This window comes from Corylus avellana, chromosome 2 (assembly GCF_965113065.1).
Source record: "Corylus avellana chromosome 2, dhCorAvel1.hap1.2, whole genome shotgun sequence".
Classification (NCBI taxonomy): domain Eukaryota; kingdom Viridiplantae; phylum Streptophyta; class Magnoliopsida; order Fagales; family Betulaceae; genus Corylus; species Corylus avellana.
In genome coordinates, this window is record NC_142491.1 from 3,180,108 (window position 1) to 3,324,018 (window position 143,911).

Sequence of the window (143,911 nt, forward strand, 5' to 3'; positions counted from 1 at the left end):
TCGTTGATGAACAAATTGACTTCTTAAACACATCAACACTTTAAGAGAAAAGAGCTTCAGATCATTCTCTCTTACCACAATATAAAATTTTGCCTCTTAGTTGCTTGGAAAAATCGTGCTCTATAGAGTCTTATATATAGGCAACTAAGAATTAGGTTTCCTTATTGAAGTAGAAAACCTTATTATGAAAAATCTGAAGTAGCATTCAGACGGTATACGATCTCATTCGAATGGAATTAGGGTTTTATAGAAATCCAAGCTGAAATTGAAAAACCCTAATGTTGCAATAGACAACTTTCGTTCGAACAGACTTGATACCCGTTTGGACGTGGCTAGGTTAAATTTCTTCTCTACCATTTCTCGTCTGAACCCACAGCGAACGACCTTGTAAATAAAGCTCTCTAAATTTACTAAGTGCTACTCACATTCAGACGGCCCTGCGAACGCCCAACGAACAAAGCTCTTGGGTTTTACTATGGAACACATCACATTCGAATGGTCTAGCGAACATGCAGTGAACAAAGCTTCAATCGAGAAGAAATTACACTTTGGACACCAAATTAGCTAACCTAAAAACTCACACTTAAATCCAATAAAAAAATGTATATTTCAAACTGAACAAATTAAAAAAATCTCATCCCAAATTTACCCCACTTATATATGAAAATTCAAACCTACTCAAACTCATTTGTATTTTTTTTTTTTTTTTTTTATAATCAGTTGAGTTCAACATACCATTACTAAATGTTGAATTTTAAAAGAATAACCCAATAAAATTGTAAGACCACTTTATTCAAATATTAACATAATTAATTGAACAATTTCAATCCTTCCTCTTTACCATAGTCTAGTATTTCCAATGCCTCCTTCCTTTCCGCTAAACGTACCCTACTACCTTGCTTGCATTCTAGAAATGGTACTTTCCACACCCTTCAATTCATGTAAAAATTTATTGACTATTGGGTATTCCCAAATATCATCGCAATTAGTGATATTAAGATCATTGACTAATATTAAGTGTTTGTTTGAGTGTGCAATTTGAAATTAGCAATTTGAAAATGTGGTAATTTTTAAAAATTTAGGTAAGTATTTGGTAAAATCGCAGTTTAGCCTTTATAATTATGTGTTTTCAAAAAAGCACTTCATTGTCTGTTTTTTAAAACGCATATTTTCTTCATTTTCAAATCGCAATTTTTTAAAAATGCAATTTCAAACAATTCATTTTATATGATTTGATTTAAAATCGCACTTTTTGTCTACGCAATCACAATCCCAAACATATCCTAAAACTCTGAAATAATATTCAAATCATTTTTCATCATAAGAATTTTTCTTCAATATATACCCGAGTGTAAAATGAGAAATTAAATAATAATAATAATAAGTAAATAAAGATAGATTGCATAAGGGTTATTAAAAGATAATAACTTTTATAGGAACTTTGCACAAACCAAATTCTTTATGCCTTCCAGTAAGAGAATGACACATCAGTGTAGAACACTAAAGATACTAAACGAAGAGAAATGTTACACATTCCAAGTTTTCTTCTAAAAAATTGGTTCTCAAATGATATGTCATCGTTCAATGAGTTAGTGACACACTTCAAAAAATAATAAATCTCATGAGATAATGATATATCATTTAAGAAGTAACTTTTGAGAAAAAAAAAAATTTGAAATGTGTAACACTCCTTCTAAACGAAAGCCACTAAGGACTTCAAATTGCTCACAATCCTCGCTAGATCCCGTTTCCTTAATTAGTAGGTTATTAATGGGGCAGATCCTGAAATCTTAATTACTCGTATAATTTATTCCTATTTTGAGGCAAAAGCAAAAGGAGGGGTTCTAGTCTGCTTTCGTGTTCATGGACCTTTGGTTGGGCCCAGTTGGCCTTATAGTATTCTAGATGCTCTACAATAAAACTACTAAAACAATAGTAATTCTATGTGGCCTATTTGTGTTTTACTTGTATCTTATTAAGAATAATGTAGTTATTAAAATCACCATTTGATCAAAATTTAATAATGATTAATCACAAGTCCAATGGTGATTTTAATTGCCACATCATTCTTAGTATGATACAAATAAGACACAAGTAGGTCACTTAGAATTATTCCTAAAACAACTTTAGAACTTCCATCTTAAGAACACAATTCTAACCTGTAATCTCCAACAAAATCAAGTCTAAAAATAACACAAATTGTCAGTTTCACATACAAACTTAACAATAAAAAAAATTAAAAAAAAAAAAAGAAAAAAAAGAAAGAAGAAGAGATAATTGATGCCAATGTTTTTATTTTTTAGTTTTTTTTTTTTTTTTCTTCATATCTTTTCAATCTCATCTTACAAATTAACCATTAGATTTGTAGACTCATGTAGACCCCAATAAATCAATGATCAATCCCACAAATTTAATAGTTGACTTATTGAATTTGTGCAAGAATATGAAAGACGAGAATAATTTCTATAAGGTCTTGTCACAAACGAAGCTTTTTGTGCTCTCTATTTCTCTATTGAGAGATTGACAAGTCAGCTTGGAAAAAAAAAATGTTACCAAAACACAGGATTATACCAAATCTACTATAAAAAAAAACCCTTCATTAATCTTTTATTATATCTCACCTCTCTTCAAACAATTTCATAAAAAAAACCACTACTACCTGAGAAATCACCACTGCCATTGCCACCCCCACCCCACCTCCACCTTGTAGATGAACGAAAACGCAACTTTACGGTGTCATACCTTGTAAAATTACGTGTTGTCTCTGGAAAGGGCTATTTTTGTATAAAAAAACCCACATTTTGAAACCCGAGAGAGCAGACTTGGTTGTTGATCTTCTCAAGAATTATGGATTCACCAATGCCCAGATCTCTAAACTTGTCATGAGAGGGCCACTGTTGCTTCGTATTATGGAGCAGAGTTTTTATTTGAGGATTATAGAGCAAAGTGAATGATAGCACTTCCTTTCCATACCAAAAGACCTCACGAGAACTCATAGCAGAATCTTTTGCTGGGTGTTGAGTCTTTTTGAAGGAGCAGCGGCGGAGTTGTGGGGTTGAGAAATAGCGATGATTTTCTATTTTTCTTTTGGTTTATTGAATGATGATCCACTGCTTTTGTTTTAAATTTTCTTGCTGTTTTAAGCTGATGTGGCCTATTATTATTGGGGCATAAAAAACTTAATTTGTAACAAGACCTTATAGGAGTTATTATCCATGAAAGACATTGAACAAAAAGTTTTACTTCAATTAGGACCCACTGGTGTAAACAAAGCCCTTTACACCCACTAGTAACAGCCCACCACGTAAGGATGGAACACCAAAACACATGGGAAAGAAAGCACCTGATCACACGTATTAACCAAATTTGAAACCCATCTGCCGCCATCTAACTTGGATGGACCAATCCAGTGTTTTTGCGTTTATTTTATTTGGGGAAAATTTATTTTACGTTATGAAGAAGTTTTAGAAGTTTTTTAATTCAAACCCCAATATTTAAAAATTGGCAATGTATTTCTTAATGTTTCAAAAAATTTCAATTCAGACCCCGTTACTAATTTCCGTCTAATTAGACGGAAATTTTTTTTTTAAAAAAGCATTAAGGGTAATTACGTAATTTCATAAATTTCTGTCCAATTTGACAAAAATTAGTAACGGAAGGTTTGAATTAAAAATTTTTAAAAAGTTAGAGAGTACATTGCCAATTTTTAAACATTGGGATTTGAATTGAAAAACTATTAAAATTTTAGGAGGTAAAGTGAATTTAACCCATTTTATTTTGTGTTTCAAGTTTTTGCGTAAGTAAGTGAGTTTACACCACATTTTAATAACGTCTCTCATGAACAAATTATTAACACCAATTATTTTTCCGTAAAAAATAACCATAAGAATCTATCCACGTACCAGTCAGCAACCAATTTAGCAAATATGATGACCAATTTTCCCAAAAATAGGCATTGAAGAATATAGACCACCAATCTGTTGGCGGTCTCTGGCACCATTAATACTCTATATATATATAACATAGAAAAGGTTGAGAGATTCCCATTATTACAGCTTAGCTTATTACTTGGCCTGGAGGTTGAAGATGAAGCCATGGTTCCTGTGCTTGTTTCTTATAAGCATGGGAATGCTGGCGATGGCTGCGTTGGCCGGGGCTAAGCGTATCGAGCCATGGGTGCTTGACCCATGCAAGAGACCTGGAGCCAACTTCCCAGGTTGTCCAACAAACAAGCCTTCTAATAAACATGCTAATCCATATAGCCGTGGTTGCTCAAAGATCGTTCGCTGCCGCGGCATTTATATTCCGCCAAAGCCAAGTAGCAACAAATAGAGGAGCTGTGTGTACGTGTGAGTGAATGTGGGTGAAGTTGGGCTTTATGGGGTACAATAATTTTGTTTAGATTTTATCTTGGGCAAATTCAGAATGAGGTGAATTAATAAATTAATACATTATGTGTTGTTCAGATTTTTATATGGAATGATTGTTTTGAGATTCAAAGGGAATATGCATGGCATATGAAGGTGCAATAAATCTTATGTTTCTCTCTTTTTTTCTTTTTTTTTTTTTTTCTCTCACTTTCTGGTTGTATGAATAGCAATCTTAATCCGACCGACCGACAAGAAGTTCATGCTCAATTCACTATTAAAATATCAATCTTAATTAAAAAAGTAAAGAAGTTCATACTGGTAAATTAAACATGCCACGTCAACTAGGAATGTTAGGAGAATGCTCCTAAATAGCATATCTCTTTATTTATGAACAAGAAGCTAATTTAAGGATTTGCCTCTCTTCAAAACAGGTACCCCTCCGTCAATTGTTGACATTAAACCCTAATGAAAACGATTAAAAAACCCAAACTGCCCTTCAATTTTATAAAAATTATTTTAGGTCACAACCAAACTATATACGCCTGGTGGTGACCCGCGACTGAGTCGTAGAGATCTGATTGAGAGGGTGGCCAATCACTTCTCTCAGGCACTGTACAACAGATTATTCGTCCTGGCTGAGAACATCTCCACTATGATTGAGGGAACAACGACTTCCGCCGACTTCACGCTCACTTACAAAGCTCTGAACGACATAGGTTCAGCTCCGCCAAAATCGACCCTCAACCGGCGGACGGACGGGAGAGAGATGGCCCGGATCTCAAGAACGATCGATGAACAATGGACAGGGAATAAAATGACGAACCATAGACAGAGAAGGGTTTTTCTTTGATGTAGTCCCCTTTTTTGTAAGAATATGAGAGATTAATGCAAAAATAGCAACTGAGTATATTTTTCACGATTGTAGCCCTTTGTTAATATCCAACTATTGACTCTCCAGTCGCATCCTTTATTTTTTGGGTGTTACTGTTAAGTTGCTGGAAAACTGTATCTACATGGTTCAATGGGCCGCGCTGGGGGAATCTTCGACGGCGTCTGTGTTAGCCACTGTCAACCGGCTCCGTGAGTTTGCCAATATTCTTAGATAAAATTTCGAGTTCGAGCCGGTCCTGACCCTAATTTAGGAACTCAATGAGGCGTGCTTCTGAGTCGACATGTATGAGACCTTGGTCGTGAACTTCAGGCTTCAACTGTACAATCTACTAGACGAAACTCTAGTCACTGTTGAAATGGCTCTCCGGTTGGCTAAGTCGTTGAACCCAGAAATTGTGGGTCAAGGTCACAGCCACACCCGCATGGATTTGGCTGAGACCCGCCGTGGTCACAACTCAACCGTGACCCACTTGGGTCACAAGTTGACCCAGCATGGATCACATTTATTTTTTGGTTAAAGGTTATTTTAACGTCCATTTAACGCCAAAAATTGAAGGAGGGGAAAATTCAGGTCTTTTCAAATCACGTGGTAATTCATAAATTCTTTGTAAAGTTTTCCCTAAAAAAATCTACGATAATAAGTGAAAAAAATTCCAAAGCTAAAAAGTAAGGCTAGAAAGTATATTGTTATCTCATAACTATTTCACAATACTGTTTGCGCGTTAGCTTAAACTAGTCCGTCGATTTTTTTTTAATAATGCTACATACATCTTCATCTCACCCTCATCTTACTAAGCTGATGCAGTAGTGTCCATCAGCCCTCGGATCAACCATTGTTTAAAAAAAGAAAAGAAAAAAAAATCTAGAAGTTGATAAGCACTGCCACATCAGATGAGTAAGATGAGACTTTTTTTTTATTTCTTTTTTTAACAATGACTGATTAAGGGTTCGTTGAAACTATCACTTTAGCATTGTAAGATAAAAATTTTATTTTTATTGTTAGTCTTTACTATATATATATATATATATATATATATATATATGTTGGTGTCAGGGGCGGAGGGGGGGCCCTCAACCCCCATTTTTTTGTTGCTCCGGAATTTTGTTTAACCTCCGGTTGAAGTTTCCCTCCTCCCCACCCTGGTTGCCCTCCCACAGTCACTTATCTGGAGACAACTGCCATGCGATCGCTGGAGAGGACTTTCAGGGAGAGAGATTGTGGCGGTTGAGGATGATGAACACGTGGCAATGTGGAGTTGGCAGGTGAGGCTTCCTGGATCCTCAGAAGCAACTTGGTAGGAGTTTGGTAGGAGTAATCGGTGCTTTTTTAAAAAAACGCATGTGTTTTTTACCCGCCCCTCTTCCCCTAATATTTGCTTATATTTAAAAGGGTCAAATTCACTTTACTCATAAAATTTTAGGAGTTTTTCAATTCAAACCCTAATGTTTAAAAATTGGCAATGTACCCCCAAATATTTCAAAAATTTTCAATTCAGACCGTTTGTTACTAATTACCCTCAATGCCTTTTTTTTTTTTTTTTTTTTTTTTTTTAAATTTCCGTCCAATTAGACGGAAATTAGTAATGGGTGGTCTAAATTATGACATTATGATGTGATCATTCACGAACCTAGAATATTTCACTTTTATGGTTTTCTAAACTGTCTGATTTTTGTTCTCCCATCCTGATTGCATGCAAATTGATGATGAAAGTTCCCTTTGTTATCCATAACAATTATATTTAATTGCTGTAATATAGAACTCTAATTATATTAATTTCTGTAATATAGTCTTTATGGAATGTGATTTTCTCTTATCAATATATAAATTACAAAAACAAAAACAAATAAACATCCTATGACACATAAATCAAAATAAAGAAACAACTAATTCCGGGATTCTAAAACAATTGAACCCTAGCTGTCTCTTTTCTCTCTAGCCACCAGAGATAAGCGAAACCCTTCAGCCACTTAGGGGAGGAGGGTTGGCCGTTTGGCTGCCTCCCTCCTCCCCTCGTTCTCCTCGCTCCGGTGCTAGTTATTTACCTGATGCCTTAGCCCCCGTGCCTCCTCTCTTCCCCTTGCTTGCCGCTCATTTACCCCTCTGTTTTTCTCCTTTTTTGCCCCTTCCCTGCTGCTTTTCTTCCCCCGCCTTCATTTTCTGCAACGGGCTCCTTGGCCTTGTTTTGGTTCTTTTTTGGATCGCCGCTGACCTGTGTCGCCGTTTCACTGCCCGCTATTAAGGTTTTCTTTCATGCGTCCCCACTGCGTCAAGCTCCCACGCCCCTTATGCGGCGGTTTCCGGCCTGCACGGGTCCGGCTCCCTTCCGGCTACCGTCTTCCCACTTTGTGTTCATTTTCCTTGTTTTTTTCCTTTTGGTGGTTCCTTGTTGTTTTTCCCCGTTTTTCTTGTTTGTAGTTGTTTTCAGGTCCTGCTTTGCCGGTCTTCTCTGCGCCTGTTCGCCGCCCACCATCCACTGTTGGGCCTTTCAACGAGTCCCCGCCGCGATGAGCTTCCAACGCCCCTTCGGTTTTCGATTCCCGGCGTGTGCGTGATCGGAATGTGTTGTTTCTTTTCTTGTTTTATTTCCTTGTTTTGTTACTTCTTTAAGATGTATTTGTGTTTTGGTGTGTGTGTTTTTCCTGTATTGTTTAATTTCCCTGTTTTGTTAGGCTTGTAATAAGGTTTTTTCCTCTCTCACTCGATCTATGTCGCCTTCGGGTTAATTAGTTTTGGTCCAGACCTTTGGGTTGTGGATGTGATCATTATCCTGGCCTTCGGGTCGAGGAGGAAGAATTTCGGCGTGAGAGTCTTTCCGCTCTCAGGGTCGAGGAATAATTGCTATCCATGAATTTGGTTGAGTCTGTCTGTCACAGATCTAGTACTAAATCTGATTTTAGTCATGAGTTAGCGGATTAGTCTCGAATCTTGTACTAAACCTGGTAACCTTGTAGCTTTATGCTATGGTTGCTTCAGAGCTTTGTTCTGTGATGTAAGAGTGTTATGCTCGTGATATTATTGGATGAAATGTTATGTTTTTCTCAAAAAAAAAAAAAAAAAACAACTAATTCCACATGATAGAGCTATTGAGGCGAGTTATATGAAAAAATGTTACTCTTATCAAATTTTCTCTCTAAAAATTGATTTACAAGTGACGTGTTATCATCTCATGAATCATAGTGGATTTAAGGAGGGCTGTGGATCCATGGCCCCCCACAAACCCCCACCTCTATTTTTTTATTTTTTATTTTTTTCTTATTTTAGCTCCTAGAATTTTATTTTTTACTTTTTAACAATTCAGACCCTTTAAAATTGAACTTCTAGTTCCATCCCTGAATGAGGATGGTCAAACGAGCCAAGATTCTTCTAACCTTTTGTAGTCCCTCATTGGTAGGTACGTCAGATAAGGCAAGTAATGTGAGCTATCGGCCTTTTTCCTTAGTGGGTGATCGAGTCTTAGAAGAAAAATCTCTTAAAACTCGTATGCCGTTGGCTTTCCTTAGGTGAAGGGGAGCCAATGGTTATTTTAAGAATGAGAAATGTTAGGGGTACTAACTTTTTTACTAACAAATGAGTAATAACATGATGGGGAATCTTATTAATTGGAGATGATCAAAACAATAAATAAAGAAAAATGCTACGAATACCAATGAATAAGCTTCATCAAGTCTAAAAATAACATAAACCGTCAATTTCCCATACCACTTAACAATAATAATAATAATAATAATTTTTTTTTTTTTTAAAAAAAAAGGCCAAGTACAAATTGCATCTCCACCACTTAGCCATTTTAGCAAATACAAAGACCAATTTTTTCTCCCAAAAATAGGCATTGAAGTGTATATATATAGGAGGGGATTCTCCCATGCATATCATATCAACTTGGGAGGAAGAAGATGAAGCCTTGGGTCTTGTGCTGGGTTCTTCTTATAAGCATGGCAGTGTTGGCAGATGTGCTGGGGGCTACCAATATTGACCCTGGGGTGCTTGACCCATGCAAGAGACCTGGAGCAAAAGACCCAGGCTGTCCAACCAACGACCGGCCTTCTGGTGGAGTAGCTAACCAATATAAGCGTGGTTGCCCAAAGATCAGTCGTTGCCGCAATAGCCCTCCCCATCGTTAAATCAAGAAAATAAAGGCTATCATGAATTAATTTAGAAACAAAATAATATCAAGGTGTATTGATAGTTAACAATATATTATGTATTGTTATGCTTTTATATGGAATGGAATGATTGTTTTGAGTTTGAAATGAATCTTTATGTTTCTCTCTTCTTATTCTTTCTTTCTTTCTTTTTTTTTTTCCTTTTTTTTTTTCACTTTTATCTCGTAACTCGTAATACCCCGACAAAAAACACCTGTTTTAAAAGATTAACGATTTACTACAAAAATGGCTTATGTTTTCATAAAACAAGGTTTCTAAACCAAAAGACCTAAACACTTTTAGTAGCCCAACTCCTTAAGCCTTTTAAAAACAAAACCCAAAACCACCCCTCATTGACCAAACGTATGCTAAGGGACCACCCAAAGGTACGTACCTGACCTATAGTGCAAACGTACGCTAGAGGGACCATCACGAGCGTTCGTTGACCAGTCTTTGAGCCTTTGAGCAATACCCCAAACGTACGCTTAACCCCTTTTATTCGTTATGTAATAGCACCCCGAACATTCGCTAACAACTCTGAAAAGCAATTTTAATCAATTCTCCACATTTTTAGAGCAAGGCATGCCTCAAGCCCCTATATAAACTATACCCTTCGACCCTCGGCCTCTCCCAACCTCAGAAAACATTGATCCTAGTGTAAGGAGTGACTTGGAGAGAAGGAGGAGATTTTGGTGCTTTTGCTATTTTCTAAGGTAACTTCTTGTTCAAACATCTAGCATTTTTGAGTTATACTTCTTATTCTGTGTCATACAAGTTTTAAAGATGCTTTGACAAGTTCTTATACCTATTTTCTTACTAGAACTTGGGCCTCACTAGGGCTGGGCAGATTAACCGGTTACCGCTCGCAAATTGCAACACTGCCAACACGCGAACACTCTCGGCTCTCTCGGATTCTCGCCTTCTCGGTGCTACGGTGACTCACAGGTAAACAAGCTTTGACCCTCACTCCCTTTTATTTTTTTTCTTGAATTTTCTTGAATTCTTTTTTTTTTTTTCTTTTGTTAAATTTGTTGTTTACTTGTTTTCTTATCTGGCCTGGCCGATTAGTTGACTGTTTAGTGGTGATTTTAAATCTAGGAACCTAATATATGGGTACCATTTAGTTGATGCATATCGTATATAGCCAAAAAAAAAAAAAAAGGGGGAAGAAGATTCGGGATTCCTACTTAAGGACTGAAACAGATTTGGGCGTTTACTTTAACTGGAATATCTACATAAGGATGGGTCAATTTTTTACTTGTATATGGATTTGTGGCACCTCTGAGCTACTATATATTAATATATGTATATATGAAGTTTGTTTTATTTGATTGTGTCGAGTTAAAAAAGAAACAAGCTTGAGTCGGGTAATATTTGTTAATTTCAAATTTATTCATTATTCTAATTATTTGATTAAATTATTTTTACTAATCCTTTAAAAATTTCATTGTGATAGAAATTTTGTCTAATTCCCTCACATTTGATGCGAATTAAGGCTTAATGGATGAACTTTGCGGGGTAATGTTTTGTTTAAAGTATTTGGTAAGTTTTTTGCATCTTATTTTTTTTCTTATTTCTTACTCTTTAATATTAATTACTAATAGCGATTCACTTTATTTATGTTTTGATTTGTTGGATTATTGAAGGAAGCAGATTTAAGGAATTGAAGATAATCTATGTTTGAGGTGGCTCAAGGAAATTATTGTGTAACCGTGTTAATGTTGATGTTTATCCATATTGATCACTATCTTTATGTTTTCTCGCTTTTATATTTGTGTAATGGTGTTGCCCATGACTTATTTTTCTTTTGCTAAGTGACTTTAATTAGTTAATACTTTGTTTATTATTCATTAATGAATTTTATTTTAATTTGGGTTTGGGTAGGTTTGATTTTTTTTTTTTAAAGTGATGGGATTTCTTTGCCTTTGGTGAAAACATTTTTCATTAACTAGTTTTGCTAGTCTAATTAGCATTCATTATGTTAATTAGTCCATTTGCTTTGGAAAAATATATTTGATAATATATAAAAAAAAAAAAGTTGAAGTGGATCAATATAAAAAAGCTTCAATTTTTAGCCCAAAAAAACAAATATTTGGGTCCCAACAAAGAGTATTTGGGCCGTAAAATAACTTAATTTTAATAAGTTATTTTAGTCCAACAAAAAGTATTTGGGCTCTCAAAAGTAAAAAAAAACTCATTTTTGGATCAACAAAATAAATCAATATAAAGTTATCGGTTAAATCGGTTAACCGGTTTAACCGAACTGTTTAACCGTATACCGTTTTAACCGAAATTATCGGTTAAAATTCTTATTGGTTTGGTATCGGTTAATAAACCGTTTAACCGATAAGGTCCAAAACCGGACCGTTTTGACCGATACCCAGGCCTAGGCCTCACATGAGTTTTTTTTATGTGAAAAATCTAAAATGCCCATATTTTTCTGAAGAAAAACAAAAGTTGGCCATTTGGGGTGGCCGGCAGCCCTATGGCCTAATGGGGGTGGATGACCACCATGGGGGGCTAGTTGAGCCACCCCTTGGCCCAAAAGGGGGTGGTTTCAGCCACGAAACCACCCCCAAAGTGTTTGAGGCACCCCAAAATGTCAGCCACCCCAATTATTATTATTATTATTATTATTATTATTTTCATTTGGGGACATTTTGGGGAAATCAGGGGTGAAGTTGGGGTAAAGTTCGGCATATTTGGTGCTTAAAGCTAAAGGCCATGTGTATTTGCCTATTTGGTGCTTAAAGGCCACGTGTGGCCCACATGCTCGTCTACCGTCAAAAATATGAAACTTTTAAACAAATAGGCCACATTGCCACAAAAAATAAAAAATAAAAAATAAAAAATCGTGCCAGTACATTGTCAATTTTTAAACATTATAAATAGAATAAAAGAAGGTATACAACTTCCAGGGGTAAAGTGTAATTTTTTCTTAAATTAATTTTATTGCATCTAATAATATATATGATGTAAACTCATTTAAAAAATTTAAATAATATGATAACATATTTACTACGTTGTCCAGATCATATATACGGTTAAATTTCTAAAATAAAATTTTCATCATAAAATGGCTAAATAAAATCGATAAGCATCTCATTCCATTCCTGAAAATAAATAAATAAATAGGGAAAAATATAAAAGAGCCTTCCAAACTAACAGTCGTTTGCGATAGAGCCCCATAATGTTTAAAATCTACTAAAGTAGCCAATCAAACTACTAAAGTGCGTAAAAAATGTCCCATTTTTTTATATTCCTATAATACCCATAATCTTTTAAAAAACTAAAAAAATAATAATAAAATAAAAAATAAACTAAACTATTTTTTAAACAAAAAAAAACAAAAGGGTGAATAAGTACAACTTTTTTTTTTTTTTTGAATGAATAAAAAATTAATCACTATTGTTGGCTTTACAAATAGCTCGTGTGGTATAAAAAATATGGATAAATACAAAATCAAACATTGGAGGTTGGCTCAATTGGCAACCACCCCTTTTCTTCATTTTTTATTTTGACATATTAATTTTTTAGTTATTTATTTTAGTTTTTAGTTTTTAAAAGATCAGGAGTATTATAGGAATATATATATATATATATATATATATATATAAAAGGGACATTTTTGACACTTTAGTAGTTTGATGGACTAGTTTAGTATTTTTGAACATTATGTAGCTCTATCGCAAACCGCTATTAGTTTGAGAGTTTTTTTTATATTTTTTCCAAATAAATAAATAAAGGCTAGCAAAAAGTTATAAAAAGCAATGAACATTTTAATATGGGCCCTTTTAGTCCTCAGAAGGTACGACTGTTTACCACCAATGACACCACTAGGGGGCAAAAAATAGCCGTTAGTTGTCCGCCAAAAATATAGCCGTTGGAGGCTTGTGGGTTATTAAATGAAAATCCCAAAACATAGTACATAACAAGTTGAAGAAAAAAAAAAAAAAAAAGCATCAAAATCTGGTGAGTGATTTGGACGCCCATTATAATCCTGAAAATGTGGTTGACTTCTAAATTAACTGCAACTGGAAAAATAAATAAATAAATAATTAAAAGGGAAACCCTAATCAAGCTTGCTAATAATTATCCACTATCTCCTTCAAAGTGTCACACTTGGAAACTTGCAGGATCCATAACCTGAGACAATGAGAGAAACTATCATTATTAATGGAGCAAAGGAAAATTAAAATTAAATAATTAGAATTCAGAATGGCAGTTATTCAAATTAGGGTTCTCTAGATTTTATAGAATTATTATTATTTTTTTAAAAAAAAATTATTAAGATCTTAAAAACTCTGATAGAATTATTTTATGACCAACATGTGTACTCATAAACCCTAATCAACAAATTCGGATCTGTATTTTTTTTAATAATAATTTAACACAAATATCTTTGGCCAGCATGATGTCACCACATGTCTAGTGTTGCGTACAATCTTTTTATCTTCCTAAAATCCTCCTAAAGCTGATGTAACTTTCAAAACCACCATTGGATCAAAATTCAAGTATGATTCATCTAAAATTTAATGGTGATTTTAAAAGCCACATCAGCTTTAGGAAGATTTTATGAGGATAAGAAGATGTTACTTAACATTACTCGCATAAGACAATTTGAAGTTTCTATTTCCATATATGGACAAAAAATCTACAGCTAGTTTCTATCTATGTTCTAGCATCTTCTCCTATAAATTCAATAAATCAATTATTAGATTTGTAGGGTCCACTATTAACTTATGTGGCATCCATCAATTTAATGGTTAATTTGTAAGACAAGATAAGCCAAATATGAACCCCCTAACATTTCTCTTTCAAAAGTCAGGATTTCGACCCGATTTTGTCTTTACGAATTTTTTTGCATCGTTTTTCTTAACAAAAAACCAATGCTGTAAATATATAACGCATTCTCTCACTCTAAAATCACTCACACACTCAGGAGTCACCAAGGATGCCCCTAGCCCCCTCTCTGTCACTCTCTCGCGCACCGTTACTAACTTGACGGTGACAATTAATTACAATATTACCCTTCATTGGGGAAAAGTCGATTCCGACTATGAGAACGGCGGGAAGCGGAAGAGCCTCTACCAACCCCTACCGCCCATGTCACATAGAGTTGCGGATCTTCATGGCCTATTGTTTACAGAGGACCACACAATCCGTTTCCATGGGATTTAATAATTCTATTGACATTTAGCAGTCGCAATATTAAAAGCAATCATTGCTAATAATTGTTAGTATGACCAAATGTCCATCATTAAATTCTAAATTAATAATTCAAATGTGAAGAATTCTAGATAGTTAGAATCAATTTAAATTTATGATTTCAAAAATATGATTTTAAAATTTACGGCATTTAAGAGTTTCACAAAATCATAATTTAATTTTTAAAGTTGCAGCTTAATATTTAAAATTATATATTTTTTAAAAACATATTTTTACCTGCAATTTGTCTTTATCGACTTTACCTGTAAATATATAACACATTTTTACATACGTTTGTTGAATTTGAGATTATTATTATTGACTTTTAATTTATCGGTAATTTTAAAAGTCACATTGAGAGAACATCAGAAAAATACTTAATATTTTCCTTGAAAAATGTAGATTTTAAACCGAAATTTTATATGCAATCAAAATAATCCATTTAAAAACACTTTTTATCTATAAAATCCCAATACGAATCGCACTCTTAATAGAATACCCTAAAATTTTTGGGAAAAATAAAATAAAAATCTTATCCTTTAGGAATTGGGATCTTCTTTGTTTCATTTGAACGAAAAAATATTCGGTTAGTTATATTTGAAGAATATTTTTGCCCGACAAAAATACCCTTCAAATTTAGTCTACAATATCTTATGCAAATTAATAACACAAAAAAATGAATTGCTTGGACATAAATGCCATAAATGTAAGACTACTTACTTGGATCCTTTATTGTCTGCGCAGCGAGCCCATTGAAGGAGCAGGTCCCACCGACCTTCTTGAACTGCGACCAATAGGAACTAAACGCGTAGCTCGCGTGCCAAACCAACGAATCGGGTTTATGGCACTTTCCACCGGGTTGGATCGGGTCACAAGTTTTGTTCCCCTGCGAGCATGCGTACGACAACGCCGACCCAACAGCACTCCTATTCGCTCCCTTTGCCACCATACACCATATCTTCCCCTTGTACGGCTCGTTGTTCGTCGGCTCCGGCAACGGCTTGAACTCCGACTCTGGCGTTTCTCCGGTCAAGTCTATCCCGTACACACCCGACCCGTTCGGGTACAACAACCCGAAATGACGCTCCGTGCCCGGGCCCGGTTTCTGATTCTCGTTGTACAGCGAGAAAATGAACGACGGCAGGACCCTACCCGGCCGGGCCGGCGTACCCACCGGTGGCTTGGACGTGAACTTCTTGACCACGTTGCGATTGTAAGTGGCAGCGTTGTAAATGTTGCAGCCAATCTGGTCATAATCGCCGCCGTTGGGCCAACCCGTTTCGGCAATAAAGACCCGGATATCCGGGTACCCGAGTCGGTTCATAGCGAAAATCACAGCGTCGACCATTTGGTCAAACAGGTTGGTGTAGGTAAGACCCGAACCCGGGTCCGTATAGGTGGTGTTCGTGGGCTGCAACAGAGCGTAGTCTAGTTTGATATTGACCGGGTCGGAGGACCAAGGGAAATACGGGTACACATCCAGGAAGAAAAAGGACTTGGTCCGGTTCAGGAACTGCAACATGGGTTTCATGACCCGACCCGAAACGTCCGACCGGAAAGTGCCGTTGGAGGGTGGAAATGATGATTGTAGGACGTCCATTGCAGAAGGGGTCCCGACTTTGACCTTGCGGATGCCATGGGCTTTCAGGGAACTACTGATTTTGCGCATTGCAGGGACGAGGTTGTCCCAGGTTTGGGTGTCGGAGGAGCTGATGATTTCATTGCCGACGAGGAGGTACCGGATCATGGTATCCGGGTAAAATGGCACCACGTTGGATCGGACCCAGTCGTCGGCGAGGGTTTGGTTGCCGGAGATGTTGACGATGAGCTGGTTGGGGACCATAATGCAGACTTGAATGTCCGTGTGCTTGAGGGCTTTGAGGATATCCGGGTTGGCATCGTAGATCTTCACCCGCTTAGCATTCAGGGATTTGATAAGCTCCACCGACCGTGACGGCGACGGCAGATTGTTCCCTAGCTGGCCGTAGTTTACCCCGACCTTCCCCGACATCTCCGCGCCTGAAAGAAAAAATATATATATATATTAAAAACCCACAAAAATCAACCAAAGTTGGAGATTCAACAGTCGAAATGAAAACGTACCGGAAAAGGAGACAAAGAGGGAGAGAAAGAGCAGAAAAACAAAACCCATCTCCGTCGTCGTTTTACTCTGATAAAGCTCTGCCGGGAAAAAAAAAATGATAGGGGAGTTGAAGAAGACAAGTGAGTGGTGAGTGGTGAGTGGTGACCAGTGACGCTTAATGCGTCAAAAGGTGTTCGAGGGGTTTCGAGGCAATTGGCTTTGAGAAGAGAGAAAGAAAAGGGTTGGAGAGAAAGAATCGGATGGGATGGGGTGGAGGTAGTGATTTGATGGGGCTGCACATATAGCGAAGGAAAAGTTAAAAGATATGTAGAGAGAAAGCGAGTGTAGTGGGGGCCTTATGGGAATTTTATCAACCTTTTTGCCGGTGCTAAGCAAATACGTAAATACATAATAGAAAAAAAAATAAAAATAAAAAGAATAAAATAGAGGGTGTTTCCGGGAAGGGAAGGAAAAGTAGATGTTATTGCAGCTGCCAAAAAGTACAATTAGCCGTTGTGACTTAAGAGCGCCGAGGTCGGTGGATCTCGTCCTCTTAGATTAAATACGACTTTGTTCGTTTTGTGGATTTACAATTAATCTATTTAGCTTTGTCCATAATTTGATGAGAGCCCCTATTATTAGGTTTACCCTGATAACGGTTTTTTTGTTGCTCTAATTATTATATGATACATTATCAATTTAAGAAAAATATAAAAAAATAAAAGTAAGAACAATTACACCAAATTAGAAAAAAAAAAAAAAAAAAAAAAAAAAACCTGTATCCAATAAGATCCAGGCACGTCTGGCCGGCAGTGAACGCCTCAAACCCCACCGGCTGTGACCCCCCTGAAAACTTGTTTATAATACCTCAAAACCCATTTTAAATGTCCCAAAACCCCGTTTCTAATCCTTCAAAACTCACTTTAAGATTCAAAACTAAAACTTAGAGTGAAATGTTAACTCTTTAGAGATTTTATCACCCTAAAATATAGTGTATTTTATTTCAATTTATTTTTGTGCACTTTTTATGTTTTTTGTTTATGTGTCAGTTAGTTGATTGGGGGCTGTAAAAGAAGTGTTATTAGAATAATCTTGATAAAAGGTTTTCTCTCATTTTTATATTATGTAAATTTTAAAAACATATGTCAATACTAATTTTATATCTTCAGTTACATACACTAAAATGTTTTCCGATAAAAAATTGTTTTCAGCAGAAAATATTTTTTAAATAAATAATTTCTTGAAAAATATTTTTCAGTATCTGACGGGTATAAAAAATCACAAAATATATATTTTTTAAATTACGAAAATATCTTAGACAAAGCACCACCGTCGAATTAGAAAAAAATAAAAATGTGATGACCACTAAACAGGAAACAAGTGCACTTGACACGTGTTGTACAAGCCTCCCCATTGATGGTGCTTTGTCAAATAAGATATGGCAGTAAGCATAGTTTATGTTATTTTTCTAATTGTGATTTGATAATTACAGTCTAGGGTGGTTTTGGTTAATGAGAAACAACTAAAACAAAACAAAAAAAAATTATAAAAGAAACCCATGATAGACAAGAAATATTAAAAAAATTTAGAAAAAATAGTACACAAGCAATTGGTTATTATGAGAGCTTGTTTGAGATTGAGTTTGAGAAATAGAGCTTTAAGTCAAAAAGAGTTTTTGGGCAAAAACTTCATTTTAAAGCTTTTGTTAAATGTGTGTTTTGGCTATTTTTAGGCTTTTTAGACCCTTAAAAGCACTTTTAATTTTTTTACCAAACGAAAAACTTTCTTTTAAAACGAATTTTTTAAGTGTTAAAAACACTTTTAGGTCCATCAAACGCAATCAGGTGCAGATCTAGGGGGTCCAGGGGGGTATCCGCCCACCCTCAACTCCCAAAAATCCCCCGAGTATGGTAAAAAAATTTTTATGTCCTTATTATGCCCCTCTTAGACATGATTATGCCCCCTTCCTCAAGCTCCGACAATATTATGCTCCGTTGAAATTTGAAATTTTTTTTAGAAGTTGAATGTTGTAGTCTTGTAGAAAAATGAAATGTTGAAAGCTTGAAGATGATGAACAGTTCAGTTTTCAAACGCACTGTTTTTCATTTCGATAATTTCGTATAGGTGCAGCCTGCTTTGGACTTTGGAGTGGAAAAAATAATATTATAAATTAATAAAATTATAATATATTGTTATTGACACAACACACAAGACAAAAAGGAAAATTATAATATGCCTCTAGGGATGGGATGCGTGCAAGACAAGTCCAAGGTCATTAAATTTAAAAATTAATATGCCTCAATTTCAAATTATAATATGCCTCTGAATCCGGATTTCCTTTAATTGGGGAAAAATTAGAAAATTTTTAATTGGGGAAAATTGAAAATTCTCCAATTATTAATTGTGACCCTTCATTTTAAATCTTTTTTTTTTTTTTTTTGAAAAAAAAACATTTCAATTTCATTGATAATAATCACGAGTATAAAGCTCTTACATCGGAGGAGCACAAAGTCCTGAAAATGCAAATTATAGCCGAAGCTACAAAGATACAATCATCACCTAAAACCTCCGCTAACCTATGACTAGTTTTCAGTTGAGATAACAGGTCTGCATAAGACAGACGCAATCCAATGCATAAGTAGCTCAAATTCCTCCTCGACCCAAAAGCCAGAATAAAGTTCACGTCCACAACTCAAAGGCCTGGACCAAAAATAACATCCACGACCCAAAGGTCTGGACCAAAGTTCAGTTCACATCCAAGCAGGCAGATCGAGGGGCCAAAGCCTTATTACAAACAGAAGCAAGAAAATAGAAATAAAACGTGGGCAAACCAAAGAGGCAAAGCCTTATTACAAGCAAATAACATGAATGAAATGCATACAGGGAAAAACAGGAACAAAAACAATACAAGGAAAGTAAAACAAAACGGGAACAAACACATGCAGCGTGGATGCCGATAGTGCACTCGCCGGAGACCAACACCGAAAGGGAACGCTGGAAGCTCCACACGGCGTGGACGCGGAAAAAGGCCCAAAACAGTGGACGGAGGGTGGCGAAGCCGATCGCCAGCTGGCCGAAAAATCATTGTAGTAGAGGGCGCTGAGGCTCTTCGTTGGAGGGGTGCAAGGAAAAACCCAACAGCGGACGGTGGACGGCAGAGCGGGCGAAGGAGATCAGCAGTAAACACAAAATAAAACAAGGGGGAGTTTAAAAGAAACCCCAAAATCAACACCCACACTGAGTGGCACACAGGCAAAGCTACAAGAACAACATACCAAAAACATAGCAAAGAAACAAAAGGGAAAGGAACAGAAAACAACCAGAGAGCCCCGCCAGAGACAAAAGCGGAACAAAGAGGAAGGGGTGGCGGAGAAGGGGTAGGGAGGAGGCAACCCGGACCAAGGACATCAAGTAAACTACTGGCACTCAGTACAAGGGCAGGCGAGGGGGAGGAGGGAGGCAGCAAACGGCCATCCCTCCTCCCCTCACCATGGGGGAGGGGGCTTACCTGAGGCTGCGGCACTAGAGAGAAAGCGAGAAAACCCTAGCATAAGAAATCTAATGGTTTATAAAATCATTTAAACCTCGGTAAAACAAAAGCCATCATTTAATGTCTAGGTTATACAAAAGCAGCCGACATTTTGTAGACCATTCAATTTAAAAGCAGAACCACGATTAACAATTAGAGAATCTTCAATTTCTGCTCAATTGGAAGGATCTCAATTCCCAGTCTGCCAAACAAGAAAAAAAAAATTGAAGGCTACACTACAATGTGCTTGTGCTTTGAAACTTTCTAATCCGTGTGAGTGGTACACAGTACAATTTTCTAATCCAATTTCAAATTATCCAAATTTCTCTTCGTCCTTTTTCCTGCGAGCCCAGCCCTAGGTACCCTTTAAATGTTCATTATGTTCTTATATAAATTCATGGCTTCTTGTAGAGATATTTAGATTTAAATTATTCTTTTAAATTAATTGTTTTAATATTTATATTGCTATTCAGGATTTACCGAATCATCGATTCAACCTATTCTTGATAATAACTTCAACGAAAAATTGAGGTAGGTAAATATGTAATTAAATTTTTAGATTTAGATTTAAATTATTCTTTTCAATTGATTGTTTTAATATTTATATTGCTATTAATTCAGCCTATTCTTGATAATAACTTCAACAAAAATTGATGGATGTAATTATGTAAATATGTAATTAAATTTTTAGATTTAGATTTAAATTGTTCTCAATTGATTGCTTTAATATTTATATTGCTATTAATTCGGCATATTCTTGATAACAACTTCAACGAAAAATTGATGGATGTAATTAAATTTTTAGATTTAGATTTAAATTGTTCTTTTCAATTGATTGTTTTAATATTTATATTGCTATTAATTCAGCCTATTCTTGACAATTGTTTTTAAATTTAATTATTTATGAATATTTATTTTGTAGTTATCTGAGATTATAGAGAAGAACAACGATTCTATTGAGCTCCAATCAAATTTTAAACGACCTCGTGTTGAAGTAGATTTAGTAAATCTGCCCTCAGATCCTTGCTTTAGAAAATATTAAAACAATTAATGAACATTTGACCATGATGTGAGCCCCCACAAGCTCCATTTGACCATGATTTTCCAAGAAAAAAGTTTGGACAAACAATGCGTCGTTTTAATCCAACATGGTTTAAAAAATATAAATGGTTGGAGTACAGTAAGGAGAAAGATGTTGCATATTGCTTATATTGATACCTTTTCAAACCGAACATTGGAAATCAAGTAGGGGGAGAAACTTTTGTTACTGAAGGGTTTAGTAATTGGAAAAAGAAAGAAAAGTTCGAAAGTCATGTGGGGGCTCACAATAGTGCACATAATCAAGCTCGGTAAAAATGTGGAGTTTTGTTAAACCATAAACAAAGTATCATAACATTTTTTGACAAACAATCGGATCAGCAGAAAATGATATATAGGACTCGTTTGAATGCATCAGTTGATTGTATTCGCTTTTTACAATAGCAAGGATTAGCATTTCGTGGCCATGATATAACTTACAATTTGTTTTGTCACGACTAACACTAAGGCAATTGTCCTCGACGAGTCTTCATACCTTGGAATCGCTTCATGATTTCTTCGTTACTGATAGTTTTAAATATATCTTTCTCAATGTACGTAACCAAACAATCATTCATCCATTGATCTCCAATTCGGTTGCGTAGACGATTTTTAACAATATTCATTGCTGAAAATGCTCTCTCAACAGATGCTGTCGCAACTGGCAGAATCAATGACAATGTCACCAATGAATAAACCAAGTGATATACGACATCTTTTTTCATCTCTACCAATTTCTCAGCGAGTTGTCCAATCCCTTTGAGTGTTGCAAATTCATCACTAGAATGCATGTCAACGATATATGTTTTAAGTTGGTTGTCTAAAGTGATAAGTTGAACTGCTGAAAAATCATTCGGATAGAATTGAGCAAGATGAAGTAATTTCTCCTTGTTAAAAGACGCAAACATGTCATCTGGACTCAAGCACGCAACACAGAGTAATAATTCAGAATTTGCTTCATTAAAGCAACTGTTAAGTTCTTGGAGTTGCATATCTATAACAGTATAATAAAGCTTCACACGGTAATGATGTGAATTTTTCATCCCTTGAGCTTTTCATCGTGATCGAGGTTGATAAAGTTCATCCAAATTGGGGACAAGAATATTGTTTTTGGTACAAAACTTAGAAACTTCTTCAAATAAGGAATCCCACCCATCTTCTCTCATAGCCTGTAAGCGCAGCTTTGAAATTTCAACTAGGTTCATTGCATTCAGAATATCTTGATCTTTTCGTTGGAGTGCTTGAGATAACTCATTTGTAATTCCCAAAACATTTTTCATCAAATGTAAATTGAAAGCAAAATCAAAAGTTTGGAGTGATTGAATTAGTATATTTGCTTCTGCTCTCTGTTCAGAATTTAAACCATCTTCAATTATGTCTTCAACCGTATCGATAACAAAAGAAAACATAGTAAAAAGACTAATAATTGCACCATAATAAGAACTCCAACGCGTATCACTAGGTCTCTTTATGTTCATTTCTTGATTCAAGCCACGACCAGTTGGCATTTCATTATTTTGTAGTGCTTCTACTACTTCAGTAGTTCGTTTTTCACGAAGTACGTCACGACGTTTGCAAGATGCTCCAACAACATTAAAGATACTATTGACCAGACTAAAAAAAGTTGTAATTTGAATGTGATTTTTAGCAACAACAACTAAAGTGAGTTGAAGCTGATGTGCAAAGCAATGAACATAATAGGCAGACGAATTGTCATTCAAAATAAGTGTTTTAAGTCCATTCAACTCACCTCGCATATTGCTAGCTCCATCGTATCCTTATCCTCGCAATCTGCTAATACTTAAATTATGTTTACTAAGTACTGAAACAATTGTCTTCTTCAATTCTGCAGCTGTGGTAGTGCTAACATGTGTAATGCCTAAAAAACGTTCCATCACATGGCCTCACTTATCTACATAACGCAAAACAATTGCCAATTGTTCTTTAATAGATATATCACAGGATTCATCAACTAGGATAGCAAATGACGACTCTCCAAGATCTTTAAGAATAGCATCTATAGTTTCACTTGCTGCAGCATTTGTTTTATCTTTTTGAATGTATGGTGCAATCATTTGATGATTTTCATGAGCATTTTCTAAGACTACCTTGTCAATTTCTTCATTATGTGTCGCAAGAAACCGCAACAATTCACGAAAATTTCCTTGATTACTTGAACCTTTAGATTCATCATGGCCACGAAATGCTAATCCTTGTTGTTGTAAAAAGCGAATACAATCAACTGATGCATTCAAACGAGTCTTATATATCTTTTTCTGTTGATCCGATTGCTTGTCAAAAAATGTTATGATACTTTGTTTATGGTTTAACAAAGCTTCACATTTTTGCCGAGCTTGATTATGTGCACTATTGTGAGCCCCCACATGACTTTCGAACTTTTCTTTCTTTTTCCAATTACTAAACCCTTCAGTAACAAAAGTTTCTCCCCCTGCTTGATTTCTAATGTCCGGTTTGAAGAGATAACAATATAAGCAATATGCAACATCTTTCTCCTTACTGTACTCCAACCATTTATATTTTTTAAACCATGTTGGATTAAAACGACGCATTGTTTGTCCAAACTTTTTTCTTGGAAAATCATGGACAAATGGTTGACAAGCTTTTTTTTGTAGATATGCTCTTCGAATTTGGTCTCTAGCACTAGAATGATAATCACACATTTTTTTTCTAAAGCAAGGATCTGAGGGCAGATTTACTAAATCTACTTCAACACGAGGTCGTTTAGAATTTGATTGGAGCTCAATAGAATCGTTGTTTTTCTCCATAATCTCAGATAACTACAAATATATATTCATAAATAATTAAATTTAAAAACAATTGTCAAGAATAGGCTGAATTAATAGCAATATAAATATTAAAACAATCAATTGAAAAGAACAATTTAAATATAAATCTAAAAATTTAATTACATCCATCAATTTTTCGTTGAAGTTGTTATCAAGAATAAGCTGAATTAATAGCAATATAAATATTAAAGCAATCAATTGAGAACAATTTAAATCTAAATCTAAAAATTTAATTACATATTTACATAATTACATCCATCAATTTTTGTTGAAGTTATTATCAAGAATAGGCTGAATTAATAGCAATATAAATATTAAAACAATCAATTGAAAAGAATAATTTAAATCTAAATCTAAAAATTTAATTACATATTTACCTACCTCAATTTTTCGTTGAAGTTATTATCAAGAATAGGCTGAATTGATGATTCGGTAAATCCTGAATAGCAATATAAATATTAAAACAATTAATTTAAAAGAATAATTTAAATCTAAATATCTCTACAAGAAGCGATTAATTTATATAAGAACATAATGAACATTTAAAGGGTGCCTGGGGCTGGGCTCGCAGGAAGAAGGACGAAGAGAAATTTGGATAATTTGAAATTGGATTAGAAAATTGTACTGTGCACCATTCACACGGATTAGAAAGTTTCAAAGCACAAGCATGTTGTAGTGTAGCCTTCAATTTTTTTTTTCTTGTCTGGCAGACTGGGAATTGAGATCCTTCCAATTGAGCAGAAATTGAAGATTCTCCAATTGTTAATTGTGGTCCTTGCTTTTAAATTTAATGGTCTACAAAATGTCGGCTGCTTTTGTATAACCTAGACATTAAATGGTGACTTTTGTTTTACCGAGGTTTAAATGATTTTATAGACCATTAGATTTAAAATGAAGGGTCACGATAAATAATTGGAGAATTTTCAATTTTTTTCCAATTAAAAATTTTCTAATTTTTCCCCAATTAAAGGAAATCTGGATTCGGAGGCATATTATAATTTTGAATGGCTTTGGACGCATATTATAATTTGAAATTGAGGCATATTAATTTTTAAATTTAATGGCCTAGGACTTGTCTTGCACGCATCCCATCCCTGGAGGCATATTATAATTTTTCTTTTTGTCTTTTGTGTTGTGTCAATGACAATATATTATAATTTTATTAATTTATAATATTATTTTTTCCACTCCAAAGTCCAAAGCAGGCCGTACCTATACGAAATTATCGAAATGAAAAACAATGCGTTTGAAAATTGAATTGTTCATCATCTTCAAGCTTTCAACATTTCATTTTTCTGCAAGACTGCAACATTCAACTTTTAAAAAATTTTCAAATTTCCACGGAGTATAATATAGCCGGAGCTTGAGGAAGGGGGCATAATCATGGCTAAGAGGGGCATAATCAAGACATAAATTTTTTTTTACCATACTCAGGGGGGATTTTTGGGAGTTGAGGGTGGGCGGATGCCCCACCTCGACCCCCCTAGATCCGCCCCTGGTTATATTTACATGTTTTAGAACATAATTAAAATTTTTGTTGAATTATTCACTTATTCAGCTTGTTATATTTTTGTTAATCTTTATTTTTTGTATTCATTTAACAAAAAAAAAACCATGCCCCTCATGGACAAATTTCTTGGGTCCGCCTGTGAACGCAATCTCAAACAAGCCCTAAGTCTAAACAACTAATTGGATAATTTCACATATGAAATTTATTTATATTCTCGTGTTCTTCATGTGAGTCTATTCATTGCTAATATGCCCATATATATATATGACTCTAATGTAAACAATGTAAATTTATTTATAGATAATGGAAAAGCCAAATGCATTACTTCACTTTTTGTTTTTTTTTTTTTAAAAAAAGGAACAAAATTTAGATGAATGTATGAAATCTACCCCTATTTTAATTCTTTTTTTATTTTTTTATTTTTTATTTTTTTATTCCTAGCCCCTTCCCATTAAAATGTTTGGCTCTGTCCTGCCAACAATGGTATATTCTGTTGGGGATTATGCCTTAAATCCTAAAGATAATATATTTGTATTTGACATTCAAGTTTGTAATAATTATTTTTTTATTTTTTATTTTTTTTTAATCAAGTTTGTAATAAATATAAGTTTAAAAAAGAGTTCCTAGAAGTTTCTGAACGTTCGAACTTCAAACGTTCCGGATCCCACTCTACCTCTTAACACTTGTAATAATCGACATACTCAATTATACCAATTAGAGCATACTTAATCTAGATTAAATGTCGGGGTATTACACGCTTTGCTTTTCTCTTTTTCCTTTGAATCGGACAAGAGAAGAGAAAGGTGATTTGCTTGATTTTCCAAATGGGCAAGAACGAAATGGGTTCATGTCTCTTTTTCAGTGAGTTTTTCTGCATAATTGTTGCTGCTTTCCACATAGTTGTTCACTCTTTGGCTTTATGTTAATTTTGTGAATTGTTTTGTTGTTGTTGTTGTTGTTTTTTTAGGTTGTTTTGTTGTTGTTAGTTGTTATACAATTACTACCTTTGTAGCTTTACTTCAAGTAGCTTTTGCCTGTTGTAGCCTGATGGCTTTTGGTATTTCTAGCAAGTTTGCTGAAATGGGTTCATGCAAATGATTTTCATATGAATAAAATTTTTTTTAAAAAAATATATTTTAATAAAGGAAAAATGCAAAATCGGTCTTTGTAGTTTACTTGATTTGCAATTAACTCATTGTGGTATCAAAATGAACTCAAAAGTCCCTGAAGTATACCAAAAAATAATGTAGTCCCCACAGTCAAATTTTGTTAACTTACTTAACATATTATGATAGTATGAAATGTCAGAACCAATAAAATTGTAATACTTGTCGTATTTAAGTCAGTGTCACAATAACGAAACCTATTAAATTAGTAGATGGAATACCTCCTTAGGGATTCCTAATTTCATTTTAATACTACATAAAGTTAATTGTAAATTAGGTAAACCATAAGGACTAATTTTACATTTTTTTTGTTTCTTCTAATAAAATAAGAAAGTGAGAGAGATAAATAGTTCGATGCATGTTTTGAAAAGTGATTAACTAAACTTGCAAAAGTAAGTTTTGGTTAAGGTGCGTTTGAGATTGCGATTTCACAAGAATAATCTACGTTTTTAAAAGATATTGTAAAATGTAAGGCGTTTGGCATTGTGATTTTAAAAAAACTTAATATAAAATAGAATATATATATAGGCTAGGGGTGCTTATTTGAAAATGTGAAAATTTAAACAAAAATCACGATTTCGTATAGTAAATATTTGATAAATTTTTTTTTTTTAACATATTTTACCAAACGTCTTTACGATTTTAAAAAGTACCGATTTCATAAACGCAATTTTTAAAAATTATACTTATTGAAACTGCAATCCTAAACGAACCCTTAATCATCTTGCATTGAAAAATTGCTGACCCATTGTGAATGTTTTGAGGTGTTGCTTAATGCTTACGCAAGTTGAAGGAATGAATAACTTTCTTATAGCATGTCATATATCTTTTCATTGTCAAAACCCACTAGGTGAGCTAACTGAGTTGTGAGGTTTTCCTTTTTTTTTTCTTTTTTTTTTTTAACATGTCTACACAAGAGAAGGAGAATAAGGAATTCGAACTAATGACTCATGTTTCTTAAGGTGTAGTTACAACCGATTGAACTACCCCTTAAGAACAACTAAGTTGTGAGTTGAACAGTATGAGGTGGTATTTTTTTTTAATTTTAATTTATTTAAAATGATTTGAATACATGGTCTAGATTACTTAGGTTTGTAATGGTTAAAGTTGAGTTCATGAGTTTTATTAATCTAATACGATATATATTTTTCACCTTTTTGGAGTTTTAATATTGAAAATTATGATCCTCTAGAATTCTTAAGGATTTTTTTTTTTTTTTTTTTTGTAAAAAAAGGAATAATCTCTTAATCGTTATTTTTCAAATATATAGTTTATACGTTGCTATCTCAACATTTATGACATGTCATATATTAAAGTTCATGAGTACTCGTTTTCAATGAGACGCTCCTTTTCTCTGAATGGGTGTTTCTCCAGTAAGCTTAGGATTCAATTGTGTTTGTAATTTCAAAAAAGTGCGATCGAAAAATAATGATTTTAAAATGTGCAATTTGAAATCGTTATTTTTAAAAACACAGTTAAGTATTTGGCAAAATCACTGTTTAACCTGTAAAATTACAGTTTAGTCTTTAAAATTGTGCGTTTTCAAAAAAGTACCTCCTTACATACGATTTGAAAAGGCAAATTTTCTGCGTTTTTCAAGTCGTAATTTTTAAAAAACGCAATCCTAAACAATTAATTTTCTGTGATTTAGTTTAAAATTGCACTTTTGTCTATAAAATCGCAATCTCAAACGCACTCTTAGTCTCGTACTGCTCTCCTCCTCCTCTTCCCCTCCCTCGTGAAGCTTCCACATTTGGGTTCTTTTGGTCTAGAATTTTTTCTAGCCCCTTTCGCCAGCTCCGCCCACCAACACACCTCACCATTGTCTTCACGGACCTCCCTCCTCCCTGTCGCCACCTCTCATGCCTCCGCCTGGCAATCACGCACCTGCTCATGGATCTCACATGCTTATGCACCACAGCCATATCCTCCGCTAATGCTACTAATTTCTAGGTTTGGTGTTATATTTATGTTATTTTCTTTATATTTCTATTTTGTGGTGTTGTTTCCTACGGGCTTTAGCTTCTCTGCTAGTGTTTCTTCCTCTCCCGTGTGCTGCCTTTGCATATGTGGTATTCCTCATCATCGGATGCTCTTTTTCACCCTCTTTGAAGCGTCTCTTTGCTTGTTACAGGTGTTGTTTAGGTTGCCTTTGTTAAGCGTCGTACGTGACGGTATCAGTTCTCTCAATGGGCCGAGTCATTTATTTGACTCATTCTCAACAATTTTAGGTATTTTTACACTATTTGCTGGTTGTTTTGGGTCTTCTATTTGAGTTGCCCACTCTTTACTTTTATTGTTCATGTAATTTCCCATTTTCCTTTCCCTGATTTGAATAGAAAAAAATATATATATTAAAGTTCATATTCTAGAATATCCTTAATTTATTCATATCACATGTGATAAATATTGAGGTAAGAAAATCATTTATTTTGAATATAAATTTAAGAAATTCTACAAGGAAGAATTACATAAGAACTCTAGAGGATGTGATCCATCATATCAAAATTAACCTTTCAACATTGAGCAATATAGCAGTATAATTGATAAATGGATTTACATTTAATTGACTAATTGCTCTAAAATTAAGGACGTAAACAGGATGGTAGACCATAAAAACATGCCACCATCCTGTTTGTTCCAGTTATAGAACCAAAATTTGAAACCAATATACAAATTAGGAGCCGCTAATGACGAGTTTTCCCTGTTGTTCGAGCTCATAAAGCATGGCAAGCGCCGCAGAGTCAAGTGAGCTCTTCTTATCAGCTCTAGCATCTCCTGTGCATTCCAGGCTGCCATATTTCGGAATGTGCAAGATAATCCTTGATACATAACTGTTAAACCCCGTTCTTATTTCGGACCCTTTGCCAAATTCGATCGGTGTACTGTGAGAGAAGATAATAGTTAGGCCATGTTAAAGTAATGATTTAGTGATTAAATTTATCTCTTCCTATAAACTTAAGCTTTTGGGACAACTAATGATTTAACATGGTATCAGAGTCAAAGGTCCTGAGATTGAACCTTGACTCCATCAAATCAACCCCTACTTGAATTAAATATTTCACGTGTTGGATTTTACTTATTAAAAAGGAGTTTGAGCCCACACGTGAGGGGGGGGGAGGGGGTGTTAAAGTAATGATTAAGTGATTGAATTTCTCTTTTCATATAAGCTTAAGCTTTTGCGACAACTGATGATTTAACAAGCCAAAAACTTAAAAGAATATTATGAAGAAAATAAATTTTCTTGCAGCCAGGCTTGGATTATATGCAAATGTAAAACGGAAATTATATAAACGTCAAGTTCGAACACAGGAAATGAACTAGAGAATATACAAACTGGTTGGCTAGGCTAACCTTGATTTCTTTTCTGTTGATTTGAATGTAGGCATTGGCCACTGCACTTTCTTACATAATACATAAAGACAGGTCCGAGGTCCTCCTTTCTTCATGTTGATTGGAGGAATAACTGCAAACAAGAACCCATAACAAAATTAATAAATATTATTTTTTATATTATTTTCGCATTGTATGCTGGAATAAGGCAGGAAACAGCCAGCTCTTATTTTCAAGGATTTAAAAGATCATAACAAAGGATGGAAATTTCTAGTGTTAAAAGTTTATTATGTTGAAATCACATCTCACGTCAAGCTCGATCACGAAATACGTAGCTCTCCTTGGGCTGGGGGGTATAAGAACAAGTGTCACAGTTTAAATAAAAGGGCAGCAAAGACTAGGTGTGGGAAAGGGGAATTAGAAGAGAATAATTCAAAATACGATTATGATTCCTAAACCATGTGTCATATGCCAAATTTGTCTTTAAACTATTGATCATTTAAATTTAGTCATTGAACTTTTGAATGCTTGTTTGTTACCCTTATCCTGACTCGTCGTCATGATTTGACTGATGGATGTTGATGCGGTAACATTTTTGGTACAAAAACTCTTATCATGCTAAAATAGCGCGGTTTGTCATATACTAGTCTCACAAAATCAAAACATATGGAGATATGTAACATGTACATTCGGCAACAAAATGATTTATATTTATTTTTTTAATTTTATGAATATTAAATTCAAGTGTATATATATATAATGATTTTGTTGCCAAGCAAATATTGTAAAAATATAGGTATACAAAATATTTGTCATATCCACAATTGTTTGCAGAAATTTAAGCGGTTCCAAAATTTCAAAAACTAAATTGAAAGAATTGATAATCTAGGGACTAAAATCATGTATTAACCAAGAAAACATTGCAATGCAAAAGCTTAAGTGCCACACATATGCGCGCTAATTAATCCGACATAATACGCTGGCAGGTTTGGATCAATCACTCTTACTATCAAAATGAGAAAAATATCACATGGAGGGTGCAAACCTGGGGTGCCATTGTCAGGACTGCCGGCTTTCTTGGAGCATTCACTGGCTGGGGAAGAAACTCCACTTGGCTCTGCAGGCAATTGAACTTCATTTGTCTCTTGCTTTCTATTGATAATTGGCTCCAAAAAAATTTCATTAGTCGTTTGATTGCAGACACCAATTTCTAAGTCTAAAGCAGGTGAATCACGCGCATGGTCAGACTCCAGCTTTCTCTTCTTTCGGGAGCATGAAATTCCTCTATTCTGTTGCGTATACAAGTATTACATTAGAAATGTTGGGTCAATGAAAATGTTCGAGAGATTGAGAGATTCTGAGATACGCAGCGTATCAAACCAGTTGACACACTTATCTATTTTATTAATACTGAAGCACTAGGCTAACTTCACAATAAAAAATAAAGGTGGAAAAGTGGCCCGGTGGACTGGGGGGAGGGAGGGGGGATGGGGATTAAACACCCAAGACAAACATCTAAAAACCAAAAATCAGAGCTAAATTTGGAGAAAAGAAGAATCTGAAAGTTAAAAATCGTTCCATAGGTTTCACACGTCTTTGATTTTTTTTTTTTTTCTCAATCTTATTAGTATTATTTTTGGTATTCATTTATATAGCTTTGAGATTGTTGTTGCAACACACAAAGAAAAAAAGGTCACTTTTAAATTATTATAGGAAAAAATTGAACCGCCCAATAATCTTTGATTAAGATGGTCTACCTCAGCATAAAAGAAAAGCAAAAAAAATAAAACTATGATGCATCAGTTCTTGGAAAAACTAGTAAAACCAATATTATGGTAGCTAATGAGACAACATGCAGCCATTTTGAGAAGCACCAACAAACCTCAAGTTCCTTCAACAAATGACATGCTGCTTCTCCTTTTGCAGCTTTCCTGCTCCGCTCATACCCCTCTCCAACCAAAAGGTCGTCTTTCAGCTGTAACTTAAGCTCAACATGCACCATATCTCCCTTCTGTATGCATTTTTCTTTTATAAAATACCCAAGAGAATCACATAATTCATTCAGTTTACGCGGTCCAGGTAGTTCGAGTTTATCAGGGGTCACAATTGGAGACAATAGTGGCTCATATATTCTCCACACTTCATCAAGATTAAGCTTCGTGTCAATTAGTATTGCCCCTGCAATACTTTCCACAATATCTCCAAGAGCCTGTAACAAAAAAAATAAGAAAGGATGATCATAGAGAAAACTAAACCACAAAAAAAGTAAACCAGTGGACAATTTAACAACCAAGTGACTTCTACAACTGCATATTCTTTAGAAACAATAACAGAAACTTCATGGCTGAGCAGAAAGCTGCCTAGTTATTATATATGAAATGATCAACTTTGTTAGATTCAGTCAACTTTGCTAGGAGCAAGCTGTGTGATCTAAAAGAGGTACAGAAAAATAATCAGAATAAGCGGCTGCAAAGATCATGGAGGTTTCCAGACTCTATTTGACTTTTGATACTTTTGTTGTAACACATGGTTTCTTGTTTTTTGGTTTTAGTTATTCTACCTACAGAGGCTGCTTATTTTTTTTTTTCCTTTTTTTTTTTTTTTTTTTTTTTCATTTTTTGGCTTCTTGCATATGCTATTTCTGAGATGTGCCTACATTTTCTTTTGGGAAAATTACACATACCTCACTTAAACTAACACCCAATTTGCAATGTCCTCCATAAAAAATAAAAAAAGAGAGGATGGAAGAGGGGGTGGCTAAACTACAATTTCTTTTTTAGTTTTAAATTTTAATTTCTTTTTAGAAAGATAATTTTTTGTTTCTTTTTCGAAAATTTAGGGGTATTTTTAGGGACAAAAGGGGTACATTACAAATTTTTTGTAGTTTGGAGGGGACATTGATGCAATCTTTAGTTTAGGGGACATTACGAATTGGGTGTTAGTTTGAGAGGGTGTGTACTTTCCCCCCTTTGTTTTATAATATAAATCACTGACTTACAAGAAAAAGAAAAAAGACAGAACAGACACAAAAGGCGCATGTCCAAATTCACCTTTAAAAGAAAGGAATGAGAAGAACTAACCTTAGGACCCTTTGGGCCTTGGAGTGATCTGCCGGTATGAGGCTCAGAAATACACTTCACATATTCTGTTATCTGACTTAGCAGTAAACCTGAGCAGTGCTGAAGATGCTGGTGAAGGTTGTGTCTTACAGCCACTTGAGCAAAATTTTCATTGCTAACTGAAGCTGAGCGCAAGTCAGTCAACTCGCCTTGATCAATATCTGTGTGGCTCTGAAAGAGGTGCCGTGTAATAAGCAGATCCAACACCGAGTCACCAAGAAATTCCAGCCTCTGTCAAAAACTCAAGAAATTAAAAAGAGAGACACATAAAGCTCTTGCTCACTGCATGTTCAATATCTTGTCATTGTATATATATGTACGCGCACACCTCTATATATATACACGGGCACGCACACACACACACACTCCATTTTCTGGAGTAAAATTAAATGCAATCAGCAAAAGCTTTCTGATATTTTAGCATGCCACGATAAAGAATTTGTGAGTTGCTAAATTTTGAAATTTACAAAGATTGTCTTCTACAGTCATTTGAAGAGGTGATTTCAAGAGAGCGGGGATTGGAACAGAGAGATTAAATAAAATCAAGTCTGCTGAAAACTTCCGTTGTTACCTGATAACAGTAGCCAACTCCTACTTCTTGCTCAGATGCATGTGTTATGGCCTCTTGTAAAAGACCCTTGGCAGAAAATTCATACCGAAGCTTTGACTCTAGGGTTGCAATCTCATTAGCTTTTGGGACATAGGATCGTAGAGATACAACAGCAATTGCTTCATTAACTAATGAGGGATCAAGTTCAGCATCAATTTCAAGCCATTTCATCATATGAAGTGCAGCAACTAATCCACCGTCAATGTAGTATGCTCCAATAAGGGCTTCAACACAATCAGCTATAGTTTTTGAAACCATCCATCTATGACCCCTATCACAGCACTTTCCAACCACAACTTTTGGGTCTTCAGTTTGGAATTTTCCATCCAAAGGCACTTCTAGAGTATCAACCCTGCATTTACAAGGAACAGGCCGTAGAGAATGCTGTCCTGGAGCAACCCAACGACGAGGATCAAATGCACTGTCACGTATATATCCCTGTTACAGAAAGTGCAAAGCATCATATCATACACGTAAAATCGTTGTGGTACTTAAGCCAGTTAAAAGTCAACAGAACCCTTGCACCCAAATCACAGTCCAAAATTGCATGCATCCAGGAATTGGAAAGCATGGTATAGACAAACTACACTCAGACAGATATAACAGAAGTGCAGATAAATTGACAGGTTCACGCCACTAATATCATTTGCCCAAAGTATAAAATGTATGTAATAATATGCCAGTGATCTTTGGACCAAATTGCATCTCCTCCCCCCATAAACAAGGGGTGGAGGGTACGGTCAAACATTTAATACTGTTTAAGTTTCTTAGTTGTATTTATCCATCAAAAAAAAAAAAAAACACATACACGATGCTGCCAATTATTTGACATGCTCATACCCACATATTTGATACTGAAACTATTTCATCCAAACTGCCGTTTCCTTGTACCCATATTATTGTAGCTGAATCCTATATCCAAATTTGCGCTTCATGGCAGATAAATCCTAACTATTGATGCTGTTAAGCTGCATATTCCTCAAGTAGACGGCTGGGTCTACAGTCTACTTGTACATTTCTGTTCCCCTGTTAAGATGAATTTCATATTCCACTAGTGTAAACTAACTAAGAAAAAAATGACAGATCAATACTTTTTCAATAATTACATTGAAAATAACAAATAATTTGAAATAAAAGAAACCACGCATATAAACAATAAACATCCACAATGCATGAACCATTATGAGACAAATATGACAACTAGAAGTATGTGCAGATGGACCGACATCTGAGCATTGGTTGCATCAGAAAAGCTTAAGTTCCATATCTAGTGATATACCCCACATCTTGAAATTTTTACATTAATTATTTACTGTAATACCTTAAGGTCCTTTTAGGTATGGATTTGGGTCATGGCATTTAGCACCAAGGCCTAACATAAAAACAGCTTAAAGATCAAACCAACCCAAGCCTAATTGAAAATATTTTTCTCAATTGAATAATTTGAATAGTTTGTGGTAGAAGCAAAATCAGTCCAAGTGCCATTTAAGTAGTCTTTTCTGCGCATGCCCGGGGCTGAAAGATCAGGACTATATTGAGATCTGTTTTGATTTAAAACAGTTTGACTTTCTTCTTAGTCATTGCAGGCAATTGGCATTAATGACGATAGGTGATCAAAGAGGTGCAGATTAAAATCCATACTGGGAACACAAATTAAGATAACTTTGCAGGTAAACATGCCCCTCAGTTAACAAGACAGTGGAGAATTAGGACAAATGTGCTTCTGTGGTCATTGTGATTAATTCCAAAATTGAACAAAACAAAGCATGGGATTCACCAAACCATCCAAATATAAAGAAGAACAAGAAGGGAAAAGTCTGAGGAGACCATTTATATGACTATGTGAAGCCTCTAATTTGAGGTGTACAATAACTTCTAAAGACCCCAGCATTGGTAATGTTAAATCCAGCAACACTATATATTGATCCTCCCCGTCCAGAGGCAACAAACCTACTAACACAACCTTTTTTAATATGAAAAATCATGTGCTGTAGATTTTCTCTGTAAGGTGATATTTAAAGCTCTCACTGTCACACATGGAAAAGAAAAGGTATAGTTCAACATTCTTCGGATGCAAGTGTATGATAACTGATACTGCACATATTCTCATTGAAAAGAGGTCAGGAAGTTTAGTTAATTTGTACAATGATATGCCAAACAGAAACCAGTTAAAGAGATCTAACCCATATATAGCAGATATATGGTCAGATACCTGTAACTTGTGATCTATTCCCAACTTATGGAGTGTTGCATTACAAACAGCCCATGAGCGTCGAGCAGTTAGTTGTCCTTCATGTTTCTCAGGATATTTAAGAAAGAGGTGACAGCTCACAGCATACTTTAGAATTGAATCCCCAAGCAATTCCAAACGCTCCATTGAAAAATTCTCGCAACATCTTAGCGATGTAAGAGCTTCTAGAATCTAATCACAAAACAACTGGGTTAGATTAAACATAACTGTATGATTCAACGGAAAATAGATCAATAAAGAAAATAACCAGATAATAGGACAGACCAATGTGCTTGAAATATGAAAGTTGCTAGAGCAACAATCAATCTCTTTTCTAAGCTGGCTGGCCAACATCAGGGATTCCAGACGGTGCATCACAGATGGTAGTAAGTAAAATGATCTCAAAACTTGTCTGGAAACATCAATTCTGATTAAAAGCTCAGGTGGCATATGAACATGCATTTGTGGCTTTTTGATAAGCACACCAGCTTCCAATGTCTTACCTTTAGCTCCTGCTCAATCGTAAGAAAATATTAGAAACAATACCCACACAGTGCCACACATTGCTAAATCTGATTCAACAATTTTATTGAACTTGAATCAGAAATCCATTTAGTTATTCTACCACACCAACTTGTCTGACATACCCAACTAGGAAAAAAACTAATACCTCATCTAGAATAATAACTTGAAATGTAGGAAATTTTGTGTTTTCCCCCTTTCTTACCAGGCATGCTCTTCTAAGCCAGTTTTCTATCACACTTAGATAGAGGAAATGTAAGTTGACTGCTACCTGCTACCTCCCCCTTAAATTTACCTTGAGAGAAGTGTGTACGAGTGCCTAACTCCACTCTCTTTTCTCTTCCTTAATTTTTTTTATAAGTAATTTCATATCATTAATAAAGCGCAGAGGGTTAATTAAAGGGATGTGCCACTCCCCCCCCCCCCCCGGTGCGACTAAGTTGATTCACCAAGCACAGAACCTTGATAGGGCAGAAGGGTGTTGATAATGCATAATTCGGGGTTCGATATATATAGAAATTTCATTAAAAGCGCAAAAGGCACAATACAAAGGAGATCAAGAACGAAGAAAGAGAGCACAAAAATTTACTAAGAGATATTCAAAAGGGCGTTAACAAAGATCCACTCAAAGAGTGATTTAAGAAAATAAAGTTGTAGCTCCGAACTTGTCTTCTCGCAATCTTCAAAACTCCGAGCATTTCTTTCTCTCCAAATGCACCACATCAAATGAGAAGGGATTACATTCCAAACAATATTAAAAACATTGCTTTCCAGCACGCCAAGAGCTCCGCGACCCGTCTGGGCATAACCCACTCTACTCCAAACATCTGAAAAACCAGATTCCACAATTCTCTTGCAGTGTAACAGTGAAGGAGGTGCTCAGGTGTTTCCCCACTCTTTTTACACTTGCAACACCAAGCAAACACTATGATGTGACACTTGTAGAGATTATCCATAGAGAGAATTTTTCCTAGAGATGTTGTTCAAGTAAAGAAAGCCACCATCAAAGGAGCCTTAGACCTCTAGATGCTCTTCCATGGGAAAGAGGAGTCAACGTTGGGAGGACTTTGTAAAAAACAATTACCTCAAAAGATTGTATTTTCAAAGGAATCCAACACTTCATCTCCCCAACCTAGCCTAATGGAACACACAGCATTGAAAAGAGAGGATACAAAATCCAGCTTCCAATTATTGTCATTGGTCAACCAATTTCCTTCCTTTTGTGGTCGAAAGTGCAGTCGGCCTTCATCTTCATCTATATCTTTCTTTCACTTTGTGCGGTTAACAAAACCTCATAGATTTTACTAGTGTCTTGTAATTTTTTGTGGGTCTTTTCACACTGTCACGCCATTTTTATGAGTTTTTTTTTTTTTTTTTCAACATCACAATCACCAGCTCACCACAATTTATTGTGTTGTCACTTGTGTATTTTAATCTACAGGCTGACACAAGTCACACAATAATCACATTCTGCGTTTCTAGCCTCCTAGGTAAGACGAGAAAGTCTCCCTTTGTTTTCACACTATCATTTAATAGAAAAGTCAAACTCAACTAGAAGAAGAAACGAAAAACAATGGCCATATTTGACAGTGTTGCAGCCTGCATGGCCAAACCTTTATTTGCTAGGGGCCAAAACTTCATTTGTTAGGGCCATACAACCAACAGTACTGAAAACACCTTTATTAAAAAAAAAAAGAAGAAAAAAATCCCATCGAATGGGGTGGGGGGGGGCTGGCCCATGCCACTCCCTCCTTGCATCCATCTCTTTGGCTCGGTAACAACATTAGAGCACCAACCACCCACTAGACTACCATATTTGTTATCCACTATCTGTCCAATAAGCCTCTCTCTCCACAGCATACCTCCATAACCACTTCCCAAAAGAGGCTGATTAAAAGTGAGCAAATTCCTAATTCCCAAATCTCCATGATGAAGGAGACTATATACTTTGTTCCATTTAACAAGATGGATCTTAGACTCGTTATCCAAACCATCGCACAAGAAATCCCTATGCAATTTTTCTATCCGATTAACAACACTTACTGGGATAGGGAAAAGAAAAAGGAATTTGTAGGGAGGTTGGACAGCGTGCACTTGATCAATGTTAAGCGACCACCCTTTTAGGTACGTATAGCCTTTTCCACCCTGCTAATCTTTTCTCCATTTTAGGGTTTGTATATGGTCTTTTTTTGTGGGTTTTTGAGGGTTTTCCTATGTATACCATTTGTGTACTTAGAGGTGCATTGCACTTTTTTTGATATATATAACATTACTTATCAAAAAAGAAAAGACCTAACAACTAACATGGAAAGAAATAATTAAATACTACAATCATTTCAAATAACATAAAATCATAATAAAAACATAATCAAATCAAATCATGAGATAAATCAGGGAGAGAATATTTCCATCTTCAACACTCCCCCTCAAGCTGAGTCATAGATGTCTTGCATGCTCAGCTTGCATAAGGCTGAATGAAAAACACTTCTAGACACTCCATTTGTCTGCAAGTTGTTCTCTATCCGCAAGTAATTCTTCTTCTGTCTTCACATATGGTGTCTAGTTGATATCTTCTGAATGACAAGTCCCCCGACATCTTGAGCCTAGTGCATGGAGAGTTGACTATGGGAGGTCACCTACTCTCTATCCCCATTTTCAGACATCCAACTAGACAGCTCCTTTTTGTGTGGAGGGTTGGATTCTCACATGTGCCTCACCTTCTCAACGAAACCATCTGTTTTCAGCCACATGCTTCCAACTTTTAAATAACTTTTGCCCCTCTAAAATCGTCACAATCAAGAAAAATAGGAAAGTGACCTGTGGGAACTCTCGGTAATCTAATCTGAACCACGTTTGAGAAGTGATCCTCCCAATCGAAAGAGAAACTTGTCGATTCTAGACCATGAAGGAGAACCCCGATTATTAGACCAAGTGAAATCCCAGCCTTGGAGCGGGATATCCATAAGACCCTACTCAAAGATAAAGTCCAAGAACTCTTTCCATAGTGAGCGAGAAGCTGATCGCACCCGATTTCTCACTAGGGAAGCCAATCACGTTAAAATCGCCCCAATCCAAGGTAAATCCCACCAACTAATCAACCCCACCATCTCTTCCCATAGCAACCAGCGATCAACATCTGAATTAGTGCCGTATAAACTGGCGAAGGCCCACTCAAACTGGTCGCTAACATTTCTGAATTTAGATGCCACCAAATAGTTCCCCACACAGCCTTCAACTTTTTGCATAACTCCTATCCTAGATCAATAAAATACCACCAGATGCCCCCGTAGAATCCAACTGACACCAATCTAGATGTCACCCACCCCACAAACTCCGCACTATACTTCTGGACATCTATTCCAACTTTGTCTCCAATAAGGTTACTATGTCAGCCTTCCATGTCCTAAAGAAATTCCTAATACGCAAACATTTATTCACTTCATGCAACCCTCTCACATTCCAAGAATAATTTTCAACTTCATAAAGGAATGGAAAACACCCACCCTCTTCTACTAGCAAATTTGGATGTAGAACCTTTAGAGGCATAATTAATGAAACAATCTAGTCTTTTCATTTCTCTAGTACCCTTAGGAATCAATTGAGCAGATCTAGTAGGAGAACCCTTTCTCTTCAATAAAAGCGAATAGGGCCATAATCTCCTTTTCAAATTTATCACAAGGCAAACCCCAAAATTTACTAAAACCTTTGATAATCTTCCTTAACGACTCCGAAGTTTCTTGTCCACTATTTTTAAGATATTGCACTGTATGATTCAAACCCAATTTAATGCCTCTATCAAAATTGACCATTCCAATAATGGGGATATCTGTCCAGTAGCCTCAATACTTTTTCCGTGAACATGGTGTTATCCATCAAACCAGTTCTGCTGATAATCCCTAGCATAATGGAGTTGCTGAGCGGAAAAATCAACATCTTTTTGAGGTAATTTGGTCATTAATGATTGATATATATGTCCCTAAATTTTTTTTGGGGTTATGCCTTACTTCACTGCAGCATATCTCATCAATAGGACGTCCTCACGTCTTAGATTTCAAAACACCTCTTGAAATATTGTCTCCACCTTTATCTACTTCCAAAGGTGTTTGGTTGTATTTGTTTCGTTAACATTCATGGTCCAAGTCGAGGTAAATTAGATCCACGTGCTCTCAAATGTATTTTTGTGGGTTATTCCCCTACTCATAAGGGATAAAAATGTTATCGTTCCCTTCTCAGAACCATTTTGTCTCGATGGATGTTACCTTTTTTGAGTCTCAATCATATCTTTCATCCACCCAAACTTCTCTTCAGGGAGAGAGTCCAAGCGAAGAGAAATTTTCTATGAGTAGCTCTTTACGTATCCCTGCCCCTATGCCATTGCATGACAAACCACCAATGACAAAGCTGAGAGTCTACACTGCCACACACTATTGTCATCCTTGATATTGCCATGCACACCCTCTGCAATACGGACAAGACTAGCAGAAAATCAGGCAACCACAACATTCCTTTCCCTGTACATTTCCCAACCGTTGGTAACGTCAAGACAGGCAGAGCTGCCTCGACTGTGCCTTGGCCTGGCCAAGGCCTCCACATATGATCACTTGCCAACCACTCAGCCGGTTTGCATGATTTAAGTGACGAAGGGTGCTTTGCCAAGCTAGACATTGTCATCCCATCTAAAGATACCCCTCATCGCCATTCCCTTTTACTCCCACCATGGGGCGACTAGAAAGCATCAAGGAACCTACGCAGCTTGAGAGTGAATCACAACCAACGGCTACCTCTTCTACCTTTAGGGATGATAACAAAACCTCTCATACTGCTAGCTCCATATTCCACTATTTCCAAGAAAGGACAGAAACGACTTAAACCACATTGGGCAATGAAGGCTTTTAATCCCAACCCTCCAGGACTTCACAAATTCCTTTGAATGCTCTACTTGAAGCAAGCCCTCATGGTGTCCATCAACCGCGATACATTGACCTTACCTAGTGAAACTGAACGAACAAAACCTCTACTTCTTTCGTACACCCGTAAAACCGAAACCCCCTCCTAACGGACAAATTCAAAGGACTTCAATTCGACAAAGAACCATCTTGAAGTAACCATCCTTATCAGGGGAATAACTTATCTTCAAAGTAAAGATTCCATTAGTATTTAGTCGAAAGATGTATGAAGCTCCTCTCAAAAGAATTTTAAATGTGAACTCAAGACCTAAGCTCCTTTCATTTTTAGGCCGAATTTGTTTGAATCAGATTATCAAAGTTGGAGGACGAAATATATATATATTCAAAAACGAGAAATATTACCAAAGCAATACTACCAAATAAACTTCCCAAATGATAAACAAAAGGACCTTAAGAGCAATATACAGATCATGCGCACAAATGTACAGGAACAGTATATGTAACAAACTCAAGTATGCAAATTAACAGACCTTCATCATCAAAGTTCACAAGAAGGTTGTGTGGATTATGACTTTGCTTTAACCGCAACAAAGGCTGTCCCGGATAGATAAGTGCAATTCCATACCTGATCAGGACAAGTGTTATCTACAGAGACTATATACAGCAATTCCGTGGGGAAAGCACAAAACATCATTCATGGTAGGAAACCACCTACTTTTTGTTGAAGTACTCAGCAAAAGTTGCATATTCCGATGGAGCAGTGCCAGTGATTCCATCGAAAGGACTCTCTGCAGATGTATTATTCACAGCCATAACAACAGAATAGATTTTTCCAGTGTGAATTGCCAAAACTACCATATCTTTGAGGTTGTTTATGTCGACCAAACAATTAGCAAAGTGGACAACATTATCGCTGTTGCATTCTGTTTCAAATGAACTGTTTCTACAAGGTGATAACTTTACTGTCTCACCAGGCACAGCACTCAACACCGACCTTTTTTTCAGAATTTCAACCGCAGAAATACAAGAGTTGATTCCTGTCCAGTTTATTTTGCAAGGTTCAGGAGTTGAAGTGTTGAATTCTTCAAGAGGTAGAAGTAAATACATTTTGGATGGGCTCCATAGTGATTTTGTTTCTTTCTGAAGTAAAAATTCTCTCTGTGCTCCAGATTTGGATCCAACCAAGAGTCTCCCAAACAAACCATTAAAAAAAAATTCTTGAAAGCACTTTGCTTTGATCATCTGGTAAAGAAAAACGGATGTGGCAGCATTAGTAGAAGTATTTCTCTAAAGAAGAGGAAGAAGACAACTAATAAATTAACAAGCTAGCGACCGCACACCTGTTCCGAATCCAAATGCACTTGCCCGCTAAAAGATACAGAAGACTTAACCATCTTCGAGACCAAGTAAAGTTCAAACTCAATATTTCCCACGTCATCATCAAGCTCTGTCTCAATCAAAAGAACAAATCCAGAATACAGCTCACCAGGAATATTACAGCGAAAGTCAAATTTATAGGCCTGAAAACTGGCTCCATCAATTTGTTCACCCCATGTGCCAGATAGTGCACGAATGCAAGTTGTCCCATGTAACTCCTTCCTCTTTGTTGTTCCTTTGAACACCAAAAGAAGAAAAAAAAAAAAAAAAAAAAAAAAAAAAAAAAGGCCTAAGCACATATCAGGTGTGATAGAAAAACAAAGTTCAGCAACATAAAAGGACAGACACCCACTCTACTTTTCAGCAGTTGAATTCAAAAGCAACTCAAATATACAACATTAAGTCATCAAGAACATTAACTTGAATTCAAAACATCAACCAAATGTATATTTGCAACCAATTAGATGCTACAAAACCAAAAGTATACTTTCATGCAAACTACATGGACATTGCTGAATCATTTATATTTTACATACAAGGGCAAATTGAGCAAACAATTTTATGAACGGTCTTCTTATTACAATTATTTGAGAAGCGAACAATAGTCTTGTACACAAGAGTATTTTACCAAGGATTTGCTTTAGTTTTTCCTATGCATTCTAGATTGAGTCAGATTCAAATACAAATGCATGTCTTTCAATAATATAACATACCCCAGTGAACCCTTAAAAATAAAGAAATAACAGAACCTTTCTGTGAACGCCATACCTAACAATCAAAAATAAATTTGTTAGTAGTTTATTCATATACATACCAGCACCTGAACCTGATTCTTTGCTTTTTACAATGAGATCTTTCTCAGAAGGCTCTTCAATGGATGGGAGAAGATGAGCATCCAAAGCACCCATTTGATGCAACTTCTTACATGCTTCCAAGCACACAAGCTGCTTTGCTAAATGAGAATTCCTACTCAAGGGACCATCTATGGTTTGAAAAGCCGCGTTAGGAGGTAATGTCATTTTACACTTATAAGACCCTTCAATACATGAAAAGTGAAAATTTGGCTTTGGCGCAAAGTACCTAAGTAATACAGAAACCAATTACGACTCAATACAAAATAAATTGATTTAATGACTCAGTGCTTAAGGAAAATAAAAAGAATCATAAATACATCATTACCAAATATAAAAGGAAATTATATTTTGTACATCAACAATTTACAAGGAAAACATATCCATACTTGTCACCAGGGAGTTTTGCACAATATCGATGAACAAGATTGACACTAGAATCTGCAGTAACAGACGCCCCGGTCCCATCCACGTAATATGTATTTGTGTCCTCAATACTACATGCTTTCTGAATGGATACATCAGGGTCTCTATTCATGGCTGTGTCTGTCATTGAACGCTCACTCCTGAGTATGTCAAACAGTTGATTCCTTTGTTTCGCATTTCCCCTTTAGATATACGTATAGTTAGAACACCAATATATTTTACAAAACATACAATAACAACAACAAAAATCTGAGTTTCGAGAAACTATGTAAAGGAGAGGCAACTTCACCTCTCCAGCATCACGACAAATTGAGAATTATTCTGTCGAGCTCGTCCCCGAGATTGGACGTAACTACGGACTGTCTTGGGCAGGTCAAAACGTATCACACAGGAGCAGTTTGGCACATGAATTCCCTCCTCAACTACATCAGTGGCAAATAGTAAATTGACCTACATGGAAGGGCTTGCTCACTTAGAATCAGGTTTTTGAATAACAAATCTTCTAACAAGTCATATTCTATGGTGTAAAATATTAGACACCTTCCCAGAGCGAAATGACTCCAAGGCCTCCTTTTGCATTTTTGGTGCCAGCGAGTCGGTTGATGTATTACTCCCAGTCAAATATGAAACTGTAAAATGAGATAAATAGCTAACTTTCTTCACGAATCTCTCAATAACCTTAGCTGTAACAATTCTTTCAACAAATATGAGGCACAGTACTTGCTCTGCTCCTCTGCAATTACAAAACGTGATGGTAAATCCACTATTTAATCATATAAACAACAATTGACCGGTATAGTAGCTATGTTACCCAAACGATTGGAAGATTTGAAGAAGTTCAAGTAATTTAGGAGATACACAACCCAAAACTACTGCCTTTGAATAATCAGACCCTGAATCCAGAAGATTTCTATCACCTGAAAAGACAAAAGAAATCATATCAGTAATAAATACAATATTTAAAACAGAAAATATGTTTATATGAAAATATAGGCATATAACCATAAAAAGTACATTAGGCAAAGAAATAAATCCCAAAATATTGATATAATGCAACATATGAAAGATTTTCGCAGATACCAAACTAAATCCATTCAAAAATTAATGGAAAGAAGATTATCTTTTTTAAAAAAGCAAGGATATAACCTGTAGTGTTCACAAATGCCAATTATGGTGTACAGTGCCTCGCTATATCACTAACAACTAAATTACACCAAAAAGAAGTATTTTCCAAGGGTAGAAGGTGTTCAACAATTTATAATTTTCCAGCTTTTACCCCAACAAAATAGAAAAGACAATCCTAAGTCAGAAAATTGTTGATTCACACCAGATAGTAGTAACAATAATTGTTACATCTTGTGGGTTATGGAACACGGAGGAAATGATGTGGACACGATAGGTAATGGTAGCAAATGATGTGAACATGATATATCAGAATCATGAGTACGCAACAAATAAAATAAAAATAAAAAAGCAGCTTGCGGTAGATTGTAACAAACGAAAGCAGTTTGCAGCACAACGATGCAACAAAAATGGAAAACTTACGGTACTTTTTTAATATGGATAAAGCATAAAGAAAGAAAGCTCCCAAATGTCATACCGTCTGAGAAAGATTCTCCAATTATACACAAGACTTCCTCAAGAAAATATTTACACCGCAAGGAACTTGCTCTGTAAACTTCACACTCTTCTTTGGTGTTCCGGACATTCTCTAGACAGACTTTCACAGCCTACAAAACAAATAACATAATATAGAAAAGGTAAAGTTAAGAGGTAAAAGGTGTGATCATGAAAAATAACCATCTAGATGTAGGTAGAACCAAAAGGTATGACCACGGACAATAGTAACGTTGTATAGCGATCATTATGGCTATGATGTCTGCAACTAGGGTTGCTTCAATTTTATAAAATTGGAGGAAATTAAGGACAATTGTGAAACAGAAGATCATGTATATTATTTCTTTTCCCTTTAAACCACAATTCTTTTTTCTCATTATTCTAAGTTTTGAGTCCTATCATACCTCATAAGCACACAAGAGTCCAAGCTCATCAAGACAATACAAAATCTTTGCATGGTCATTGGACAACCGCTTTCGCAGCATCTTAAATTTGTCGTCTGTGTCTTTGTAAGAACTTTGCAACAACCCTTGCGACTCTGACAAGGAAGCATCAAACTGTCAATGCAGATTGTACTTCATTAGTATCCTGACAAGTTTACTGCATAAAAGCAAAAAGATAAGAATGGATAGGATGTGTTTCTATGGGTGAACATGCATACATATAGATGCACAAATACCTTGGACCACAAGGCTTCTATTTTTTCTTTTAAACCCAAACCAGGGAACAGTGCTTGGTCATAAAATCTACACGTTTCTTTTGCCGAGGGCACATATACTTCCATCTCCATCCTGTCTTCAACAGTGTACACCTAGAGCAGAAAGCATCTATACTCAAGTTCAACCCATGACGAGTGAAGAATAATTACTATTAAAAATGTTAAGTACCTGGGAATCCAAGATACTTTCAAGTTCTGATATTTGACCCTCACAGTCCATGGTGGATGAGACACCTGATACGCAAATTTCTATTAATTATGCATATCCAATAACTTTTTATTTGACAATAGATCTCATTACCAGATACCAGATATTGAATATTTGGCAATGAGCCCCCAAAAGTTCTGCATAGTATTTCTTAAACACAAAGCATAAAATAAGAGAAAGCAAAATTACTAAACTGCAACAGATGGGCTAGAGCTTAAGATACTCTAATCATTCAACAGCTGTCAAATGAGCTATACAAAGAAAACTTAAAAGCTGTGCAGAGAAACTTAGAAATGATTAAGCTAATTAGCTTTCCAGCTTCTAAGGAGACTTCACCTTAATCTCTAGTGTGAAAAATTAAGTGAAACTATACATATAAAGTACCAACTGCAATATACAAATATAGCACATCTATGACATGTACACTATTAAGCAAATCAAATACTGTAAAAAAGTACTGCACCTACCCCCCATCTTCACCAATGAAAAAGAAGTACACAACATCACTACGATATCTTACCTTTTCTAACTACAGGGGATGCTGTCATTCCAAAAATCTTTGGCTTGTCATTAGATTTGTGATAGAACTCCTTCACCAGAACAAAACAATCATTGAGATATTTCTTAATCACACATAATAAGAATGAAAATTCAGGTTAAGATGGGTGCAACAACAAAATTGGAAAATAAAAGATATTCACCTTCATTATTTTTGTATAAGGATGATTACCAGTAGCACGATGACATTCATCAATAATCATCAAGCATACTGTTTCTAGGCTCAAGAATGCCTTTCTTAGTGCATCCAAAAAAATCTGGGGTGTCATAACTAGTACCTGTAAGATAAAACAGAGGATATGCATTATTACATGACACTATCAACAATAAATTGAAAATAGAAATTTAAATCTTACACTTTAAGACAAATAACTAACATTTGTAGCAGCTTAAGAAAGAATAATCTTTTATTTCACAACTTATACAAGCAAAATTAATTGTGGCAAACAAAAGCCAAAGTTTTCAAAAAAATTCAATTAATTGATTTCCCATTAAGAATTTCGTAAGCCTAACTCATCTCATAAAACCGGTTTTATAGGAGAGGGTTGTCTATTCCTTATAAACATGCCCAAGGTCTTCTCCACAAGCAATGTGGGATTATTCCTCAATACCCTCCCTTACGTGCAGGCCAGTATTTTTCCTGGTCCTTGTCACAGGGTAAGTAGTGTGGGCTCATTCGTCCTACAGGAGGCTCTGATACCATGAAGAATTTCGTAAACCTAACTCATCTTATAAAACTAGTTGTATAAGAGAGGGTAGTCAATTCCTTATAAACATGCTCAGGTCTTGTCCACAAGCAATGTGGGATTATTCCTCAACATCTCATTAGTAAATACTAACCAAACAATATGGGAAACATTGACTAACTGTTTATGTTAAACGCCAGTGCATATAAAGCATAAAGAAAGAAAATTAAGAAAATAATTAAAATGGTGGAAGCTCAAATTGAGATTTCAACGATAACCTGCCATTAAGAAGTAACCATTAGAACTTCCCGAATAAAAAACATAAAAGTAATATTTCAGTATACAGATAATCACTATTATAAACTGAGCTCTTCAGAAGCAAACTTACATCATGCTCATTAATTTCCTTCTCCCAGCACTTTAAACTCCATTCATCAACCCCCTTGGCTCCATAATACTCTCCCACTTGCAAACTTGTACTTATTTTGATATACTCAAATTGCTGCAGACACAAAACCCACTTTTTTCAATATGTGAATGAATCGATCAGCCAGATTGCACGTGGGTTCCCAAGGAGACATTAGCAATAAAATTCTTTCTTTTCTTTTAACCCAAACGAAAAATATGAAAAGTACTGGAAAGAAAACAATAAAAAGAAAGTAAATTAAAAAAACATGCCTGATTAACAAGATGAACCGTGGGAGCCAAGAAAATAACCAACTTCTTACGGTCACCTGACTTAATAGCTTCAGCTATGTCTTTGATAAGCAAAACGGCAATCATCGTTTTGCCAGCACCTGTATCCAACACTGCGATTGTGTTCCTCCTCTTTGCAACTTCAAACACCTTCAATTGGTACCTACAAACCCACATAAATTCATAAATTCACATCATTAAAATCTAGAAAAACACAACAATCTTTCTTCTTTTTCAGGCAAGTACACAAATCCTTAAAAAATAAATAAATAAATAAATAAAAGGTAGAAACCTTCTGGGTATGTAGTTCTTGGCATTGGGGGAAGAGGGTGACTTTTGAAGAGAAGGATCATCAGGAGGGTTGAGACCCATGTCAGGGCTGGAGTCGTTCATGTAACTGCAACTCCGCTTAAGAGGATTATGGGTCTGAGTCTGCTTCTCCGCGGAATGCATGATGATTATAGTGTACAAACTACAACAACCCAAGAGACTCCCTCAGTCCGTGAGCAGAAATACAAGCAATGAGCGAGTCAAATCACAAAAATACTCTGATCAGAAAGAAGCACAAACACGCAGAGAGTGTGAACCAATTTTCTTGTTTCACTTTATGTAGTACTAAGGATGTTTTTATTGGTGTTCGGTTCGGTCTGGTTTCCTGGTCAAACCTGGTCAATTTCTTTTTCTCGTAGTTACCAAATTTTTTACAAGAAGGGTATTAAAATGACGTGGAGTTTATATTTTATATTCCTAAAATTTTTCTTGATTAATTATTTTAATTATTTCTAATTAATAAGCTTCACGTTATTTTAATATTTATTTTTTTACTAAAAGATTTAGTATCCTTAATATTTCTCAATTATTAATGCTACTTACCGGTTATCACACTCAATCTCACCCTCCTCTCATTTCCGATCTTTGAATTAGTTTTAATTAAAATAAATAACTAAAAAATAAGCATACAAATATGTTTTGTTGGTGTTTGGGCCTGCTCCTATGTCTATTATGTTTTAAATATGAAAAATGTTAGTATGTTTAATAATGCTTTTTAAATAATTATTTACAATTTCTATTAAGAATAATCCTACTTAACCAGTCTATCAGATCCCGGGCTACGAGGCCAACGATAGGCTCATGGCCCGGATAGCAAAATTCTTGAGATTCGCATATCCCTGTAGGACATGAAGAATAGTAGAATACCTGAGGGATCATTCTCGGGAAAGATATTCCCAGAGAGACGTATAGCATATTCAGGTTGAGTCTCAGGATTGAGCTTATCCCGAGACCAAGAGTCATCCATTACACACAAACCTTGGGACAAACACTTCTCGGGATAGTCAAGCATCCCCAGAACAAACACCTCCCGGAATGTTCATGCATTTATTTACGAAAGATTCTAGAGATATTTATCCTATAATCTAAGGAAATCACCATTGGAGTAGGAGTCACAATCTAGGTTCAATTAGAACTCTTTAAAGAATCTAACACAATAGTTATATTTCAAGACTAATTGAAGTAGAATCCAGGTTTAACTCAAACTCTTAGCACTCTTACATCAAGTTGAAGAAGGAGACTTAATCCAAGTCTAACTCCACATTTTAGCCTATAAGAATGCTCCTACAACAAGTATAAACCTCACACTCAAAAAGACTAAATTATTAAGCTTTGTGCATCGTATTTTGATTGGCGTTCGGTCTGGTTTCCTGGTCAATTTATTTTTCTTCTAGTTACCAAATTTTTTGTCAAAAAGGGTATTACTTGGATGTGGAGTTTTTTTATTTATTTATTATTAATTATTTTGATTGTCTCTAGTAAATAAGCTTCACACTCAATGATTGGGTCTCAATCTCAATTATTAATGCTATTTACCCGTGACCACATCCAATCTCACCCACCTCTCATTTGACGGATGTGGCTATACTTATGGGTTTGTTAATTAGTTTATGTCGATGTTCATTTACCTTTGAATTAGTTTTTGTTAAAAAAATGGCAAAATAAAATAAAAGTGTAATATATAACATTTCTTTACTAAAAATGCAAATATTTTTCATCTGTGTTTGGGCTTGTTCATATGTCTATTATGTTTTAACTATGAAAAATGTTAGATATATGGGCTCTTAATAATGTTTTTTAGATAATTCTTTGGGAAAACTTCACTTAAAGACTCCTGAACTACCACGCATTTTGAAAAGACTTTCAAAATTTTAAAAACTCTTAATTTCACCCTCTGAACTTTTAATTTAATGCAATGTACTCCCCTTTACTAAATTTAAAATGTTAAAAAAATGATAAAATAACCTTTATACCCATAACTTTTTTATAAAATTTCAAATTTACCCTTAATTTTCAAATGAAAAAAAAAAAAAAGAAGGAAAAATCGAAGAGTACTTTGGCCTTTTTAGTCATTTTTGTTAGAGGTTAACAGTTGAATTTGATGGAAGGAGTCAATTAAATCAAATTGAAAGTTCAGTGGTTAAATTGTGAGTTTTTGAAATTTATGGACGTCTTATCAAAATGCATAGTAATTCAAGAGTTTAAAGTTAAGTTTTCCCTAAAAACTTGTGTTTGTTGTGTTAGTTGTCAATGTTTGTGCATTTTTGCTAAACAGCAAAAGTTATACTAAAGTGAATTGCCAAACGAGTCCAGCCTTACTTTAAAAAATAAAAAAATAAACTGAGAACAAAGGACCACCCTTCGTTTTTATTGTAAGAGCATATTTGAAATTATTTTTGAGAAATAGAATTTTTAAGTTAAAAAATGATTTTTGGCGAAAGCTTTAATTTCAAGCGTGTACCAAAGGTGCTTTTGTTGGCAAATAATTTTAAGCTTTTGTCAAAAGTGCATTTTTGTCATTTTTGATCTTTTGGACCCAAAAAGCGTTTTCAATTTTTTTACCAAACGGGTATTTTTTTTTCTTCAAACAGAGTTTTTGAGCGTTAAACGTACTTTTAGACCCATCACACGCACACTCGAATAAGCCCTAAGTGTAGTTCAGCCACTCCCTCCCTTTTTTATAAAAAAAAAAAAGAAAAAAAAAAAAAAAAAAGAAGGTACTTTTGTCACGAATTAGTAGTTTGGCTCATCCTAGTGTCACACTTTGACGGTTTATAAAATCAACTTAAAAACGGATTGTATTAGAAGGGGAAATATATTTCTCCCAAAATTTTAATAAACGGAGCTTATAATTAGGGGTGGGTAGATTAACCATTTACTGCCTACTAACTGAGTAACTGCCACCGAACCAACATTAACCGCCTACCACCAGAAGTCAGTCGGTAATCGTAATCGGTTAAGGATTTTTATACCGACGTCGGTTCGGTTAATATGTATAAATATTTTTTTGTCAGTTAACCGAATTAACCGATAATAAATATTTTTTTGGGTAAAGTCCACATACCCCCTCAAACTACCACCAAATTGACAATATTTCCCCAAAAAAAAACTTTCAATTGTGACAATGTGTCCCCCAAACTACCCAGATTAATGGGTTCATTTAAAAAAATTGTTTGGTTCAATAAATTATTTTAGCAAAAAAAAAAAACAAAACAATTTGAGCCCCAAAACAATCAATTTTTGGCCCAATTAAAAAGTCTCGCAGTTAACTGATTAACCAAACGATTTTAACCCGAAATATCCGTTTAACTGAATATTTCGAAATAAATCCTTATCAAAATATAATCAGTGAGTTAATTGTTTTAACCAACAATTTCGATTAACCGAACTGACAATGTGTTACGGGCCTTTCCATATTAGACTTTTTATGTATTAAATTTATATTGTGTTAGCATAAGTCGGCTAACCCTAATCTAGCCGTATTAGGGTTATGATATTATTTCAATAAGAGTCTCATTATGACTCGGCCCTAGTTTATATTTCAATAAGAGTTGCTCACTCAGCCTAACTCTCTTATGTAATATGTAATAAATCATCTATTTAAAGAGGTTATGCTATGAATAAATGCATGAAATGAATCAATCACAAACCTTGTGTTTGAAAGGTCTAGGTTCTTTTAAAATCTAAAGTCTAGGTTCCCTTAAAACCTAATTTATCCCGTTGCGAACTTAAGTTCGTAACAACTTGGTATCATAGCCAATTATGGCTTCACCACCATTTTCCAATATCGATCAAAGGCTTGATCGTTTAGAGGAAAGTTTGGGTTCTGCAATGTCTGAGATGCGGGAGTTCTTCGCCACCATGAACTCAAAATTTGATCGGTTGTTTGGTCCTTCAACATTTTTAACTCCAACAGTGTCACGTTTTGATTAGAAGATTATTATTATTTTTTTTGAACGGAAATTTGAGGATTTCATTGATTAAAAATTACGAGCATAGAGCTCTTACAGAGCAGAGCAAAGACCTCTTACAACATAAAGGATAAAGTTCTGCAAAATCATAGCCACATGCTATAAGGTTACAAAGTCATAGATACAAACAAAAATTCATACAATCAAGTGCTATTTATGACTTCAATTTTCCGCTAACCCATGTATAAATACTGTTAAAGAGCAGATCTGCTCCGTGCATACTAGATCTAAGACATGAGTAGCCAAATTTCCTAACAAAATTTATTTAAACCTGCCGTGAGAGATAACCTCTCACACCAAACTATCCAGGACGTGAGAAATAACCCCTCAAACCTAATTATTCCTCGTTGCTCATGAGGTCAGATCTAGAGAGAAGAAACATCTTATTCAAAACAAAAAACACAAACAAATAACCAGCAAGCAGCAGTCGGGAAGGAGATGAACGGCACAACACGGTGGAAGGTGGACAGATGCATAGCGGGGAGACCGAAGTTACTAATCTAGTCAGAGAACACCTACAAACATAAAAAATAAAAATAAATAAATAAAATCTAGAAGGGGGGATGGGTAGGAGTGGGGAGTAGAAAGCGGAAGGGGAGAGTGAGTAGATCTCTCAAAATTGTTTTCTGAGGAGAAAGGCCGAGAGACGGCTTATAGGGTTTTTCGATCGGGAGCAATGTTGTAGTGTTATTATGGAAAGCAATGAAAGTAGAAGGCTGCCAAAGTTTCTTGAGGATACTTGTGATTTTTTGAAAGAATCACGTGACTTGCCACAGAAGAAAAATGCTCTCAAGGAAGAAAATAAATCTCTTAAACTTAATATTGAGAACCTCAATATTCGATATCAAGAGGGACTCAAATGCATGTTCCCATGGGTTAGTATGGATCACACCATTCTCATGGCCCCACCATTCTCATGGCCCCACCATCCTATCAATTTTCAATCCCAATGCCAATGCCTCCAAAACTAGTTTCAGTGCATCCATCTATGAAGTCATACTCAATTGAATTGCTGAAGGGCCTCGCATCTCAAATTGACAAAACTAAGAGATGAGCATGCCACACTAATGAAAGTAATTAATGAGGAATCTATGGAAGAAAAGATGCTAATCGACAATGACGTCTGATTTTATTTCTTGCGTTTTAGATTTCGTCCTTGAGGACAATGACGTTTTCAAGTGGGAAGGAACGTTACGGGCATTTCCATATTAGACTTTTTTGTATTAAATTTATATTATGCTAGCATAAGTCGACTAACCATAGCTGTATTAGGATTATGATATTATTTCAATAAGAGTTTCATAATGACTCAGCCCTAGTTTATATTTCAATAAAAATTGCTAACTCAGCCCTAGCTCTTTTATGTAATATGTAATGAATCCTCTATTTAAAGAGATTATGCTATGAATAAATGCATGAAAGGAATTAACTCCAAACCTTGTGTTTGAAAGGTTTAAGTTTCCTTAAAATCTAATTTATCCTCTTGCGAACTTAGGTTCGTAACAAAATGGCTCTATCAAACCGATACCACTCCTACTTATAAGTAGATTTGATATTTTTCACTTTTATCAATCTTGATTGTTTTTTTTTTTTTTTTTTGGATAAATATATTATAAGTCTCTGAGTCAACCCGCCAAAATTAAAAAAATCCCTAAGTTTTTTTTTTTTTTTTTTTTTTTTTAAACTCTCTGGGTCAATTGAAATGCCACAAAATCCCTACCGTTAGATTGTTTTCAAAATAGTTAGCAGCCGTTAGTCTCATTGAAACTGTGCGTTTCACCTCACTTTAAAATATTAATTTTTTTTATTATTAATTTAAATTAAAAAAAAGCCTGTTGTGCAAAGTTGCTTCCCATCGTAGATTTTGGAGGTATGGGAAGAAGCATCTTTTTCTTCTGTAAGCAGCTTGAAGAATTACTTGGCAAGGCCTGCTATGTTTAGCAGGGGTAAGTAATAGCTATGTTTGGCAAGGGACCGGGCCGGCACTGTAGCTGGAATGGCACTGTTCCAGCTACAGTGCCATCTGACGTGAACAGTGCCAAAAATTGACTTTGAATTTTTTTTTTTTTTTAAAGGAAAATATTAAAAAAAAAAAAAAGAAAAAAGAAAAAAGGAGGAGAACGATGGGGTGGTTCTGGGCACCCCTTGGCCAAAATGGGGTGGCCAGACCACCCCATTTTTGGCCAAGGGGGTGGCTGGAGCCACCCCAGGCCGATCTGGGGGTGGTTCGGCCACACCCTTGGCCAAAAAAAAAAAAAAAAATAGGGACCGGGTGCATTTGGGGGTGGCCGGACCACCCCCAAGGGGCTGGGGTGGTTTCGGCCACCCCACACCGGCTGTATGGGGTGGCCGAAACTACCCCAGCCCCTTGGGGGTGGTCCGGCCACCCCCAAATGCACCCGTTCCCTTTTTTTTTTTTTTTTTTTTGGCCAAGAGGGTGGCCGGACCACCCCCTTGGCCATGGAGGTGGTCGAACCACCCCCAGATCGGCCTGGGGTGGTTGAACCACCCCCAGCGTTCTCCTGCTTTTTTCTTCTTTTTTTTTTAATATTTTCCTTTAAAAAAAAAAAAATTTCAAAGTCAATTTTTGGCACTGTTCACGTCAGATGGCACTGTAGCTGGAACAGTGCCGGCCCGGTCCCTTGCCAAACATAGCTAATGAGTCCCACAGCTGAAATCGAGGACAAGAAAGCCGTGGTGACAACTATGTCACAGGTTTTTCAATCAGGTCATGGGATGACACGACGACAATGAGTTTTTGGTTTTTGTATATTGTTTCTTGCAGCTTGTGGTTGAGTCTATTGAGCCTATGAGGCTTTGACAGTAAACGAGTCGAGTTGAACCGAGTTGAGTTTTGGCTATTTGAATACTCAGCTTTGTAATGACCATATATAATTTTTTTTTACTATAGTAATGCTTAATTTTCTTCTTTGATTTTGATCGTGATCGACCAATTAATTTTTCGATAATTTTATGTGAGTTCCTCTTATTGGATTGACTTTTAAATTAGATAAATTTTTTAAAAGACTGTTAATAAATAAACTATTATCCTGATTATCATTGCCTTTCCTATTCATTATAGCCAGTAATTCCATAGAATTTAAAACAGATTTAACCTCTACTAAGGAGATGGTATTTCTAACGTACAACATTGGATTAACAAATTTTGCATTATCTATTCTTAAAAAAAAAAAAGACACTAACTCAGATACTAATTTGTTGCGAAAAATTAATATTTTGGATCATAAATAACCAGAATAAAATAAGCCAATTACACATATCATCAAGATGTAAATAGTTTGATTTAACTAGCCTATATTTATAGGAGGAGACTTTATGAGGAGAAATTCCAACATTAAAAGATGAATTACAACAAAACTATTTAAAACCCAAAGCTTGACAAAAGAGAAAACAAAATAGGAAACCTTCTCTCTCTGGTGGCAACAAAGCCTTCAACAAATTTATTCATTAAAACAAAAAACAAAAAAAAAAACAAAATAAGCTTCAACAAATTCTCCTTCTCTTATCTTCTTCCAGTACCCCACAGCAAAAGGTGTTTTTCTCTCATTTTGATTTTCCTTTTCTTTTACATGAGAAACTCGCCAAATGCTGTTACCATAAATATTCTTAATTTGTATTCTAGCGTACATTTTGCATACATTTTTGTTGAGTTAGCATATTTTATCCACTATTAATTAAAAAAAAAAAAAACCAATAATTAATAATGCATGCCAACTTAGTAAAAATGCACGTTAGAATATAAAGAAATATTTTTCTATATTTTAGAAACATTAAACCTGACTAAGGCGAATAATGATAAAAAGTTATTTTTGTGTCACTTTAAAAATAATATGACTTTTAAAATTACTATTAAACTTATAATTAATTATTATTAAATTTTAATCAAATAAAAAGTCACATTTAACATGTTTAACATGTTTACTAAGGGTTTGTTTGAAATTGTGTTTGAGGGGCCTAAAAGTGTTTTCATCCAAAAAGCTTAAAAATTGCCAAAACATACTTTTGGTAAACTTAAAAATGAAGTTTTTGCTCAAAAGCACTTTTGACTTAAAAACTCTATTTAAGTTAATAGAGTTTTCTTAAAAAAATATTATTACTTTTATATCAAATCACTCACTTTTTATATCTAATCATTTACTTTTCATTACTATTCAAATAAAAAAATCACTACAAAACAAAATTTTTTACTTCCCAATACCACTTTTTCATTTTTCCATACCAATTATTATTATTATTATTATTTTTTTATTCATGAACAGTATCCTAGAAAAATGAACAGTACTAAGGTGTTTAACAAACGCCCCTTAAAAATGAAGTTTTTGCTCAAAAACACTTTTTACTTAAAGATTCTATTTAAGTTAATAGAGCTTAAACTTACCATCAAAATCACGTCATCCCTCACGTCAAAGAATAATAGAATTGAAACGTGATTTTTTTATATAAATCACCTCTCACACACTGCATTTTCACGCCAACATCTGACAGTCAAGGTTCACCATATCCGCCACACAAATGGCTGTAGCGAGTAAAATCCCAGAGGTGGTGCTGAGCTCCTCCTCCGGCAGCAAGGGCATGCCGGTGATTGGCTTTGGCACGGCCGCAGATTCCAACGACGGCGCCACCCTCAAATCGGCGGTCCTGGAGGCAATCAAGCTGGGTTACAGGCACTTCGACACTGCCTCTGCATATGGGTCTGAGCAGGCTTTGGGAGAAGCTATTGCCCAAGCACTCACACTCGGCCTTGTCAGCTCCCGGGAGGAGCTTTTCATTACTTCCAAGCTGTGGCCTAGTGAGGCTCATCCTGATCTTGTTCTTCCAGCTCTACAGAAATCAGTTCGGTGAGTGATCTTGATTGTAAAATTATACTTGCCATGCTCATAGATTAAATTCTTTTTAGGTAATTTATGGTTGATTATCTTTAAGATAAATTGTAAACAAACTCATTATACAATGCCTGCACCAAAGAATGGCTGCTGCTTGAGCGCTCTTCAGGGGACGCTTGAGCGGTGCGTGTAGGCCGTCCTACATCATTAAATGAAGCCAACTTCATTTGGGGTTCTTCTTACATTCATCCAATGGATCACTTAATAGTTTCCGTTAATAAGTCTTGCTAATGAGTAGAGAGTGGTTTGCCAAACAGAGCCCTAATTGCTGACATTTTAGGGCATGCTAATAAAGAGGATGGATTTGAATTGTGGGTGATTTAGAGGCCATCACAAGCTTGACAATGAATCTCCCTTTTAATGCTTTTGTATTTGTCATGGCAATTTGAGTGCTATTCTTCAATCTTCCACTCCTTGCCACCATCAGCTTCAGATGAGTATTCTTCAATCGTCCACTCCTTTCACTTGGGTCTTCCATCCTATAGCATGGCCCCTAGATTCAGTTGGCAATGAATGAGAATTAAAGTTTTGTTGATCAGGACTTGTAAACGTAAACTTTTGAAACAAGCAGTACTTTAGTGGTTTACCAGCTATTATGATTTATGGAAAATCAACTAATTCAAGCAAATAATGTTGGAGTTGACCAATTTGTGCAGGACTCTTCAGTTGGAATACATAGACCTGTATTTGATCCACTGGCCCATCACTGTGAAGCCTGGAAAGGGGGGATGGCCTTTTGCTGAAGAGGACATGATGCCCATGGATTTCAAGTCTGTGTGGGCAGCCATGGAGGAGTGCCAGAGACTTGGCCTTGCCAAGTTCATTGGAGTCAGCAACTTCTCTTGCAAGAAGCTTCAAAATCTGCTCTCCTCCTCCACTATTCCTCCTGCAGTGAATCAAGTGAGTCCAGTGCAGCAGCTTCAACTTTTCATTTTGACAAACGATATATTATTATTAAAAAATATGATTATTATTTGTGTAGGTGGAGATGAGCCCTGTTTGGCAACAGAAGAAACTAATAGATTTTTGCAAGGCAAATGGAATTGTTGTCACTGCTTTCTCTCCATTGGGAGCAAAAGGGACTAGTTGGGGCACCAACCATGTTATGGAGAATGAAGTTCTCATGGAGATTGCAAAAGCAAGGGGGAAGACTGTTGCTCAGGTTTGTCTTAGATGGATATATGAGCAAGGGGTGACTCCTGTGATGAAGAGCTACAACAAGGAGAGGTTGAAGGAGAATCTGCAGATCTTTGACTGGGAACTATCAGAGGATGACAGTAAGAAGATCAGTGAAATCAAGCAGCACCGGATGATGCTCAAGGAGGAACTTATTTCAGCTCGTGGACCCTACAAGTCCATTGAAGAGCTTTGGGATGGAGAGCTCTGAACTTTAACCTTTAAGAGAGTTTACTGCTTGCATGTAAAATAGGTTGATTTTTATTTTTACAAGTTTTTATTGATCTAAAGGTTGATTTTCACTGTCACATTATTGTAATTGTATGACAGTCGTATGAGAGTGTACTAAATAGCATTATTCTTATAAAATATTTGTGAGATAAAAATACAGGATGTAGAATTTCTCTTTCGGAATATGTTACTATTGCACCACTGACGAAAGGCACCGAGACATCCAGTTGTTAGGTTTGTGTTTCATTATTCTTGCAATTGGAAAATTTTTGGTCTTCATCATTTACAACAGCCGTTTGCATCCATTTTCAGAAATTTGAAACGAAATCTATTCGAGCCCTAGCCCCATTGGTTTATAGCTTCGATTTTCTGTGATTCTTTATTCTGTTTCTATATGTGGATTTTGGCAGGAAATGCTAGTTTAGAGAGACCCATTTGGGATTGGGTTTGATGTTGAAAGGGGTATTCATCAAAGTGGACCTGTAGTGTTTTTTTCACTGTTTGTGGGACTGTTTCAAAGCTTAATCCCCTGTGGGATTTTGTTGATGTTTGAAGGTTTTGTGCAGTAGTGATCAGGAAAGGAAGTTGAATGGGTTCAGAACTGAAAAGCAATTGGACCAACTCCCTGTAATATACTTTGGCAAGATCTATGAAACGAGCCTGGTTGTGTATGTTAAGAAGAGAATTTGTAGCTTAAGTATCACCAAAACATGAGTGCTTCAAACTCAAAATTTTTACCCAGGCAGGCTTTTGGGTACTGAAAGGTGAAATTATTAAATTTATGTTGCCAAAGGCTGAAAATGGTCTGCAATATTTCACACAAAAATTATGCAAACTAGCTGGAAACTTTTGTGAAGACTTCCTCCTATTTTTATGGATGACTGAAGAACTAAGTGCTTCGGAACTAAACAGCATGATCTGCTTTGGGCATACACATAAAGTTATGATCTATCTAAAAATCCACTTATCCTACCTATTTAATCTGACATTTCTTTCTGCTTTACTAACAATTCAAATCAAAATTATGAACAAATGGCTGGATTATCTTCCCACGTATTTGTACTGTCCTGATTCTCATTCATTATAACTCTTCTTTATAATGTAAAGTTTCAAAGCTGTTCATATTGCAGCTGATATATGGTATGACATTTCCTGTCTTACTTTGCATAATTAATGTCTAGTGCCACTGATAAGTAACCTGTTTGTATCTTTCTATAAAGAATACTTGCTTGTACTAGAAGATAGGTCTTCTCTAAGGGATAGATGTTGTTTGCTCTTCTTTATCCTTCTTGTTCTGCTGAAGTTTCTTTATTCACTTGTGTTCTCCTGTTTTTATGTTTTAGGATTTCCTGTAGCAGAAATATTTTACATTGGCTCCTTCAGGCTTGAGTGCCATCTGTGCTAATTCTGGTGATTTGAGTCTCTCTTTCATGTTTGTTGTTTATGCACCAAATAGCCCCTTGCTTCTTCAAGTTTAAGGGCAAGGAAGCAATGGGTATCATTGAAGAGTGCTAAATTGAGACTTTGCCACTAATAACCTTTGCACTGTGCCATGAACAAAAAAGTTCCTTGCACAACTCTGTTATTGGACTTAATATGATCTGTTGTTTGGTTTTTGTTGGGAAAACATTTTGTTTAGGAATTAAACTTGCCTTTCTAGGTAATGCTCAGGAAGCATGGACTTGGTATTTGGTGCCTTAAGCTATCTATGCAATTTCTTTATTATGAAGCAAAGCAAAATGATGAGTTGCTTATATCTGAATATGATGTAGAACACCATAACATTTTGGTCTTCAAAGTTCTCTGATTGCTTTGCTCACCCAGCTTAAGTTACTGCTTTCTTTTCATTGAGGCAGTGACATTCTTATTTTTTTGCTTGGAACAAAACTTTGGATGGAAATGAAGTGGAAAAAATATTCTGTGATAAGATCCTTTCTTTTTTTTGAACCTAGCTGCTGAAGACCGCTTGAACAGAAGCAATACAGTCTAGGCTGCTCTGCTTGAGTGGAGCACACTGGGTTGCTTCAGCTCGAATGGGGCATTCTGCCTGCTCCATGTGATGCCACCACTCGAGTGTCCATTGAGCGGTGCACGCTGTCTGCACCAAAGAATGGCTGCTGCTTGAGCGCTCTTCAGGGGACGCTTGAGCTGTAGGTGTAGGCCGTCCAACATCATTAAATGAAGCCAATTTCATTTGGGGTTCTTCTTACAATCATCTAATGGATCAGTTAATAGTTTCCGTTAACTAGTCTTGCTAATGAGTGGAGAGTGGTTTGCCAAACTGAGCCCAAATTGCTGACATTTTAGGGCATGCTAATAAAGAGGATGGATTTGGATTTTAGGATCAGAAAGCAAGAAACTTTTATTTAGGGTGATTGAGAGGCCATCACAAGCTTGACAATGAATCTCCCCTTTAATGCTTTTGTATTTTCATGGCAATTTGAGAGCTATTCTTGAACATATTTCATGCCAAGGTTAGGAATTAGGAACATTTGTTTTATGGTCAAAATTGTGATATGGAATTCTTATGTTGATGTCTTTCTTAATTCTCTCAATGTCTGCATATTTTTAATTTCGAATGAATATAGGGAGCATGCACAACTCAGTAAGTTTATTTGGTATTTATTCTTAGCATGATTAGGAGTTTGCCCACAATTAGACCATGTGATTTATTCATAATCTGTTATTCTATTAATATTTCACACTATACGAGCATGGTGCAGCACAAAATTCCTTCTTTGCTTTTTCATTTTTGCTTCCCATATCTTTGGCAAATGGCAGGTGGAGTGAAACAGGGGAGAGGACATGTTGGCTGAGCCCTTTCCCAATTTTATGAGATATAAACCAAAATTATGGTGAATCTGTTAAAAGAATTCTATATGTGATTCTCAATATATTATGCCTAGATATATATGTTTACAACTTTGAAGATTGAATATGTTCAAAATCTCTAGCATTCTATCTGTGATTCTGGAAGTTCACTAATTTGGTAGATCCCATTTTTATGTTAAAGTAAAAAGTTATGTTTGCACCTGTAAGTTTAATGTGTGGAACATGTGGTTTTTAGTCTCCTCTCATTGTTAGTTTTTTTTACCTAAAAAATGTCTCTTCCCCTGCATTGCTCAGCTTGAACAGCAATTGGACCAACTCCCTATTACAGACTTTGGCAAGATCCATGAATCCAGACATGGATGACTATGAAGGACTCAGGTTTGGATTGTGCATCGTAGCCTGCCAAGCTCATAGAGGACAGTAATATGCTTTTCTACTTTTCAATATGTTGTGTTGGGAAGCAGAGAGTAGGCATTTAATCCGCCCACCAAAGTGATAGATTTTTGACACATCAAATACAATGATGAAATTATATCTTTAATTTAAATCAATCCCATAAACTTTTTTCATTTTTTTCTAACTCAATCCCAACCTCCTACAATCGAATCCCCACTCACCTCTGAGCCTTCAACATTGGAGTCTCTAAAACCAACCGAGATGATGGCTCCAGTGGTTTTATTAATAGTTATTTTGCCTATAAGGTGTTTTGTTAAGAGAAGAAAAATTATTTAGTGTGAAGTGTTATATTATATTTTGACGTTTCAAACTGAGGTGTTTACTTTTTATTGAAGGATGCAAAACACCTAATTTAACACCACAACGTTATTAACTTATTCTATAGATTTTTTTCCCTCCACCCACCCTACCAGTGCCACCATTGACCCCTTCTCCATCTGCTACACCCTCCCCCCATTGCGCGTGAATCCCACGCATTTGTTGTTGGCCTCATGCGCCGCCCAAATGATTGATGGACTTCTGGCTTTCATGGACTTTTGGATTCTAGGACCAATTTACTAGTAGAACATATATGGTGATTCCCAATGAGTATCTCAATCGGCTGTGAACCACACCTCATAAAACGGAAGTCACTAGTTCGAATCTTCCCTCTCCCTTCCCTTATGTGGACATGTCAAAAAGAACATATATGGTGAACTCTTATTATGTTAATTAATGGCTCATTTTAATTTTTTTTTATTATTATTATTTTTTACCATGTTCAAGGTGAGTTGGGTTATTTTGTACACGTGGCAAAAGTCTGTGATTATTGTACCAAATCATTTACGGTCGTAGGAGCATTCTCCCATTTTATTTTTTATTTTGCCTCCCAAATCTACCGCCCTCCACCATGCATCCTACCAATGCCACCATTGAGTGGGTCAATGGTGGCATTGGTAGGATGCGTGGATTGATCAGAGTTGGGGTGGCCAAACCACCCGGTTTAGACTGGGGTGGTTCAGCCACCCCCAAGGGCCAAACCTTGGGGGTGGCCGAACCACCCCCAGGCCAAACGTGGTGGCCGGCCACCTCCTATGGGGTGGGTCGGCCACCCCAACTCTGATATATATATATATATATATATATATATATAGTTTTTTTTGTTTTTTTATTTTTAATCTGGTGTGGCACCCAAAAACACAAGTACCACGTCACGTGTTGCCTTGAAACCATAGGCACCAGTCTACGTGTAAGGGTGATGTGGTGCTCTGTCAAGAAACTAACTAAATCTTAAGGAACGTACCAGGTTTATTTGCTTACCATAGGTACCATTTTGTGACATTTTTGAAAACCAACGTGACTATTTGATTATGACGCAAAGCACATGTACTAAAAATGCATTTAACCCTTATTATTATGTTATAATGCATTGACACACTTTATGTTAATCGGTTCAACTAACTCCACCAAGGATGTCATGGTTTCCACATCTGTTTAATTTCTCCAATAAAAAGCATATGTGACTATTTGATTCTGATGCAAAGCACATGTACTAAAAATGCATTTAACCCTTATTATTATGTTATAATGCATTGACAGACTTTATGTTAATCGGTTCAACTAACTCCACCAAGGATGTCATGGTTTCCACATCTGTTTAATTTCTCCAATAAAAAGCATATCAGTGAAACCAAACAAAGAAATGTTATAATTCTCAAAAAAAAAAAATCATGTTTTATAATCCTATCTAATTTATTATTTTGAAAACTAATTTGGTCACAAGGGTAAATTTAGAATTTTATAAACAATTCAGGGGTATAACGGTCATTTAATTATGTTTAACGTCCATTTAGAGATGAAAATTGATGGAGGGAAGTACATTGCATCAAATTGAAAGTTCAAAAATAAAATTGAAAATTTTTAAAATTTAAGGGGTCCTCTGAAAACACATAATAATTCAAGGATCCTAAGAAAAATTTCGTCTAATTTAAATGAGTAAGCAACTAATTTTGACAAAGAGAGCCTCTTTCTGTCATATGAACATTCCAACGAGTTACACATGTACTTCATGAGTACATTTATTTAACTATAAAACCAATTTTAATGAAACAAAATTATGCATTAAATATTGGGAAATGTATATATATATTTTTAAAAATGAGGGTTTTTTTTTTCTTTTTCAAATTAAATATATTATCGTGAACCATTCGCGAGTTAAATACATGCCAATCAAGTTCCCATCTCTTAATACATCTACATCGTTCCTGCAATCCACCAAGAAATAATATTCATAGCGAGATAGTGAACACACGATATTAAGTGTTTAAGTGACAAAAATATATATATATATATATATAAAGCAAACAAACAGAGAGCCAAACGCTCTCTTCTCTCTCCTCTAGAATCCCCAAACCCTAATTCCGCAGCCATGGAGGAGGGAGACGCTGTCTTCCTCCTCCCCCCTTTTTCTCTCTTTTTCCACTCTCCTTACTCCCCCTCCCCTTCTTGCCTCTTCAGAGGCCAAAACTGTCTCTTTAGAGACCCTATCTGTCTCCTCGGAGGCCTTATCTCTGTCCAAAAATTGTAACGGCCCATCCTCCACCACAAAACCTCCAACCACCCCCATCACTAGAAGCTCCAAGTCTGGATTTCGCAAAATTTTTGAAAGCTTTGGATATGTTTTTTTTCAAAATTTATTCTCTTGTTTTCAGGAAATCTTGGGTTCACACGAGCCATCCCACGGGGTTCCAGACCATCTCCACCATCGTCTTCCACCAGCGATCCACCCATCCGACCACCATGCGTCGATGCGTGTTCAACACGCGCCTGCGAGTAGATCTTACTCGCGGGCGCGTGTCCCTCACGCGCCGCTCCACCTCCATCAACCTCAATCGCCGATCTTCTGGTCTCCTTTCCGGCTCGGTGGCCTGTGCGTCTCCGACTACTCCACTGTTGCTGGTTTTTGGACATTTTTATTTGCTTTTTAGCTTGCCTTTGTTTTCTGTAATGTTGTTGTTATTTTCTGTAACATGTTTGTGTTACTTTCTGACAAACTCGATCTGGTTAGATTTAAGACTCTTTGTAAGTGAAGTGGTTTTTTTTATTTTCTTTTTGGTTTCCACTTTTTTCCACAGTTACTGTGCATCTAAATCTCCATGGCTTTTTTGAAAGTCTGTTTAGATGCTTCATAGGAGTATTCGTATTCCTGATGGTTGTATCCATCAGATTGCGCCGCGGCAAGGGTTCTCTAGGGCTGCATTCGCAGATGCCTTCTATCTTCATCTACTATAAGGAGTTTGTAGTCTGTTTAGATTGGGTTTATATGTGTCTGTCCTGTAACTTTTTTATGCTTTAATGAATTTCGGTTTGTTACCCAAAAAAAAAAAAAAAAAAAAAAAGTGTTTTAAGTGACATTTCAAACTACAAGCCAAATTGGCCAATAATAAATGAATAAAGCACACAAAAAATAAAATCTCATCCATCCACCCACAAAACAATTTTATTTTTTTAAAGAAAAAAATAAAATCTCATAGTTTTATATAAGGGTAATTACTTTTTTCTCTCATGAACTACTACACTTTGTTAATATGCCCCACGAACTACCACGCTCACCACCCGACTACATCAAACTACCATCTACTTACCAAAAACCCCATTCCGTCAGTCAATTTAGTCCCAATATTCAAATTCCGTCAAAATACATGATGGATTTCATTGGGGTATCACGTCATCACCAATAGAATGATGATACATGCCATTCTTAGTTAAAAATAAATAAATATATTAAAACTATAAATATATGAACTAAAAAAAGCTTATAAATTATTTTAAAAAAAAATAGAAAAAAAAAGAGGGGTGGCTGCCTTTTTAGTTATTCATCCCTAGCTCCTTCTTCTTCTTTCTTTCTTTTTTATTTTTTTATTTTATTTTTATTTTAAGTTTTCAATTTTTTATATATTTATGTATGGCTATTCTGAGCATGACAGAAACTAAAAAAATGCAGAAAATACTTGAAAGATCAATTTTAGCTTCGTCAGAATCTTGCCCTCATTAATATATATATAGTGGGAAATAATTTGGAAATGATATTTCTCTTCACTTTTATCATTTCAATTTCTACAAAACATATTTGAGATTTATCCTCCACGTGGCTACGCCAGAGTTGATCGTAAATGCCTTAATTTGGCTCAAGTACTTCGTCTTGGTCAACGTCAACATTGTGCATTGAAGGAAAGTGGATAGGAAAAGATTGGCCTAGAACTACTGAGGGAAAGTGGATGGTAATTGCATCATATTGCATATTGCAGGCTTCCTTTTGCTTTTACTCGAAAAACTGATCAAATATTCAGGACACAGCCGACTCCTTTTAACTCACAAGAGGCTTCTTTTTCAGTCAAGTTTACAGCAAGCACCTCCATATCCATGGCTGCTCAAATATGTTGGAATCACGACGTCTTCTTAAGTTTTAGAGGTAAAGACACTCGCAAAACTTTTACCGATCACCTCTACACCGCCTTGGTGAATGTTGGAATTCACACTTTCCGAGATGATGATGAGCTTCCTAGAGGGGAGCATATCTCTACCGAATTGCTCAAAGCTATTCAAGGATCAAAGGTTTCTATTGTGGTTTTTTCAAAAGGATATGCTTTTTCTAGTTCGTGTCTTGATGAGCTTGTAGAAATCATACGTTGTAAGAATTCTATAGGCCAAACTCTTCTTCCCATATTTTATGACGTGAACCCATCCGATGTGCAAAAACAAACCGGAACTTTTGCCGAAGCATTTGTTGAGCATGAAGACCGGTTTCAAGCAGAGATGGAGAGGGTGCACAAGTGGAGAGCAGCTCTTACAAAAGCTGCAAATTATTCCGGTTGGGATATCCAAAACGTTGCAAACGGGTATTATATATGTTGCTGAATGTCTCTTGTGCTTTTTGATGCATCATTATTATTACTATTTTACTTTTTGTCAACAAACAACACAAAATACCCCCTCAAAATGCAAAATACTTTTTAAAAATCTATCTCCTTCTCTTGTTGTAGGAATATTTTGACAAATTAACAGTGGTACCATTTAAGTTATTATTTTTTAAAAAAAAAATTAGGGTGGCCACACAGTTAAATAAAAATAAATTGTATATATAATATAATCATATATAGAAAGGTAATTCTTAGTTGCATTACTTCATTGATGGTTTTTCGTTCCATGCCCATTATACCGGCAGAGTACATAATGATTTTATAGTAATGCTTTCCATGAGTTATGTTTGGTACACGAAATGACGAAATAACTATTTCTCTCAAATTTCAGTTCTTAGTAAATACTATTTATTTATTTATTTAATGAAATAGTTATTTCGCCTGTCAAACATAGTCTAAATGACTTTGTCATCCAAATGGAAAAAAAAATGACAAAAATTGTTTCCTTGCATGTCATTTGGTAGGATATATAAGAAATTGCATATAAATATATTTAATGGCATTCTTAATAAATTTGATATATATTACTTTATTGTTTACCACGAAAATTAGTCTCAAATGACTGAAATAATAATATCCTTTTGACACATATGACTCATATAATTTTCTTCATTTTCTTTACTTGTGCTCATGTTGTTCTTTTGTTTTCTTTTAAATTATATTTATCAGGTACGAATCAAGGTTCATCGAGAAAATTGTTGATGAAGTTTTGAGTAAAGTGAACAATGCTTGCTTGGATATTGCCAAGCATCCAATAAGTATAGATTATCGTATTGAAAAGATGAAAGCTTTACTAAATCTTGGAAAAAGTGATGTTTACATTGTAGGCATCTATGGCATGGGTGGAATCGGTAAAACAACCTTAGCTAAAGCTGTTTATAACCAAATATATAATGGATTTGAAGGAAGCAGTTGTCTTTTAAACATTAATGAAATTTCAAAACAACCCAATGGTTTAGTTCATTTACAAGAACAACTTCTTTAAGAAGTCTTAAAATCCAAGAACTTGAAGATTGCCAATGTTGATAGAGGAATCAATTTGATTAAGGAAAGGTTTCGTTGTAAAAGAGTTCTTGTTATTCTTGATGATGTGGATAACTTGAAACAACTCAATTCATTAGCTGGAAGCTCTGAATGGTTTGGTCCAGGAAGTAGAGTCATTTTAACAACTCGAGATGAACATTTGCTGACTGAGCTTGGAGTATATGAAAAATATAAGGTCAAGGAATTGAATCATGAGGAATCTCTTCAACTTTTTAGTTGGCATGCCTTTAGGATGACTCATCCAAAAGAAGATTACCAAGAGCTTTCAATTGGTGTAGTTAATTATGTGAGAGGGCTTCCATTAGCTCTTGAAATTTTGGGTTCCTATCTATCTGGAAGAAGCACTATAGAATGGAAAAATGCATTAGAAAAACTACAAAAATATCCTCACCACCGTATTTAGAAAATACTTAGAATGAGCTTTGATTCACTAGATGATAATATTGTGAAGGACACATTCCTTGATATTGCGTGTTTCTTTGTTGGTATGGACAAAGATTATGCCATCAAAATATTTGATGGTTGTGGTTTCTTTCCTGAAATTGGTATTAATATTCTCATTCAGAGGTCTCTTGTCACAATCATTAGCAATGGGTTGTGGATGCATGATCTAATTCGAGATATGGGAAGGGAGATTGTTCGTGAAAGATCATCCAACGATCTAGGAAAACGTAGTAGATTGTGGTGTCATGAGGATGTCTTACACGTGCTTAACAAACAAATGGTAAGAAGCATAATTAATCATTCATATATAAACACTTGAATACACAGACACATAATATCCTTGTTATATAGTTATTCATGAGTTTTGTCATGTTTTTTTTACTAATTAAGCATGCATCATTCCTTGAATAGTTTATCCACATAACACATAATAACGGTATGATCTTAAATAAATATATAAAAAATTCTAAATCATGTCAACAACGGATATAGTAAAAAGGCATGCAAATCACATTATTAGCACTTATAATCATGTCTGCATCACATTAATGTGTGGAACTAATCCTATTGTCTATTTCTCCAGGGATCAGAAGCAGTTGAGGGTCTCATTCTAAATCCATCTAAACTTGAAGATGTACATATTAAAATTGAAGCATTTGCAAAGATGAAAAATTTGAGATTGCTCCAAATCAATGGTGCAAATCTCACAAGATGCTATGGACATCTTTTTGAAGGGTTAAGATGGCTTTGTTGGCATAGGTGTCCTTTAAAATTTCTCCCATCAAATTTTCATTTAGAGAACCTTGTTATCTTTGACATGCAAGATAGTAATATCAAACAAGTCTGGAAGGAGATCAAAGTATAATATTAAATCTTACATTTCCTTTTATTTCTTCATTTTTGTTAAATTTATAAGTCAAGACTTTCTTTCTTCTCTTTTAATGATTTTGTTTTGACAGATACTCAACAGGTTGAAAGTCCTTAATCTAAAAAATTCCAAATTTCTCACCAAGACTCCAAACTTCTTACAATTCCCAATTCTGGAGATACTGATACTTGAAGGTTGCACAAGTTTAGTTGAGCTTCATGAGTCCATTGGAAATCTAAAAAGGCTTGTTTTGCTGAATTTAGAAGGATGCCATAACTTAAGGAATCTTTCGAGAAGTACTTCTAACTTAAAATCTCTTCAAATTCTTAACTTGTCTGGCTGCTTAAAACTTGATAAGCTACCAGAGCAATTGAAGAATATGATAGCTCTAACGAAATTGGAACTGCTATTATGCAACTCCCTGCATCCATCGGTCTTTTGAAGAATCTCGAAACTGTGTCATTATCAGGATGTGAAGGACAATCTTCAAAATCTTGGTTATCGCGTTTCTCATCGTGGATATCACCAAAAAGCTTCATTCCCACACATTTCCTCCCAGCTTCCATTTCTGGACTATGCTCTTTAAGAAGGCTAGATCTCTACGACTGCAATCTGTCTGAAGATGGGTTTCCAATTGATCTTGGGTGTTTGTCTTCACTCGAGGAATTGGATATAGGAAGAAACAATTTCCTTAATCTACCTCATTGCATCGGCCGCCTTCCTAAGTTAACTACATTGATGTTAAGTGAGTGCGCGAGTCTTCAATCAATTTTAGAACTCCCCGCAAGTTTATGGATTTTAGATGCAAGTGGCTGCACATCAATAGAAACACTCCCAAATCTGTCCAACCTGAAAAGTTCGCCTCATCTTTACTTAACATACTGTCAGAAATCGGTTGAGATTCAGAAATTGGTTGAGATTCAGAAATTGGAGAGTTTGGAAATTACAGCAATAATTCACCTGACACATTACCACAATCAAATTACAGAAATTGGAGAGTTTGGATATAATTTGAGGAGTCGTTTTCCTTCGCAGGTTTCTCTCTCTCTCTCTCTCTCTCTCTCTCTCTCTCTCTCTCTCACTGTATTTGTGTGCGCACGTGTGCAGTTTTTATGTTCTGAACAATTTTTTATTTATTTATTTATTTTTTTGAAATAGTTCCTGTCCAAGCGTGACAAGGATCAAGGCATTTTCCTCCTCCCTGGTTTTGAGCTTCCAAATCTTCGCTTGTGCCCTGAAAGGCACAAGCGAAAGGCACCGAGACACCGACAGAACTATCTCGACGGAAGGCACCGAGACATCAAGTTGTTCGTGTTAGTGATGTTCCTGCTCTTGGTCACTTCAGTGGTGCTCAAGTCAGTGCAGCAACAATTCTTGACATTGCTAATGAGATAAAGTCCAAGACAAGAGGTCCTACCGCATGTGCTGTGAGATAAAGTCCAATCTAGAAGTAGCGAAGCAAAATGATGAGGTGATTATATCCGAATATGATGATGAACCCCATATCATTCTGGTCTTCAAAGTTCTCTGATTGCTTTGCTTTCCCACCTCAAGTTTTTGCTTTGTTTTCACTGTTGAGGTGTGAAAAAGAATAATGTGTTTGAAAAAATGTGTGAGAAAAACTGAAATTTTAAATTCTATTCTAATGATGCTGAAATTGGAACAAACCTTTGGGTGGAAATGGAGTGGAAAAGATCTTGTCTGTATTGAGATCCTTTCTTTTTATGAAACTGGCTGCTGAAGACCGCTTGAGCAGAATATAGACTCTACATTGTATTTTTTTTTTTCCGACTCAACTTCTACGAAAAGGTTCCTACCAAGACACTGAGCCCTTTCCTGACTTTTTGGGATATAAATTAAAATTTTGGTGTGTCTGTTAAAAGAATTCTATCTATGATTCTCGATGATTTTCAATGTATGATGCCTAGATATATATGTTTAGAAGGTATAATCTGTTCAAAATCTCCTGTATTCTTTCAGTGATTCTGAAGGTTCGTTAGGCCTTAGATAGGAATGTGTAATTTGGTCAATCCCATTTTTTTGTTAAATTAAAAAGTTAAGATCAGGATTAGGTTTGCACCTGTAAATTGCTGGAAAATGTGTGGCATATGTAGTTTTGAGTCTCCCTTCAATTTACTTGCCCAAAAATTGTATCTGCATTGCTCATCTTGAAAAGCAATTGGATCAACTCCCTATAATAGACTTTGGCAAGATCTATGAAGTGAGTGCTTCTCCTGGTTGTCTGTGTTAAGAAGAGAATTTGTACCTTAAGTATCACCAAAACATGAGCGCTTCAATTGTGTTCTCCTGTTTTTATGCTTTAGGATTTCCTGTAGCAGAAATATTTTACATTGGCTCCTTCAGGCTTAAGTGCCATCTGTGCTAATTCTGGTGATTTGAGTCCCTCTTTCATGTTTGTTGTTTATGCACCAAATAGCCCCTTGCTTCTTCAAGTTTAGGGGCAAGGAAGCTTTGAGAAATGGGTATCATTGAAGAGTGCTAAATTGAGATTTTGCCACTAATAACCTTTGCACTGTGCCATGAACAAAAAAGTTCCTTGCACAACTCTGTTATTGGACTTAATATGATCTGTTGTTTGCTTTTTGTTGGGAAGACATTTTGTTTAGGAATTGAACTTGCCTTTCTAGGTAATGCTCAGGAAGCATGGACTTGGTATTTGGTGCCTTAAGCAATCTATGCAATTTCTCTTATATTATGAAGCAAAGCAAAATGATGAGGTGCTTATATATGAATATGATGTAGAACACCATAACATTTTGGTCTTCAAAGTTCTCAGATTGCTTTGCTCACCCAGCTCAAGTTATTGCTTTCTTTTCATTGAGGCAGTGACATTCTTATTTTTTTGCTTGGAACAAAACTTTGGATGGAAATGAAGTGGAAAAAATACTGTGATAAGATCCTTTTTTTTTTTTTTTTTTGAAACTAGCTGCTGAAGACCGCTTGAGCAGAAGCAATACAGCCTAGGCTGCTCTGCTTGAGTGGAGCACACTGGGTTGCTTCAGCTCGAATGCTTCAGCTCGAATGGGGCATTCTGCCTGCTCCATGTGATGCCACCACTCGAGTGTCCATTGAGCGGTGCACATTGCCTGCACCAAAGAATGGCTGCTGCTTGAGCGCTCTTAAGGGGACGCTTGAGCAGTGGGTGTAGGCCGTCCTACATCATTAAATGAAGCCAATTTCATTTGGGGTTCTTCTTACAATCATCCAATGAATCATTTAATAGTTTCCGTTAACAATTCTTGCTAATGAGTGGAGAGTGGTTTGCCAAACAGAGCCCAAATTGCTGACATTTTAGGGCTTGCTAATAAAGAGGATGGATTTGGATTTTAGGATCAGAAAGCAAGAAACTTTTATTTAGGGTGATTGAGAGGCCATCACAAGCTTGACAATGAATCTCCCCTTTAATGGTTTTGTATTTTTCATGGCAATTTGAGAGCTATTCTTGAACATATTTCATGCCAAGGTTAGGAATTAGCATCATTTGTTTTATAGTCAAAATTGTGATATGGAATTCTTATGTTGATGTCTTTCCTAATTCTGTCAATGTCTGCATATTTTTAATTTCGAATAAATATAGGGAGCATGCACAACTGAGTAAGTTTATTTAGTATTTATTCTTAGCATGATTAGGAGTTTGCCCACAATTAGACCATGTGATTTATTCATAGTCTGTTATTGTATTAATATTTCACACTATACGAGCATGGTGCAGCACAAAATTCCTTCTTTTTTTTTTTCTTCTAAATTAATGAGGGAAAAAGGGATTACAGGGGATCAAAATTCCTTCTTTGCTTGTTCATCTTTGCTTCCCATATCTTTGGCAAATGGCAGGTGGAGTGAAACAGGGGAGAGGACATGTTGGCTGAGCCCTTTCCCAATTTTATGAGATATAAACCAAAATTATGGTAAATCTGTTAAAAGAATTCTATATGTGATTCTCAATGTATTATGCCTAGATATATATATGTTTACAACTTAGAAGATTGAATATGTTCAAAATCTCTACTATTCTATCTATGATTCTGGAAGTTCACTAGGCCTTAGATAGGATTGTGTAATTTGGTAGATCCCATTTTTATGTTAAAGTAAAAAGTTAGGTAGGATTAGGTTTGCACCTGTAAGTTTAATGTGGTTTTTAGTCTCCCCTCGTTATACTTCCATAGAAAATGTCTCTTCCCCGGCATTGCTCAGCTTGAACAGCAATTGGACCAACTCCCTATTACAGACTTTGGCAAGATCTATGAATTGAGCCTGTGAATCCAAACATGGATGACTATGAAGGACTAAGGTTTGGATTGTGCATCGTAGCCTGCCAAGCTCATAGAAATTCAAAAAGTGCAGGACAGTAATATGCCTTTCTACTTTTCAATATGTTGTGTTGGGAAACAGAGAGCAGTGGATTAATCAGAACCAGCATTTAATCCGCCCACCTTTGCTTCTCTCCTACTCCATTCTTTTTTTTTTTTTTTTTTTTTTTTTTTTTTTTTCTCTATTTGTTTTGAGAAGCTAAATCTATTAAAATTTAAGTGGTTCGACTTAACAAGTCTATATTTATTGGCGGAGACGATATAAATTCACTATCAAAAGATAGAGTACAAAAGAGTAGAAAAAAAACCACTCAAATCTCAAAGCCCCAATAACTCAAATATCACTTTCACACATAAGAGAAAAATATAAAAAAAAATATCTTCTCTAATTCTCTGAACCTTCAACAGCATCAAAAACATTAGAAAACGACAAGGGATTTGCTTAAGGCTATTTTTGTCCAAAGAGCTATGCGTATTCTATTTTTCCCAAATTCACGAACTAGCCAAGTAGGTTCTTTATAGGAGCTCAACGTCGGTTTATCATAGGAACAAAAAAACCAATACCAAAAGGAAAAGAATAAAGGCTGGCCCCACTTAACTTGACTTGGGAAATCAAGTCATATTGCAACACAATGTAGTTATATAAATTCTATAATTTTGCTAAAATTTTTGTTGTGTTTTCTGTTCTTAAAACAATAATTTGAACAAAACATTCAAAACACAAAAACACAAAACTTTTAAAAACACAAATAATTTTTACCTTAATGTCATATTAGAACAATTTTTCAAACTTACAAAAAAAAAAAAAAAAACCCTCAAAATACAAAACATATGTACCCATATTTTCGAATTAGTTTTCACACTTATAATGCTGACGTGATAACTCCAACGAAGTATTGAATCAACCATTGTTAAAAAAATAAAAAATAAAAACCAAAGGTTTGTTAAAACTACCACGCTAGCATTATAAAATGAGAAATGATATTTAGTAAATTCTTATACGACTACCATACAACGATAGCATTATAGAATTAGGTGCTTGATATGGTGTTTGCACTGCAAAGTAGGAATTTTTGTTTATAATTAAAATTGAAGTATTTGCATATCCCTACAATGAATTTTCAAGGGAAATTTCTACCAAATGTTCTTCAATGCTCTGTCTCTTGGGTTAAGAATATAATGTTTTCAGTTCAAATGAATTGGAAAAAAGCCAATTCTTTATAGTTGAGTGCCATTTTTGTCATTTTACATTTTGACAAAAATATCTCTCAATTATAAAGAACTTTTTTTTGGTTAATCCGTAATTGTGACAATAGTACTATAGTGGTTCATAAACACATCTACAGTATCTCCAGGAATACAAAACATATAAATATTTTAGCTATACAATATTATACATATGTACTTAAAACTGGGGAGGGAGGCCATGCTCCATAGCCTCTGTAGTTGGGTACCTATAAGGACATTGACAAAGAAATATTTTATATGGGTGGTTGCAACAAACATTGACAAAGAAATATTTTATATGGGTGGTTGCAACAAACTTTAGTGCTATGAAAGGGACATTGACAAAGAAATATTTTATATGGGTGATAGGGCCTCGGCAATTATTATGTTATAATGCTTGGACACATTTCATGTTAATCGGTTCAAGTAACTCCACCAAGGATGCAGAATGAATAAAGAATATTAGTATTTAGACTTTAAAGTTAGTATTATTTTGTAATCATTTTTAATATTTAATTTATATTTTAAGAGTCCGTATTTAATAATGGGCTTGGCCCAAAAGTCAGTCACAGTAGGGTTAGGATTTAGTGTTTTAGTCTATTTAAGCATAAGTTTCAATTGTATTTGAGAGACGATGATTGAGAAATAAACAGTTATTTTGTTCTTTGAGACTTGTGATTGCTCTTTTATGTGGTGAGATTCTACGTTCCTGGTGAGACGCCATATTTATCCAATTAATAAGACATCAATCTTTTATATTTATTTTGTTCTTCATTCGTGCTAGTTCACATGATTTCCACATCTGTTAAATTTCTCAAATAAAAAGCATCTAAGTGAAACCAAACAAAAAAAATGTTATACTTACGGAAAACAATTGGGTCACAAGGGTAAATTTATAATTTTATAAAAATTTCAGGAGTATAAAGATTATGGGTTAAATACTTCAGACCCCTTTAGGGTTTGATAACTTTATTTTTTCCTTCCTGGAGTTTCATTTTTATTACAGGAGGTCCTTGTGGTTTTGATAATAGACCAAGTTAGTCCTCAATCAGTTGACCGTTAGTTGACTTAACGGAATTCCACGTGGACCAATCAAATATTGACACACGGCACCTATTAAATTTTTTTAAAAAAAAAAATTAAAAAAAATGTATTTTCGAAAAAAAAAAAACAAAACAAAAAGAAAAGGAAAAAAAATTGGGGGTGGCCGAAACCACCCCCAGTGGGTCCTGGGGGTGGCTCGACCACCCCCATGGAGCCTAGGGGGTGGCCGAAACCACCCCCAATGGTGGTTGGGGTGGTTTCGGCCACCCCCAGTGGGTCCTGGGGGTGGCTTGACCACTCCCATGGCCAAAGAGGGTGGCTGGTGGCTTGGCCACCTCCAATTTTTTTTTTTTTCTTTTTTGTTTGTTTGTTTGTTTTTTTTTTTTTTTGAAAATACATTTTTTTTAAATACGTGGCACCTATTTAATTTTTTTTTTAATTTAAATAATAATAATAATAAATAGGTGCCATGTGTCAACATTTGATTGGTCCATGTGAAATTCTGTTAAGTCAACTAACGGTTAACTAACTTGGTATATTATCAAAATCACAGGGACCTCCTATGATAAAAATGAAACTTCAGGAGGGAAAAAATAAAGTTGTCAAACTCCATGGGGGTCTGAGGTATTTAACCCAAAGATTATTTGATCATATTTAACGCTGAAAATTGATGAAGACATTGCATAAAATTGAAAGTTCAAAAAATGAAATTAAAAGTTTTTGAAATTTAAGCGGTGTTCTCAAAACGCATAGTAGTTCAGAGATCCTAGGTGAAGTTTTTCCTAATTTAAATGAGTAAGCAACTAATTTTTACAAAATGAACCTTTTCTGTCATATGAACATTCCAACGAGATACACATCTACTTCATGACATTTATTTAACTATAAAACCAATTTAATGAAACAAAATTTTGCATTAAATATTGGAAAAGCATTTTTTAAAAAAAAAAAGAAAAAGAAAAAACTGAATTTTTTTTTTTTTTTTTTTTCGAATTAAATATATTTGTATTAAATTTCAACTTTGTCCCTACTATTAAAAAAACATGTGCATCTCACATGTTCAAAGGATACATGTCATTTTTATAGAGTGACAAATCATTTGAAAAAGACTGAAATTTCCTTTAAACTAGTCTAAAGAAAATATCTTCAAACCCGGCCATTTTTTTTTTTTTTTAAAGGAATTCCATATCAGTCTCATTCATAGAAATTATGAGCATAAAGCTCTTATAAGCAACCATAGAAATCATCTTCAAACCCATTTAAAATAGTGTCAAGTGTCTATAAATATTTAAAAGACACATTAAATTTAGTCTAAGTTAGTAAACTGATATTAATGACGATAAGAATTTAATATACCTTTTAAATATTTATAGACACATTACACTATTTTAAATAAATTGAAGAATATTTCATTTAAATTGATTTAGAGGAAATATCTGCCCATGTAGATGATATTTCTTTTTCACTTTTATCATGTCAATTTCTACAAAACATCTTTGAGATTTATCCTCCAAGTGGCTACGCCAGAGTTAATTTGGTTTAACTGTTTAAGTCTTCGTGTTGGTCAACTTCAACATTAATAATGTCAAGTTGCCCTACAATTATTGAAGGAAAGTGGATGGTAATTGCAAACAACTGGAAAAGATTGGCCTACAACTATTGAAGGAAAGTGGATGCATATTGCAAGCTTCCTTTTGCTTTTACTCCGAAAACTGATCATATATTCAGGACACAGCCGACTCCTTTTAACTCACAAGAGCCATCCTCCTTTTTCAGTCAAGTTAATTTACAGCAAGCATTTCCATATCCATGGCTGCTCAAATCCGTTGGAATTACAACGTCTTCTTAAGTTTTAGAGGTGAAGATACTCGCAAAACTTTCACCGATCACCTTTACACCGCCTTGATGAATGCCGGAATTCACACATTCCGAGACAATGATGAGCTTTCTAGAGGGGAGCACATCTCTACCGAACTGCTCAAAGCTATTCAAGAATCAAAGGTTTCTATTGTAGTTTTTTCAAAAGGATATGCTTCTTCTAGTTGGTGTCTTGATGAGCTTGTGGAGATCATACGCTGTAAGAATTCTATAGGCCAAACTCTTCTTCCCGTATTTTATGACGTGAACCCATCTGATGTGCGAAAACAAACCGGAACTTTTGCCGAAGTATTTGCTGGGCATGCAAACCAGTTTCAAGCAGAGATGGAGAGGGTGCACAAGTGGAGAACAGCTCTTACCGAAGCTGCAAACTATTCTGGCTGGGATCTCCAAGAAGTTGCAAATGGGTATTATACATGTTACTGTCTCTTGTGCTTTTTATGCAACGTTATTATTAATATTTTATTTTATTTTTTTGTCTTTTGTTTTTCTTTTAAATGTCAATCGAAAATTGATAAAAATTAAATTGAAGTTGAGCTAAAAATAGATTGACTATTTAACTTTATATGACTACTGATACACATTTAACTTGGTTATAGAAAAAGTAATACGAGTTTTATAGTGATGGGCAATTTTGGATCTCAGATCAAATCTTTAAGATATTTTGAAATTAAACTCAATTATTTTCATGGAAAAAGATCTTGAAACTTAGACATTTAGGGTGTATTTGGCAAAGGACTTGAAAAATGAAGTGAATTGGAACTGTAGCAGATTTGATTGATGTGAGGAAAAAAAAAAAAAAGTAAGAACGTTTTGTATGAAAAAAGTGAAAAAAAAAAAAAAAATGCTTTGTAGTGATTTTTTTTAAATAATAATAAAAAGTAATTAATGTGATGTAAAAAGTAAGAATGTTGAATTTATTTTGAAATTAATTTTTTTGGTCTTTGGGTCCGGTTCAGTTTAGTCCTTTCTTAGTTTGTGAAAAAATTAAATGGGTAGTAGGCAATGGAAATTCGATTTCCCTTTGCATGGCATCCTGATTGATCCCCAGTCCATATGTTTGCCAACCTTTTTGTTTTCTGTCTGAAAAATAAGTACATCAACAAGCAAAATACAAAATACTTTTTAAATATCTATCTTCTTCTTTTTTTGTAGGAAGATTTAGACAAATTAACAGGTGCTTAAACTTCACGCCGGTACCATTTAACTTATTATTTTTTTTTAAAAAAAAATTAGTAAGTTCAATAAAAATAAATTGTATATATAATATAATCATATATAGAAGGGTAATTCTTAGTTGCATTAATTCATTGATGTTTTTCTGTTCCATGCCCATCATACCGACATAGTACATAATGATTTTATGGTAATGCTTTCCGTGAAATAATTAAGTTATATTTGGTACACGAAATTTGATATATATTACTTTATTGTTTACCACGAAAATTAGTCTCAAATGACCGAAATAATAATATCCTTTTGACACCTATGACTCATATAATTTTCTTCATTTTCTTTTATTGCGCTCATGTTGTTCTTTTGTTTTCTTTTAAATTATAATTATTAGGTACGAATCAAGGTTCATCGAGAAAATTGTTGAAGAAGTTTCGTGTAAAGTGAACAATGGTTGCTTGGATATTGGCAAACATCCAATAAGTATAGATTATCGTACTGAAAAGATGAAAACTTTATTAAATCTTGGAAAAGGTGATGTTCACATTGTAGGCATCTATGGCATGGGTGGAATCGGAAAAACAACCTTAGCTAAAGCTGTTTATAACCAAATATATAATGGGTTTGAAGGAAGCAGTTGTCTTTTAAATATTAAAGAAATTTCAGAACAACCTAATGGTTTAGTTCAGTTACAAGAACAACTTCTTTCTGAAGTCTTAAAATCCAAGAACTTGAAGATTGCCAATGTTGATAAAGGAATCAATTTGATTAAGGAAAGATTTCGTTGTAAAAGAGTTCTTGTTATTCTTGATGATGTGGATAACTTGAAACAACTCAATTCATTAGCTGGAAGCTCTGAATGGTTTGGTCCAGGAAGTAGAGTCATTTTAACAACTCGAGATGAACATTTGCTAACTGAACTTGGAGTACATGAAAAATATAAGGTCAAGGAATTGAATCGTGAGGAATCTCTTCAACTTTTTAGTTGGCATGCCTTTAGGATGGCTCATCCAAAAGAAGATTACCAAAAGCTTTCAATTAGTGTAGTTAATTATGTGAGAGGGCTTCCATTAGCTCTTGAAATTTTGGGCTCCTATCTATCTGGAAGAAGCACTATAGAATGGAAAAATGCATTGGAAAAACTAAAAAAATATCCTCATGACCAGATTCAGAAAATACTTAGAATGAGCTTTGATTCACTAGATGATGATACTGTGAAGGACACATTCCTTGATATTGCGTGTTTCTTTGTTGGTATGGACAAAGATTATGCCATCAAAATATTTGATGGTTGTGGTTTCTTTCCTGAAATTGGTATTAATATTCTCATTCAGAGGTCTCTTGTCACAATCATTGGCAATGGGTTGTGGATGCATGATCTAATTCGAGATATGGGAAGAGAGATTGTTCGTGAAAGATCATCCAACGATCTAGGAAAACGTAGTAGATTGTGGTGTCATGAAGATGTCTTACACGTGCTTAACAAACCAATGGTAAGAAGCATAATTAATCATTCATATATAAACACTTGAATACACAGACACATAATATGCTTGTTATATAGGTATTCATGAGTTTTGTCATGTTTTTTTACTATTTAAGCATGCATCATTCCTTGAATAGTTTATCCACATAACACATAATAACGGTATGATCTTAAATAAATATATAAAAAATTCTAAATCATGTCAACAACGGATATAGTAAAAAGGCATGCAAATCACATTATTAGCACTTATAATCATGTCTCCATTACATTAATGTGTGGTACTAATCCTATTATCTATTTCTCCAGGGATCAGAAGCAGTTGAGGGTCTCATTCTAAATCCATCTAAACTTGAAGATGTACATATTAAAATTGAAGCATTTGCAAAGATGAAAAATTTGAGATTGCTGCAAATCAATGGTGCAAATCTCACAAGATGCTATGGACATCTTTTTGAAGGGTTAAGATGGCTTTGTTGGCATAGGTGTCGTTTAAAATTTCTCCCATCAAATTTTCATTTAGAGAACCTTGTTATCCTTGACATGCAAGATAGTAATGTCAAACAAGTCTGGAAGGAGATCAAAGTATAATATTAAATCTTACATTTCCTTTTATTTTTCCATTATTGTTAAATTTGTAAGTCAAGACTTTCTTTCTTCTCTTTTAACGATTTTGTTTTGACAGATACTCAATAGGTTGAAAGTCCTTAATCTAAAAAATTCCAAATTTCTCACCAAGACTCCAAACTTCTTACAATTCCCAATTCTGGAGATACTGATACTTGAAGGTTGCACAAGTTTAGTTGAGCTTCATGAGTCCATTGGAAATCTAGAAAGACTTGTTTTGCTAAATTTAGCAGGATGCCATAACTTAAGGAATCTTCCGGGAAGTACTTCTAACTTAAAATCTCTTCAAATTCTTAACTTGTCTGGCTGCTTAAAACTTGATAAGCTACCAGAGCAATTGGAGAATATGATAGCTCTAACGAAATTGCATGCGGACAGAACTGCTATTATGCAACTCCCTGCCTCCATTGGTCTTTTGAAGAATCTCGAAACTGTGTCATTATCAGGATGTGAAGGACAATCTTCAAAATCTTGGTTATCGCGTTTCTCATCGTGGATATCACCAAAAAGCTCCATTCCCACACATTTCCTCCCAGCTTCCATTTCTGGACTATGCTCTTTGAGAAGGCTAGATCTCTACGATTGCAATCTGTCTGAAGATGGGTTTCCAATTGATCTTGGATGTTTGTCTTCACTCGAGGAATTGGATATAGGAAGAAACAATTTCCTTAATCTACCTCATTGCATCGGTCGCCTTCCTAAGTTAACTACATTGATGTTAAGTGAGTGCGCGAGTCTTCAATCAATTTTAGAACTCCCCGCAAGTTTATGGATTTTAGATGCAAGTGGCTGCACATCAATAGAAACACTCCCAAATCTGTCGAACCTGAAATGTTCGCCTCATCTTTACTTAGCATACTGTCAGAAATCCGTTGAGATTCAGAAATCGGTTGAGATTCAGAAATTGGAGAGTTCGGAAATTACAGCAACAATTGAGCTTGCACATTACCACAATCAAGCATATAATGTTAGGAGTCGTTTTCTTTCGCAGGTTTCTCTCTCTCTCTCTCACTGTATTTGTGTGCGCACGTGTGCAGTTTTTATGTTCTGAACAATTTTTTTTTTTAATTTTTTTTTTTGAAATAATTCCTGTCCAAGCGTGACAAGGATCAAGGCATTTTCCTCCCTGGTTGTGGGCTTCCAAATCTTCGCTTGTGCGCTGAAAGGCACAAGCGAAAGGCACTGAGACACCGACAGAACAATCTCGACGGAAGGCACCGAGACATCAAGTTGTTCGTGTTAGTGATGTTCCTGCTCTTGGTCACTTCAGTGGTGCTCAAGTCAGTGCAGCAACAATTCTTGACATTGCTAATGAGATAAAGTCCAAGACACGAGGTCCTACCACATGTGCTGTGAGATAAAGTCCAATCTAGAAGTAGCAAAGCAAAATGATGAGGTGATTATATCCGAATATGATGTTGAACCCTATATCATTCTGGTCTTCAAAGTTCTCTGATTGCTTTGCTTTCCCACCTCAAGTTCTTGCTTTGTTTTCACTGTTGAGGTGTGAAAAAAAAAATGTGTTTGAAAAAAAGTGTGAGAAAAACTGAAATTTTAAATTCTATTCTAATGATGCTGAAATTGGAACAAACCTTTGGGTGGAAATGGAGTGGAAAAGATCTTGTCTGTATTGAGATCCTTTCTTTTTATGAAACTGGCTGCTGAAGACCGCTTGAGCAGAATATAGACTCTACATTGTATTTTTTTTTTCCGACTCAACTTCTATGAAAAGGTTCCTACCAAGACACTGAGCCCTTTCCTGACTTTTTGGGATATAAATTAAAATTTTGGTGTGTCTGTTAAAAGAATTCTATCTATGATTCTCGATGATTTTCAATGTATGATGCCTAGATATATATGTTTAGAAGGTATAATCTGTTCAAAATCTCCTGTATTCTTTCAGTGATTCTGAAGGTTCGTTAGGCCTTAGATAGGAATGTGTAATTTGGTCAATCCCATTTTTATGTTAAATTAAAAGGTTAAGATCAGGATTAGGTTTGCACCTGTAAATTGCTGGAAAATGTGTGGCATATGTAGTTTTGAGTCTCCCTTCAATTTACTTGCCCAAAAATTGTATCTGCATTGCTCATCTTGAAAAGCAATTGGACCAACTCCCTATAATAGACTTTGGCAAGATCTATGAAGTGAGTGCTTCTCCTGCTTGTCTATGTTAAGAAGAGAATTTGTACCTTAAGTATCACCAAAACATGAGTGCTTCAATTGTGTTCTCCTGTTTTTATGCTTTAGGATTTCCTGTAGCAGAAATATTTTACATTGGCTCCTTCAGGCTTAAGTGCCAATTTGTGCTAATTCTGGTGATTTGAGTCTCTCTTTTTATGTTTGTTGTTTATGCACCAAATAGCCCCTTGATTCTTCAAGTTTAGGGGCAAGGAAACTTCGAGAAATGGGTATCATTGAAGAGTGCTAAAGTGTTTATGCACCAAATAACCTTTGCACTCTGCCATGAACAAAAAAGTTCCTTGCACAACTCTGTTATTGGAGTTAATAGGATCTGTTGTTAGCATTTTATTGGGCAAACCTTTTTTTAAGGAATTGAACTTGCTTTTCTTCGCAATGCTCAGGAAGCATTGAAGCTGTCGTCGCCCAGACCAAAGCTCTGGGATGGGGAAGATTATGCTTCCCTACTGGAATCCATTCCTTTGGGTAATCCAAACCTCTCAACTCATGGTCTAGTGGGACAACTCATCTGCCATAAACCCCTTGCCTCCATTGTGGTTCTGTCTACAACCACAACAGCTTGATTCTTTGCTGTCTCTTTTACCATTAAAGAAATCACACCTTGCAGGTATCTTTTTGCCTTTACTAAACAATAACAATATGAGTGCTAATTCTTATACCCACCACCATGTGACTTATTGGGCCACAGCCAGATTTAGTGAAGTGCCCCATCTGTAGTGGGAAATATCCATCCCTTCTGTCTGATTGTACTTCAAAAATTAAAAATAATAAAAAAAAGAGTAAACTGCACTTGTTTCCGAAACTGATACAATGATTTTCATTGCATAATAGGAATCAAATGTAAAAAGTAGCTCAGGAAAAAAAAAAAAAAAGATGAAGAAAGCAAAAGCATTCAGTGTCGAACTTCTCTTTTGTCTGCCATTAGAAGGAAGTTGAACAGTAGAAATAAGGTAGCAATGCTGAGGAAGAAAATCATGATCGCTTATTTTTCTGAGAGTATTTTGTGTGATGAATGCAATGTTACATACTACTTCAAAGGGAATCCCCTCAATTGCTAGCTTCCAAGCTGATGTTCACAGCTGAATTGTATTTTATTTGGAGGAGAATTTTCGATGATTTTTTGGAATAAGGCTTCAAGTGAAGCTAGAGTTATGTCTTGTAATCATGTTTAGCATAAAACTCTCTTTGTATGGATGGTTGGTGAGGTCTTGGGGTCCATTTCACCTAATGTGTCAAGCAGTACGTAGGTTGCTATGTTTGCCTGTTAATTTTGGTTTTTTATATTGCTTCTTGCTGCTTGTGTTGAGCCTATGGGACTATGGCTGTAAACGAGTTGAGTTGAATCGAGTCGAGTATTGGTTTTTTTGAACACTCGGCTTTGTAATGATGCTTTTTCTTTGACTTTGATCGCAATCGACCTCTTGATTTTTTATTTTAATTTTATTTTAAATTTACTTGAGTCCTTCTCACTAAATTGACTTTTAAATTAGAGAAATTTTTCGAAATTGCCGTTAATAAATAAATCCTCATCCCAATCATCATTGCCTTTTCTATTCAATATTGTAGGCTAGTTCACAGAATTTAAAACTGACTTAACGTTTGTTAAGGAGATAGTATTTCTTATGTACAACATTGAATTTACAAATTTTGCAGTAGTTATCCTTAGCTCTTATACCAATTTGTTGCAACAAATTAATTTTTCGAATCACAAATAAGCAAATTACACTTAACATCAAGATTTACATAATTCCGCTGCATAAGCCTATATTTATAGGTGGAGACTACTAAGAAGAAATTCTATAATAAAACTATTCAAAACCCAAAGCTTGACAAAAGAGAATTAAATCACTAAAGAAAAAAACAAAATAAGAAACTTTTTCTCTTGGCAACAAAGCCTTCAACAAATAGTTCTCTTTCACTTATCTTCTGCAGACTGCATAGCAAAAAATGATGCTCCCCCAGTACCCCACAGCAAATTTTGTTTCTGTTTTAGTTTTTGTTTTTTTTTCTTTCTTTCTTTTACATGAGACGCTCGCTAAAATATGCAAACTTAACAGAAATATACACAAAATAAATATACACAAAATAAATGACAGGATGCAAATAAGCATTCTTTATGCTTTAGAAGGGTTTTAAATCTAGCTAAGGCCGGCTATGTTTGGCAATGGCCTCATACTATTCATCTAAAATTTAACTTCTAACATTCTTGCTTTTTACAACACATCGATCTATTTTTATTACTATTTAAATAAAAAAAATCAATACAAAACTCTCTTTGTATGAATGGTTGGTGAGGTCATGGAGTATTTTCACCTAATGTTTGCCTGTTTTGGTTTTGTATATTGTTTCTTGTAGCTTGTGGTTGAGTCTATTGACCCCGTGGGGCTTTGACCGTAAACGAGTCGAGCTGAACCAAGTTGAGTTTTGGCTATTTGAATACTCTAGGTCTGTTTGAGATTGTGTTTGAGGAGCTTAAAAATGCTTTCAACACTCAAAAAGTATGTTTGAAAAAAAAAATATTCATTTGGTAAAAAAATTAAAAGCGTTTCTAAGGGTCCAAAAAGGTTAAAAATGATTAAAACGCACTTTTGGTAAAAGTTTAAAAATAAAACTTTTGCTGAAAAATATTTTTTTTGACTTAAAAACTTTATTATTTGGACGCAATTCCACACAGCACTTAAAAGACTAAATGAAAAGGCACATTTAGCATGTTTAGCAGCAGTGGGCTTAAAAGTTACCATCAAAATCACTTCATCCCTCACGTCAAAGAATAATAGAATTGAAACGTGATTTTTTTATATAAATCACCTCACACACTCCATTTTCACGCCAACATCTGACATTCATTCAAGGTTCACCGTATCCGCCACACAAATGGCTATAGCGAGTAAAATCCCAGAGGTGGTGTTGAGCTCCTCCTCCGGCAGCAACGGCATGCCGGTGATTGGCTTTGGCACCGCCGCAGATTCCAACGACGGCGCCACCCTCAAATCGGCGGTCCTGGAGGCAATCAAGCTGGGTTACAGGCACTTCGACACTGCCTCTGCATATGGGTCTGAGCAGGCTTTGGGAGAAGCTATTGCCCAAGCACCACACTCGGCCTTGTCAGCTCCCGGGTGGAGCTTTTCATTACTTCCAAGCTGTGGCCTAGTGAGGCTCATCCTGATCTTGTTCTTCCAGCTCTACAGAAATCAGTTCGGTCAGTGATCTTGATTGTAATTTATGGTTGATTATTGTTAAGATAAATACTAAACACACCCCAACTCCTAAACTCTAAAGTAGTGTCGACAATTTTTAACACAATCCGCGAACCCAACATAAACCTAACATGAAATTAAAGGATAATTTTTGACATGACTCAAATCCGACACGCGACATAATAAATGGTAATTTTTGATATGACCCACTAACCCGACATAAACCCGATACAAAATTAGAGGGTTAGGTTTGAGGAGTTTGACCTATTTAATTAAATAGGTCGGGTTATGGTTAACCTATATAGTCGTATACACATTCTTTGACATAACTCAAACTTGATATGCGAACATGAATTGCCACCTCTACTCTCAAGTGCACACTCTCTAACGTGGTACTAAAAATCAACGGTAAATCTTGAATGGATTGCTATTGGAGTTTGAATTCAATTACGATTTTTAGTGCCATGTTAGAGAGTATGCACTTGAAAGTGTGAAAGTGAAAGTGTGTGTAGCATTTATTTATTGTTAAATTACCACTTATCACAAAAGTTTAAGTTCATAGGAAAGAATAAATTTAATCATTTAATGAATAGTTTAACATTTTTTCTAACATGTGGGCTCAAACTCTCCTTTAATAAGTGAGGCACAATACGTAAAATATTTAATTAAAATAATAGGTAAGACATAGAGTCAATTTTGAACTCAAGATCTCTAGTTCTGATGTACTTCTGGAATAAGTGATGATTGACCATAGTATCGGAGCAAAGGTCTTAAGTTTGAACTGTTTCTCCTTCATTCAACTCTCATTTCAATTATATTCCACGTGGGCCTCACCTATTATAAGAGAGTGTTAGAATATAAACTAAACAATTAAATATATTCATTCTTATAAACGTAAACTTTTGAAATAAGCAGTACTTTAGTGATTTAGCAGCTATTATGATTTATGGAAAATCAACTAATTCAAGCAAATAATGTTGGAGTTGACCAATTTGTGCAGGACTCTTCAGTTGGAATACATAGACCTGCATTTGATCCACTGGCCCATCACTGTGAAGCCTGGAAAGGGGGGATGGCCTTTTGCAGAACAGGACATGATGCCCATGGATTTTAAGTCTGTGTGGGCAGCCATGGAGGAGTGCCAGAGACTTGGCCTTGCCAAGTTCATTGGAGTCAGCAACTTCTCTTGCAAGAAGCTTCAAACCCTGCTCTCCTCCTCCACTATTCCTCCTGCAGTGAATCAAGTGAGTCCAGTGCAGCAGCTTCAACTTTTCATTTTGACAAACGATATATTATTATTAAAAAAGATGATTATTATTTGTGTAGGTGGAGATGAGCCCTGTCTGGCAACAGAAGAAACTAATAGATTTTTGCAAGGCAAATGGAATTGTTGTCACTGCTTTCTCTCCATTGGGAGCAAAAGGGACTAGTTGGGGCACCAACCATGTTATGGAGAATGAAGTTCTCATGGAGATTGCAAAAGCAAGGGGGAAGACTGTTGCTCAGGTTTGTCTTAGATTCCATATGAGCAAGGGGTGACTCTTGTGATGAAGAGCTATAACAAGGAGAGGTTGAAGGAGAATCTGCAGATCTTTGACTGGGAACTATCAGAGGATGACAGTAAGAAGATCAGTGAAATCAAGCAGCACCGGATGATGCTCAAGGAGGAACTTATTTCAGCTCGTGGACCCTACAAGTCCATTGAAGAGCTTTGGGATGGAGAGCTCTGAACTTTAACCTTTAAGAGAGTTTGCTGCTTGCATGTAAAATAGGTTGATTTTTATTTTTACAAGTTGTTATTGATCCAAAGGTTGACTTTTACTTCCACATCTTTATAGTTGTATGACAGTCGTATGAGAGTGTACTAAATAGCATTATTCTTATAAAATATTTGTGGGATAAAAATACAGGACGTAGAATTTCTCTTTTGGAATATGTTACTAACTTACTATTTCACTTCTGACGAAAGGCACCGAGACATCAAGTTGTTCGGTTTGTGTTTCATTATTCTTGCAATTGGAAAATTTTTAGTCTTCATCCTTTAGAACAGCCGTTTGCATCTATTTTCAGAAATTTGAAACGAAATCTTTTCGAACCCTAGCCCCATTGGTTTATAGCTTCGATTTTCTGTGATTCTTTATTCCGTTTGTATATGTGGATTTTGGAAGGAAATGCTAGTTTAGAGAGACCCATTTGGGATTGGGTTTGATGTTGAAAGGGGTATTCGTCAAAATGGACCTGTAAGTGTTTTTTTCACTGTTTGTAGGACTGTTTCAAAACTTAATCCCCTTTGGGATTTTGTTGTTAATGTATGTGTGTAGATACTAGATATATTGATGTTTGAAGGTTTTGTGCAGTGATCAGGAAAGGAAGTTGAATGGGTTCAGAACCAAAAAGCAATTGGACCAACTCCCTGTAATATACTTTGGCAAGATCTATGAAATGAGCCAGGCTGTGTATGTTAAGAAGAGAATTTGAAGCTTAAGTATCACCAAAACATGAGTACTTCAAACTCGGAATTCTTTCCCAGACTGGCTTTTGGGTACTGTTGAGTTCTTATTCGATGCATACTGAAAGGAGAAATTATTAAATTTATGTTGCCAAAGGCTGAAAATGGTCTTCAATATTTCATACAAAAATTATGCAAACTAGCTGGAAACTTTTGTGCAGACTTCCTCATATTTTTATGGATGACTGAAGAACTAATTGCTTCAGAACTAAACAGCATGATCTGCTTTGGGCATACACATAAAGTTATGATCTATCTAAAAATCCACTTATCGTACCTATTTAATCTGACATTTCTTTCTGCTTTACTAACAATTCAAATGAAAAGTATGAACAATGGCTGGATTATCTTCCCACTTATTTGTACTGTCCTGATTCTCATTCATTATAACTCTTCTTTATAATGTAAAGTTTCAAAGCTGTTGATATTGCAGCTGATATAGGGTATGACATTTCCTGTCTTACTTTGCATAATTAATGTCTAGTGCCACTGATAAGTAACCTGTTTGTATCTTTCTATAAAGAATACTTGCTTGTACTAGAAGATAGGTCTTCTCTAAGGGATAGATGTTGTTTGCTCTTCTTTATCCTTCTTGTTCTGCTGAAGTTTCTTTATTCACTTGTGTTCTCCTGTTTTTATGCTTTAGGATTTCCTGTAGCAGAAATATTTTACATTGGCTCCTTCAGGCTTAAGTGCCATCTGTGCTAATTCTGGTGATTTGAGTCCCTCTTTCATGTTTGTTGTTTATGCACCAAATAGCCCCTTGCTTCTTCAAGTTTAGGGGCAAGGAAGCTTTGAGAAATGGGTATCATTGAAGAGTGCTAAATTGAGATTTTGCCACTAATAACCTTTGCACTGTGCCATGAACAAAAAAGTTCCTTGCACAACTCTGTTATTGGACTTAATATGATCTGTTGTTTGCTTTTTGTTGGGAAGACATTTTGTTTAGGAATTGAACTTGCCTTTCTAGGTAATGCTCAGGAAGCATGGACTTGGTATTTGGTGCCTTTAGCTATCTATGCAATTTCTCTATATTATGAAGCAAAGCAAAATGATGAGGTGCTTATATATGAGTATGATGTAGAACACCATAGCATTTTGGTCTTCAAAGTTCTCAGATTGCTTTGCTCACCCAGCTCAAGTTATTGCTTTCTTTTCATTGAGGCAGTGACATTCTTATTTTTTTGCTTGGAACAAAACTTTGGATGGAAATGAAGTGGAAAAAATACTGTGATAAGATCCTTTATTTTTTTTTGAAACTAGCTGCTGAAGACCGCTTGAGCAGAAGCAATACAGCCTAGGCTGCTCTGCTTGAGTGGAGCACACTGGGTTGCTTCAGCTCGAATGGGGCATTCCGCCTGCTCCATGTGATACCACCACTCGAGTGTCCATTGAGCGGTGCACACTGCCTGCACCAAAGAATGGCTGCTGCTTGAGCAGTGGGTGTAGGCTGTCCCACATCATTAAATGAAGCCAATTTCATTTGGGGTTCTTCTTACAATCATCCAATGGATCAGTTAATAGTTTCCGTTAACAAGTCTTGCTAATGAGTGGAGAGTAGTTTGCCAAACAGAGCCCAAATTGCTGACATTTTAGGGCATGCTAATAAAGAGGATGGATTTGGATTTTAGGATCAGAAAGCAAGAAACTTTTATATAGGGTGATTGAGAGGCCATCACAAGCTTGACAATGAATCTCCCCTTTAATGCTTTTGTATTTTTCATGGCAATTTGAGAGCTATTCTTGAACATATTTCATGCCAAGGTTAGGAATTAGCATCATTTGTTTTATAGTCAAAATTGTGATATGGAATTCTTATGTTGATGTCTTTCCTAATTCTGTCAATGTCTGCATATTTTTAATTTCGAATGAATATAGGGAGCATGCACAACTGAGTAAGTTTATTTGGTATTTATTCTTAGCATGATTAGGAGTTTAACCACAATTAGACCATGTGATTTATTCATAGTCTGTTATTCTCAATGTATTATGCCTAGATATATATGTTTACAACTTAAAAGATTGAATATGTTCAAAATTTACACTATTCTATCTATGATTCTGGAAGTTCACTAGGCAGATAGGATTATGTAATTTGGTAGATCCCATTTTTATATAATACCCTTAAAATTCAACAAATAAAAAAAAAAAAAAAAAAAAAAAAAAAAAAAACTTATTAATGTATCAGTAGTTTCAATAAAAAAAATCAAAAACCAAAGTCGAAATAAAATTAAAACAAAAAAATAGAAATATATAAAAATTTAAAAAACACGTATAAATTAACTTAAACATATATAAAAAAAAAAAAAAAATCCAGTTAGAAAAGACTTGAACTAAAAAAAATATAAATGCAAAATCAGTCAATGTGGTTGGCCTAAATTACAAATCTATTTGTATGACATAAAAAAATAAAATAAAATAATTCAGAGATTATCGGAATAGGCTAAAATAACAATTTAGTCCCAATAATCAAATTCCGTCAAAATACTTAACAGGTTTCATTAATGTATTACGTTATCACCAATAGAATAATGATACATGCCATTCTTAATTAAAAATAAATAAATATATTAAAAATATAAATATATGAACTAAAAAAAGATATAAATTATTATTATTTTTTTAAAAATTTTAAATTTTAAATTTTATAGTTTTATATATTTATGTATGGCTATTCTAAGCGCGACAGAATCTTAAAAAATGCAGAAAATACTTGGAAGATCAATTTTAGCTTCGTCATAATTTAATATTATATAGTGGGAAATAATTTGGAAATGATATTTCTCTTCACTTTTATCATTTCATTTTCTACAAAACATCTTTGAGATTTATCTTCCACGTGGCTACGCCAGAGTTGATTGAAGGAAAGTGGATGGTAATTGCAAACAGCTGGAAAAGATTGGCATACAATTAATTGAAGGAAAGTGGATGGTAACTGCAAACAGCTGGAAAAGTTACCTGGAATTACGAACATTTAACTCACAAGAGCCAGCCTCCTTTTTCAGTCAAGTTTACAGCAAGCATTTCCGTATCCATGGCTGCTCAAATCCGTTGGAATTACGACGTCTTCTTAAGTTTCAGAGGTGAAGACACTCGCAAAACTTTCACCGATCACCTCTACACCGCCTTGATGAATGCCAGAATTCGCACCTTCCGAGATGATGATGAGCTTCCTAGAGGGGAGCACATCTCTACCGAATTGATCAAAGCTATTCAAGGATCAAAGGTTTCTATTGTGGTTTTTTCAAAAGGATATGCTTCTTCTAGTTGGTGTCTTGATGAGCTTGTGGAGATCATACGCTGTAAGAATTCTATAGGCCAAACTCTTCTTCCCATATTTTATGACGTGAACCCATCCTATGTGCGAAAACAAACCGGAACTTTTGCCGAAGCATTTGCTGGGCATAAAGACCGGTTTCAAGCAGAGATGGGGAGGGTGCACAACTGGAGAGCAGCTCTTACTGAAGCTGCAAATCATTCCGGTTGGGATATCCAAAACGTTGCAAACGGGTATTATATATATGTTGCTGCATCATTATTATTACTATTTTACTTTTTGTCAACAAACAACACAAAATACCCCCTCAAAATGCAAAATACTTTTTAAAAATCTATCTCCTTCTCTTGTTGTAGGAATATTTTGACAAATTAACCGTGGTACCATTTAAGTTATTATTTAAAAAAAAAAAAAATTAGGGTGGCCACACAGTTAAATAAAAATAAATTGTATATATAATATAATCATATATAGAAAGGTAATTCTTAGTTGCATTACTTCATTGATGGTTTTTCGTTCCATGCCCATTATACCGGCAGAGTACATAATGATTTTATAGTAATGCTTTCCATGAAACAGTTAAGTTATGTCTGGTACACGAAATGACGAAATAACTATTTCTCTCAAATTTCAGTTCTTAGTAAATATTACTTATTTATTTATTTAATGAAATAGTTATTTCGCGTATCAAACATAGTCTAAATGACTTTGTCATCCAAATGGAAAAAAAAATGACAAAAATTGTTTCCTTGCATGTCATTTGGTAGGATATATAAGGAATTGCATATAAATATATTTAATGGCATTCTTAATAAATTTGATATATATTACTTTATTGTTTACCACGAAAATTAGTCTCAAATGACTGAAATAATAATATCCTTTTGACACATATGACTCATATAATTTTCTTCATTTTCTTTACTTGTGCTCATGTTGTTCTTTTGTTTTCTTTTAAATTATATTTATCAGGTACGAATCAAGGTTCATCGAGAAAATTGTTGATGAAGTTTTGAGTAAAGTGAACAATGCTTGCTTGGATATTGCCAAACATCCAATAAGTATAGATTATCGTATTGAAAAGATGAAAGCTTTATTAAATCTTGGAAAAAGTGATGTTAACATTGTAGGCATCTATGGCATGGGTGGAATCGGTAAAACAACCTTAGCTAAAGCTGTTTATAACCAAATATATAATGGATTTGAAGGAAGCAGTTGTCTTTTAAACATTAATGAAATTTCAAAACAACCCAATGGTTTAGTTCATTTACAAGAACAACTTCTTTCAGAAGTCTTAAAATCCAAGAACTTGAAGATTGCCAATGTTGATAGAGGAATCAATTTGATTAAGGAAAGGTTTCGTTGTAAAAGAGTTCTTGTTATTCTTGATGATGTGGATAACTTGAAACAACTCAATTTATTAGCCGGAAGCTCTGAATGGTTCGGTCCAGGAAGTAGAGTCATTTTAACAACTCGAGATGAACATTTGCTAACTGAACTTGGAGTACATGAAAAATATAAGGTCAAGGAATTGAATCATGAGGAATCTCTTCAACTTTTTAGTTGGCATGCCTTTAGGATGACTCATCCAAAAGAAGATTACCAAGAGCTTTCAATTGGTGTAGTTAATTATGTGAGAGGGCTTCCATTAGCTCTTGAAATTTTGGGTTCCTATCTATCTGGAAGAAGCACTATAGAATGGAAAAATGCATTGGAAAAACTACAAAAATATCCTCACCACCATATTCAGAAAATACTTAGAATGAGCTTTGATTCACTAGATGATGATACTGTGAAGGACACATTCCTTGATATTGCGTGTTTCTTTGTTGGTATGGACAAAGATTATGCCATCAAAATATTTGATGGTTGTGGTTTCTTTCCTGAAATTGGTATTAATATTCTCATTCAGAGGTCTCTTGTCACAATCATTGGCAATGGGTTGTGGATGCATGATCTAATTCGAGATATGGGAAGGGAGATTGTTCGTGAAAGATCATCCAACGATATAGGAAAACGTAGTAGATTGTGGTGTCATGAGGATGTCTTACACGTGCTTAACAAACAAATGGTAAGAAGCATAATTAATCATTCATATATAAACACTTGAATACACAGACACATAATATGCTTGTTATATAGGTATTCATGAGTTTTGTCATGTTTTTTTACTAATTAAGCATGCATCATTCCTTGAATAGTTTATCCACATAACACATAATAACGGTATGATCTTAAATAAATATATAAAAAATTCTAAATCATGTCAACAACGGATATAGTAAAAAGGCATGCAAATCACATTATTAGCACTTATAATCATGTCTGCATCACATTAATGTGTGGTACTAATCCTATTGTCTATTTCTCCAGGGATCAGAAGCAGTTGAGGGTCTCATTCTAAATCCATCTAAACTTGAAGATGTACATATTAAAATTGAAGCATTTGCAAAGATGAAAAATTTGAGATTGCTCCAAATCAATGGTGCAAATCTCACAAGATGCTATGGACATCTTTTTGAAGGGTTAAGATGGCTTTGTTGGCATAGGTGTCCTTTAAAATTTCTCCCATCAAGTTTTCATTTAGAGAACCTTGTTATCCTTGACATGCAAGATAGTAATATCAAACAAGTCTGGAAGGAGATCAAAGTATAATAATAAATCTTACATTTCCTTTTATTTCTTCATTATTGTTAAATTTATAAGTCAAGACTTTCTTTCTTCTCTTTTAACGATTTTGTTTTGACAGATACTCAACAGGTTGAAAGTCCTTAATCTAAAAAATTCCAAATTTCTCACCAAGACACCAAACTTCTTACAATTCCCAATTCTGGAGATACTGATACTTGAAGGTTGCACAAGTTTAGTTGAGCTTCATGAGTCCATTGGAAATCTAGAAAGACTTGTTTTGCTAAATTTAGAAGGATGCCATAACTTAAGGAATCTTCCGGGAAGTACTTCTAACTTAAAATCTCTTCAAATTCTTAACTTGTGTGGCTGCTTAAAACTTGATAAGCTACCAGAGCAATTGGGGAATATGATAGCTCTAACGAAATTGCATGCGGACAGAACTGCTATTATGCAACTCCCTGCCTCCTTTGGTCTTTTGAAGAATCTCGAAACTGTGTCATTATCAGGATGTGAAGGACAATCTTCAAAGTCTTGGTTATCGCGTTTCTCATCGTGGATATCACCAAAAAGCTCCAATCCCTTACATTTCCTCCCAGCTTCCATTTCTGGACTATGCTCTTTGAGAAGGCTAGATCTCTACGACTGCAATCTGTCTGAAGATGGGTTTCCAATTGATCTTGGGTGTTTGTCTTCACTCGAGGAATTGGATATAGGAAGAAACAATTTCCTTAATCTACCTCAGTGCATCGGCAGCCTTCCTAAGTTAACTACATTGATGTTAAGTGAGTGCGCGAGTCTTCAATCAATTTTAGAACTCCCCGCAAGTTTATGGATTTTAGATGCAAGTGGCTGCACATCATTAGAAACACTCCCAAATCTGTCGAACCTGAAAAGTTCGCCTCATCTTTACTTAGCATACTGTCAGAAATCCGTTGAGATTCAGAAATCGGTTGAGATTCAGAAATTGGAGAGTTTGGAAATTACAGCAATAATTCACCTGGCACATTACCACAATCAAATTACAGAAATTGGAGAGTTTGGATATAATTTGAGGAGTCGTTTTCCTTCGCAGGTTTCTCTCTCTCTCTCTCTCTCACTGTATTTGTGTGCGCACGTGTGCAGTTTTTATGTTCTGAACAATTTTTTTTTTTTTTTTGAAATAGTTCCTGTCCATGGGTGACAAGGATCAAGGCATTTTCCTCCCTGGTTGTGAGGTTCCAAATCTTCGCTTGTGCCCTGAAAGGCACAAGCGAAAGGCACCGAGACACCGACAGAACTATCTCGACGAAAGGCACCGAGACATCAAGTTGTTCGTGTTAGTGATGTTCCTGCTCTTGGTCACTTCAGTGGTGCTCAAGTCAGTGCAGCAACAATTCTTGACATTGCTAATGAGATAAAGTCCAAGACAAGAGGTCCTACCACATGTGCTGTGAGATAAAGTCCAATCTAGAAGTAGCAAAGCAAAATGATGAGGTGATTATATCCGAATATGATGTTGAACCCCATATCATTCTGGTCTTCAAAGTTCTCTGTTTGCTTTGCTTTCCCACCTCAAGTTCTTGCTTTGTTTTCACAGTTGAGGTGTGAAGAAAAATAATGTGTTTGAAAAGAAGTGTGAGAAAAACTGAAATTTTAAATTCTATTCTAATGATGCCGAAATTGGAACAAACCTTTGGGTGGAAATGGAGTGGAAAATATCTTGTCTGTGATAAGATCCTTTCTTTTTATGAAACTGGCTGCTGAAGACCGGTTGAGCAGAGCAGTCTGGGCTGCTATGCTTGAGAAGAGCACATTGGGTTGCTTCCGCTCGAGTGGTGGCTGTAGGCCGTAAAATTGAATATTGCAAAGTTTTGGGTACCCCGTATTCCAATAGTTAAAAGAAGCAAACTTTCATTTGGGGTTGTTCTTCTTACAATCATCGAATGGATCACTTATTGTTTTAGGTCTTCCATCCTATAGCATAGGCCCTTACATTTGGTTGAGGTTTATTTCTTGTGCCCTTGAGTTGTTTGAATAATTAAAAAAGTGTTCTTTCTGCTTGCATGAGAATAAATTGAGGGCTGTGGGAATGCTTATCAAAAAACCTCACTTGGCAATGATGGGAAATTTGAGTGAGTATTGGCACACCATTATTCATAGTCTGTTATCTACTTATATTTCTGACTGTACGAGCATGGTGCAACAAAAAAATTTCTTCTTTGCTTGTTCATTGTTGCTTCCCAAGCCTTTGACAAATGACAGGTAGAGTGAAAGAGGAGAGAGGACATGTTTGCTGTGTGATTTAGTAGCTATTTTCTGTTGTACAGATTTAGAATATAGATTCTACATTGTATTTTTTTTTCCGACTCAACTTCTATGAAAAGGTTCCTACCAAGACACTCAGCCCTTTCCTGACTTTTTGGGATATAAATTAAAATTTTGGTGTCTGTTAAAAGAATTCTATCTATGATTCTCGATGATTTTCAATGTATGATGCCTAGATATATATGTTTAGAAGATATAATCTGTTCAAAATCTCCTGTATTCTTTCAGTGATTCTGAAGGTTCGTTAGGCCTTAGATAGGAATGTGTAATTTGGTCAATCCCATTTTTATGTTAAATTAAAAAGTTAGATCAGGATTAGGTTTGCACCTGTAAATTTCTGGAAAATGTGTGGCATATGTAGTTTTGAGTCTTCCTTCATTTTACTTGCCCAAAAATTGTATCTGCATTGCTCATCTTGAAAAGCAATTGGACCAACTCCCTATAATAGACTTTGGCAAGATCTATGAAGTGAGTGCTTCTCCTGGTTGTCTATGTTAAGAAGAGAATTTGTACCTTAAGTACCACCAAAACATGAGTGCTTCAATTGTGTTCTCCTGTTTTTATGCTTTCGGATTTCGTGTAGCAGAAATATTTTACATTGGCTCCTTCAGGCTTAAGTGCCAATTTGTGCTAATTCTGGTGATTTGAGTCTCTCTTTTTATGTTTGTTGTTTATGCACCAAATAGCCCCTTGATTCTTCAAGTTTAGGGGCAAGGAAACTTCGACAAATGGGTATCATTGAAGAGTGCTAAATTGTTTATGCACTAAATAACCTTTCCACTCTGCCATGAACAAAAAAGTTCCTTGCACAACTCTGTTATTGGAGTTAATAGGATCTGTCGTTTGCATTTTATTGGGCAAACATTTTGTTTAGGAATTGAACTTGCTTTTCTTTGCAATGCTTAGGAAGCATTGAAGCTCTCATCGCCCAGACCAAAGCTCTGGGATGGGGAAGATTATGCTTCCCTACTGGAATCCATTCCTTTGGGTAATCCAAACCTCTCAACTCATGGTCTAGTGGGACAACTCATCTCCCATAAACCCCTTGCCTCCATTGCGGTTCTGTCTACAACCACAACAGCTTGATTCTTTGCTGTCTCTTTTACCATTAAAGAAATCACACCTTACAGGTATCTTTTTGCCTTTACTAAACAATAACAATATGAGTGCTAATTCTTATACCCACCACCATGTGACTTATTGGGCCACAGCCAGATTTAGTGAAGTGCCCCATCTGTAGTGGGAAATATCCATCCCTTCTGTCTGATTGTACTTCAAAAATTAAAAATAATAATAAAAAAGAGAAAGAGTAAACTGCACTTGTTTCCAAAACTGATACAATGATTTTCATTGCATAATAGGAATCAAAAGTAAAAAGTAGCTCAGGAAAAAAAAAAAAGATGAAGAAAGCAAAAGCATTCAGTGTCGAACTTCTCTTTTGTCTGCCATTAGAAGGAAGTTGAACAGTAGAAATAAGTTAGCAATGCTGAGGAAGAAAATCATGATCACTTATTTTTCTGAGAGTATTTTGTGTGATGAATGCAATGTTACATACTACTTCAAAGGGAATCCCCTCAATTGCTAGCTTCCAAGCTGATGTTCACAGCTGAATTGTATTTTATTTGGAGGAGAATTTTCGATGATTTTTTGGAATAAGGCTTCAAGTGAAGCTAGAGTTATGTCTTGTAATCATGTTTAGCATAAAACTCTCTTTGTATGTATGGTTGGTGAGGTCTTGGGGTCCATTTCACCCAATGTTTCAAGCAGTAGGTTGCTATGTTTGCCTGTTAATTCAACTTCTAAACCTAGCTAAGGCCAGCTATGTTTGGCCATGGCCTCATACTATTCATCTAAAATTCAACTTCCAACATTTTTATTTCGTACATCACATCAATCACTTTTTATTGTTATTTAAATAAAAAAACCAATTCAAAACTCTCCTTGTATGGATGGTTGGTGAGGTCTTGGGGTCTTTTCACCTAATGTTTGCCTGTTTTGGTTTTGTATATTGTTTCTTGTAGCTTGTGGTTGAATCTATTGAACCCGTGGGGCTTTGACCGTAAACCAGTCAGGCCGAACCAAGTTGAGTTTTGACTATTTGAATACTCAGCTTTGCAATGACCATATTGTTTTACTATAGTAACGATTAATTTTTTTCTTCGACTTTGATTGTGATCGACCAATTAATTTTTCAATATACTTTTATGTGAGTTCCTCTTATTGGATTGACTTATAAATTAGAGAAATTTTTTGAAAGATTGTTAATAAGTAAACCATTATACTGATTATCATTGCCTTTCCTATTCAATATAGTCGGAAATTCCATATAATTTAAAACAGACTTAACCTCTACTAAGGAGATAGTATTTTTAACATGCAACATTGGATTAACAAATTTTGTAGTAGCTATTCTAAAAAAAAAAGACACTAACTCAGATACTAATTTGTTGCGAAAAAATAATATTTTGGATCATAAATAAGCAGAATAAAATAAGCCAAGTACACATATCATCAAGATGTACACAGTTCGGTTTAACTAGCCTATATTTATAGACTTTCGAGGAAAAATTCCAACATTAAAAGATGCATTAAAATAAAACTATTTAAAACCCAAAGCTTGACAAAAGAGAAAACAAAATACGAGACCTTTTCTCTCTAGTGGCAACAAAGCCTTCAACAAATTTATTGATTAAAAAAACAAAAAAAGCTTCAACAAATTCTCCTTCACTTATCTTCTTCAGACCAGATCCTAGTACCCCACAGCAAAAGGTGTTTTTTTTTTTTCTCTCATTTTGTTTTTCTTTTACACGAGACACTCGCCAAATGCCCTTACCATAAATATTCTTTTCTATTCTGGTCTTCATTTGGCATTCATTTCTATATGTGGATTTTGGCAAGAAATGCTAGTTTAGAGAGATCCATTTGGGATTGGGTTTGATGTTGAAAGGGGTATTCGTCAAAATGGTCCTGTAAGTGTTTTTTTCACTGTTTGTAGGACTGTTTCAAAGCTTAATCCCCTTTGGGATTTTGTTGTTAATGTATGTGTGTAGATACTAGATGTATTGATGTTTGAAGGTTTTGTGCAGTGATCAGGAAAGGAAGTTGAATGGGGTTCAGAACCGAAAAGCAATTGGACCAACTCCCTGTAATATACTTTGGCAAGATCTATGAAATGAGCCTGGTTGTGTATGTTAAGAAGAGAATTTGTAGCTTAAGTATCACCAAAACATGAGTGCTTCAAACTCAAAATTCTTTCCCAGACTGGCTTTTGGGTACTGTTGATTTCATATTCGATGCATACTGAAAGGCGAAATTATTAAATTTATGTTGCCAAAGGCTGAAAATGGTCTGCAATATTTCATACAAAAATTATGCAAACTAGCTGGAAACTTTTGTGCAGACTTCCTCATATTTTTATGGATGACTGAAGAACTAATTGCTTCAGAACTAAACAGCATGATCTGCTTTGGGCATACACACAAAGTTAAGATCTATCTAAAAATCCACTTATCCTACCTATTTAATCTGACATTTCTTTCTGCTTTACTAACAATTCAAATGAGAAGTATGAACAATGGCTGGATTATCTTCCCGCTTATTTGTACTGTCCTGATTCTCATTCATTATAACTCTTCTTTATAATGTAAAGTTTCAAAGTTGTTGATATTGCAGCTGATATATGGTATGACATTTCCTGTCTTACTTTGCATAATTAATGTCTAGTGCCACTGATAAGTAACCTGTTTGTATCTTTCTATAAAGAATACTTGCTTGTACTAGAAGATAGGTCCTCTAAGGGATAGATGTTGTTTGCTCTTCTTTATCCTTCTTGTTCTGCTGAAGTTTCTTTATTCACTTGTGTTCTCCTGTTTTTACGCTTTAGGATTTCCTGTAGCAGAAATATTTTACATTGGCTCCTTCAGGCTTAAGTGCCATCTGTGCTAATTCTGGTGATTTGAGTCCCTCGTTCATGTTTGTTGTTTATGCACCAAATAGCCCCTTGCTTCTTCAAGTTTAGGGGCAAGGAAGCTTTGAGAAATGGGTATCATTGAACAGTGCTAAATTGAGATTTTGCCACTAAGAACCTTTGCACTGTGCCATGAACAAAAAAGTTCCTTGCACAACTCTGTTATTGGACTTAATATGATCTGTTGTTTGGTTTTTGTTGGGAAGACATTTTGTTTAGGAATTGAACTTGCCTTTCTAGGTAATGCTCAGGAAGCATGGACTTGGTATTTGGTGCCTTAAGCTATCTATGCAATTTCTCTATTATGAAGCAAAGCAAAATGATGAGGTGCTTATATGAGAATATGATGTAGAACACCATAACATTTTGGGCTTCAAAGTTCTCAGATTGCTTTGCTCACCCAGCTCAAGTTATTGCGTTCTTTTCATTGAGGCAGTGACATTCTTATTTTTTTGCTTGGAACAAAACTTTGGATGGAAATGAAGTGGAAAAAATACTGTGATAAGATCCTTTCTTTTTTTTTGAAACTAGCTGCTGAAGACCGCGTGAACAGAAGCAATACAGCCTAGGCTGCTCTGCTTGAGTGGAGCACACTGGGTTGCTTCAGCTCGAATGGGGCATTCTGCCTGCTCCATGTGATGCCACCACTCAAGTGTCCATTGAGCGGTGCACACTGCCTGCACCAAAGAATGGCTGCTGCTTGAGCGCTTTTAAGGAGACGCTTGAGCAGTGGGTGTAGGCCGTCCTACATCATTAAATGAAGCCACTTTCATTTGGGGTTCTTCTTACAATCCTCCAATGGATCAGTTAATAGTTTCAGTTAACAAGTCTTGCTAATGAGTGGAGAGTGGTTTTCCAAGCAGAGCCCAAATTGCTGACATTTTAGGGCATGCTAATAAAGAGGATGTATTTGGATTTTAGGATCAGAAAGCAAGAAACTTTTATTTAGGGTGATTGAGAGGCCATCACAAGCTTGACAATGAATCTCCCCTTTAATGCTTTTGTATTTTTCATGGCAATTTGAGAGCTATTCTTGAACATATTTCATGCCAAGGTTAGGAATTAACAACATTTGTTTTATGGTCAAAATTGTGATATGGAATTCTTATGTTGATGTCTTTCTTAATTCTCTCAATGTCTGCATATTTTTAATTTCGAATGAATATAGGGAGCATGCATGCAGAACTGAGTAAGTTTATTTGGTATTTATTCTTAGCATGATTAGGAGTTTGCCCACAATTAGACCATGTGATTTATTCATAGTCTGTTATTGTATTAATATTTCACACTATACGAGCTTGGTGCAGCACAAAATTCCTTTTTTCTTTTTCCTAAATAAATGAGGGAAAAAGGGATTACAGGGGATCAAAATTCCTTCTTTGCTTGTTCATCTTTGCTTCCCATATCTTTGGCAAATGGCAGGTGGAGTGAAACAGGGGAGAGGACATGTTGGCTGAGCCCTTTCCCAATTTTATGAGATATAAACCAAAATTATGGTAAATCTGTTAAAAGAATTCTATATGTGATTCTCAATGTATTATGCCTAGATATATATGTTTACAACTTAGAAGATTGAATATGTTCAAAATCTCTAGCATTCTATCTGTGATTCTGGAAGTTCACTAGGCAGATAGGATTATGTAATTTGGTAGATCCCATTTTTATGTTAAAGTAAAAAGTTACGTAGGATTAGATTTGCACCTGTAAGTTTAATGTGTGTCACATGTGGTTTTTAGTCTCCTCTCATTGCTCAGCTCTTTTTACCTAAAAAATGTCTCTTCCTCTGCATTGCTCAGCTTGAACAGCAATTGGACCAACTCCCTATTACAGACTTTGGCAAGATCGATGAATCCAGACATGGATGACTAAGAAGGACTCAGGTTTGGATTGTGCATCGTAGCCTGCCAAGCTCATAGAAGTGCAGGACAGTAATATGCTTTTCTACTTTTCAATATGTTGTGTTGGGAAACAGAGAGTACTAGATTGATCAGAACCAGCATTTAATCCGCCCACCAAAGTGATATATTTTTGACACATTAGATAAAACTATCAAATACAATGGAGATGAAATTATATTTTTAATTTAAATCAATCTCATGAATTTTTTTCATTTGTTTTAACTCAACCCTTAACTCCCGCAATCGAACCCTTACTCACCTCCTTGCCTTTAACATCGGAGTCTCTAAAACCAATCAAGATGATGGCTTCGGTGGTTTTATCAATGGTTATTTTGCCTATGAGGTATTTTGTCAAGAGAAGAAAAAATATTTAGTGTGAAGTGTTGAAGCTTAGTGAATATCCACTTCTCAGTGCTGAAGGCTGAAGCTTATATGCCTTGTAGTAAACTATTTAAGTGGGGCCCTTAAGCTCACCACCCGACCACACCAAACTATCATTTATTTACCAAAAATTTCATTCCGTCAGTCAACCTCATTAAAAAAACTTGAAATGACCAAAATACCATAATTTTAAAAACAAAAATTATATATAATACCCTTAAAATTCAACAAATTAAAAAAAAAAAAAAAAAAAAAAAACTTATTAATGTATCAGTAGTTTCAATAAAAAAAAAAGTCAAAAACCAAAGACCAAATAAAATTAAAACAAAAAATAGAAATATATAAAAATTTAAAAAACACTTATAAATTAACTTAAACATATAAAAAAATTAAAAAATAAATAAATAAAAAACAGTTAAAAAAGACTTAAACTAAAAAAAATATAAATGCAAAATCAGTCAATATTGTTGGCCTAAATTACAAATCCATCTGTATGACATAAAAAAATAAAATAAAATAATTTAGAGATTATCAAAATAAGTCAAAATAACAATTTAGTCCTAATAATCAAATTCCGTCAAAATACTTGACAGATTTCATTAGGGTTGTTGGAAATAATTTTGGATGGTGCACAAATTCTCATTGATATAAAATAATTACAATATAAAATTAACAATAAAATAAATAAAGTACAAGAGATGAAAAGTAAAGTATGGAAATATCTCATAATGTTATAGAATCACGCAAGAGCGTTGTCCTTAAATGTTGATTCGTGCCTCCCGGAGTGTATAACTCGGTGCGATCGGATCCTTTGACACGCAACCTCTCAGGATTAGACTATAGCATCTACCTTCGTTAAGGACGCACTTCCAAGAACGAAGACTAATAGAACAACCAAAATCTTTTCTTGTAGAACAACAAATCCATAATTGAAACATAGAAGTAATATATATAAAAATATATATATATCTCAAGTGCTCTTTTTTTGTGTATCACGTAGACAAAGAAAATTGGCTTAATATATAAAGCAAGCTCACACTTTTTTCTGTCCAAAGTCTTGAAAGACTTTATGACCAAACGGTCAACAATGATTGAAGAAAAACCGTAAAAGCTTATTAATGAACAATGCCATAAAGCCTTGTAAATGGGCAAAATTGTTGAAGAATTAGGATCCGGCTTACATGCTGTAGTTTAATCAATGGTCAAGATTGAATCTTTCAAAATTTTTTTTCATTTTCTCTCTCTTATTAAAAGCTTCTAAAATTAAGTCAACTTTTAGATTCAATCGTGACCATTGATTAAACTACAACATACATGCTGTTATTTTAATAACAGCATGTAAGCCAGATCCGAAGAATTAAAACACATGGAATTGTTAATGACCAAAGGTCATAAGCAATAAAAGGGTTTAACCACTCACGGTAAAAAACGTATAGAGAAATTAAATGGTATTTAATGACCAAACGGTCACAATAATAATTTCTAAGAAACCACTAGTTGGATATTAATCAAAGAATAAAAGGGCTTAAGAAGAAAGAAAAGAAAAGAAAAACAATAGTTTGTAACACATATATTACAACAATCTCCCACATGTTACAAACATTAAAATAAAAGGAGATTGAAAGCATGCATCGGTGTGGTACCCGAAGGTTTTAACCGCACCTTGGATAAATAAGTAGGAACTTAATGAATCGTGGTAGAGTTAAACTCTTTTAACCAAATCCACAAGTTAAACAAACTTATCATCCGCATAACTTTCTCCAAAAACAAAAAAAATTAAATCAAATCAAATAAACAAAAAGTCAAATCAAATCAAATAAAGAAAATTAGGTTGTTCTATAGCGAGTTGGCGCCTTATACAGGCCATGCGCCTCTGGGTTTCATGAGTGCTCTAGAGACTTGCCAAAGTCTCATAGGAAGCGGCACCACCTCCACACTCACATAGGTGGCGTCCATCAAGAATGTGTGCAGAGAACATCTCATCCCAACAAGTAGGGACTATGGACCCATTAAGAGTTTTAAATTCATCCTTACTCACTCTGCAGCTTTTGTTATTACACCATAAAATGGCTTTCATGAGCGCTCTAGAGACCTACCCAAGTCTCATAGGAGATAGCACCTCCACACTCGTATAGGTGGTATCCATCAGGAGTGTGTGCAGGGAACACCCCATCCCAACAAGTAGGAACTATGGATCCATTAAGAGCTTTAAGCTCATCCTTAATCACTCTGCATCTTGTACTGTCTTACACCATAGGGATGGACTCATCACTAATCTTCTCAACAAGATAGTTAATAAACATAAATTGACAGTACCATACCTCATTTCACTTGTGACTTCGTTTCCCATTAAACCTTATTCATGAGATCTCCAATCATAGATGTTGGGTATCAATCACAGTGTCATGATTTTGGTATCAGTCCTGTCCCCCTCGATGCTTCTCTCACTAGCCTTCTTCTAGTGGCATGGTAAAAGAATTTGCAGAATTCTTTTATGACCTCACAGAGTCCATGGACATATACCGGTCTCAATAAGCTGCCTCACAATATTGTGTACTTTCTCATTATAAATTCTTTACTCGAGCTTTGGTAGCCTGACAATCACAATAAACACATAGATCCAACTATGTTATCATATAAAGGCAAATTAAATAAATTAACCAATAGGTTCTTTAGCCATTCATCTTCAGTTCATGCCTTCTCCAAGGCAATTAACTTTGACTCCATAGTAAACCTTGCTATGCAAGTTTTTTCGAGGACTTTCAAGAGATAGCTCCTCCAGCCAGAGTAAACACATAATAGCCATTAGTAGGCTTTGTTCATCCGAATCAATACTACAGTTGCATTCCTTTCAATATAGCAGGATAATCACAATAAGACAAACCAAAATTAATTGTGCCCTTTGAGAATCTCAACAATTTAGAAATCGCATCACAATGGCTCAATACCATGATTATGAGTATATCTACTCAATTTACTACAATATATGTAATACCAAGGCATATACAATTTGTCAAAATATCAAGCTACCAATGATTTGTGCATATTTTTCTTGCAATAATACCATCACCATGATTCTTAACCAAGTGTATTTTTTAATCATATGGTGTAGACATAGGTGGATAATAAGAGTGCTCAAATCTTTTAAGCTCTTTTCAACATAATATGTATGAGATAAAATAATGCAATCATTATCTCTAATAACTTTAATGTCTAAGATGACATTAAGTCTACCTATGTCTTACATATCAAAATTAGATGTAATAAATCTTTTAACTTCATGCACAACATCAATGCTAGTTCAAAAAATAAGCAAGTCGTCAATATATATAAACGAATAATGACAAATTCATTATTGTAAAACTTGCTATGCATTTACCAAAAAAAAAAATACTGAAAGCAAGAAACTTTTATTTAGGGTGATTGAGAGGCCATCACAAGCTTGACAATGAATCTCCCCTTTAATGCTTTTGTATTTTTCATGGCAATTTGAGAGATATTCTTGAACATATTTCATGCCAAGGTTAGGAATTAGCATCATTTGTTTTATAGTCAAAATTGTGATATGGAATTCTTATGTTGATGTCTTTCCTAATTCTGTCAATGTCTGCATATTTTTAATTTCGAATGAGTATAGGGAGCATGCACAACTGAGTAAGTTTATTTGGTATTATTTGTGTAGGTGGAGATGAGCCCTGTCTGGCAACAGAAGAAACTAATAGATTTTTGCAAGGCAAATGGAATTGTTGTCACTGCTTTCTCTCCATTGGGAGCAAAAGTGACTAGTTGGGGCACCAACCATGTTATGGAGAATGAAGTTCTCATGGAGATTGCAAAAGCAAGGGGGAAGACTGTTGCTCAGGTTTGTCTTAGATGGATATATGAGCAAGGGGTGACTCCTGTGATGAAGAGCTACAACAAGGAGAGGTTGAAGGAGAATCTGCAGATCTTTGACTGGGAACTATCAGAGGATGACAGTAAGAAGATCAGTGAAATCAAGCAGAGCACCGGATGATGCTCAAGGAGGAACTTATTTCAGCTCGTGGACCCTACAAGTCCATTGAAGAGCTTTGGGATGGAGAGCTCTGAACTTTAACCTTTAAGAGAGTTTGCTGCTTGCATGTAAAATAGGTTGATTTTTATTTTTACAAGTTGTTATTGATCCAAAGGTTGACTTTCACTCCCACATCTTTATAGTTGTATCACAGTCGTATGAGAGTGTACTAAATAGTATTATTCTTATAAAATATTTGTGGGATAAAAATACAGGACGTAGAATTTCTCTTTTGGAATATGTTACTAACTTACTATTTCACTTCTGACGAAAGGCACCGAGACATCAAGTTGTTCGGCTTGTGTTTCATTATTCTTGCAATTGGAAAATTTTTGGTCTTCATCCTTTAGAACAGCCGTTTGCATCTATTTTCAGAAATTTGAAACGAAATCTTTTCGAACCCTAGCCCCATTGGTTTATAGCTTCGATTTTCTGTGATTCTTTATTTCGTTTCTATATGTGGATTTTGGAAGGAAATGCTAGTTTAGAGAGACCCATTTGGGATTGGGTTTGATGTTGAAAGGGGTATTCGTCAAAATGGACCTGTAAGTGTTTTTTTCACTGTTTGTAGGACTGTTTCAAAACTTAATCCCCTTTGGGATTTTGTTGTTAATGTATGCGTGTAGATACTAGATATATTGATGTTTGAAGGTTTTGTGCAGTGATCAGGAAAGGAAGTTGAATGGGTTCAGAACCAAAAAGCAATTGGACCAACTCCCTGTAATATACTTTGGCAAGATCTATGAAATGAGCCGGGCTGTGTATGTTAAGAAGAGAATTTGTAGCTTAAGTATCACCAAAACATGAGTGCTTCAAACTCGGAATTCTTTCCCAGACTGGCTTTTGGGTACTGTTGATTTCATATTCGATGCATACTGAAAGGGGAAATTATTAAATTTATGTTGCCAAAGGCTGAAAATGGTCTTCAATATTTCATACAAAAATTATGCAAACTAGCTGGAAACTTTTGTGCAGACTTCCTCATATTTTTATGGATGACTGAAGAACTAATTGCTTCAGAACTAAACAGCATGATCTGCTTTGGGCATACACATAAAGTTATGATCTATCTAAAAATCCACTTATCGTACCTATTTAATCTGACATTTCTTTCTGCTTTACTAACAATTCAAATGAAAAGTATGAACAATGGCTGGATTATCTTCCCACTTATTTGTACTGTCCTGATTCTCATTCATTATAACTCTTCTTTATAATGTAAAGTTTCAAAGCTGTTGATATTGCAGCTGATATAGGGTATGACATTTCCTGTCTTACTTTGCATAATTAATGTCTAGTGCCACTGATAAGTAACCTGTTTGTATCTTTCTATAAAGAATACTTGCTTGTACTAGAAGATAGGTCTTCTCTAAGGGATAGATGTTGTTTGCTCTTCTTTATCCTTCTTGTTCTGCTGAAGTTTCTTTATTCACTTGTGTTCTCCTGTTTTTATGCTTTAGGATTTCCTGTAGCAGAAATATTTTACATTGGCTCCTTCAGGCTTAAGTGCCATCTGTGCTAATTCTGGTGATTTGAGTCCCTCTTTCATGTTTGTTGTTTATGCACCAAATAGCCCCTTGCTTCTTCAAGTTTAGGGGCAAGGAAGCTTTGAGAAATGGGTATCATTGAAGAGTGCTAAATTGAGATTTTGCCACTAATAACCTTTGCACTGTGCCATGAACAAAAAAGTTCCTTGCACAACTCTGTTATTGGACTTAATATGATCTGTTGTTTGCTTTTTGTTGGGAAGACATTTTGTTTAGGAATTGAACTTGCCTTTCTAGGTAATGCTCAGGAAGCATGGACTTGGTATTTGGTGCCTTTAGCTATCTATGCAATTTCTCTATATTATGAAGCAAAGCAAAATGATGAGGTGCTTATATATGAGTATGATGTAGAACACCATAGCATTTTGGTCTTCAAAGTTCTCAGATTGCTTTGCTCACCCAGCTCAAGTTATTGCTTTCTTTTCATTGAGGCAGTGACATTCTTATTTTTTTGCTTGGAACAAAACTTTGGATGGAAATGAAGTGGAAAAAATACTGTGATAAGATCCTTTATTTTTTTTTGAAACTAGCTGCTGAAGACCGCTTGAGCAGAAGCAATACAGCCTAGGCTGCTCTGCTTGAGTGGAGCACACTGGGTTGCTTCAGCTCGAATGGGGCATTCCGCCTGCTCCATGTGATACCACCACTCGAGTGTCCATTGAGCGGTGCACACTGCCTGCACCAAAGAATGGCTGCTGCTTGAGCAGTGGGTGTAGGCTGTCCCACATCATTAAATGAAGCCAATTTCATTTGGGGTTCTTCTTACAATCATCCAATGGATCAGTTAATAGTTTCCGTTAACAAGTCTTGCTAATGAGTGGAGAGTAGTTTGCCAAACAGAGCCCAAATTGCTGACATTTTAGGGCATGCTAATAAAGAGGATGGATTTGGATTTTAGGATCAGAAAGCAAGAAACTTTTATATAGGGTGATTGAGAGGCCATCACAAGCTTGACAATGAATCTCCCCTTTAATGCTTTTGTATTTTTCATGGCAATTTGAGAGCTATTCTTGAACATATTTCATGCCAAGGTTAGGAATTAGCATCATTTGTTTTATAGTCAAAATTGTGATATGGAATTCTTATGTTGATGTCTTTCCTAATTCTGTCAATGTCTGCATATTTTTAATTTCGAATGAATATAGGGAGCATGCACAACTGAGTAAGTTTATTTGGTATTTATTCTTAGCATGATTAGGAGTTTAACCACAATTAGACCATGTGATTTATTCATAGTCTGTTATTCTCAATGTATTATGCCTAGATATATATGTTTACAACTTAAAAGATTGAATATGTTCAAAATTTACACTATTCTATCTATGATTCTGGAAGTTCACTAGGCAGATAGGATTATGTAATTTGGTAGATCCCATTTTTATATAATACCCTTAAAATTCAACAAATAAAAAAAAAAAAAAAAAAAAAAAAAAAAAAAAAAAACTTATTAATGTATCAGTAGTTTCAATAAAAAAAATCAAAAACCAAAGTCGAAATAAAATTAAAACAAAAAAATAGAAATATATAAAAATTTAAAAAACACGTATAAATTAACTTAAACATATATAAAAAAAAAAAAAAAATCCAGTTAGAAAAGACTTGAACTAAAAAAAATATAAATGCAAAATCAGTCAATGTGGTTGGCCTAAATTACAAATATATTTGTATGACATAAAAAAATAAAATAAAATAATTCAGAGATTATCGGAATAGGCTAAAATAACAATTTAGTCCCAATAATCAAATTCCGTCAAAATACTTAACAGGTTTCATTAATGTATTACGTTATCACCAATAGAATAATGATACATGCCATTCTTAATTAAAAATAAATAAATATATTAAAAATATAAATATATGAACTAAAAAAAGATATAAATTATTATTATTTTTTTAAAAATTTTAAATTTTAAATTTTATAGTTTTATATATTTATGTATGGCTATTCTAAGCGCGACAGAATCTTAAAAAATGCAGAAAATACTTGGAAGATCAATTTTAGCTTCGTCATAATTTAATATTATATAGTGGGAAATAATTTGGAAATGATATTTCTCTTCACTTTTATCATTTCATTTTCTACAAAACATCTTTGAGATTTATCTTCCACGTGGCTACGCCAGAGTTGATTGAAGGAAAGTGGATGGTAATTGCAAACAGCTGGAAAAGATTGGCATACAATTAATTGAAGGAAAGTGGATGGTAACTGCAAACAGCTGGAAAGTGGATGGTAATTGATATTTCTCTTCACTTTTATCATTTCAATTTCTACAAAACTTATCCTCCAAGATTTGGCTTAAGTCTTCGTCTTGGTCAACGTCAACATTGTGGCAGTTGTCAAGTTGCCCTACAATTATTGAAGGAAAGTGGATGGTAATTGCAAACAGCTGGAAAAGATTGGCCTACAACTATTGAAGGAAAGTGGATGCATATTGCAGGCTTCCTTTTGCTTTTACTCGAAAAACTGATCATATATTCAGGACACAGCCGACTCCTTTTAACTCACAAGACACAGCCTCCTTTTTCAGTCAAGTTTACAGCAAGCATTTCCGTATCTATGGCTGCTCAAATCCGTTGGAATTACGACGTCTTCTTAAGTTTCAGAGGTGAAGACACTCGCAAAACTTTCACCGATCACCTCTACACCGCCTTGAGGAATGTCGGAATTTGCACATTCCGAGATGATGATGATCTTCCTAGAGGGGAGTACATCATTACCAAACTGCGCAAAGCTATTCAAGAATCAAAGGTTTCTATTGTGGTTTTTTCAAAAGGATATGCTTCTTCCAGTTGGTGTCTTGATGAGCTTGTGGAGATCGTACGTTGTAAGAATTCTATAAGCCAAACTCTTCTTCCCATATTTTATGATGTGAACCCATCCGATGTGCGAAAACAAACCGGAACTTTTGCCGAAGCATTTGCTGGGCATGCAGACCGGTTTCAAGCGGAGATGGAGAGGGTGCACAAGTGGAGAACAGCTCTTACCGAAGCTGCAAACATTTCTGGCTGGGATCTCCAAGACGTTGCAAACGGGTATTATATATGTTATTGTCTCTTGTGCTTTTTATGCAACGTTATTATTAATATTTTATTTTATTTTTTGTCTTTTGTTTTTCTTTTAAATGTCAATCGAAAATTGATAAAAATTAAATTGAAGTTTAGCTAAAAATAGATTGACGATTTAACTTTATATGACTACTGATCCACATTTAACTTGGTTATAGAAAAAGTAATACGAGTTTTATAGTGACAGGCAATTTTGGATCTCAGATCAAATCTTTAAGTTATTTTGAAATTAAACTCAATTATTTTCACGGAAAAAGATCTTGAAACTCAAACATTTAGGGTGTGTTTGGCAAAAGACTTGAAAAAAGGGAGTGTATTGGAACTGTAGAAGATTTGATTGATGTGAGAAAAAAAAGTAAGAACGTTTTGTATTAAAAAAGTAAAAAAAAATTGTTTTGTAGTAATTTTTTTTAAAATAATAATAAAAAGTGATTAATGTGATATAAAAAGTAAGAATGTTGAAATTTATTTTGAGATGAATTTTTTTGGTCTTTGGGTCCATTCCCGTCCATGTTAGTTTGTGATAAAATTAAATGGGTGGTAGGCAATGGAAATTTGATTTCCCTTTGCTAGGCATCCTGATTGATCCCTAGTCCATATGTTTGCCAACCTTTTTGTTTTCAGTCTGAAAAATAAATACATCAACTAGCAAGATAAAATGCCCCTGAAAATACAAAATACTTTTTAAATACCTATCTTCTTCTCTGGTTGTAGGAATATTTTGACAAATTAACAGGTGCTTAAACTTCACATTGGTACCATTTAACTTATTATTATTTTTTTTAAAAAAATTATTAAGTTCAATAAAAATAAATTGTTTATATAATATAATCATATATAGAAGGGTAATTCTTAGTTGCATTAATTCATTGATGGTTTTCCGTTCCATGCCCATTATACCGGCAGAGTACATAATGATTTTATAGCAATGCTTTCTGTGAAACAGTTAAGTTATGTTTGGTATATGAAATAGCTAATATTCTCAAATTTCAGTTCTTAATAAATATTATTTATTTATTTTTTTAATGAAATAGTTATTTTGCATATCAAACATAATCTTACTGACCTTGTCATCCAAATGGAAAAAAAAATGACAAAAATTGTTTCCTTGCATGTCATTTGGTAGGATAAGAAATTGCATAGAAATATATTTAATGGCATTCTTAATAAATTTGATATATATTACTTTATTGTTTACTACGAAAATTAGTCTCAAATGATGGAAATAATAATATCATTTTTGAAAAACTCTAAATAGATAAATATCACAATTTTATGCAGAATTAACGGATATTTATCAAAGCAAACAATCACCAAAATATGAACAATCACACACAAAGATTTTGGTGACGAAGAGGAAACATTTTAGAAAACGTTCTAAAAGTAAAACCTCTTCGGGGCAGCCAAATCCAGGAAATCACTATCAAAAGATTATCCAGAGATTACAGACACTAGGAACACTTATAACCCTTTGTAAGACCTTGACGCTATAAGATCGACAAGCCTCCAACTTGTCTCCTCGCTCACAATCTTCTTCAACGTGATTCTCCCTTATTGGACCCTTCCGATAGACTTCAATTAAGCACACAATCAAAACTAACAAAAATCCTCTAAGAGGAATCAATTTGGCTCACAACAAAATAATCACTCAAGCACAGCCTCACACGAACTCTCTGGGGGTGAAAATTCGTACCTCTCTCTTCTATAATAATGTATATATACCTCCAACAAAACCCTAGACCTAACCCACTTAAAATCATGTTTTTGGGCCTAAAACTTATGGGTGTCCGGACAGGTTAATGGCTGTCCGGACAGGGCTTTATGGAGCAGAAATGGAGTTTCTGGAAATGCAGTCCAGACCCCGAAGAAGGCCTGTCCGGACTGGGCATGCAATCAGCATCTTGGAAATGCTGTCCAATCTTGATCAATTGCTCCGATTGATGGGCGTTTGTGGTCCAATTGAGCTAAAATTTTGCAGAGACATTCATAACACATGAATCTACATTATGAACGGTGGAGATTGGATTTTGAGCATTCTATATCAGTGTTTGAGCCCATGAACAGTAGCCTCTGCATTTTGAAACTGAATTAAGCCAACACAAGAACTAACACTTTTGACACATATGGCTCATATAATTTTCTTCATTTACTTTACTTGTGCTCATGTTATTCTTTTGCTTTCTTTTAAATTATATTTATCAGGTACGAATCAAGGTTTATCGAGAAAATTGTTGAAGAAGTTTTGAGTAAAGTGAAGAATGCTTGCTTGGATATTGCCAAACATCCAATAAGTATGGATTATCGTACTGAAGAGATGAAAGGTTTATTAAATCTTGGAACGAATGATGTTCACATTGTAGGCATATATGGCATGGGTGGAATCGGCAAAACAACCTTAGCTAAAGCTGTTTATAACCAAATATATAAAGAGTTTGAAGGAAGCAGTTTTCTTTTTAATATTAAAGAAATTTCAGAACAACCCAATGGTTTAGTTCAGTTACAAGAACAACTTCTTTTTGAAGTCCTAAAAACCAAGAACTTGAAGATTGCCAATGATGCTAGAGGAATCAATTTGATTAAGGAAAAATTGCATTGTAAAAGAGTACTTCTTATCCTTGATGATGTTGATCACTTGAAACAACTCAATTCATTAGCTGCAAGCTCTGGATGGTTTGGTCCAGGAAGTAGAGTGATTGTAACAACTCGAGATGAACATTTGTTAACTATACTAGGAGTACATGAAAAATATAAGGTCGAGGAATTGCATCATGAGGAATCTCTTCAACTTTTTAGTTGGCATGCCTTTGGGATGGCTCATCCACTACAAGATTACAAGGAGCTCTCAATTAGTGTAGTTAATTATGCGGGAGGGCTTCCATTAGCTCTGGAAATTTTGGGTTCCAATCTATTTGGAAGAAGCACTATTGAATGGAAAGATTCATTGGAAAAATTACAAAAATATCCTAACAACCAGATTCAAAAAATACTGGAAATGAGCTTTGATTCACTAGATGATGATAATGTGAAGAACACATTCCTTGATATTGCGTGTTTCTTTGTTGGTATGGACAAAGATTATGCCATCAAAATATTTGACGGTTGTGGTTTCTTTCCCAAAAGTGGTATTAATATTCTTATTGAGAGGTCTCTTGTCACAATCAATGACCAAAATGAGTTGAGGATGCATGATCTAATTCGAGATATGGGAAGGGAGATTGTTCGTGAAAGATCATCCAACGATCTAAGAAAACGTAGTAGATTGTGGTTTCATGAGGATGTCTTGCACGTGCTTAACAAACAAATGGTAAGAAGCATAATTAATCATTCATATATAAACACTTGAATACACAAACACATAATATGCTTGTTATATAGGTATTCATGAGTTTTGTCATGTTTTTTTTATAATTCAGCATGCATTGTTCCTTGAATAGTTTATACACATAACATATAATAAAGGTATGATCTTAGATATAAAAAGATAATTCTAAATCATTTCAGCAACGGATATAGTAGAAAGGCATGCAATCACATTATTAGTACTTATAATCATGTCTACATCACATTAATGTTATCTTTAAAAAAATAAAAAATTATTGCAAAAATGTCTAGGAGTTCGCAACATGAGAATGTGTGTTACTAATCCTATTGTCTATTTCTCCAGGGATCAGAAGCAGTAGAGGGTCTCATTCTAAATCTATCTATACTTGAAGATGTACATTTTGAAACTGAAGCATTTGCAAAGATGAAAAATTTGAGATTGCTACAAATCAATGGTGCAAATCTCACAAGATGCGATAGACATCTTTTTGAAGGGTTAAGATGGCTTTGTTGGCATCGGTGTCCTTTGAAATTTTTACCATCAAATTTTCATTTAGAGAACCTTGTTATCCTTGACATGCAGGATAGTAATGTCAAACAAGTCTGGAAGGAGATCAAAGTATAATAAATCTTACGTTTCCTTTTATTTCTCCATTTATAAGTCAAAACTTTCTTTCTTCTCTTTTAACGATTTTGTTTTGGCAGATACTTAACAGGTTGAAAGTCCTTAATCTCAAAAATTCCAAATGTCTTACCAAGACACCAAACTTCTCCCAAGTCCCAATTTTGGAGATACTGATACTTGAAGGCTGCACAAGTTTGATTGAGCTTCATGAGTCCATTGGAAATCTAGAAAGACTTCTTTTGCTAAATTTAGAAGGATGCCAGAACTTAAGGAATCTTCCGGAAAGTACTACTAACTTAAAATCTCTTCAAATTCTTAACTTGGCTGGCTGCTTAAAACTTGATAAGCTACCTGAGCAATTAGAAAATATGATGGCTTTAAAGGAATTCATTGCCGACAGAACTAGTATTATGCAACTCCCGGCTTCCTTTGGTCTTTTAAAGAATCTCGAAATTGTGTCATTATTGGGATGTAATGGACAAACTTCAAAATATTGGTTATGGCGTTTCTTACTGCGGATATCACCAGAAAGCTCCAATCCCACACATTTGCTCCCAGCTTCCATTTCTGGACTATGTTCTTTGAGAAGGCTAAATCTCTACGATTGTAATCTGTCTGAAGATGGGTTTCCAATTGATCATGGGTGTTTGTCTTCACTCGAGAACTTGGATATAGGAAAAAATAATTTCCTTAATCTACCTCATGGCATCGGCCGCCTTCCTAAATTAACTAAATTGTCGTTGAAGCAGTGCACGAGTCTTCAATCAATTTCAGAACTCCCCGCAAGTTTAATGTATTTGGATACAAGTGACTGCACATCATTAGAAACACTCCCAAATCTGTCGCACCTGCAAAGTTCAGAAGTTCTTTGCTTTGAGAAGTGTCCGAAATTGGTTGAGTTTCCGGGCATAGAGTGTTTGGAATATACAGCAGATATTTACCGAGACTCTGGCCACAGTCTAGCTATCATCGAAGAATTAACTGTTCGTTATTTCTGGTTTGTCTCTCTCACTCTACTTGTATGCGCGTGCATGTGTAGTTTTTATGTTCTGAACATTTTTTTTTTTTTTTTGAAATAGATCTTCAAGCATGAAATTTATCGACTGAATTGGAGGGACTATATCCATTCAGTTGCCATGCCCCTCCCCCCACTGGCATGGTAACTGAGGAGGGAGGTGATACGTACCAAAATAGTAATATTTTAGCCCTTATCTTATATTTGTTAATTTGTTAATTTTGTTAGTTTGTGCTATTTTATTTTATTTTTGTATTTTCTTTGTTTTATAGGTTTTGGAAGAAAAGAAATTACCATGCCTCCCCCCCACTCTTATAGTAACTGTCAGATTATGTGACTTGAATTTATTCATCAACCTTACCGTGGGCCCCAAAGCATTATGGCATCCCATACCTTTTGACTTGTGTTTCTCTCACACACGTCCATTTTACTTCTCCATTCATTGAGCTTCTTTTAGAAGCTTTGTGAAAGGGCTTCTTGTTTTATTATTGAAGCCATTCGGTCATCAAGAGGGGAGAGGCATCAACTTTTGCAAGGAAAAAGAGAGAAAGAAGAAAAGCAAAGCTGTCGAGAGAGAGAGGCTTGTACTGTAGAGAAAAAGAGATACTCCATTTTTCTTCATTTTGAGTGCTGAAAAGCTTAGAGAATTTTAGAGAATATTTTTCTCTTTTGTATCTAATTCTCTTTTGAGTGAGATTGGGGTGTATTGGGGCTTTTGGGTTTGAGTGGTTTTGTTTGTACTACTCTTTGTACTCCACTCTTTGTTAGTGAATTTCTTCTGGATCGTCTCCGTGAGTGGATGTAGGCTTGTTAAGCCGAACCACTTAAATCTTTGTGTCTTGTGTGGTTGTGTTATTTTTCTATTCTACACTTTTCAACTTCTTTGGTGATCTTGGAATTTGCATTTGTCACAACAAACTGGTATCAGAGCTCGGGTATTTATTTTGCGGGATGGCTACGGCAAAATTTGAAGTAGAGAAGTTTGATGGTCAGAATAGTTTTAGCCTTTGGCCCATCAAGATGCGAGCTTTATTACGACAACAAGGCTTGGCAAAGATTTTGGATGGCGAGGTGCCATCAACATCATCAACGGAGGAAACAAAGGAACTTGAAGAAAAAGCCCACAGTGCAATTTTGTTGTCTCTTTCAGATGGAGTTTTAAGAGAAGTTGCCGATGAAGAAACAGCCGCTGGACTTTGGAAGAAGCTGGAGAGCTTGTACATGACGAAATCCCCCACTAATCGATTGTATTTGAAGCAACGGTTATATATCCTCAAGATGAAAGAAGGTATGCCTCTTTGTGATCATCTTGATGACTTTAATAGAATTATTTTGGATCTGAAAAATATTGATATTAAAGTAGATGATGATGATCAAGCCCTGATTTTGATGTGTTCACTACCTGATGCTTTTGATAATTTTGTTAATTCAATGTTGTACAGTAGAGATACTATCTCCTTAGCTGATGTTAAATTTGCTTTAAATTCTATGGAGTTGAGGACAAGATTGAATAGTAAAGGTAGTGATAATCAGGCAGAGGGTTTATTTGTTAAGGGTTGTTCAGAAAATTCTACTAATTTTAGAGGTTGATCCAGTGAGAGGGATTTGGGTAAAGGTAAATCAAGAGGCTGATCCCAGTCCAGGTCAAAGAAGAAAGTAAAGTGTTACTACTGTAAAAAGTATGAGCATTATAAATCCGAGTGTCCGAAGTTGAAAAATAAAGAGGAGGGTGACAAGCAAAGTTCCTCTTCTGTGGCTGGTGTTGTCGAAGGAAATTCTAAGGGTTCAGACCTTGTCCTTGTAGTTACCCTTTCTAATGATCCTTCTAACGACAAGTGGGTCCTTGATACTGCTTGTACATTTCATATGTCCCCTAAAAGGGATTGGTTTACTACCTATGATTCAGTCAATGGTGGTTCAGTCTTGATGGGAAATAATGTCACCTGCAAGATTGTTGGTATTGGTACAATCAGAATTAGGATGCATGATGGGATTGTAAGGACTTTGACGAATGTTCGATGATGTGGTATTTTTGTGACCAAAAATATCAATTATAAAAATAATCACTCGCAATAGAACGAATCTTTGTAGGATACGGCTATAGAGAGGGTGTCGAACCTCAAGGACTACAGGGGTTTTATTATCAGAATTTGAAAGATTAAAATTAACTTAATTAAAAAGATGTTTGATTTGATTTTCTTTAAAAACTAAAGTGCATGAAAATAAAAGAGATTTAAAATAAGAGAGAGAGTGTAAGGGATTGACTTCACCTCTATCCGCACAACAATGGTTAATCATAATTAATTCTAGATATTCATTCTATGCATGTTATAAATAAACAAGAAACTACCTTATTAAAGAATAAGCATAATCTATCTTTGGTTGGTACGGATCGTCCACCTAACCACTAAGATGCGGTACGACCCGTCTTCCCTAAGTATAAATTATCAAATTCTATAATAGGATACATACAATCAATGAATAAGTGTAACCCATCTTCGGTTGGCACGGACTGTCTACCTAAATTACACTAAACTAGGATGTAGTACAATCCGTCTTCCCTAGGCATGGCCTATCAAATCCTATTGATCATATGTCAATTAAACCCATTGTATAACCATCATCCTCATAATCACAGAAAACAAAAATGATTTGATTTCAATAAAAGTAAAATACTTTCTAAGACAAGAGAAGAATTTTACAAATATTGATATTGAAATTTAAGAACAATTGCATTTAATATGAAGAACATAAATCAATTGTAGCAATCCTCATAGTTATACAATCAACATGCATAAATTAAAAATCTAGAAATTAAATACAATCAAACCATTGTGCTTGGATAGGGTTACATCAACACCCTATTACAGAATTAGCCGCTCATCGAGGTGCTAGGATGGCCTCCTGCCATGGATTATCTCCTCTTTAACTTGTCAAGCCTCCAAAAAGATTTTTGTATCTAAAACTAAGCACACCTTCTCTTGAAGGTTAAAGGTCTATTTATAGGGAGCAAGTCAGTCCTAGAAGCCCTAGGAAACCTAGAAATTTCGGAGATTTAAGTCCAAGTTCAATTAGAATAAAGAAAACCTAAGTCCAAATCGGAATAGGATTCGCCCAGAATTGCGTTCCTATCTTGCGGGGCAATTTTGGCATTGCGGCGCTCCGAATTAGGAAAATTCTATTTGACCATGATTTATAGAAATTTGAGTTAGGTTTCCAGTCCCGCTTGAATCACCTCAATCGGATATTTGAGCTGAAAGTTATGGCCAAAATACCGAGACGTATGCAGAATCCAAATTTGAATCCAATCCGATTTTGACTCCAATTTGAAAATTTCCGAATTAATCATTTTCTTTATTTGATTAAACTTAACCATGATTGGTTAAGTTTAACCATATCTTCTAAGTCTTCTCAAAGTGTGCTTTTAAGCCCAAAATCAATGGAATTAATTGCATCTTTATTTATAACCTAAAAACACAAAAACAAAATAAAATCAAACAAATAACAACGCTATGGAATTAACATATGCAAATTAAGGGGCTTGAATGTGCAACATTCGGCGCTTATCACACCCCCAAACTTACATATTGCTAGTCCCTTAGCAATACAAAACAGAAAATAAACTGAAAAACAAAAAGATAAGTCCATCTTTCGTGGGATGTACAATTGCATTTAGCGTATGCAACAAGCTTTTTAAACCCCTAGGCATTCCCTAGAGGACGAGTGAAGTCTCATGAAGGTTTTCTAGGAATGATACCCACAAACATTGTCATCATTATGTCATTCAAAAGGATAAAGTATCACAAAAATAATGGTTCTCATTCATTAGCAAGCTTAAAATTATAAACTTCATCTTCAAAATTCCAAGGAATTTGCTAGTCAAATCACTTACAAATGGCAGATTGAGATACATAAATTTCAATCAGTGCAAAGTGAACTAACACATAATCATGAGGCTTCAAAATAATTCCAGTATGAATGAATCAACATCTCAGAATTTATTGGACTTCATATCAAATGAAACAACCAAGGCATACATTTTTTTTCTTTTTTTTTCTTTTTTCTTGTTGTAGGCTTTGCAATGCTTAGCTCCCTTAAGCTTTCTAGTTGACTCATGTATCGAGTGTTAGGCCAATGTCTCCCAAACCAAATGGCTTTAGGGCACTAGGTGTAAAGACACCCCTAAGGACTTACTAACTCGAGTCAAAAAGGCTACGAAACTAAGCTAACCATTTTATTAATCAACCCAAAAAAATTTCACTTTTTGACGCGAACACTGACTGCTTAATGAGGCAAGAGGTGCGGTTACTTAGCGAAAAATTCAAACTTGAATTTTTTTTTTTTTAATTTTTTCTTTTATTTTATACATATATATCATGCCAAAGTTATTCATCCAATATGTCACCCAACAGAATTCAAGACATTGAAAACAAACATAATTGGTCTCAAAATTCATACCTCACAGACATGTGCTAGTGTGCTCAAGATAGATTTAAATTGAAACAAGAAGCATCTCATGTTGCCAAAAGAAAATAACAAGACTTAAAATCCCTAAGTCATATAATCATGTGTTCATAACTTTAAGCCTATCAATGAAAATTTAAACCAAAATCAAAGCTCAACCATATGCTTAAGAATGACATAACAACAAAAATGGACCGTGTTTTGTTTTTCCATACCCCTAAACTTGAATCATACATTGTCCCCAATGTATGTATAGAACTAAAAAATAAGATCAAGAGTACAGAAATACTTGAATGAGCAGATGTAGGCATATCATACCCCCAAACTTGAATGCAAAAACACATGTCCTAAAAATAAAGTGATACTCCAACCAAATACCAATCAAGTGCACACATTGTTGTAAAAAGATAAACAAAGAATGAAATAACAATGGATAAAATAAACCTGGATGGAGATCATATGCCCTGGTGGAATGAGGAGTCAAGCGCACAGGGCCTGCACTCAATCTTATGAAACTGACTCATCTAGTCAAAATATATGGAACGGAATCCATATCCTTGATGCGCGCAGTGTTCTCTGACCCTTAAGTTTAAATTTGAAGCACCAATCTTTTCTTCTCTTGGACCAAAGAGAATAAATTTTACCCACAAATGGGTAATTCCAAATGTCAGCATATCGAGGTAGATCCTTCTCGATGGTCACTTTTTCCTCGTCTAACTGCCCTAACAGACTATCCTCCTGGCCTCTTGGTAAGTCATAAGAAATAATGGCCGGGATAGTGTCATCTATCCCTAAAAATGAAGATTTCAAATTACCTGGAACAGGGGCTTGGAGCTCATATGGCATCTCGGGAATAAGAGGTGATGGTGAAGAAGCCTTAGTGCTCGCTTCCTTGCTTTTTTTCCGAAGTAGATCCTGTGGGACCTCAATTTGCTCCTCCTTTGGCTCCTCTTTCCTTTCTTCCACGTGGTTTTCGACCACCTCTCCACTCCTCAGTGTGGTGATAGCTTGCTCATGACAAGAAATACTTTCTTCCTTCATGTAGTGTCCATCAGGATTGGCCACCGGCTGATTTTGAAACTCTTCTTCTTCCATCCTATTGAGGTGGTTGACGATTTGTTCAACATGAGCTTCCATCTTGGCGTCTATCTCGGCGAAGAATTGAGGGGTATAACGTTCTTGTTGAGATTTCACCGTCTGCTTTATCTCACCCGTTAGCTCACTTATCATTTTTAGTATCCGATCCTCAAAATTAGAATCTGAGGGAGGTGGTGCGGCTTGGTATTGTTGTTGTGAAGGCCAGTAGATGGGAGATGGCTCCTCTTGATATTCTTGAAAGTCAGAACCCATCGAAGGAGGTGGTTCGGTTTGGTATATCTGTTGTGGAGTTGCTTGATATGGAGGAGAATAGGATTGATCATTGAATTGAGGATATGCCTGATGGTACAGTTCATGACGTTGTGGAGCATAATTCCCAGGAGCTTGAGTTTGCCACGAGAGATTAGACTGGTTGCTCCACGCCGGGCTATAGGAATCAGAATAATGGCCATTCCCTGGTCTAGAGAACGGTCTGTTCATATGCTCATAAGAATAATTAGAAAATTGTCCCGCTGTAGGACAATCTCTAATATGATGATAAGGACTATAGCAATATGAACATGGTCCATGGGGTGTTGGAATGCCTCCCCACATGAACTAAACTAATATAATTAACATAAAATAACAACAGAAAAATAAAAATAAAAACTCACAAACGGCCTTTAGGTGCCCTGGAAATTTGGAAGCGGACTGCTGCTAATGCGCTCGATCGCATGGCAGAGTACGCTTGAGTGTACTGCCGCAGATGGGTGTGAGCACAGGAGTGGAGGGATCGAGCACAAAAGGTGGAGTGCGTACGTGCGCTCGATCGCAGTCACAGTGAAGGCAGCTACGGACCTGTTTGCAAATTCTAACATAAAACAAAAACAAAACACAAACAGAATTAAAATTAGCAGAAAAATGAATTATTAAGCTAAAATCAATCCTTAAATTGTGATAATAAAACCGTTAAGCAGTCCCCGGCAACAGCGCTAAAAATTGATGTGGTATTTTTGTGACCAAAAATATCAATTATTAAAATAACCACTCGCAATAGAACGAATCTTTGTAGGATACGGCTATAGAGAGGGTGTCGAACCTCAAGGACTACAGGGGTTTTATTATCAGAATTTGAAAGATTAAAATTAACTTAATTAAAAAGATGTTTGATTTGATTTTCTTTAAAAACTAAAGTGCATGAAAATAAAAGAGATTTAAAATAAGAGAGAGAGTGTAAGGGATTGACTTCACCTCTATCCGCACAACAATGGTTAATCATAATTAATTCCAGAAATTCATTCTATCCATGTTATAAATAAACAAGAAACTACCTTATTAAATAATAAGCATAATCTATCTTTGGTTGGCACAGATCGTCCACCTAACCACTAAGACGCGGTACGACCCGTCTTCCCTAGGTATAAATTATCAAATTCTATAATAGGATACATACAATCAATGAATAAGTGTAACCCATCTTCAGTTGGCACGGACTGTCTACCTAAATTACACTAAACTAGGGTGTAGTACAATCCGTCTTCCCTAGGCATGGCCTATCAAATCCTATTGATCATATGTCAATTAAACCCATTGTATAACCATCATCCTCATAATCACAGAAAACAAGAATGATTTGATTTCAATAAAAGTAAAATACTTTCTAAGACAAGAGAAGAATTTCACAAATATTGATATTGAAATTTAAGAACAATTGCATTTAATATGAAGAACATAAATCAATTGTAGCAATCCTCATAGTTATACAATCAACATGCATAAATTAAAAATCTAGAAATTAAATACAATCAAACCATTGTGCTTGGATAGGGTTACATCAACACCCTATTACAGAATTAGCCGCTCATCGAGGTGCTAGGATGGCCTCCTGCCATGGATTATCTCCTCTTCAACTTGTCAAGCCTCCAAAAAGATTTTTGTATCTAAAACTAAGCACACCTTCTCTTGAAGGTTAAAGGTCTATTTATAGGGAGCAAGTCAGTCCTAGAAGCCCTAGGAAACCTAGAAATTTCGGAGATTTAAGTCCAAGTCCAATTAGAATAAAGAAAACCTAAGTCCAAATCGGAATAGGATTCGCCCAAATGATGGTAAATTTAATAAATTCTGCAAGAATGAAGGCATCACTAGACATCACACAGTTAGTCATACTCCACAGTAAAATAGGGTCGCTGAGCGGATGAACAGGACTCTCTTGGAGAGAGTGCGTTGCTTACTTTCAATGCCTGGTTGTTTAGAGATTTTTGGTCTGAGGCTGTCAATACTGCTTGCTATTTGGTCAACCGTTCTCCATCAACAGCCATTGATTGTAAAACTCCTTATGAGGTATGGTCTGGTACTCCTATTGATTATTCATTTTTAAAAGTTTTTGGTTGTCCTGCTTATTGTCATGTGAATGATGGTAAGCTTGAGCCTAGGTCAAAGAAATGTATATTTCTAGGCTATGCGGATGGGGCGAAGGGATATAGATTGTGGTGTTTTGATCCTAAATCGCCTAAGTTTATAGTTAGTAGAGATGTTGTATTTGATGAATCTGTCATGCTTCACTCGAGAAAGGAGTCTATTGTTTCTGCAGGAAAGGAGCAGGGTTCTAGCAAGGAGGTGGAGGCCTCACAAAGGGTGCGAGATAACACTCAAGATCAGCTTGTTGCATATGTTCATGATTCTAGTTCTGATGATGATGATCTACAAGAAGAGCAAGAGACCAGCATTGCGGCTGGTGGATAGATGAGGCAAATTAGGCCACCTCAGAGATATGGCTATGTAGATTACTGTGGCAGAGGACACTGCAGTCCAGGAGCCTTCCACTTACTCAGAAGCTGTCACAAGTAGTGAGTCTACTCAATGGATTTTTGCCATGAATGAGGACATTGAATCTTTTCATAAGAACCAAACATGGGAATTGGTGAAATTGCCTAAAGGTGCTAAAACTGTTGGTTGCAATTGGATATTCAAGAAAAAGGAAGGAATCTCAGGTGTTGAAGATGCAAGGTTCAAAGCACGTTTGGTAGCAAAGGGGTATAGTCAGAGATAAGGTATGGACTTCAATGAAGTTTTCTCTCCTGTTGTGAGACATAGTTCTATTCGTGTTTTGCTTGCCATGGTTGCTCTAAATGATTTGGAACTTGAGCAACTTGATGTGAAAATTGCATTTCTGCATGGTGAGCTTGAGGAAACCATTTACATGCATCAGCCAGAGGGGTTCATTGTTGTCAGTTGAGGAGGTCGTTGTATGGCTTAAAACAATCTCCAAGACAGTGGTACAAGCGCTTTGATAGCTTTATGATCGAACATGGTTACATAAGAAGTAGCTATGACAGATGTGTGTATTACAGGCAATTGTCTGATGGTTCTTTTGTTTATTTGTTACTCTATGTGGATGACATGCTTATTGCTGCTAAAAGCATGTTGAAGATTAAGAGATTGAAATCTAAATTGAGTGATGAGTTTGAAATGAAGAATTTGGGTGCTGGGAAGAAAATCCTTGGTATAGAGATTCACAGGAATAGAAAAGCGGGAAAGTTGTACTTGTCACAAAAAAGTACATTGAGAAAGTACTTGAACGCTTTGGTATGCATAATTCTAAACCAATGAGTACTCCACTTGCAGCTCATTTCTGACTTTCAGCAGCGTCAGCGCCATAGAGTGAGGAGGAGGAGCAGTTCATGTTGCATGCTCTTTACTCTAGTGCAGTTGGAAGCATCATGTATGCTATGGTGTGCACTCGTTCAGATATTTCACAGGCAGTCAGTGTTGTTAGTCGTTACATGGCGAATCCGAGCAAGGTTCACTAGCAGGCAGTAAAATGGATACTCCGTTATTTACAGGGCACTACAGATGTTGGTTTAGTCTATGATAGAGGCAGTGGTATCAGTTCCAGTGTCACTGGTTATATTGATTTAGACTATGCTGGTGATTTGGATAAAAGAAGATCTCTGACAGGTTTTGTTTTCACTCTTTCGGGGGGTGCCATTAGTTGGAAAGCGACTTTACAGTCGATAGTTGCTTTGTCCTCTACGGAGGCAGAGTATATGGCAGCAGCAGAGGCAGTGAAAGAAGCAATTTGGCTTAGAGGTTTGGTTAGTGATCTGGGTTTGCAGCAGGATGAGACTATTGTATTTTGTGATAGTCAAAGCGCAATACATTTGACCAAAAATCAAATGTATCATGAGAGGACCAAACATATTGATGTCAGATATCATTTTCTTCGGGAGGTCGTGACACAAGGTGATATCATAGTGAAGAAAATTGCTAAGGCGGAAAATCCAGTAGACATGTTGACTAAGCCACTTCCAATCCTCAAGTTCAAGCATTGCTTGGGTTTGATTGGTGTTTGTCGTTTGTAATTACCCTTAGGGGTGTTGGAGGAGACGTCTTGAGGAGATTTGTGTTGAAGACTTGATGAAATTCAAGTCAAGGAGGAGATTTGTCAGATTATGTGACTTGAATTTATTCATCAACCTTACCATGGGCCCCAAAGCATTATGGCATCCCATACCTTTTGACTTGTATTTCTCTCACACATGTCCATTTTGCTTCTCCATTCATTAAGCTTCTTCTAGAAGCTTTGTGAAAAGGCCTTCTTGTTTTATTATTGAAGCCATTCGGTCATCAAGAGGGGAGAGGCAGCAACTTTAGCAAGGAAAAAGAGAGAAAGAAGAAAAGCAAAAGTTGTCGAGAGAGAGAGGCTTGTGCTGTAGAGGAAAAGAGATACTCCATTTTTCTTCATTTTGATCTAACTTTTGGAGTGCTGAAAAGCTTAGAGAATTTTAGAAAATATTTTTCTCTTTTGTATCTAATTCTCTTTTGAGTGAGATTAGGGTGTATTGGGGCTTTTGGGTTTGAGTGGTTTTGTTTGTACTACTCTTTGTACTCCACTATTTTGTTAGTAAATTTTTCCTGGATCGTCTCCACCGGTGGATGTAGGCTTGTTAAGCCGAACCACTTAAATCTTTGGGTCTTGTGTGGTTGTGTTATTTTTCTATTCTCCACTTTTCTACTTCTTTGGTAATCTTGGAATTTGCATTTGTCACAACAGTAACTGAGGAGGGAGGTGATAAGTACCAAAATAGTAATATTTTAGCCCTTAACTTATATTTGTTAATTTCTTTGTTTTGTTAGTTTGTGCTATTTTATTTCCTTTTTATATTTTCTTTGTTTTATAGGTTTTGGAAGAAAAGAAAAATTTTCCAGAAAATTTCATACTCTTCTAGAAGACCTAGAAGATATGATTAAGCTTAACCAATCATAATATGATGTGGTTAAGTTTAATCAAATAAAGGAAAAGATTACATCGGAATTTCTCAAATTTGAGTCAAAATTGGATTGGATTCAAATTTGGATTCTGCACATGTCTTGGTATTTTGACCATAACTTTCATCTCAAATATCCGATTGAGGTGATTCAAGTGGTATTGAAAATATAACTCAAGATGCTACAAATAATTGTGAAATATAATTTTCCTAATTCGGACTGTCGCTATGTCAAAATCATCTCGCAAGATAGGAACTAATTCTGGATGAATCCTATTCCGATTTGGACTTAGGTTTTCTTTATTCTAATTGGACTAGGACTTAAATCTCCGAATTTTCTAGGATTACTAGGCTTCTAGGACTCTCCTAAGCCCTATAAATAGACCTCCAAGCCTCATAATTCAATACACAATTTGAAGGAGACAACTTTGGGGAGAGGAATTGGAGGCTACTTCTAGGAGCGGTTTTCGGTTATTTCTTTACCTTTTCCTTTTCTTTTATTTTAATTATGTATAACTAACTTTTAAGGAGCGCTAGATTAAAGCCCTAATTATGTTTATTTAATATTTCAATATTGGCGCCCTTGTGATAATCATATTGTGTTGCTTAACTTGATTAATTCTCGTTTTCTTAAATTCCTCATATATATGTGATTGGCCATTATATGCATGTGATATGGATTAGTTAATAAATTAATTTGGATGATCGAGTCTTGGGTTTAATAAGAGTAATAAAAGAAATCCACCTCGAGTTCTTAGGTTAATCAACATAGGGAACTGGGAGTAGACACCCATGCCCTTGGCCTCACGTGTTTGTCAATTTTCACATATTTATGCTTTCTTAAAGAACAACTTAGTAGACACCCATGCTAAATCCTTTAAGAAATAAAAGAATTAGAGCAGACACTCATACCTAATTCGTTGCTTAGGGAAATCAATAGCTTAAGGAGTAGATACCTATACCCTTAAGTTGGCAAACATTAAGTATTCATAATATAATTGAATCATTGGCATATTGTTATATTATCTAAGTATGATTAGTTATAGATATCAAAGCCCTACCTTTACCTTATCTTTATCTTTATTTCTTTTCCTTAGTATCAATATCAATCTCGTGACAATTTTGATATTTTAATTACTTCTAAAACAAAATCAATTATCTCCATGGGATCGATCTCGTACTTGCTGCACTATACTCTCGTTTGATCTTATGCACTTGTGAGTAAAACGTACTAAATATTATCTTTTAATTTAGGTAATATTTGGCACAACAAGTTTCTGGCGCCGTTGCTGGGGATTGTTTGATTTTGTTTAAAATTATTTTCCTTAGTTTATTTTCGTTTTAATTTTTTCTCTTTTCCAAGTTTTTCCGCAGTTACTGTTCTGCCTCCGGAAGTGCTATCGAGCACCCATCTAGGGCGATCAAGCGCACCAGTGCGATTGAATGCACCTCATTGTGCGATCGATCGCACATCCGGACAGCAGCGCAGTTACTGCACTAATTATAAGATCTGATTTTTTTTTTCTTTTATTTCATGCAGGGTCAGTTGAGTCTGCATCTTCATAAGTTTTATTTTTAATTTTGTTTTTATTTTCCCTTTTAATTTTAACTTTTGTTATTTTATTTTTAATTTCACACATGTGGGGAGGCATCTGGCACCCCATGGACCATGTTAATTATGTCATGACCCTTATCACCATGTTAGAGAATGTCTTACAATGAGACAAATTTCTAACAAAATTAATGGGCATAAGAACACATCGTTCTCTAGATCGCAAAACGACAACTATCTTGATTCCTGCAACCCAACTTGGAGCCAACAGTCAAATTTCCCGTAGCGAGCTCAAGCTCTTAGAAATCATGCTCCACAATTTAATGAACTGCATCATCAATCATATCCGTAGTTCTATGATCAAATAGTTGCCATGCAGAAGACATAAAATATGATTGTGAACTCCATGACTACTCAGAACATATCTCCCATTCAGCCAGCCACCCAACTCCAGGTATGTGACATATGTTCTCATTCTGATCATTCTACTGAAACTTGTCTTTTGTATTCATCTACAAATCAGGAGCAAGAGTCAAAGCTGAATAAACTAGAGAGTATGGTACACACCCTGGTGACTTCGCAACAGCAATTTATGACTGATAAAAAACAAATCAATACTAGGGCCGATCAAGCCATTCAAAGACTGGAAGTACAAATGGGACAATTGGCCAGGGAGCTGAGTGCATCTCCCATCAATTGGCCTCAACAATACCAAGAAGAAGAGTGTCAAAGTTAGTTGATGGAAAACCCCAATGGACAATGCATGGGGGAAGAGTCCACCTACTATCATGTGCAAGCTGTCATACTGCGGAGTGAAGAGGTGGTTGAAAATCCAGTGGAAGAAGGGAAGGAGGAGCAAACCGAAGTTCCATAGGAGCCACATCAGGGAAAAGAAGAGAGCATTAAGCTTTTTTCAACATTAGCTCTTATTCCTGAAACACCAAGAGGTGAGGAGAGAAATATGTTAGAGCTACCACATGAGCAAATTGAGGACATCAAGATAGAAAAGCTCCCTAAGTTTTCTTCTTACTTTATTCCAGCTCATGATTCCCTACCGAATGAGAAACTGTTTGAGAAAACTCAAAGTGGTCCTCCCCAATCTATAAACACTCGGAAGCATCTTGCAATAGAAAGAATTCATTCCCTTTGGTGCAAGAGAAGAAAAGGCTTGGTGCTTCAAATTTAAAGTGCCACAGTTTGGCTAAAGACGTTAAAGTTAGCGCTCATGGGAGGCACCCCATAGTTTATCCTATTATTTTTCTATTTGTTTTTCAATTTATTTTTATGTTTGTCTTTAGTTTTGCTTTTGTTTCCTTTTTATTTGTTTAGTGTTTTATTTTTCAGGAACAAGTGTGCTTCAGTTTAAGTTTGGGGGTGTGCTATGAGCCATGCTATTCCAGACAGTTTCGTCCATATCCAGGGTAAATTCTTTCCATGTTATAAACACATTGAGGACAATGTGTAATTTAAGTTTGAGGGTATGGGAATACTTTACACGCACTTTGTCCCAGTTTTATTTTTTATTTTTATTTTTGTTGTTTGTGAATATATATATATATATATTAATGTTCGTCTTAAAATTTGTGATTTGATTCTCATTGGTGAGCTTAAAAATTTTGAACACATGGTCTGATAATAGGATTTTTTAGTTTGGTTACTTTCTTTTGGCATGTGAGAATTCACATGTTTGATCTGATCTTACACAAGCACATTAGCACATAATTTGTGAGGTATGACATGAAGTTTGATGTGTGTGTTTCTATGTCTTGTGTGAAACTGAATGATCTATTAGATGGATACTTTGGCATATATATATATATGTGTGTGTGTGTGTGTGTGTGTGTGTGTGTGATAAAAGGAAAAAAAAAAAAAAATCATTGATAAGCTTTTCACTAAGTAACCGGACCTCTTGCCTCATAGCATTGAGTATTCACGTCAAAAGGTGAAGAATTTTGATTTGGTTAATGTTATGGTTAAGTTGGTTTCGTAGTCTTTTTTACCCGAGTTAGTAAGTCCTCAGGGGTGTTTTACACCTAATGCCCTAAAACCACCTGATTTGGGAGTCATTGACTCAACACTCATTACATGGGTCAATTAGAAAGCTTAAGGGAACCAAATATTGCATAGCCTGACCAAAAAAAAAAAAAAAGGTTATGTCATAGATATTCATTCTAATAGGGATTTCAGTAAACTTTGAAATATTGGGACATTGCACATTAGAAATAATTGGAAGCTTCATATTTGTGTGTTAGCTCACCTTACACTGTTTTGAACTTGTGATGCCTTAGCCTGTCTTTTGTGAGTGATTAGACTTTAAAATTTCAATTCATTGTGAAGATGCAGTTTATCTTTTTAAGCTTGTTAATGAATAAAAATCATGGTTTTTAGTAATATCTTAATTTTTGGATAATATGAATTCTTGCATGATATTTGTGAGTAACATTCCTGGAAAACCCTTACGAGATTTCACTCGTCCTCTAGAGAATTTCTAGGAGTTTAAAAAGGCTTGTTGCATATGCTAAATACAATCGTACATCTACGAAAGATGAATTTATTTTTTTGTTTTCTGTTTTTCATTTTAGTTTTACTTTTGTATTGCTAAAAGACTAGCAATATGTAAGTTTAGAAGAGGCCATGCCTTTAGCCCCTCTAGTTGGTCCCCTATACGGACACTGACAAAGAAATATTTTATATGGGTGGTTGCAAAAAACTTTAGTGCTTCTTGATGCAAGAAAAGACTTGGGAATCATCCCGTGGAAATGGAAGACAAGAATGTGTGTTGAGTGGAGATGTCAGAGAAAGGAGTAGTGAGAGCAGAATGATGAGATTTATTTATTTATTTTCAATAGATAGGGCCATAGGGGCCCTTTGTACCAAAGAGTTCATCCAACACACTTCATGTTAGTCGGTTCAAGTGTTCAACTAACAACACCAAGGATGCCATGGTTTCCTCATCTGTTTAATTAATTTCTCCAATAAAAAGCATATGAGTGAAACTAAACAAAGAAATGTTATGCGTCTAAAAAAATAAATTCATGTTTTATAGTCCTATGTAATTTATTGTTTTAGAAAACAATTGCGTCACAAGGGTAAGTTTGAAATTTTATAAAAAATTCAAGGGATATAAAGGTCATTTAATCATGTTTAACTACGTTTAATGCTGAAAATTGACAGAGGGGGATACACTGTATCAAATTGAAAGTTCAGACGTGAAATTGAGAGTTTTTAAAATTTGGAGGTTTTTTCAAAATGCATAATAATTCAGAGATCCTATATGAAGTTTTCCATAATTTAAATGAGTAAGCAACTAATTTGTACAAAGAGAGCCTCTTTCTATCATATTTCCAACGAGTTACCCATGTACTTCATGACATATTTAACTATCAAACCAATTTAATTAAACAAAATTATGCATTAAATACTATTGGGCAAGAATTTTTTCTTTTATTATTATTTTTTTCAATTTAATTATATTATCGTTAACCACACCGAGTTAAAGACATGCCATTCAAGTTCTCATCTCTTAATACATCAACATCGGTTTCCCGCAATCCCAACAGGAAATAATATTCATAGCTAGATAGTGAACACACAATATTAACTATTTTATAAGGCCTGTTTGATAGTGAACACACAATATTAATATTCATAGGTAGATAGTGAACACACAATATTAACTATTTTATAAGGTCTGTTTGAGTGTACGTTTGAGGTGTTTAAAAATGCATTTAACACTCAAAAAATCTGCTTAAAAAAAAAATATATCCGTTTAGTATAAAAAAAATTGAAAGTACTTTTAAGTATCCAAAAAGCTCAAAAATTGTCAAAAACGACTTTGAAACTACAAGCCAAATTAGCCAATAATAAATGAATAAAGCACACAAAAACAAAATCTCATCGTTCCCCACACAACTATTTTTAAGGTTGAGGTTTGGAAAACTTACATTTAGAAATTTGGGTTTCTTTGCTGGTTTGCAATTATTGTTGAGTTATTTAATTAGTAATTTTAACTAAATAATAAATAATGATAATATTGTTTATTGATTATTAATGATATGACAGAAATCACGAACACGCCTCTTAATTAAATTTGTTAGATTTTAACAGAAATTTGTAAACCGCGTAAGAAAGAAATGTTAAGCAAACGTTTACTTCACACATCTTAACTTTAAGAAAAGGCTATATATATATATATATATATATATATATATATATGCAGAGATTGAGAGAATTAGGAAAGGCATCAACATAAGATTTCCATATCACAATTTTGACTATAAAACAAATGTTGCTAATTCCTAACCTTGGCATGAAATATGTTCAAGAATAGCACTCAAATTGCCATGACAAATAAAAAAACTCTCCCTCAATGTATGACTCAATACCAATAAGAAACTTTTACTGAAAAGGTTTTTCCTCCTCAAAAGTCAAGTAAACACACATGATGCATACATAAAAAACTCATATTTTCAAGCAATGGATAGCCCAAAATATCTCAAAATATTTAAAGTATACATGAGACTTGAAAAGACAAGAACATATTTTGTTTAACCCAAGCAAAGAAAAATGTTCCATTCAACTCATGTTTGTGTGTCGTGTGTGCTAGCCATCTATTGAGTAGAATTAACAATTTATAAGTTGAGGAGAACTCTCATCCAATACATTCCTCTTTTTTTTTTTCTTTTTTTTTTCCCTTTTCTTTTTTTTTTTTTAAAAAAAAGAGCACAAACTTGATATAGTGAAATAAATTCTTTTTGGAATATGATTTTTTTGATTTCTTGTTTCACAATTTTTCTTCATGAGAAGGTGTCTTTAAACAATTGGTGCTTACCACAAAAGGAGGAATTCGGGAATTTTTAAGCCCTAAGTTCAACTAGCGTATGGTCAATTTGAAAAATACAACTAGTCAAAATCCCTCATATAGTTACCTCACACAACTCATAGTTTAAACACAAAATAAGCTTAAATGTGCACAAAGTTTAAGCATAGGCAAAACGTAAGACATAAGCTTAGCATTAGGTAACCACAAAAAATAGTCCATTGAAACAATTTGATAACTCATGCATATTAAAAACATTCTAAGACACAAGGAATTAAATCCATGGAAGAAGCACGAGAAAATAATGGACTATCTAGGTGCAAAAGACAAAAGAAGGAAGAATGTAACCAAATCAAAATATTTTTGTCTTTTTTTAAAAAAAAAAAAAAAAAAAATTATTTATTTTTTTAATGCACACAAAAGGAAACAAATGCAAAACAAATAATAATAAAAAAAAAATGCAATGCAAAAAGAAAAGCAACAAGCTCTAAGATATGCAAGACAACCAATCCTAGGCATGTTATTGACTCACCTAACATAAGGTGAGATCACTACCACTCCCCCTCACAGGGTGAATGGTATCATCCTTCCTAACCCACACTTGAGTGATCTTAGGTCTAGGTTTATGGCTTTTTTTGAACTCATCTAACCTATATAGCACTCCTTTCATCATCATGACCAAACCCTCAGAATCTTTCTTAGAAAAGGAATTTTCACTTTTATGCACATGAGGTTTCAAATTAAAATAGTTGGGTCGAATGTGACCAACTTTTCCACAGTGATGACATGTAGGGACTGATGAGTACCAAATATTGCATATTTTGGCCATTTAATTTGCATTTGTTAATCATTTAGCTTTATTATTTTATGATTTTTGTGCTAGTTTTGGTGTCTTAGTGTTTTACAAGTTGCTATAGGAAAACTGGGGTTTAAATGTAGAAGATGCAAAAAAATTGAAGAAAGGCATTTCTGGAGCTGGGATCGAGCGCACCACACTAGCGCTCGAGCGCAGAAGCCTTACGCTCGAGCACATTTGCGCTCGAGCATGGATAGTAGTGCACGAGCGCACTCGCACCCAACACCAAGCGCTGCGCCGTAGGGAACCTGATGCTCGAGTGCAATCGAGCGCACCTAGTATGCGCTTAAGCGCACTCGTCCGACCTAGCAACACGGAAACCCTAGTATAATGTTATAAATACCATAGTTTTCTAGGGATACGCACCAAGGGGGCGCCGCTCAGTGTATTTTGTGTCTTTTTGACATTTTGTAGATCTAAAACGATTTCTCGTTGTAAGTTTCTTTGTTTTCATGAATTCAATTGGTGTTTTTATGCTTTTTGTAGTCATGAGAGGCTAGAATCTTCTACTAAGGTTGAAGATGAAGCCTCACCATTGATGAGTTTTCATATTTTCATGTAATTGTTCATGCAAATCCAATGTTTAAATGCAGCTCATATTCTATCTCAATTTGATTATTTGATTAAGTTCTTGTAATTGATTGTTCAGATTAATATTTGTGCCAAAGTTGGATATTCAATGTGTTTCATCCGACGGATACATTGCATGTTTCAATTTAAATTGGATATCCATTGTTTTTCGTTAATCAAACAGATACATTGGATGATTTTGGTTTAAGTTAGATATGCATTGTGATTTGTACAATGGATGGATTCATTGAATTTTTTTATTATTTTTTTTATTTTTATTTTTATTTTTATTTTTATTTTTTATGAAAAATAAAACATGCGTAGGATTTCATTGCTTGTCGGATGTATGAACAAAACATGAGAATATGTGCTTTGATTTGGTGAGGTGAATTTTGAAACCTTAGTGCTTTTTATCATTTGATTTATTCTATTTTTTTTTAATTCATAATTTTGCAATAAAATTCACATCAAATTTGGAACTAGGTTAAAATAGAATTGATTTAGATAGAAATTAGCTTTCATGAAAGAATTCCCTATGAATTTGACCTCGCACTTGCATAAACTCTATTGCAAACGACTCGTGCACTTGCGAGTACTTTTAAAACTCACAACAAGTTTTTAGTGCCATTGCCGGGGAATTGTTTTGTTAGTGAAAATTAATTTTTGTCTAAATTGATTTTATTTTTCTACTAGTTTAGTTAGAAGTTTTTGCTTTATTTTGCTTTTTGCAATTCTATTTTATTTTATTTATTTATGCTTGATTATCTAAAAAAAAAGGAGTGTTCTTGTGGTGTTTTTCGTTTTTGTTGCAATCTCTGTCAAAGGAACCAAACGAAGTACGCTCGAGCGCATAAATTTGTATTTCTATTGTTTTTTCTTGCTTAATTCCCACTATATATAATTATTTGCAACATGAGAATGCGTGTTACTAATCTTATTGTCTATTTCTCCAAGGATCAGAAATAGTGGAGGGTCTAATTCTAAATCCGTATATACTTGAAAATGTATATTTTAAAACAGAAGCATTTGCAAAGATGAAAAATTTAAGATTGCTCCAAATCAATGGTGCAAATCTCACAAGATGCTATAGACATCTTTTTGAAGGGTTAAGATGGCTTTGTTGGCATAGGTGTCCTTTAAAATTTCTCTTATCAAATTTTCATTTAGAGAACCTTGTTATCATTGACATACAAGATAGTAACGTCAAACAAGTTTGGAAGGAGATCAAAGCATAATAAATCTTACATTTCCTTTTATTTCTCCATTCTTGTTATATTTTTAAGTCAGGACTTTCTTTCTTCTATTTTAACGATTTTGTTTTGACAGATACTCAACAGGTTGAAAGTCCTTAATCTAAAAAATTCAAAATTTCTCACCAAGACACCAAACTTCTCACAAGTCCCAATTCTGGAGATACTAATACTTGAAGGTAGCACAAGTTTGGTTGAGCTTCATGCGTACATTGGAAATCTAGAAAGACTTGTTTTGCTGAATTTAGAAGGCTGCCATAACTTAAGGAATCTTCCAAGAAGTACTTCTAACTTGAAATCTCTTCAAATTCTTAACTTGTCTGTCTGCTTAAAACTTGATAAGCTACCAGAGCAATTGGAAAATATGATGGCTTTAATGGAAATGCATGCAGACAGAACTGCTATTATTCAACTCCCGACCTCCTTTGTTCTTTTGAAGAATCTCAAAACTGTGTAATTTTTAGGATGGAAAGGACAATCTTCAAAATCTTGGTTATCACGATTCTCATCGTGGATATCACCAAAAAGCTCAAATCCCATACATTTGCTCCCAGCTTCCATTTCTGGACTATGCTCTTTGACAAGGCTAGAACTCTACGACTGCAATCTGTCTGAAGATGGGTTTCCAATTGATCTTTGGTGTTTGTCTACACTCAAGTATTTGGATATACGAAGAAGCAATTTCCTTAATCTACCTCATTGCATCGGCCGCCTTCCTAAATTAACTAAATTGCTATTGAGTGAGTGCACGAGTCTTCAATCAATTTCAAAACTCCCCGCAATTTTAACGCTTTTGAATGCAATGGACTGCACATCATTAGAAACATTCCCAAATCTATCGATTTTGAAAAGTTCACGTCATGTTGACTTTGCAAATTGTCAAAAATTGGTTGAGATTCAGGGCTTGGAGAGTTCAGAAATTACACCACATATTTACATGGAGAATTACAACAACCTAGCATATCATTTTAGGTGGAGTCTTCTTTCGTAGGTTTCTCTCTCTCACTGTATTTGTGTGCGTGTGAGTGTAGTTTTTATGTTCTAAACAATTTTTTTTTTTTTTTTGGAAACAGTTATTTTGGAAACAGCTTGACAAGTTTGATGAGTCTCGAGTCATTATACTCTCTGGTAGTGAGGTTCCAAATTGGTTCAGTCACCAGGGAATTGGATGTTCTTTATCCTCTGAGTTACCTCCACTTTCAAAGGGTGAAATCCAGGGGTTGCTCTTTTGTTCTATTTTTGCAGCCAATGAGAATACGATATGAGACTCAGTGTTGTTTTGTCGTTGGAAATCAATAATAAAACTCGAGACATGAAATATGATTCGGGGCCAGTATTCTATTCTTCCCTCAAACCCATGAAGATCATCTTTATATCCAATATATACCATGAAGATCATCAAGTTATAAATTTATGATGGAGCTTGGAAAGGAAGTGAAGATGTTCATCAGAGTTCAGAATATTATTGAAGTGAAGTGTTGGAACAAGTGGCTCATATTCTACTTTTAGCCCATTGGGTGTAATTAGTTTATGTGGGCCTAGGGACAAATAAGTTGTGGGGGGGTATTTTAGGGTTTTTCAAAGTACTTATAATTAGGGTTTTCCTATAAAAATGTTATGTTGTAACCCTAAATCATTGAATAGAAAAATATAGTCGCACTCTCTCCTGTGGACGTAGGCACATTGCCGAACTACGTAAATGTTTGTCTCAACTCTCTCCTGATCTATTTCTTTTCGATTCTATATTATTCATCATTGTTGTGCACGATAACAACAATTGGTATCAGAGCCTAATTATACGATGGCTAGGATTGGCACATCTTCTGTGAAATTCGACGTGATGAAGTTTGATGGATCCGATAATTTCGGGTTATGGCAGAGACGTGTCAAGGATTTGTTGGTGCAACAAGGGATGGTGAAGGTGTTATATGGGACGAAACTAGAAGGGATGGTAGAAGTAGATTGGAAGGAACTTGAGACGAAAGCGGTGGCTACTATTCAGCTTTGTCTAGGAGATGACATGATGTATCATGTCATGGACGAAGAATCTCCGGTGGCAGTTTGGTTGAAACTGAAAAGTCGGTATATGTCAAAGTCGTTGACGAACAAGCTCTATCTAAAGCAGCGGTTGTACGGCTTGAAGATGGTGGAGGGCTCGGATCTGAGCCAACACATCAATGAATTCAATCAAATAATCGGAGATTTGAAGAGGGTTGATGTGAAGTTCGAAGACGAAGACAAGGCGTTGACGCTTTTGAATTCACTCCTAACTTCTCCTACGTATGAGAATTTGGTTACAACTCTGATATGGGGGAAAGAGTCCTTGGAGTTAGAGGACGTTACAGGAGCCCTATTGGCTTTTCATTAAAGGAAGAAAATCAATGATGAAAGTTCTCAAGGAGAAGGGCCAGTTGTAAAGGGTAACCAAGAGCATGGAAAAAAACATTAACAAGGGTGGTTCGAATGGCAAGAATTCTCGGTCAAAGTCCAGGAGGAGGAAGGACATCATTAGTTATAAGTGCGGAAAGAAATGGCACATGAAGCAGGATTGTCCAGACTGGAAGAAGAAAAAGGACGACGAGAATGAAGGTTCCTCAAAATCTGCGAGCGTAATGGAAGACAATTCAGACGATGCTGATGGTGATATGCTTTTTGTTGCATCAAATTCATAGCATCCTGTGGATTCTTAGATTTTGCACTCAGCATGTTTGTTTTAAGTGACGTCCAACAGAGATTGGTTTGACACCTACAGGTCAGTTAATTATGGTATAGTTACTATGGGTAATGGTGCACATTGTAAAATTATTAGCATAGGTAATATCAGGATTAAGATGTTTGATGGTGTGATTAGAACGCTATGTGATGTTAGACATGTACCAGAAGTGGAAAAGAATCTGATTTCATTAGGAACCTTAGACTCAAACGGTTATGGTTATAAGTCTGAAGGTGGAGTAATAAAGGTGACTAAGGGTGCGATGGTAGTGATGAAGGGGCAAAAAAGTTCAAAGAATATCTATAAACTGTTAGGAAGTACAGTTGTTGATGGAGTCGCCTCTGTGGAGTCTAAGTCTGATTGTACTGTTTTGTGGCATATGCGGTTGGGTCATATGAGTGAGCGGAGCATGTTGGAGCTTTATAAGATAAATTTGTTGAATGGTGTTAAAACGTGCAAGTTTGAATTCTGTAAATTCTGTGTTCTGGGAAAGCAGAATCGAGTACAATTCAAGATAGCCACACATAAGACAGAGGGCATTCTTGACAATGTTCATTATGATGTTTGGGGACCAGTGAGGACAGCGTCACGAGGAGGACATATGTATTTCGTGATCTTTATTGATGATTTTTCCATATAGGTTTGGGTGTACTTCATGTAGCACAAATCAGAAACGTTTGCCAAGTTCAAATTGTGGAAAGCTGAAGTGGAGAACCAGACTGAGAAGAAGGTTAAGTGCCTCAAGACAGAAAATGGAACTGAGTATACAAACGACAAGTTCAGAGATTTCTGTGAGCAGCATGGTATAAAGAGACATTTCACAATATGCAAGACACCACAACAAAATGGTGTGGCGGAAATGATAAATAGGTTTATTGCAGAGAGAGCATGATGTCTCAGGTTGAATGCTGGACTTGCAAAGATTTTTTGGGCAGATGTAGTAAGTATGGCATGCTACTTGATCAACAGGTCACCGAGGATAGCATTAAATAGGAAAGTTGCTGATGTAGATTACTCTAGTTTGAGAGTATTTAGTTGTCCAGCCTATGTGCACATACCTAGTGAAGAACGATCGAAGCTTGATCCAAAGTCTAGACAGTGTGTCTTTCTCAGATATGGGAAATGGGTTAAGGGTTACAAGTTTTGGAATCCGAATGCAAACAAGGTGGTGATCAGTAAAGACGTGGTATTTGATGAAAATTACATGTTGAAGAGTACTCAGGGTAAAGAGAAGCAGGTGCCAGGAAGCTGTAGTAGTGATAAGTAGGTGGTGCAGGTGGAGTTAGAGACTCCTATGCAGGAGAGCACTTCTTAGGTTATAAAGACCTCTACTTCAGGAGTTAAGGAGCATCACATTATAGCCACAGACAGGCCTAAATGCACTATCAGGTCACTAACCAAGTATGGTTTTGAAGACATGGTTTCTTATGCTCTTGTCATCAGCAACAGAGATCCTACTACTTTTCAAGAGGCTGTCAATAGCCAAGAGAAGAGCAGATGGGTGGGTGCTGTGGCGGAAGAGATGGAATCTCTGCATAAAAACCAGACGTGGGATTTAGTGGAGCTTCCAGATAGGAAGAGGGCGATATGGTGCAAATGGGTGTTCAAGAAAAAGGAAGCAGTATCAGAAAAAGGGGGAGAAAATTTCAAGGCTCGCCTAGTAGCAAAGGGTTATTCACAGCAGAAAGAGTTTGATTATGAGGAAATATTTTCCCCAGTGGTCAAACATCCATCAGAGCAGTATTGGCGTTGGTAGCTCATTATGACGTGGCATTGGAGCAAATGGATGTGACGACAGCTTTTCTCCATGGTGATTTAGAGGAGCAGATTTACATGGAGCAGCTAGAAGGGTTCAGTCAACCTGGACAGGAGCACTTGGTCTATAAATTGAAGAAGTCACTTTATGGGCTGAAGCAGTCTCCAAGGCAATGGTATAAGCGGTTTATCTCCTATATGATCAAAATTGGCTACAAGAGATGTGAGTAGGATTGTTGTGTGTATGTGAGGAGCCTTGATGATAACTCATTGATGTGGTATTTTTGTGACAAAAAATATCAATTATAAAAATTACCACTCGCAATAGTATGAATCCCGTAGGATAGGGCTATATTGAGGGTGTCGAACCTCAAGGACTGCAGGGGTTTTATTATCAAAATTTGAAAGATTAAAATTAACTTAACTTAAAAGAGAATGATTTGTTGTATAAATTCAAAGTGCATGAAAATAAAGAGAGTAAATATATGAGAGAGAAAGTAGGGTATTGACTTCATCACGATCAGCACATCAATGGTCAACCATATTTAATTCTAGCAATTTATTCTATGCATATTATGATTTAAACAAGAAAACACATGATTGAAAAAAAAAAAATTTCATACAGTCAATGGAATAGCATAACTTATCTTCGGTTGGCACAGATCATCTACCTAAATTACAATAAACTAGGGTGTAGTATGATCCGTCTTTCCTAGGTATGGTCTATCTAATCCTATTGATTGCATGTTGATTAAGAACCATTGTATAACCATCATTCTTATGATCACAGAAAATAAGAATGATTTGAGTTCAATAATAGTAAAATAATTTGTAAGATAAGATAAGAATTTTACTAATATTGAGTTGGAATTTAAGAACAATTGCATTTAATATAAAGAACATAAATCAATTGTAGCAATCCTCAGAGTTATACAATTAATATGCATAAATTGAAAAACTAGAAATTAAATACAATCAAACCATTATGCTTGGAAAGGATTACATCAATACCCCACAATTGGTTTAGCCGCTCATAATCTTCTAAGCTCCACAGACAATTTACTAAAATTTAAACTCTAGAAAGCGGTGTGTCTGTTTACAATGTTTAGAACCCTATTTATAGGGATTAGGAAAACCTTAAAAACCCTAGAAATCCTCAGAAAATCGGAGGTCAGTCTCCCAGTCCAATTGGGAGACTGAAAACCAAATCCACGCTGGAAAAGGATTGTTGTCGTGCAATACACGCCCAAGTGCGCTCGATCCGAAGTTTTGTGCGCTCGAGCCTAGCTGTTGTGCGCACGAGCTCAGGCATGCACTCGATCCCTAGCCCCAGACGCTTGAGCTCAGGTGCGCTTGAGCTCAGGAATAGCTGCGCTCGATCCTAGATCCAGAATGCCTAGCTTTTTGCCATTTTAAGCCCAATTTTCAATGGTTTGTCTAATAAGACCTGAAACACAAAAACAAAACAAAATCAAACAAATAACAATGCTAAGGAATTAACATATGTAAATTAAGGGGCTTGAATGTGCAACATTCGGCGCTTATCACTCATTTATTTTTCTGTTACTGTACGTGGATGATATGCTTATTGCAGCTAAGAGTATAGTGGAGATTAACAAACTGAAAGTTTTGTTGAGTAGAGAATTTGACATTAAGGATTTGGGCACAGCCAAGAAGATTCTTGGGATGGAGATTCGTAGAGACAGGGATGCCAAGAGATTGTGGCTATCTCAAGCTGGCTATGTGAAGGTGTTAGAGAGGTTTAGCATGGAGAATGCAAAACTGAAAAGCACACCTTTGGCGAATCATTTCCGTTTGTCTACCTCACAGTATTCCAAAGACAGTTGAAGAAACTGAAGACATGTCTAAGGTTCTGTATGCCAGTGCAGTGGGGTGTCTGATGTATGCTATGGTATGTACCAGGCCAGATTTGGCTCATGTAGTCAGTGTGGTGAGCAAGTACAGGACGAATCCAAGG

The 143,911-nt window shown here is 35.3% G+C and overlaps 7 protein-coding genes, 1 long non-coding RNA gene, 8 other non-coding genes and 5 pseudogenes across 23 annotated transcripts; 17 read left to right on the top strand and 4 right to left on the bottom strand.

The window, feature by feature from the left end:
* Positions 1–10,252: 10,252 nt before the first annotated feature.
* Positions 10,253–11,281, top strand: LOC132181543 (uncharacterized). Its single transcript, XR_009440272.2, has 3 exons — positions 10,253–10,349; positions 10,861–10,946; positions 11,051–11,281. It is a non-coding gene; the product is annotated as an uncharacterized LOC132181543 (long non-coding RNA).
* A 1,881-nt stretch (positions 11,282–13,162) lies between these two features.
* On the bottom strand, positions 13,163–16,987 carry LOC132182953 (O-Glycosyl hydrolases family 17 protein). The gene is made up of 3 exons (XM_059596330.2): positions 16,716–16,987; positions 15,333–16,631; positions 13,163–13,550 (listed from the first exon to the last, which is right to left on the bottom strand). The coding sequence occupies exons 1-3, from the start codon at positions 16,762–16,764 to the stop codon at positions 13,513–13,515; spliced, it is 1,386 nt and encodes a 461-aa protein (XP_059452313.1). The 5' UTR covers positions 16,765–16,987; the 3' UTR covers positions 13,163–13,512.
* Positions 16,988–21,765: 4,778 nt separating this feature from the next.
* On the bottom strand, positions 21,766–22,779 carry LOC148587203 (uncharacterized; annotated as a pseudogene).
* Positions 22,780–23,205: 426 nt separating this feature from the next.
* On the bottom strand, positions 23,206–23,871 carry LOC132173901 (uncharacterized). Its single transcript, XM_059585573.2, has one exon. The coding sequence runs from the start codon at positions 23,869–23,871 to the stop codon at positions 23,206–23,208; it is 666 nt and encodes a 221-aa protein (XP_059441556.2).
* A 5,322-nt stretch (positions 23,872–29,193) lies between these two features.
* Positions 29,194–49,231, bottom strand: DCL3 (dicer-like 3). Its single transcript, XM_059602560.2, has 25 exons — positions 48,935–49,231; positions 48,625–48,805; positions 48,335–48,448; positions 47,404–47,538; positions 47,223–47,292; positions 46,664–46,728; positions 46,456–46,587; positions 46,181–46,333; positions 45,760–45,889; positions 44,971–45,076; positions 44,700–44,892; positions 44,449–44,609; positions 44,123–44,341; positions 43,697–43,962; positions 42,846–43,117; positions 42,221–42,747; positions 42,036–42,130; positions 36,362–36,588; positions 36,059–36,268; positions 33,808–34,284; positions 33,198–33,467; positions 32,000–32,326; positions 31,163–31,406; positions 30,139–30,250; positions 29,194–29,669 (listed from the first exon to the last, which is right to left on the bottom strand). Exons 1-25 carry the CDS (start codon positions 49,093–49,095, stop codon positions 29,462–29,464), a joined length of 5,055 nt encoding a protein of 1,684 aa, XP_059458543.2. The 5' UTR covers positions 49,096–49,231; the 3' UTR covers positions 29,194–29,461.
* Positions 49,232–57,448: 8,217 nt separating this feature from the next.
* On the top strand, positions 57,449–59,439 carry LOC132183434 (non-functional NADPH-dependent codeinone reductase 2). The gene is made up of 3 exons (XM_059596874.2): positions 57,449–57,802; positions 58,504–58,747; positions 58,830–59,439. The coding sequence occupies exons 1-3, from the start codon at positions 57,477–57,479 to the stop codon at positions 59,232–59,234; spliced, it is 975 nt and encodes a 324-aa protein (XP_059452857.2). The 5' UTR covers positions 57,449–57,476; the 3' UTR covers positions 59,235–59,439.
* A 1,548-nt stretch (positions 59,440–60,987) lies between these two features.
* On the top strand, positions 60,988–61,066 carry LOC132168319 (small nucleolar RNA R160). Its single transcript, XR_009438835.2, has one exon. It is a non-coding gene; the product is annotated as a small nucleolar RNA R160 (small nucleolar RNA).
* A 5,728-nt stretch (positions 61,067–66,794) lies between these two features.
* Positions 66,795–71,863, top strand: LOC132165766 (TMV resistance protein N-like; annotated as a pseudogene). Its single transcript, XR_015911355.1, has 5 exons — positions 66,795–67,419; positions 68,170–69,268; positions 69,572–69,847; positions 69,948–70,891; positions 71,015–71,863. The product of XR_015911355.1 is annotated as a TMV resistance protein N-like (transcript).
* On the top strand, positions 71,314–71,392 carry LOC132168318 (small nucleolar RNA R160). The gene has a single exon (XR_009438834.2). It is a non-coding gene; the product is annotated as a small nucleolar RNA R160 (small nucleolar RNA).
* Positions 71,864–72,580: 717 nt separating the features above from the next.
* Positions 72,581–72,659, top strand: LOC132168320 (small nucleolar RNA R160). Its single transcript, XR_009438836.1, has one exon. It is a non-coding gene; the product is annotated as a small nucleolar RNA R160 (small nucleolar RNA).
* Positions 72,660–73,625: 966 nt separating this feature from the next.
* Positions 73,626–82,670, top strand: LOC132173882 (TMV resistance protein N-like). The gene is made up of 5 exons (XM_088513809.1): positions 73,626–73,734; positions 78,248–78,740; positions 79,901–80,999; positions 81,302–81,577; positions 81,678–82,670. The coding sequence occupies exons 1-5, from the start codon at positions 73,626–73,628 to the stop codon at positions 82,668–82,670; spliced, it is 2,970 nt and encodes a 989-aa protein (XP_088369935.1).
* A 331-nt stretch (positions 82,671–83,001) lies between these two features.
* On the top strand, positions 83,002–83,080 carry LOC132168315 (small nucleolar RNA R160). Its single transcript, XR_009438831.2, has one exon. It is a non-coding gene; the product is annotated as a small nucleolar RNA R160 (small nucleolar RNA).
* Positions 83,081–86,632: 3,552 nt separating this feature from the next.
* On the top strand, positions 86,633–88,950 carry LOC132173890 (non-functional NADPH-dependent codeinone reductase 2-like; annotated as a pseudogene). The gene is made up of 3 exons (XR_015911356.1): positions 86,633–87,017; positions 88,016–88,259; positions 88,342–88,950. The product of XR_015911356.1 is annotated as a non-functional NADPH-dependent codeinone reductase 2-like (transcript).
* Positions 88,951–90,569: 1,619 nt separating this feature from the next.
* LOC132168322 (small nucleolar RNA R160) lies at positions 90,570–90,648 on the top strand. Its single transcript, XR_009438838.2, has one exon. It is a non-coding gene; the product is annotated as a small nucleolar RNA R160 (small nucleolar RNA).
* Positions 90,649–92,470: 1,822 nt separating this feature from the next.
* On the top strand, positions 92,471–103,791 carry LOC132163948 (TMV resistance protein N). 5 transcript variants are annotated; one of them, XR_015911353.1, is made up of 9 exons: positions 92,471–93,034; positions 93,774–94,872; positions 95,175–95,450; positions 95,551–96,504; positions 96,596–96,905; positions 98,643–98,866; positions 99,758–99,818; positions 100,823–103,199; positions 103,500–103,791. XR_015911353.1 is itself a non-coding variant. In XM_088512885.1 (5 exons), exons 1-5 carry the CDS (start codon positions 92,559–92,561, stop codon positions 96,827–96,829), a joined length of 3,039 nt encoding a protein of 1,012 aa, XP_088369011.1. In that variant the 5' UTR covers positions 92,471–92,558; the 3' UTR covers positions 96,830–97,135. The 5 variants fall into 5 exon arrangements, 2 of the variants coding, with proteins under 2 accessions (XP_088369011.1, XP_088369012.1); XR_015911354.1 differs by lacking the exon at positions 99,758–99,818; XR_015911352.1 differs by lacking the exons at positions 98,643–98,866; positions 99,758–99,818.
* LOC132168317 (small nucleolar RNA R160) lies at positions 96,892–96,970 on the top strand. Its single transcript, XR_009438833.1, has one exon. It is a non-coding gene; the product is annotated as a small nucleolar RNA R160 (small nucleolar RNA).
* On the top strand, positions 102,017–102,095 carry LOC148587204 (small nucleolar RNA R160). Its single transcript, XR_015911614.1, has one exon. It is a non-coding gene; the product is annotated as a small nucleolar RNA R160 (small nucleolar RNA).
* On the top strand, positions 103,493–108,269 carry LOC132173874 (non-functional NADPH-dependent codeinone reductase 2 pseudogene; annotated as a pseudogene). The gene is made up of 2 exons (XR_015911357.1): positions 103,493–103,583; positions 107,665–108,269. The product of XR_015911357.1 is annotated as a non-functional NADPH-dependent codeinone reductase 2 pseudogene (transcript).
* A 1,626-nt stretch (positions 108,270–109,895) lies between these two features.
* On the top strand, positions 109,896–109,974 carry LOC132168321 (small nucleolar RNA R160). The gene has a single exon (XR_009438837.2). It is a non-coding gene; the product is annotated as a small nucleolar RNA R160 (small nucleolar RNA).
* Positions 109,975–111,893: 1,919 nt separating this feature from the next.
* On the top strand, positions 111,894–118,991 carry LOC132167511 (disease resistance protein RPV1). The gene is made up of 6 exons (XM_088513292.1): positions 111,894–112,616; positions 114,852–115,953; positions 116,314–116,589; positions 116,676–117,592; positions 117,675–117,788; positions 117,883–118,991. Coding segments are annotated over exons 1-5 (2,904 nt in total). The 5' UTR covers positions 111,894–112,008; the 3' UTR covers positions 117,676–117,788; positions 117,883–118,991.
* A 7,212-nt stretch (positions 118,992–126,203) lies between these two features.
* Positions 126,204–138,456, top strand: LOC148587205 (TMV resistance protein N-like; annotated as a pseudogene).
* The last annotated feature ends 5,455 nt before the right edge of the window (positions 138,457–143,911 follow it).

Excerpts from the sequence above, each read along its gene's own strand:
- LOC132182953 (XM_059596330.2), bottom strand. The coding sequence starts at position 16,764 with ATGGGTTTTGTTTTTCTGCTCTTTCTCTCCCTCTTTGTCTCCTTTTCC. Across the intron at positions 16,632-16,715 it reads CCTCTTTGTCTCCTTTTCCG|GCGCGGAGATGTCGGGGAAG; the intron begins GTACGTTTTCAT and ends TTTTTCTTTCAG. Across the intron at positions 13,551-15,332 it reads GCAGACAATAAAGGATCCAA|GTTATGGATCCTGCAAGTTT; the intron begins GTAAGTAGTCTT and ends TCATTGTCTCAG.
- LOC132173901 (XM_059585573.2), bottom strand. The coding sequence starts at position 23,871 with ATGCGTCGTTTTAATCCAACATGGTTTAAAAAATATAAATGGTTGGAG.
- DCL3 (XM_059602560.2), bottom strand. The coding sequence starts at position 49,095 with ATGCATTCCGCGGAGAAGCAGACTCAGACCCATAATCCTCTTAAGCGG. Across the intron at positions 46,334-46,455 it reads TAGAAGCCTTGTGGTCCAAG|TTTGATGCTTCCTTGTCAGA; the intron begins GTATTTGTGCAT and ends CTGCATTGACAG. Across the intron at positions 42,131-42,220 it reads GCTGAGTACTTCAACAAAAA|GTATGGAATTGCACTTATCT; the intron begins GTAGGTGGTTTC and ends TGTCCTGATCAG.
- LOC132183434 (XM_059596874.2), top strand. The coding sequence starts at position 57,477 with ATGGCTGTAGCGAGTAAAATCCCAGAGGTGGTGCTGAGCTCCTCCTCC. Across the intron at positions 57,803-58,503 it reads GCTCTACAGAAATCAGTTCG|GACTCTTCAGTTGGAATACA; the intron begins GTGAGTGATCTT and ends CAATTTGTGCAG. Across the intron at positions 58,748-58,829 it reads TTCCTCCTGCAGTGAATCAA|GTGGAGATGAGCCCTGTTTG; the intron begins GTGAGTCCAGTG and ends TTATTTGTGTAG.
- LOC132173882 (XM_088513809.1), top strand. The coding sequence starts at position 73,626 with ATGAGGGAAAAAGGGATTACAGGGGATCAAAATTCCTTCTTTGCTTGT. Across the intron at positions 78,741-79,900 it reads CTCCAAGAAGTTGCAAATGG|GTACGAATCAAGGTTCATCG; the intron begins GTATTATACATG and ends TATAATTATTAG. Across the intron at positions 81,000-81,301 it reads ACGTGCTTAACAAACCAATG|GGATCAGAAGCAGTTGAGGG; the intron begins GTAAGAAGCATA and ends CTATTTCTCCAG.
- LOC132163948 (XM_088512885.1), top strand. The coding sequence starts at position 92,559 with ATGGCTGCTCAAATCCGTTGGAATTACGACGTCTTCTTAAGTTTCAGA. Across the intron at positions 93,035-93,773 it reads ATCCAAAACGTTGCAAACGG|GTACGAATCAAGGTTCATCG; the intron begins GTATTATATATA and ends TATATTTATCAG. Across the intron at positions 96,505-96,595 it reads GGAGTCGTTTTCCTTCGCAG|TTCCTGTCCATGGGTGACAA; the intron begins GTTTCTCTCTCT and ends TTTTTGAAATAG.
- LOC132167511 (XM_088513292.1), top strand. The coding sequence starts at position 112,009 with ATGCATATTGCAGGCTTCCTTTTGCTTTTACTCGAAAAACTGATCATA. Across the intron at positions 112,617-114,851 it reads CTCCAAGACGTTGCAAACGG|GTACGAATCAAGGTTTATCG; the intron begins GTATTATATATG and ends TATATTTATCAG. Across the intron at positions 115,954-116,313 it reads ACGTGCTTAACAAACAAATG|GGATCAGAAGCAGTAGAGGG; the intron begins GTAAGAAGCATA and ends CTATTTCTCCAG.